Source organism: Chiloscyllium punctatum, chromosome 39 (genome assembly GCF_047496795.1).
Source record: "Chiloscyllium punctatum isolate Juve2018m chromosome 39, sChiPun1.3, whole genome shotgun sequence".
Classification (NCBI taxonomy): domain Eukaryota; kingdom Metazoa; phylum Chordata; class Chondrichthyes; order Orectolobiformes; family Hemiscylliidae; genus Chiloscyllium; species Chiloscyllium punctatum.
In genome coordinates this window covers 44,477,604-44,599,499 of record NC_092777.1, presented here as the reverse complement: position 1 = coordinate 44,599,499, position 121,896 = coordinate 44,477,604, and the positions used below count along the sequence as shown (strand labels likewise).

At 39.5% G+C, this 121,896-nt stretch overlaps 4 protein-coding genes across 15 annotated transcripts; 2 read left to right on the top strand and 2 right to left on the bottom strand.

The window, feature by feature from the left end:
• Positions 1–3,062: 3,062 nt before the first annotated feature.
• Positions 3,063–7,023, bottom strand: ndufaf8 (NADH:ubiquinone oxidoreductase complex assembly factor 8). Its single transcript, XM_072558579.1, has 3 exons — positions 6,822–7,023; positions 5,144–5,254; positions 3,063–3,585 (listed from the first exon to the last, which is right to left on the bottom strand). The coding sequence occupies exons 1-3, from the start codon at positions 6,918–6,920 to the stop codon at positions 3,568–3,570; spliced, it is 228 nt and encodes a 75-aa protein (XP_072414680.1). The 5' UTR covers positions 6,921–7,023; the 3' UTR covers positions 3,063–3,567.
• tepsin (TEPSIN adaptor related protein complex 4 accessory protein) lies at positions 6,980–46,338 on the top strand. 2 transcript variants are annotated; one of them, XM_072558576.1, is made up of 13 exons: positions 6,980–7,079; positions 7,760–7,832; positions 9,070–9,161; positions 19,627–19,720; positions 28,852–28,919; positions 29,106–29,190; positions 33,507–33,578; positions 39,451–39,651; positions 39,969–40,137; positions 40,846–40,959; positions 42,084–42,162; positions 42,934–43,068; positions 44,871–46,338. In XM_072558576.1, exons 1-13 carry the CDS (start codon positions 7,041–7,043, stop codon positions 45,633–45,635), a joined length of 1,986 nt encoding a protein of 661 aa, XP_072414677.1. In that variant the 5' UTR covers positions 6,980–7,040; the 3' UTR covers positions 45,636–46,338. The 2 variants fall into 2 exon arrangements, with proteins under 2 accessions (XP_072414677.1, XP_072414679.1); XM_072558578.1 differs by having other exon boundaries at positions 7,019–7,061.
• A 24,556-nt stretch (positions 46,339–70,894) lies between these two features.
• LOC140463993 (uncharacterized) lies at positions 70,895–82,312 on the top strand. 11 transcript variants are annotated; one of them, XM_072558566.1, is made up of 6 exons: positions 70,895–70,978; positions 71,668–71,831; positions 75,554–75,613; positions 77,464–78,946; positions 81,274–81,390; positions 81,664–82,312. In XM_072558566.1, the coding sequence occupies exons 1-6, from the start codon at positions 70,969–70,971 to the stop codon at positions 81,690–81,692; spliced, it is 1,863 nt and encodes a 620-aa protein (XP_072414667.1). In that variant the 5' UTR covers positions 70,895–70,968; the 3' UTR covers positions 81,693–82,312. The 11 variants fall into 11 exon arrangements, with proteins under 11 accessions (XP_072414667.1, XP_072414666.1, XP_072414665.1 ...); XM_072558565.1 differs by lacking the exon at positions 70,895–70,978 and adding an exon at positions 71,333–71,434 and having other exon boundaries at positions 71,668–71,816; XM_072558564.1 differs by lacking the exon at positions 70,895–70,978 and adding an exon at positions 71,333–71,434.
• Positions 82,313–93,787: 11,475 nt separating this feature from the next.
• Positions 93,788–110,323, bottom strand: LOC140464228 (putative cleavage and polyadenylation specificity factor subunit 4-like protein). Its single transcript, XM_072559071.1, has 8 exons — positions 110,221–110,323; positions 107,893–107,943; positions 105,462–105,614; positions 103,551–103,646; positions 100,063–100,156; positions 98,389–98,428; positions 95,105–95,194; positions 93,788–94,184 (listed from the first exon to the last, which is right to left on the bottom strand). The coding sequence occupies exons 1-7, from the start codon at positions 110,321–110,323 to the stop codon at positions 95,138–95,140; spliced, it is 594 nt and encodes a 197-aa protein (XP_072415172.1). The 3' UTR covers positions 93,788–94,184; positions 95,105–95,137.
• Between the last annotated feature and the right edge of the window lie 11,573 nt (positions 110,324–121,896).

Sequence of the window (121,896 nt, the reverse complement as noted above, 5' to 3'; positions counted from 1 at the left end):
AGAGCAATTTTCAAAATATATGCAATAAACTTCATGCTACAGCCATTTTATGTCCAGACATATGTCTATTTCTTTAAAGGAGACAGAGCCCTCTTAAATTCAATGAAGTCAGAACCTGGTAACAGCTCCCTTTATGATCCCAGCTGATGTTAGTATGAGTAAGTCCCATCCCAGATAGATCGTAGTTCTTTTAATGTGATCATCTCTCACTCAAAGAAGTACACAACACTGCAGATTTAAATTGAACAATAAAGCAGAAATGATTACATGTATGAAGTAAAAGAAAACTAACCAAACTCTGATTATAACAGTTTGAAAGACTTTGAAACACATGGCAAAAACAATAAGGCAAAAGATGTACAGCAGTAGGCAATTTCAGCCGATCAAGTCTGCTCTGCTATTCAATGAGATCATGACTGATCTGATTATCGTCAGCTCCATTTTCTTGCCTATTCCACATAATGCTTGATTCCTTCACTAATTCAAAATCTGACTATGTCGGTCTTGATATACTTAATGATCCAGCCTCAACAGCTCTTTGCAGTAAATAATTCTACAAATTCACAAACCTCAGAAGAAATTCTTTCTCATCTGTCATATGTGCAACCCCTTCTTCTAAGGTTATGCCCTCTTGTCCTAGAATCTCCCACATTTACCCTGTCAATTCCCCTAAGAATCTTGTATGTTTCAATAAAGTTGCCTTTCTTCTAAATTCCAATGAATAGAAGCTCAGCCTCTCCATAACTTTTATCAGTCCAGTGAACCTTCTCTGGACTGCTTCCAATGCCAGTGTACCTTTCCCTAAGTAAGAGGACCAAAATGGTTTACTGTATTCCAGCTGTGGTCTGGTGCCTTATTTGAGCAAAACCTCCCTACTTTTATATTCCACTTAATTTGAAATCAAATACATTGCATTTGCATTGCCTATTGAATGTAAAGAAAAATCCCATAAACTGATAAACACCATCAATTAAAGTTAATCAAAATTCAAAGATTTGGTCCTTCCCTGTCCAATCTGCAGGTGTGACTTTACTGCTTCTCAGTTCCTGTCCTGAGTTGTGAAGTATTTTCCCTGTTATTCTCACAATTGAAAGCATAGACAATTTAAAAAAAAAATCTGCATAGTTTTAGCCAAGTATGCCTGGTCTGGAGGGTTTCACAAATTATCTGAGGTAAGCTATTCCATTACTGCTCTGAACAAGCTCCTTTCTTTGGAGAGAATATGCTTGTGTCTTGACTTTAGTAAGTCCTCCTTTCAATTGCACCCAAAAACAATTGAACTTTTTTCAAAAAAAACTTGCTCATCCTAGATTATGCTACAACTAATGGCTTAAAACTTCCTGTTTCCTGTAATAAAACCAGATAGTTCCAACAAATCTTCATTAACACTCCAGCATGCTTTGCAGTCACCTACTTTTGGACAGGTACTGGTTTTAAATCATGGATCCTGAAAGACTGACCTAGTTAATTTTTTGAAACTCTTCACAAAAATAAGCCAACATCCATATGCCATAACATTGAAATTCAACCTGTAAGAAAAATGATATTGATGTATTTATCACACCTTTGTACTAGACTAGAGATGGAATTTGCATTTGTACAGGGCCTTTCACAATTTCTGGGAATTCCAAAACACGAGTCAATTAGCTTTGAAACAAAATTAATGTTGTACTACATGAAGCACCTCAGATATCCATAAAGAAGTCAAAGGCATTGAGGAAAGATAGTGTGTCATGAATGTGAACTTTTATGGTTCATGATTTTTAGCATATAATTAAGAGATACACAGCTGGAAATACAAGATAATTTAAATGCTGGACGTTGTAAGTAAATGCTGGAATACAAAACAAATTCAGAAGATTATCCATGTTTGTCTAATAGAATTAAAATAGAAGAGACAAGGCTGTAAAAACAGCAGGTATCTTACTTAGATGAAAACGTGGTCTCTGAAAAGCCTGCAATTCAGCAGGATTTGGAACAATATTAGCTGAAAAGCAGTCAATAAACCCTAAGGACACCATGGAACAGACCCCATCATCATTGAAGTTGGACGAAGTTTAAGGGGTTCTCTGCTTTCAATTTATCTGCATGTTTGCTGGGAGAAGGTAGTTACAGTTTGGAGCTGGCTGAATGCTGAAGCAGAAGTGATTCCAAGCAGTTGCTGTTAACAGATTTAAGGAAATTAGGGCGAAGAAGAAATCCCACAAATATTTTAGCTGGACTTGGGTTAAAAGTGGCATTCAAAAAGTATGCTTTAGTTGCCTTGGACACAACTGCTAATGAATTATATCAAGACAGACCTGAACCAACACCTCAGCTGAGACAAAATGTGTGCAGGGGTAATTAATAGCTGGCAGGCTCAAAAGAAGAAAACTATTTCTTACTAAAATGCAGAGTAACGACCAAATGTCAGAAAGGAGTTGATATGCAGGAGGTTGAAATGAGTATAATTTTCAAATTTGATTTTTCAGCGATCTAAATTTTAAAAAATTATTTGGGGACATGGACATTGGTGGTAATTTATTGTGCATCTCTATCATCCTTAACTAAGTATCACCCTTAAATAGGCTAGACAGTCTATTTCAGTGCACTGCAAACATACAATGAAGTATCTTGTCTAGGCAAGGACTGTAGATTTCCCTTCCTAATAAATATTAATAAACCAGCTTTTTTTTAAACAATGTGGCAGTTATATGGGTTCTATTACTAAAATTAATTCCACAAATTCTGCATTTAATTGTTAACTGGGATTGAAACTACCCGTATGCTATAGTGAGATTTGAACTCCTGTTTTTCCATTATTAGTCAAGGCCTCTATTACTAGTTCAGTAACATAACCACAATACTACTGCTCCTTGCTTGAGGAACGTACAGTGTTCAACATGAATGGATAAAACTTGAAAAAGAGTTGTGTTTACAGAAAATTAATGCAGAAGCATGTACTATAAAAAGTGATATTTGTCACAAGATTTTCCTATGAATTCTTTAAGCCAATCGTGGAATGCAGATAATCAATGTGACTTGCATGAAATATTTTCAAAATATACATGATTTCACAAGAATGTATTCAAGACATTTATTATTTAATTATACAAAATATGGAAACATTTAATTAAGCAAACAGCTAGTCATATAATAATGTGCCAAACAAAACCAAAATCTCAATCTATTTAATTCTCATTCATATAGCAGCATTATTTTAAACAATTGTGGTCAGTAAGGTTACACTTTTAAAATGAGAAATCTGAAGTCACAGTACCGAAGCAGTATTTGGGATTCAGGAACAGATATATCACATTTGTCCTAAGTCATGGCTGTTCTACAAATATTGGATGCAACATGAAAATATGCTTAATATTTGAAAATCTTTCACAAAATGCACCAAGCCAAGAAAATAAACAATATATTGTTCTGTTGAGTTCATGCTTCTCTTCAGTACATTTGTCTCTTAATCATGGTTCTCCAGCTACAGGAATTGATGTTCAGATTTACTTGACAACCAACTGGGTTGTTTTTTTTTGTGTAGTAGTGGTCTATGAACTTCTTTGCAGAAATCAATCTTGCTTTTTACCTTGCTTTTTTGGCCTGAGAGGGAAGTAGTAAAAATGTGCATTATTACAGAGAAAACCAGTAAAACATTAAAGGATAATGGTTCAGTGCAATGCTACACAATGTGAAAAGCATAATTTTAAAGAAAATTGTTTTTCATTCTCAATTCGGTTCCCCAATTGAAAGAGATGCCACATTGAACTTGAAATGTTTCTCTCTCCAAAGATACTGCTAGGCCTGTTCAGCTTTTCCAACACCTTGTGTTTTATTACGTACAATTGAGTTCCCAGTTGGCTCCAGGGAAGAACTGGCAAAATGAGTTGTGAATCCATGGGACAAAGTACAGGGTGAAGACGCTTTTAGAAATTTGTTACAACGGTTGTTAATTTTGAGGACTACCCTGGTACTCGAGTTATTAAAAGGACTGACAACATATTGAAAAAATTTACATTATCTATATTTTTATTGTTGACTCTCAATTGTTCCTTGGATAATGAAAGATGTTGTGGAACTTGAAAGTATTCAGAAAAGATTTACAAGAACGTTGCCAGGGTTGGAGGATTTGAGCTACAGGGAGAGGTTGAACAGGCTAGGGTTGTTTTCCCTGGAGTGTCAGAAGCTGAGGGGTGACCTTACAGAGGTTTATAAAATCATGAGGGGCATGGATAGGATAAATAGACAAAGTCTTTTCCCTGGGGTGGGGGTGTCCAGAACTAGCGGGCATAGGTTTAGGGAGAGAGGGGAAAGATATAAAAGAGACCCAAGAGGCAACTTTTTCACGCAAAGGGTGGTGCATGGTATGGGATGAGCTGCCAGAGGAAGTGGTGCAGGCTGGTACAATTACATTTAAAAGGCATCTGTATGGGTATACGAATATGAAGGGTTTGGAGAGATGTGCCAGGTGAAACTAGACTGGGTTGGGATATCTGGTCAGCGTGGATGGGTTGGACCGAAGGGTGTGTTTCCGTGCTATACACCTTTATGACTCTATGAGTTATTCCAGGTTAACAGATTTCATTCAGAATATAATCTGTATTAGCTACTGAATATTCTGTTTACCAGAGACTTATTAAATGTCGAATGGGAACAGGTATTTATACACAACATACTATAGTATCCCTTATTTGTCTCACTAAAGTCTATTTGGCTAGCACCGAGAAAATCCAGTATTTGAGGTTTAAGCCAAATAACTGCAGCTCCTACATGCCTGTGAACACAATGATAATACATCTGGAACAGACTCTGAAAGGTCACATATATTTGAGAACTAGAGTATTCACCAGAGCTAAATATTTAATAAACTTATGAGCAGCATTGCATTTACAGCTGCCAAGTTATTTTTTAAAATATTGGCACAAGGTTTCCACTGCAATAATTTAGTTGGAACTTTAATTTTACAACTGGAAATATTCAAAGATGATGTACCTACTAGAAAAGTATAAGTGACCTATAAATATTTCATTGTTTACTGCAGTCTGAAAATTAATGTTAAATTATGGAAAATATACATAATAATGCACAAATTTTCAGACTACTTTGCAGGTGAGATATTGCTGTACTTTTAATTTGTCTTTCTTTTCCAGCAAAAACTTACATTTACTGTAAAGCAGTTCTTAAGCGCCTGAAACTCATTTGCACACTTGTCCTTTCTGAGGTCCTTGCTCCCCTGAGTATTTGCAGCCACACACCTCCCATATGCTGATGCCTTAGAATCAAAAAGGGAGATGGAATAAACTATTACACTCCAGATAAGTATGATAGCAATGAGAAAGATTTTTAATAAAGACTATACAAGAGTAAATAACAAACATACATGGATCATTTAGTAACTGGTTAGCACTGCTGCCTCACAGTGCCAGAGACCTGGGTTCATTTCCACCTTCAGGTGACTGTGTGGGTTTCCTTCAGGTGCTCCAATTTCCTCCCACAGTTCAAAGATGTACCGTTTAGGTGAATTGACTCTGCTAAATTGCCCAGTGTCCAGGGATGTGCAGGCTAGGTAGATTAGCCCTGGCAATATGGGGTTATGGGGGTTGTGGGTCTGGGTGGGATGCTCTACTAGGAGTCAGTGTGGACTTGATTGACTGAACGACCTGCTTCCTCACGGTATGGATTCTATGTAACAAATAATTAAGCAGTTCAGTCAAAGAGTGAGAGAAATAGGCTCAACAGTCCCAGCAAGAGGGGGAAAAAGGTCTGACATGAGATAGCTGAAAAGTTTTCAGAGTAAAGCATCATTCCCTAGGCTTTGCTGACAATATTGTATGGCATGCAGATGTTTCTTTATTTATTGAAAAATAATTGTCTTTCTCTATGTAAAGATTGCACTTTAACCTTTAGAGTCATCAAACTATTTATCTTTAGCCCCCTTTCATTACATCATCTTTCTTGTTAGCTCTAATGGCCAGTCTCCAAACGTATGCTCATAACACCCAGCTCTCCTGACCAGGCCTTTATGCTATCAGGCTGCCTTATTCACGTTGTCTGCGTACATTTTCCTCCAGTTGAACACCGGAGACAGGTAGAATTTTCAGTCCCTCCATGAAATTCACAGTCCAAGGACATCGTTCTCCTTGCAGGACACTGATTGATATGAATAGGGAATCTAAAAAAAGTGCTGTTCAATAAAGCACTTTGCTTCAACCATAAACATCTTAGATGTCACATACATCACCGTCTTCAAGTTAGCAGAGCCCGAAATACCAAAAAAAACTGAAGAGCTGCAGATGCTGGAAAACTGAATCTAAAACAGAAATTGTGGAGAAACGTAGCAGGTCTGCCAGCAACTGGAGAGAAAGCAAGGAGGAGCAACGTTTCGGATCCAGTGACCCATCTTCAGAGCGGACACTTACACCACAGTAGAGAACCAAGGATTATCTTCAGTTCCATTGCACCATCTGTCACTACGCCCACCTTAATCGCCCCCTTTGCTGCAGCAACAAGCTCGTCTTGCTCAAACCCCACCAGACTTACAACCTCCTACCCCGACAGTGGTTTGACTTTATGATTTGGTCCGGATGTGCGTCTTCCACAGTCCAGTCCCAGTCACCTCAGCCCTACTTCGGTGAACTCCACTCCCTCTATCCCCATTTCTACCCATCTCCCTCTCTAGTTAACAGCTGGACGCTCTTCCCCTGTTGACCTCCGTCTGTCAAACGTCCTGCAACACCGAGGACACTTTATAAATCCATGTGTAACTCTGCAGCGAAGCAGATAGTTTCGCGCTCGGTCAGCCAATCGCTGGATGGGATTTAAATGATTTATGTACCGACCTCTGCGGCACACGCTGCCATCAGGTGTGGGAAGCTCCTGAGCTTTTCCCTGGTGCGGCTCCACACTTCCCGCCGGGGCATCGCCCTGGGCGCGGCCATCTTGCCTCGATGACGCAGTTCCGCTTCCGCAATTCTAACCCCACCCCAGGGAACCCAAACGGGTCGAGGGGGAGGCAGCTCATTGGACGGCGGCAGCTGTCAGTCAAAGGAGACGCGAGGATGGCAACGATCGGGGAGAAAGTGGGCTTTGTACAGCGGGTAGGGGGAGGGGGAGATAAACACGGGGGAAGGGGCGGGGGAGATGAGGGCAAGGGATTGGAGGGAAGTCGCGGAGGAGTGTTGCCGGTGGGAGGGGACCGAGGGGGAGGGAGCTGGGAACGGACTAGAGAGAGGGGAATGGTGGGGGCAAGGTGGAGGGGAGTGGGGGAGGGTCTGGGTCTGGGTCTGGGTCAAAGGGGGAGGGACCAGAGGGAGACGTGGGAGATGGAAGGGACTGGAAAGGAAAGTCAAGGGACGGGGATGGGGAAAAGGAGTGAGAGTGTGAGAGGAGGGAGAGGATGGGATTGTGGAGGGTGGTTCACATGGGATGTTGAGATGGGATGAAGAGAGATGAGAGGAGGAGGGATGAGATGGTTGAGGGGAGGAGAGATGGGTTTGGTAGTGGAGGCGGTGAGGTGCAGTGCAGGTGAGGGGCAGGGGTTTATTTCAGATCTTCAGTGTGCATTGTTTTGCTTTCACTCTTATTATCCAAGTTCCTTACTTCAGCCTGTCTGATCTTTGGGAGCAGGTTGCTGTGTGGGCATCCTCAGACTGCTAATCCCAAATTCCTGCAATTTCTTCACCTAAGTTCAGCTATGTGGGGAAGTTCAAATGAGTTCGGGCAAACTTTGCTATAACTAGATTCCTTTTTAAAAAGATTGCACTATCTTTCTTTGCAGCTTCCTATGTTGATGAAAGCAACATCAGATGATGAAGTACCATGTCCTGGATATCTGTTTGAGGAGATTGCCAGTATCCTTGCATAATGCATTTAGGATTCTTTCTGAGATTAACTATGCAGTGTGCCTTTAGGACGCAAAATTGAATCCTGGCAACAAATTGTTTTTGGTTCTAGTAAATTGCAAAATGCAGTCAAACTTGTAAACACTGGAAGAACAACAGGATTAGACTGTTTTTATGTGGATAAAACCACCTTTCAGTTCTCTACTATTCTCCCACAAACAAATGTAATAAAATCCTTCCACTTTGACTTCTTTCTATTCCCTAGCCGCTACTGTCCTGTCGCAGAGTTAAATATAATTACAAATACAGTTATGCTCATCAGCTCTCCATTGTACAGCTCTGTTGCATTGACCCTCCACAGTTCCACTCCTACCTAACCTGATACAGTCACTACATGCCCAGCAATGCTTTCACCGTCCCTTTCTACATAATCACTTCTGGAGTCATCAAAAATTGCACCTTGGTATTGAGAGTTACTTGTTTCCCTTCATGTTTTAGATCAATTGTGACTTCCCGTTGAGAAGATCAAACATGTTGCTTTTGGCTACGAAAACACACTGTCCCCCATTGACATTAATTCCATCACATTCCTTGGTCTCCTGTCCAGGCTAAACAAAACCCTTTTGTCCTGTTCAGTGGTTCATAATCCACTCTTCTGTGTTACCATTTCATTTATTTTCATTTTTGTTTATTTATTTTATTCCCCACCCTCAGACGTTCCACCCATTATATTCTATATGATGGATGAAATCTTTATCTGTGATTTTTGTCATCTTTAAATGAATTAATTCTAATGCTCTCCTAGCTGGCATTACTAAGCACAATTCTCTGTTCACCCATGAGTTGGGTCTACACTGGCTTCCTGTCGCCAAGATATTCAATTTTAAATCCTTTGTTTTGTTTTCTAATCCTGCCATTGGCCTTACGCTGTCCTTCTCTGAAACCTCCTCTGGATTTCCTTACTTTTTGTTACTCTTTCATTGTCTAACACTAACTTTACTACATTCTCCCTGCATTCCAACCACTGTATCTACCACTGCCATCTTTGCATTATCACTGAAGACAGAGATTTTGCCTTGGAAATCCGACTCAAAGCTCTTTTTACTGTCCTTTAAATTTTTTCAACTTGTGTCTTCTCACATAAAACCTTGAACACTTCCTCTTAAATTTTCCCTTGCATTTTACATTCCCTTGTATAAGTTTTCTTTGGACAGTGGTGTTATTTCCTAACAGGATGGAATTGCAGAAATTTCTCTTGAGTCTGTGGGATTGTGTCGGTGCCTTTTGGAGTACCTGTTGGAGCGACTGCAGAGCAACTCCTGTCATGTTAAACTTAAAGTGAGTGACTCTCCTTTTGGCATCATATGTCCTTTGTCCATTGTACTTACAAAGTTCTTAGTTCTGCAGGGAAAACAAATTTGTTCATCTTCATATCATTTAATTTACAAAAATAAACACTTTTGGCAATCAGCAATATAGACAGTAGTCAGTCAACAGCATCACATAACAGGATCAGGTGAGATGTTCATTGCGCTAAGTTTCTCATCTCTGAGCAAAACTTTTGCAGAATGAAGTACCTGTGTCCCCCACCAGTGTTATTTAAAGGGATCATGATCTATTTACAGGTCAATTGCTATGTTGTTTGTTCTAGCAAGTGGTGCAATTTTGAAACTTTCCTATATTTGACTGAAGTTCCAATCACGTACAGGAAGTAAGCTTGCAATTTTTTAAAATTGGTGACACAGTTGGCTGATGGCACCTTCTGTACTGTTATGACTCTGAAATGTAAAAGCACATGGTGAAACAAGTTGATTTTAAATGAAGTGTGGCCTGATACCCTTCCTCTTGTAATTCAGGATAATTGTGAAATTAAGACAAACAATGGGAAGAAAGAGGGGAAGATTTGGGGGGAGAAAGGCTCTCATTGGTAAACCATATCCATCAGCGTCTTTGGAGATAAATGTTAGCACAGCTTCAGTGTTGACTAGTGCCCGAGATATCTGAACCTTGTTCAGGAGGCCAGGACTGAAGTCTGCCAATTTCTTTCTTATTCATTCATGAGATGTGGGTGTTACTAGCTGAACCAGCATTTATTGCCCACCCATAAATGCACAGAGGACAGTTGAGAGCCAATCACATTGCTGTGTGACTGGAGTCACATGTAGGCAAGGCAAAGTCAAGTAAGAATGGCAGATTTCCTTGCGAAAAGACTTTAGTAATAATATGGGTTTTTCCTGACATCGGCATTAGTTTCATGGTCATCATTAAACTCTTATTTCCATATTATTATTGAATTCAAATTCAACCATCTGCCTGTAACCTCAGCTGCCACCATCAAGAGGCATTGCTGTGGCTTTCAAGGTGACTGTAGTTCTAAATTTTTATATGTGCAAAGCTAACTAGTAGAGACATAACCAACATGTCATCTCATAATTTGTATAAGGGTGGCACTTGAACTCCTTGTTTACAATACAAAACATGCATCATCTAATTCCCACTTGCTCAATGCAAACCTGCTTAGTGTACTGGAGAGTTTACTTAGAATAGAACCTTCCCTCTAGGGTAGGGTATTATTAACTCCACGAGCCTTGCTTTGTATACAGCTGTCCTTCTGAACTGAACCACATCTCTAGTGAGCAGTAGGTATATGATAACAGGCAACATATCATCCATGTTAGTTATCGTGGCAGCAGTCATAGTTTCCTTCTACATCAGCACTCTGCCAATAGTATTCCACCTGGCGTGGTAAATCAAAGACTAATGGGTAACAAGGTTACCAACCCATAACTTTGCTCATGATGCCAGTCTGGAACCTCCACTTAAATGTATAGTAGGTATACAACAAGAACATTATAGAAGGTAACATTGACATTCTCATGCAACACTTCTGTCTGGACCACTTTGGAGTAGTTCTGTAGTACTTAGCTGAGCTGGTATCAAGACTTATGGTGATTTGCTGTATGCTACATACGTTGGTCATTATGAGAGAAGAGCATTGTTAAGCACCTGTCGTTCAAGCAGCACCAGAATGAGGAGCAAATGATGGAAGTTGCAACACAGACTGCTCCTTTCTGTCCAGATCTGATGAAATAACTCATGAGCAATGTTAATAATCTCATGATTTGGAGATGTTGGACTGGGGTGTACAGAGTTAAAAATCACACAACACCAGGTTGTAGTCCACCAGGAGCGGCCCTTAACCCCAAAACCGTCCAACATAATTCCAATTAAACCTGTTGGACTACAACCTGGTGTTGTGTGATTTTTAACTTAATAATCTCAGTCTCACTTCCCATTTGTAAATAAGGCCAAGCTGCTGAACAAAGAGACCTTGGAGTGCAGGTTCATAGCTCCTTGAAAGTGGAGTCGCAGGTAGATAGGATAGTGAAAAAGGCATTTGGTGTGCTGTCCTTTATCGGTCACAGTATTGAGTACAGGAGTTGGGAGGTCATGTTGCGGCTCTACAGGTTAGGCCACTGTTGGAATATTGTGTGCAATTCTGGTCTTCCTATCGGAAGGATGTTGTGAAACTTGAAAGGGTTCAGAAAAGATTTACAAGGATGTTGCCAGGGTTGGAGGATCTGAGCTACAGGGAGAGGCTGAACAGGCTTGGGCTGTTTTCCCTGGAGCGTCGGAGGCTGCGAGGTGACCTTATAGAGGTTTACAAAATTATGAGGGGCATGGATAGGATAAATAGACAAAGTCTTTTCCCTGGTGTGGGGGAGTCCAGAACTAGAGGGCATAGGTTTAGGGTGAGAGGGAAAAGATATAAAAGAAACCTAAGGGGCAACTTTTTCATGCAGAGGGTGGTACGTGTATGGAATGAGCTGCCAGAGGAAGTGGTGGAGGCTGGTACAATTGTAACATTTAAGAGGCATTTGGATGGGTATATGAATAGGAAGGGTTTGGAAGGATATGGGCCGGGTGCTGGCAGGTGGGACTAGATTGGGTTAGGATAGCTGGTTGGCATGGACGGGTTGGACCGAAGGTTCTGTTTCCATGCTGTACATCTTTATGACTCTATGACTCTTGCACTATTAGGCCATTCCCACTAACGTCTGCATTGTATATTATAGGGAGTACTGACTATGTGTAGCAATCATTTAAAACAGCAGATAGTGGGGTGTTAGGTGCTATCTGAATTGCAGTGATTGAGCACTGACAGCTCTGCCCTCCATGCAGGAGTTATTTAATCTCCACAATGTTTTGAGAAACTATGTAGCTTAATCTTCCAGATCTGCCATCCATTTCTTTTTTCAAAGCCTGGGATTAATAACCCTGAGTGTTTTTTCCTAATAGGAATGAGTCTGAAATAACACCACGAAGTCCGGTATCCCGTCACCAAGTCACCTTTCATTAACACATGCACAGTACATGCCACTGAGCCGGCTCCTAGAGTGAGCATAACCTCTGACACTCTTAATTATATCTCTCAGCCAGGACTCTCTAATTGGATAAGATTAACAGCCCCAGTCAGCAAATTCCTATGAGATTTGCCTCACTGAGATGATTAGTACATCCCATCTCTTCTAGCTCCTGGGACATAGGCCCATTCCTTTTCCTGTAGCTTCTCCCTGGACAGTTTTTGACAAGGTCCGGTTGCTCTGACGCTGCCTCAGATACTGTGTCATGTACCAGATCGTAGACCGTGTCTTGTGTCTGGAGCATCTCAGCCGAAATTTATTTCCTTCAGACGGTAACAGCATCGAGGTGGTGTCATCTGCCATGTCCTCAGAGGTTTTCTCAATGCTAGGCAGAGAGGGAAAACCCACAGGTTCTGACGGCCTTGCTGGATGTTCTCTGGGGCTGGGTATGTTTTGCTCCTGGATACTGGATTAGTGGTGCTGGAAGAGCACAGCAGTTCAGGCAGCATCCAACGAGCAGCGAAATCCACGTTTCAGGCAAAAGCCCTCATTCCTGATGAAGGGCTTTTGCCCGAAACGTCGATCTCGCTGCTCGTTGGATGCTGCCTGAACTGCTGTGCTCTTCCAATCCAGTATTTGGTTTCCAGCATCTGCAGTCATTGTTTTTACCATGTTTTGCTCCTGTTCTGTTTGTTAGGTTGCAGCTTTCATATGGTCCACATGCTTGTTCAGGACAGTCTCTCCTACCCGAATTTTGTACGTCATGGGACCTGACCTTGTATCAACTATTCCCATGCGTTCAGCACCAAACCTCGTCTCCTGAAGTAAACTGCCTCCCTCGCTTAGAGGCTAGTGTCCAGCATTGGTATTCCTGATGCTTTTCACCCTCCACTCCAAGTCCAGTAAGAGCAGATATAACCCAGTGTGGAGTCTTCTCCCATTAGCAACTTTGCTGGAGTTATCCCTGTAGTTGTGTGAGGGGCGGTCCTATAATCAAATAGGAACTGGGACAGTTTGGTATTTAGTGAAGCTGTAGACTGTTTCTTTAAGCCTGCCTTCAAAGTTTGGACTCCTCTTTTTGCCAGACAATTGGATGATGAATGGAATGGTGTTGTCCTTATATGTCGAATGCCATTTGACTTTAGGAAATATTCAGATTCTCTGCCGGTAAATGATGGCCTGTGACCAACACATCCAGGACTCAGTGTATTGCAAAAGATGCTTGCAGTTTTTCCATCATCGTCCTCCTGTTTGACAAACTAAGTCCATGCACATTCAGCCTCTTTGAATAGGTGTCCACAATAACCAAAAACGTAGAGGCCCATGAAAGGATCTGCATCATCGATGCGTAACCAGGTTCAGGATTTACCCAGCCATTCCCATGAATGTGTGGGGAGCTGTGGGCAGTAATTCCTGTACTTGTTGGCACTCTGGGCACTGTCCCAGCAATGCAGCTCTGTCAGCATCCAATCCTGGCCACCAGACACATCTTCTTGCTAACATCTTCATTTTGGAAATCTCTGGATGCCCTGATAGGGTTCAGCCACTATCTGGCAGCAACCTTTGCACAGCACAATCACTGTTGCTTCCCAAAATAATATGCGAGGTACCACGTTGGTCTGGTCTTGCTGGGTCCAGAAGGGTTTCGATTCTGGTTGTGATGACCTTTTTGCCACTTGGCCTCCGAGACAGTGTTCCAGTTTGTAATTGTATACAGTCAGAATGAGATCCCACCGCTGAACTCGGCCTGAAGCTATGGGCGGCATGGCCCTGTCTTCTTTGCCTATTCTGCAAACTGTCTTGGTTTGATCATTCTTTCACTTTCCGCCACCTGATTACTGCTTCAACTTTTACACATAAGGCAAATGGCACCGTGCAGAATTGTGGAATTGCTTATTGGTTAACATATAAGTTGGCTTTGGCCCCTTTGATAGTTTCTAGACCTTCCTGAAAACCTTCCAGTATTTGATGAGGACTTCACTTCGGCAGCCATTTTCTATTGGAAAATGTTGAGTCAATCAAGCTGAATCTCTCTCAACCACTTTCCGCTCAACAAGCTTAGACCCGAGCCTTTTACTACAATCAGTGGTAACTGAATCAGCTGCTTCTCATAAGAGACCAGAATTGAAGTTATACCCTTAAACTTAATGGGCGGCACGGTGGCACAGTGGTTAGCACTGCTGCCACACAGCGCCAGAGACCCGGGTTCAATTCCTGCCTCAGGCGACTCTCTGTGTGGAGTTTGCATGTTCTCCCCGTGTCTGCGTGGGTTTCGTCTGGGTGCTCCAGTTTCCTCCCACAATACAAAAATGTGCAGGTTAGGTGAATTGGCCATGCTAAATTACACCGTAGTGTTAGGTGAAGGGGTAAATGTAGGGGAATGGGTCTGGGTGGGTACACTTCGGCGGGTTGGTGTGGACTTGTTGGGCCGAAGGGCCTGTTTCCATACTGTAAGTAATCTAAGTAATCTAAAAAATAAACTGTAGGTGTTCCCTGATATAGATTCTCAGCCTGGTCAAGGTCTTATGCAAACTTTAGGATTCGAGCCCAGAGTGAGTTTTATTAATGACTGGTGCTATGGTCACTGAAACAGTCAGACTGGTATCGACCTCCATTACAACTTGGTTGACCATTTAACCAGATGTTTATTTTGTTTATTTTTTTAATCCGAAAGTTGCTAATCAATTTAATTGTTCCAAACCAGCTTTAGGTGGATTTTCCACAGTGTGCACTCTCCGGGATACTGGTCAAAGAGTTCTCTTACTTAATTCAGTCCTAATGGGATTCACTTGCTATCACAAGTCCACATACTAGCAGCAACAACAATGATTGACTGGCCCAGATCCTTGAGAAAATTTTAATCGTTTGGCTGAGGCTTGGCCTTGCTTTGGGGCTTTACTGTGTGCTGACCTGAGGTACCTCTGTTCAGGATATGTCCTGAGTAAGGCTATGCAATTGCCTTCACTCAGTCGGTCTGGTGAGGGTGTCCACTTCTATTGGCACACCCTTGCCATATTTTCTAAGGACAAATCCAGTTGTAGTCCCTATTTGAAGTCCAGTTGGACTTCATCTGGTATGCATTATTGTACAGTCACATGATTAATTCCAGAAACCAAACATTCTCTTAGCACCTCATTAAAGGTTAAACCAAAATCACATTCTTCTGTCAGTAAACTTAACCTCATCAAAAATCTCAATGCAAATTCCCCTCGTTCTTGTGACTTAGAGTAAAACCAAAAGTGTCTCAGAATAGGGGAGGTTGGGGGCTGTAATATTCCTGAGCTAAATCTGCAACTCTTGAAACGTCTGAATATCTGGTGCCTCAGGGAAGGTTAGGCTCCTAATAACTGGAGTGTCCTCAAGCTGTCAAGAGAATTATTTGTTGCTTTTGATCTGCCCCAATGTCATTTGCCTGGAAAAAGTAACCCATTCTGTCCACATACTGGGCCCGTTCTTCAATGGCAGGATTGAGTCAAGCATTCCAAATAGTGGCATGATGACAGAAATGCTTACCCCAACTCAAAGGTGCCTGGTGGAAGTGAATCTCATCAGGGGTGTGTTTTTTTCATTGCTGTTGAAATAACTCCATAAAGGCTGATATCTGTCACCAAGTCACCGTTTATTTACTCGTGCATAGCACATGATACTGACCCAAGGAACGCAGAGCCGGCTTTAAAAGTGAGCAGAGCCCCTGACACTTATGTTCTTTTCTGTCAGCCAAGGCTCCCTGATTGGCACTGTTAACCCGGTCCCATCGCCCTTTCAGTAAACAAACCGATGTTTTGTATTTTTGGTTTGATATTCTTAATTTTATGCTGTGCTGTCTACTGCTGTAGTCCAATGTGTAACTTAGGAAGTTCCATGGATCCAATTCTCTATGCTTTTAAAAATTAAAGACTTAGATCAAGTTTAGTCCTCCTCATCTCTAGTCAATTTCTGTGGATTCTTTGTTTGTGAAACACTTTATTCCACTCCATTGAGATTTTATTTTTCTGTGCCGTAGGACAATAATCAAAGGTTTGCACAAAAGATCTGTTGCTCAGGTTGTGGATGAGGTTAGCTCACTGAGCTGCTGGGTTATCATGCAGACACTTGGTTCCCATACTGGCTAACATAGTCAGTGTGACTTCTGTGACCCGCTGTTGTAGAACAGATGACCAATGGATATACATCCAAAGTACACGGACCCCACCCACACAGACCAGATCCTCAATTACTATAGCAGCCACCCCAAAGTCCACAAACGGAGCTGTGTGAAGACACTATTCAAAACAGGTGTGACACACTGCAACACACCAGAACTGCACATAGAAGAACAACAACACTTACACAATATCTTTGCTAACAACAGATACCCCAATCAGCTTCGTCTGCCGATGCCTGTGCAATGAGGACACCAAGAATACTCTGTACTACCCACACACTGGCCACCCTATCGTACGTGAAAAACGTATCAGAATTAACTACCAGGCTGTTAAGACCAAGAGGTATTATGGTGGCACACCAACCAACAGCGGCACTACACCAACTATTTACCAGGACTAAGGACATCATAGCCACAGCATGCAGGACAAACGTGGTATATAAAATCTCTTACAAACATGCTCTGCATTGGACAAACAGGTAGAAAGCGAGCCATCTGACTTCACGAACACCAACTGGCTACTAAGCAATGTGATCCACTTTCCCTCACACAGACCAAGGGCCCATCAGTTCAACTATGACAGAGTTACTATTCTAGTACAGGCCAGCCAGAGTATTCTTGGAAGCCTGGTTATCAACCAAAAAGACCATCAACAAACACATAGACCCAGTGTACAAACCACTGCAGAGAAGGCCCGTACGTGACACTCCATTCAACAGACCCGACCCAAAAAGAAAGCAAGCAGGACAGAACAATATCACTTCACAGAAGTTGCACTGATGATGTTACCCGGTATGAAACGGCTGCACAGAGCCATAGTCGTAGAATCATAGTGAGGTACAGCACAGAAACAGACCCTTTGGTCCAACTCGTTCATTTTGATCAGATATCCCAACCCAATCTAGTCCCACCTGTCAGCATCCGGCCCAAATTCCTCCAAACCCTTCCTACTTATCAACCCATCCAGATGCCTTTTAAATGTTGCAATTGTACTAGTCTTCACCACATCCTCTGGCAGCTCATTCCATATACGTACCACCCTCTGCATGAAAAAGTTCCCCTTGGGTCTCTTTTATATCTTTCCCCTCTCACCCTAAACCTATGCCCTCTAGTTCTGGACACTCACACCCCAGGGAAAAGACTTTGTCTATTTACCCCATCCATGCCCCTCATGATTTTATAAACCTCTGTAAGGTCATTCCTCAGCCTGTTGCGCTGCAGGGAAAACAGCCCTAGCCTATTCAGCCTCTCCCTATAGCTCAAATCCTCCAACCCTGGCAACATCCTTGTAAATCTTTTCTGAACCCTTTCAAATTTCAGATTTTAGTGTGGTGCTGGAAAAGAACAGCAGGTCAGGCAGCATCTGAGGAGTATGAAAATCAATGTTTCTGACCGGAGCCCTTCATCAGGAATGGGACTCTGGAATCTAAGCTCTGGTTTCCAGCATCTGCAGTCCTCACGTTTGCCTTTCAAGTTTCATAACATCCTTTCAATAGGAAGGAGACCAGAATTGCATGCAATATTCCAATAGTGGCCTAACCAATGTCCTGTGCAGCCACAACATGATCTCCCAACTCCTGTACTTAATACTCTGATCAATAAAGGAAAGCATACCAAACGCTTTGTTCACTAACCTATCTACCTGTGACTCTACTTTGAAGGAGCTATAAACCTGCACTCCAAGGTCTCCTATGACTCCCTATGACCTCAGCAATACTCCCTATGACCTCACCATTAAGTGAATAAGTCCCGCTAAGATTTGCTTTCCCGAAATGCGGTACCTTGCGTTATCTAAATTAAATTCCATCTGCCACACCTCAGCCCACTGGCCCATCTGATCAAGATCCTGTTGTAATCTGAGGTAACCTTCTTTGCTGTCCACTACACCTCTGATTTTGGTGTCATCTGCAAACTTGCTGACATCCAAATCATTTATTTCAATATGAAAAACCCACAGCTCGGTGAGCTAACCAACTACCACAATAATCAAAATTGAGTACAGTATTCTCCGCGTGGCATTGCCAAGGTCTAATATAATTCATTGATTATTTCCTTACTTGCTTATTCTTTCAAAAATGCACCACCTCTCACTTTTCTAGCTTAAATTCTATTTACTGTGTTTCTGCCCATCTGACTGTCCTGTAGTTTGAGACTTTCCTCCTCACTATTTCTCATACTACCGATTCTTGAGTTATTTGCAAATTTACTATTCATACCTCCTACATTCGTGTCCTAATAGGTGTTGGCACTTGATAAATAATCAAAATTCTTGCCCCTTTTCCTTGATTTTAATCCTGTGTTATTTTTAAATGGTACAACATGTTCAACTTCGTTGTTCTGGAATGTCTGCATTCCTCCAATTCTGGCTTCTTGTGAGTCCTGATTTCTATCATGATATCATTGATGGCCACGTCTGGATTTGCCTAAGTAGGCCTTGAGTTCTGAAATTCCTTGCTAACCTCTCTGCCTCTTAACCTCTCACGTAAGAAGTTCTGAAAATCCTACCGCTTTGATCAGGCTTTGGTTATTATGGTTGATTTCTGTTTCTGTGGTCTTATGTAAAATAAAATCAGAAACGTAAAGCGCTTTGGAAGACTTTACTTTGTTAAAGGCACTTTATAAAAGTGAATTGTTGTTTTTGGATCAACGATGCGAGAATTGCTGTGCATATATTTTGTGTTCATTCTGTGAAATAGACAATGGATTGAGGAATATTTAATTTGTATGCTCTATCTTGCTTCTTTTGAATGTTTGGATATTTTAAATTGAAAATCTGGCAGATCACTCATAGTAGCACTTGGGTTTTAAATTTATGGAAGGTGTGAATTTTAGTGCTATTTTGTTTGAAGTGTTGCCAATAAAATAACACTTGAAAATTAGAAAGCAATATCATGAAACAAAGGAAGTATGTAGTTGTTGCTGAAAGCCGAACTAAATAGGTTTCTCGACTTTCAACAATCTCGCTGAAATTATTTTCCATGGTTATCTGGTAAATACAGTTAAGGGGAAGCTGATAAATAAGTTGATTTCAAAATTCTTGCAAGACAGTACTTTGGTGTGTAGAAAGTTTGTTATAAATTGGCTGTGTAATGACTGAGACGTGTCATAATTTGGCTGCTGCATAAAAGCCAGACAGGGTGTTAATCCCAAATAAAATAAAGGGTATATTCTTGCTGGTTTATGGCAGTTTCAGTTGCACACCGAAAATTCGACAAAAGGTTCTATTGTGCTGTGTTAGAGACTTCCTGGCTTACTTTCAGAAAGCAGTCTGCTCTATCTTTGTGCTTATTGATAGGTTCTCAAGATATTGCGGCATGTCTGTAATCATGGTTCACCTCAATTTACTCTGGAACTTCGGAGGAATACTACTCTTATTCAGGAGGTGACAGGTAGGAGTTAATAATAGCTGGTAAACTGATATTTGATGTTAATTTAATTTGATTTATTGTCACCTACTGAGACACAGCGAAAAGTATTGTTTGTATGGGTAAGTGCCATGCTCGATATGAGGTCAAGAGAGACAGTCTTGAACAAATATGTGGACCACATAAAAGCTGAAGCCTTGCAAAAACAGGGCAGGAACAAAACATACCCAGCCCCTCAGAACATCCGACAAGGCTGTCAGAACTCATGGTTCAGCACCTAGTGCCAAAGAAATGTCTGTGGACGAGATGGGCACAACTGATGTTGCAGCGTTGAAACTGTCACTGCCTGAAGAAGAATAATTTCTTCCTAGACGTTCTGGGCACAAGAGGTGGGCTGCGTTCTAACGCACGCTGCCAATATCTGAGGCAGAGTCGGAGGAACTGGACTTGGGGGAGAAAACACTCCAGAAAACGTTACAGGAAAAGGAACTGTCACAGGATTTACAGGAGAAGGGGTGGAGTGAATGGAACAAATTAAGCCAGATGGATCTCATAGAGTATCAGTTCCTGATTGGGGCTAATAACCTGGTCCAATAAGGCTCTCCTGGCTGGCAAATAAAATGGAATATGAAGGATTTTGTTCATTGTAGGATCTGGCTCTGTACTAGCTTGGTCAGTGACTTCTAATATGCATATTTAAATAAAGTGTGACTATGTGACAGGGTACCGGCTTTCGTGGAGTTACTTCACTGCCTTTAGTTGTCAGTGCCAAAACTCTGGAATTCCTTGCTTTAAGTATTGCATTTTAAATTTTTAAATTTATTTTTAAGTGTGGGCTAAAATAGAAAATGGACAATTTCAAAACCAAGGACTGTGGAAGGAGTTGCTGCACTTTTGAAAAGAGTTACTAAAACCCATCGTGATGCATGTGTAGGGTGAGATCTGACTGGCAAGAGATTATAATGTTTCCTCAGTGTTTTATTCCCTAACCTATAACATCAATATTTTTCTGTCTATTTGTGCATGTCAAGATTTTAAAAGGGATTTAACTAGTTGAGCTGTATGTTGATTGCTCCTTGTCTTTTTCTTGTAATTAGTATTTATTTGTTAGCAATAAATAGCAGTTCTTAAAAGCATTGTGTCTTCTGTTAACTTGATTCCATCAGACAGGTAAATAGAGGACTTTGCTTATTTTGACTAAGCCATTAACTCTTGTGGTGACCTTTGAGTAGTGGGTGCCGAGTATCAGCACACTCTCCCAAATGAGTCATAACTTTCACTGAACTCCCAACATCTAAATCTCCCCCTTTGGCCAAATATTTGATCACCTGTCCTAATATCTCTTTCATGTGCCGCTGTCAAGTATTTGTTTGATAATACTTCTGGAAAAAACTTTGGATGTTTTCAAGGTGTGATATAAATGCAAGTTATTTCTGTTTTATGTAAAATTCTGCTTGTATCTGAGAGAAGTAAGATTTGCGACACCGTTTCAGTAAATATAACACTTCCGTCATCACCATGTATGCTGTTTTCACTGGCAAGACTGATCACCAGAGGTGGCAGCACAGTTGAATATGGTTGTGAGTTGCCTGAGATGACCTCAACAGTGACTGGGTCCCATGAAGACTCTGTCATCCAATCCAACATGGACTAGGAAACCTCTTGCAGATTACCATTTACTGTCCCCTCCTTCCTCCTCAGCTAAGAGTCAGTGTTCCTCCAGGTTGAACACCAATTGGAGGAAGAATGGAAATTGGCAAGCGCACAGATTATACCCAGGATGGGGGAGTTCAATGGGTATCACAAAGAGTCCATTATGGACTAAGCTGGTTGAGTCCTAAAGGACATGGCTGTTAGAGTAGGTCTGCAAAAGTTCTTATGAGATCCAACAAGAGGGGAAATATCTACTTGACCATAGTGCTTGCGATCTGTAAATAACCATAATGATAGTAGTTACTCCTGTACCATTTTTGTGGAAGCTGAGTCCCATCTTAATATTGAGGATGCCTTCTGTCATCTCAGATGGCTATATCCCTGTGCTGATTGAGATTGATTGCAACCGATGTAACAATTCTGGCAATGGGGATAATCAGCAATATAATTGTATAAAACCATAATCCATAACCTCATGGTCTGGTATATCCCACTTTATCATTATCATCAAGCTGTTGTATCAAGCCTGATTCAATGAAAATTGCAGGAAGACATTCAAGGATCGGCACCAGGCGTACCTAAAAATGAGAGATCAATCTATTAGCTGCAACACCAGAATGCATGCAGCAAAAGTAGGATGTGACAGGCAGGGAAAAGTAATACCACAACCAATAGATCTGATCTAAGTTCTGCAATTCTGCCAAATCAAATTGTGAACGCTGAAGGCAAGTGATGAAGGAAATACGAATATGGTATTGTTAGTGAACAGTATAATTAAGGGATTAAATACTTTTCTGTGCAGGTTCTGTGACTGAATCCCAAAGCCTGTGTTGTTTGCCTTCTGCCAGAATTAAGGACATCTCCTCAGGGTTAGAGAGGAACTTGGAGAGGGAGAGCAGGGATCCAGTTGTATTTGTCCATGTCGGTACCAACAACATTGATATAACTAAAAAGGAAACTCTGCTGAATTTTGAACAGTTCGGAGCTAAGGTAAAATGTGAATCTCCAAAATAGTAATTTCAGGATTACTACCTGAGCCATGAACTAACCGGCAGAGGATAATTTATGTCAGGGAGTTGCATGTATGGTTTAAAGAGGGATGTGGTAGAAATAGGCTTCAGATCTAGGTCACAGGTACCAGCACTGGGTAGGTGGGAGCTGTTCTCATGGTCTGGGCTTCACCTGAACTGCTCTAAGACCACTGTATGGTGAATTGAATTTCTAGGTCTGTAGAGAGACTTTAAATTAATGTTGGGGGTTGGGGAAAGTTAAAAAAGGGGATAAGTGAATTTACAAGCTGAAAGAATATGGCGACTTTACAGGGCATCTGCTGGCGATGATTTCAGAGTGGGACAAGAAGGAAGAGTGTACAAGCATTAAAAAAACAGCAAATAGTGTCAGAAGGGGGAAAGAAGGCAAATGAATGATTCATTATTTAATTATGCACAGTGTTCTAAACAAAATTAATAAATTAACAGCACATTTAGAGGTTAATTGGTATAGATCTCATAGCCATTATGGTGACCTGGTTACAAGGAGACCAAAACTGGGAACAAAATATCAAGATATTTCAAAAGAACAGCCTGGAAGGGTAGAGGGGTAGCTTTGTTAGTAGGAAATGCGATAAGTATGATGACATGAAATTATCTCGAATCAAATGATGTGGAATCCAGAAGGATAGAGGTAAAATCACCTAGAATATACTGAGTAAGAATATGCTGCTGGGAGTAGTCTATAGGCCCTCTAAAAGTAGCTGTATTCTAGGACAGAGAACAACAGGAGATTGAGGTTATTTAAAAAGACAATACTTTAATCATGGTGACTTTAATCTTTATTTAACTAGATAAATAAAAGTGGCAAAGGTCAACAAGGAGAAATCTTCATAGAGTGTATTTGGACAGTTTCTGAGAACAATATACAGTATCTCCAACTAGAGATCAGGCTGTATTGGATCTGATAATGTGTGATAAGGCATGTTTAGTAAACAATCTCGGAGTAAATGATCCTCTGGGGAACAATCTTGATAACATGGTGCAGTTTAACATTTGGTTTAAGAGTGAGAAACTTGGTCTGGACACAATTGTGCTAAACAATAAGGATGAGGGCAGAGGTGGCTGAGTAGACTGAGAAGGGAATGGAGTAGAAAAGAGTTGATGAGCAAGGCAGACGTTTAAACAAATAGTTCCTGACTTGCACTGATTTATCCCTGTGAGGAAGAAGGGTTCTAGCAAGAGGATGAACTGACCATGGTTAACCAAGATATGTCAAGTTGAAAGAAAAAAAAAATGCAATGTGGCAAATATTACTGGTATACTAGAGGATTGGGAAAGTTGTAAGAATGAACAAAAGATGAGCAAATAAAAGAGAAAATAAACTGAGGACAAATTAATATGAAAACAGACAGTAAGAGCTTCAATAAATGTATATAAAGGAAGAGAGAGATCAAAGTGAATATTGGCCTTTTAGAGAACAGGGCTGGAGAAATAATAATTGGGAACCAGGAGATGGCAGAGGAATTGAATAAGTACTTTGTATTAGTTTTCATGGTAGACTATATTTAATAACTTTGCAAAAATGCTAGATAATCAAAGGCTAAAGGGTGGGTTGAGGGAAAGGAAATAATCACAATAACTATCACTAGAGAAAAAGTACTGGGGAAAGTAATGGAGCTAATGACCATCAGGTCCCCTGGATATGATGGGTTTCACCCTAACATTTTAAAGGAACCAGATACAGAGATAGTGAAGGTAATGTATTACTCTTCCAAGTATCTTTAAATCCAGGAATGCCTCAGAGCATTGGAAAACTATTAATATAATATCTTTATTTGAAAAGGAAGGGAGATTTAAAAAACTTAACTATTAACTATCTTAACATCTGTCATTGGGAAAATAATAGGATCTCTTATAAAGGGTGCAATAGTAAACCATTTAGAAATACATAATACAATCAAGAAATCTTCATGGCTCGATGAAGGGGAAAATCATGCCTAAGGCATTTATTAGTGTTTCTGAAGGAGGTGGCAAGCTGGATTGATCAAGACAGATGGGTAGATATAATACATTTGTGAATCCAAAAGGCATTCTATAAGATATTCTCCATAAGGCTCTTTAAATAAGATGAGAGCCCTTGGTATTGGAAGTAATATATTCATTTGGATGGAGGGCTAGTTAACTATTAGAAGACAGAGAGGTGGGATAAAGGGGACATTTTCAGGAACTTATGGAATGCCACAGGGATCAGTGCTGGGGCCATAGTTACTTACACTATATTAATGACTTGGTGACAGAAGTGACTGTACTATTACCAGGTCTGTAGCTGAGATAAAAATAGGAAAGCAAATAATCAGGATAATGCAGAGTCCCTCAGGACTCCAGTATCACAGTTGAACTTTTCAGTCAATTTGTTTGTATACTGCAATCTTGATCTTGACAACATTCCAGGAATTCCATTGAAGATTTGTGTTCTGAATCTAACTGATCCAAGCTGATCAATTTCAGTTACAACATTAGCATTTACTGAATCGTATGGAAAATTGCCCAGCTTTATGCCTGGACTCGATGGCTAGAAAAAACTGGAGAAATCCAACCTGGTTGATTAGCACCCTGTTAATCTGCTCGCATTCATCAACAAAGTGATGGAAAGTCTCATTGACAATGCTATCAAGTGGCACTTACTCAGCAATACCTTCGTTAGTGATGCTCACTTTGGGTTCCACCTATGCAGCTCTTGACCTCATCACAGCCTTGGTCCAAACGTAGGCAAGGACAGCTGAAATCAAAAGGTGAGATGAGACTCAGTTTTTGTCACATCGAGGCACAAGGTGACTGAATGTGACATCAAGGAACCCTAACAAAACTGGAGTCAGTGGAAATCAGGTAGAAAATTTTCTATTAGTTGGAGTCATACATTACACAAAGGAAGATGGTTATCATTATTGGTCAATCATCTCTGCCTCAGTACATTTGTTGTACTTCGAAAAATTAATACAGCAAAGATCAATACCAAAAGCAATTTTTTTCAGATATAATAAGTGTGCGTCTGTAAGAAGTAGTACCTGGATAGCATCCAGACTTGGGCAGTTAAGGGACAACTAACGTTTGCACCATGCAAATCATGGATAATAATTATTTTTGAAAAGTTTTCAAAAAACACTTCCCTAACCTTTAATATTACAGAATTATTGTAAAACCATCCATAAAGTCATAATAAACATTGTTTAGTGCTTCCACTGCAACAAATTCAACCAATTCTGAAGTATGAATGCAAATCCACAATCTATTTATTTCAGACATTTTTGCCATTTTTCTGTGTTCTAAAGAGTTTGCTAATACGGAGATTTATAATTAGGATTCCTGACTAACAAGAGAGAGATGCGTAAGTTATTCTAAATTAGAAACCAAACTTGTTCAGTCACATCAATACAGTCGCTGCAAAAACAGGTCAGAGGCTGGGAATTCTATGGTGAGCCACTCACCACCTATTACCCCAAAGCCTGTTAACTATCTACAAGACTTAAATAATCAATCTGATAGTATACTCTCTATTGGCCTGGATGAGTCCAATTCCAGCAAAACCTGAAGCTTGACACCATCCAGGAGAAGCAATCCTTTGATTGATTCTCTATCCATCACCTTAAACATTCACATCCTCTGCCTCTGACACACATTGGTAGTAGTGTATACCATCTACAAGACTCACTGCAGCAACTCACCAAAGCATTTTTGACAGCATCTTCCAAATCTGTCACCTCTATTATCCAGGAGGACAGAACAGCAAATGTACCATCTGCAAGTCCCCTGAAGCTACTCACAGGGCTGACTTGGAAATATTTCACAGTTCCTTCAGTGCCGCTGGATCAAAATTCTAGAACTCCCTTTGTAACACCACAGTAAAGTATCTACATTAAGTATACTGTAGTGATACAAGAAGATGGCTCACCCCACCTTGTCAAGGGCATTTAGGGCTTGGCAGTAAATGGTCTCCAAGCATACTGATGTCCATATTCCTCTGAATGAATAATTATGAAAACAAAATCCTGCCGATGAGCAGAACATCTCAATCTAACCTCCACCTGTATGTTGTTCATTTAAAATGATTCTGATGATTTGAAGAGGAAGAGAGGAGGTGTGTCAGGGAAGATATTTTTATCAGAAATTGTAAGTTCACAAAAAATGAAGTATTTTCCATGCCTTCGTCAGAATTCAGTAGGTGACTGAATTCAATGTATGAAGACATTCTGTAGGAATGAACCAAAGTTTTCTTAAAGCAATGCTAATAAGACAATGATACAATTTTACCTTCTGTCTTCTGCAAAACCTCCATGAAACTTCTGGTGCCCCTCCTTTAGAGTTATTCTGAAGATTGTGTGGTGGAACACAAATTACATTCTAAAATATGATTATCTCGACTTCACAGTTTAGCTAAATTAGATCTTTGAATCATAATGAGTTGTGGATGAGATCATAATTGCATCTGTTATGACTGTTGATTGCAATACAAAGGAGTTTAGCAATATTACCAGATTAAACAAATAGGCCAAAATGTCTTGTAAAAATATGCATGAAGACAGTTTTATTATGATGATAGTTCTATTATGAAGATAGTTGCTGTTGAGTAAAGGCTTAGAACAAACAATGATGTTGTATGAAGTAAGACTACGACTGTCAAAGGACAAAGAATGCATCATGTAGCATAAGATAAGAATGTGGAAGGATTTTAAAAAAGGTAAGTCATGATGCTCAATTAGAATGTACAGCCTAGACATTTAGTACTCATTGTCAAAAGAAGGTAAGTTGGAGAAAGGAATAGACCAGCAAACCTTTTTTAACAAAAGCTGGAGTCAGTGGATGCAACTTATGAAGATCACCTCTTTAGTATTAGAACAGAAAAAGGAAAGAATAGTGTAATTGCAACGCCATAGCAAATTTGAACTAAAGGTTAAATTAAGTATGAAATAAAATTACTTTATTAGGTGGACATTGGATATAACAGTTGGATGCCAGAAATAGTAATAATCAGAATTTTACTTTGACAATATTTTTGAAAGACATTAAGCAAAATAGGCTTTCAGCAAATATTGAAAATAATGAGTTGTTTGGTTGAGAAATGAAGGAATAACAGCTCATTGAAAAGGAATGCCAGCCTATTATTGATCCTATTGATTATTAGTAACTGAACAAAAATAGGAAAATGTGAAAAATGGTTTTGGCTGTTAGGAAGTTATTGATATATATCAGTTCGAATTTGAATCCACCCTTAGGTGCAAGTTTAGGAGTGATCATTGATCACATGGGCAGAGGGTGTGCTGTGGGCACCTGGTCGCCTTTCTGCTTCGCTGTGATTGAGCTGAGGGCAGGAAAGGTAGTGGGCAGCCTTCTCACCTGGAGACCAATTGAGACTGTTAGGTGGCCACTTAAAGACCTTATTAAACAGTGATGGATAGAAGAGTCACCATGTGGGGAGATAGCCGAGTAAATCTGATGGGTCTACCTTTGGCCTAATGATAGAGAGTGTGGGGAGAATGGTTGAGAATGAAGCACCCTATCTATATCTAATTGAGAAGGCCAGAATTATTACTTGCTTCTAAACTTCCATCATCCCTGCCACTGCTAACCCAACCACACTCAGCTTCATCTAGAAATCCATGGTCAATGAATTCTGCAAGCCTGAGTATTTTGCCAGCGTTAGCCACCACTCCCGTTGGCACTGCTGGTACTGGAGAGCTGCTGCTGCCTTCTAATAGGCATGCAGCACTCGGGGGTGAAATGTCTGCATTGCTCAGGACTTAATTGTGTGGGAGACCCAACATTAACTGGTTAGGTTTGTAATTACCTCGAAACAGAGTTTGCCCTTCTAAAGGTAATTTTCCAACTGGTAGGCAGAACACCCGTCGTTTCTATTATGTACAATATAACTGTTTATAATCATTTTTATATTCCATTCTGGCTGTTGAAAAATATTTGAGGATTGACTTTACAGCCCAATATTATCAAACGAGAGTCGAAAAGTATGGCGCTGGAAAAGTACAGCAGGTCAGGCAGCATCTGTGGTGCTTTTCCAGCACCACACTTTTCAACTGACCTCCAGTATCTGCAGTCCTCACTTTCTCTCATTATCTAAAGAGACAATGTCAAAGTACCTTATTTCATTGTTTTCAGTGAAGATTTCAGAATGTCGATGCTCAAGTTTGTTTCAGACACCACAAATCCCTTTTCCTTACCTGGCAATATATTTTTAATAGGTTTTTCATGGTTTAAGTTAGTCCTTGATAAATAGCTAAATATCTAGAATAATTTACATGCCTAATTTTAAAATTAATATATATCATTTGAAACCGAGAAGAAAATTGTTATAAAATGTTTACAGTTTTCTTCATGAGGAAAGCAATGACTCACTCAGCAATGTTTTAAAGGTTGGTCTTATTCATGAAATAAATTTCATGCCCTGACTGTTTTCTGTCCTGTAGCTTCTGATTATTTATTGCATTTCTTTCCTGCTAGTTTTTAGTGGGCCTCCAGATGTGCTTCATGGAAATGCCCTATATCAGAGGGTCCGAACAACTGCTGAGGTATTTACTTTCTTAAGTCTAGGTCCAATCATTTTAAATGTTTTCAAAAGTCTGTTGTTCGGAACTTGGAGAATATCAGTTCTATGCGGTGCTTCTTAATTTATGCTACATGTTTTGAGAGAGGTACAGAAAATGGGTTCTGGAGTCCCTGAGACCAGTGATTAATGTCTACTTTTCCCTTGGCAGGATTTAGCAAATTTGTTGTTCTCTGATGCTTTGCCATATCAAGCCTCATCCAATTTGTCCCCTTCCAGATCATATCTGCAGACAGGTAAATCTTGTTCATAAATTTGGCAAGATATACAAGCCCTCAAATCGTTTTATAATTCGTCTTACATATTCTTGCATTGAAATGATACTGTATTAGAGTCTTCAGTCAACTAATTGTAAATATTTGGTGTAGTCAAGTCCACAATCTATATGAAAGCGAAAAACTTTGCAAGAGTGGAGGTCTGAAATTAAGACAGAAAGTGCAGGAGAAGCTCAGCAGGTCTGGCAGCATCAGTGGAAGAGGAACGAGTTAATGTTTCAAGTACACCTTGATTTCTTTTTGCAGCGTAATCACGGGGAACTGGTTATTTTTAAAGTAAGGATTCTTATGGGCCATATGTGATATGTAATAGGAACATAGAAGCAAGAGTCGGCCACTCAACACATTGAGTCTGATCTGCCATTTAGAATGATCTTGACAGATGAATGTTTTTACCCACACTATCCTTACAACACTTGATATCAATTATACCCAAAACTTTTTCAACCTCTAAATATGATCTAAAACTTATCTTCCACACACTCTGGAGTAGAGAATTCAAAAGATTGACCACGTTTTGAGTAAAAGAAAGTTTTCCTTTCTTTGGTCCAAAATGGATTCCCTCCCAACAATTATTTTTAAGCCCCTGGTTCTAGGCTCCCCAGTCAGGGGAAACTTCTTGCCTACATCTACCCTGTTTATTCTTTTAATATTTTGTAGGTTTCAATGAGATCACCTCTCATTGTTCAAAACTCTGGAGAATACTGGCCCAGTTTGCCCAATCTCTCTTCACAGGGCAGTTCCATCACCCCAGGAAAAAATCTGATGAACCTCAATTGCACTCCCACTATGATAATATCTTTCTTCAGATAAGAAGGCAAAAACTGCGCACAGTACACCAAGTATGGTCTAATCAGTTTCGCATGCACTCCTGAACTCAGTAGTAAAGGCTAACATTCCATTCGCTTTCTTAATAGTTTGCTGCATCTGCATGTTAGCTGTCAATGACTTGTTGACAAGGACACCCAAGTCCCTTTGCAGATAATTCCTATTGGTGATAATTCCTATATATATATATATATATATATAGGTTGGTGATGTCATTTCCTGTGGTGGTCACTTCCTTTTTCCTTTTCTCAGGGAGTGGGAGATGGGGTCTAACTCGATGTGTTCATTGATAGAGAGGTCCGATTGGAATGCCATGCTTCCAGGAATTCTAGTGTGTGTCTTTGTTTGGCTTGAGCGAGGATGTTTGTGTTGTCCCAGTTAAAGTGATGTCCTTCCTCATCCATGTGTAAAGATACTAGTGAGAGAGGGTCATGTCTTTTTGTGGCTAGTTACCCAAGTACAGTCATGCCAGCTCAGCTAACATGTACAAAATGCTTTCATAATTCCCTTCATTTAAATTTAACACTCTTGCTTCAGATTGAACTACCTCATTTTCAAACGTTATGTAAAATTATCTCCTAATGTGGTCACTCATCCCTAAAGATTATTTTATAACCTGATTACTAATTACTTATTAATTAATTATAAATGGTCACATTTTCATTACATAATACTGGTTCCAAAATAGTCTGTTTGCTACTCAGCTCTTCAAAATGCTGCTCTAGAAAACCAGCCTGAGACACTCCAAAAACCTGGGCTCCCCAAGTGTAATTTGTTTGTTCATTCTATGCACAGATTAAAGTCACCGATAACTATGTTGTACATGCTGTAAACTACAATGTTGGAAATAAATCAGCTTTTCTCATTTTTTAATACCAAAAAGAACTTTACGCACGCAAAAATCAGTTTTTGTCTTCTCCAGTGATTTGCCTTTCATTCATGGAGATGTTAGCTTAGTTCATTAGATTAATTTACTAAATGTCAGATGCTGTGGCATTAGAGCTTTAGTGCATCAGGATTCACTAAAAATTCCAAGACAAGCTCATGAATTCAGTACTGGAGTTTGTTTATATGAATTTTAACATTTTGGCACCACACGGCGCTGCCTCAGTTGTGGTTCCATTTTGCATGTTAAAAACATTTTAACAAGTGCAATATCCAAAGGCTAGAAGATTGTATCCCAATATTACCAAATGTTTTTCAAAGTATGAAATTAAGCCAAAGAATTTAAATGGACACTATTATAGACCATCTGCAGTTCTATTTTGGCTTTTCAGACATAGCTCATTGAGCTTGTGGCTCATGTGTTTCGTAAGCAGTCTTCCTGAGGGAGAGAAGTTGAGAAAACATTCTGTGACCAGTGGGTGCAAGATTGCTGGACTATTCCTCCCAGTAGATTGTTCTAACTTGGTGAAATTCTGCTAAGAGCGTAATGAGCTGTATATTATGAAATTCGTTTGACTTTTCTGTAACATTTTAGATTGAAAGATTGGAAACAAAAAAAACTCAGAAGTAGAATGGAGATAAGCAAAAAAGGGATCAGAAGTAAAGGCAAAAGTTTCTTTTTTTTTTGTTTATGAGCAACACCATAAGAAATTTACTGTTTTTTTTATTTATCTTAAACAGTGGAAATTGTGGCAACTTATTTTTCATATGGGCAAAACTGACATGATTTTCTGATGAGTTTCTAAATTTTGGTCTATTCTAATGCATCCATTCACTCTAATTTAAACAATGTCAGAATCTATAAATTACTGTTTAAACTTAAATTGTTCACTGTTTTTAATAATCTAAAGGGGATCAAAGTTTATAGGAAGAAGGCAGGACAATGGGTTGAGAAATATGTCAACCCATTGAATGGCGGAGCAGACTCAGTGGGTTGAATGGTTTATTTCTGCTCCTGTATCTTGTGGCCTATATTTTCACAGCTTTTAGAGTTATTTTAATCAACTTGTTGGGACATTTTATGACACTGCTCTGGAGCACTTGGGACTTGAACCCAGGCCTTCTGGTAGGAATATTGTTACTGCACCACAAAAGCCCTTCTGCGGTTGTATAGAAAGTTTTAATCAACCTGTTCAGACATGTCCTCTCACAATGCTGGAGCAGGTTGGACTTGAACACTTCTGACCCAAAAGCAGAAACATCATCACTGTGTCACAGCCATGTTCTCTCTAAGTTGAATGGCCGTTTAGTGTGCCCCATTGACTTCCACTTCCAAAATTCATTGTCACACAGCCCCTGGAGTCTGTGCAGCAGCAGAAATTGGAGGGAACATAAGCTACAAGCTCCTGTGCAATTATTTCAATCAACCTGAATGGAGAATGTCTGGTACATATCTGGGATAGGTGGACTTGAAACTGGACTTACTGGCTCAGAACTAGGGATACTACCTGTACATGATGAGCCCTTGTCTACTTGTTTATTTTTAAATTAGATCATTAAAGTTAATATGATTTGTAAAGAAGAATTGTCTCACTTTGATATTAACTAAGACTCCAACTTTGAGGAATAACAATTCTAGTTGCAGATGAGGTTTGCTTAGGGTAAGCTACCTGGTAAACAAAAAAAGAGTTAACATAGATAAAAGCCAAAAATGCTCAAAATGTGTAGCAGACCCACCAGAGTTTGTGAATGCTTTTATATCTGACTTCCAGGATTTGTAATATTTTGCTTTTGAGTTGACATGAAACTTAATTTTCTTGTTGCAGATTAGTGCCTTATTTCAAAATATTACCAATGCATGCTTTCCTTCTTCCCTTCATTCTTAAGTTGTAGAAATCTACACACTATAATACTTCCTCCTTTATCACTTTTTTGGGACCTTATGACTTCCACCTTGCATACCTTTGCAAACTTAAGCCAATTCTGACATCTTCTAAGTTCCTTGATTTATATTGCCATCTTTCTTTGTTCTTTTGAACCTTACTGAAACTGTGAATTCTGCTAATTGATTATTCATCTTTCTCAGTAATGAGCAAGATGTTGGGTAATGGCACATTTTTATATGTAATGGCTGAATCCAAAATCAACTTGCAATTAATTTTATACGTTTCTTTGATATTTAATGTATATAATTAATAATGAATGCACATTTTCGCTCCTATTATCTTTCCTATTTCTTAATTGCTCAGAGTTCTTCCCCAAAAGTTGGTATTGTAGGGGTTTGGCATCTAATAATTCCACGGTCGGAAACTGAAATTGTTTAACCTTTGCTTTTTTTAAACAAAGCAATTTTCCATAGATTCTTTAATTTCCCGATTTCTCGTCATACTTAATTTATTACAATTCAACTAAAAGCCTCATTGAGTAAAAATTGATCCAAGTTTAAGATATTTTAAGATCAAATGCTAAACTCAGTATTCTGAATATACTCTTATAAGTACAGTGCAATGCAAAGTTTAGTGGAATTAATTGGCAAGATAAGTTTTGATTTTTCTTTTCTATAGGAATGGGTTCAAGTCCTTCATCTGGCACAACGATGCAAGGCTTTGGGAACACAGCAGGGAAAATTCTTTCAGGTAAGTGCAGAAACAGATTGCTGCAGATTACTTCAGCCTTATCTAAAAGAATGCAGTCAGCAATTTAATCATGAATTATACATTCTCCTGTCTAGGTTAGGATATCCTGGCGTAGGCTCCATTTCTTGATTTTTCAAGATGCCATTTGATGATAATTGGATTGACGCTAAACTTGAAAATATCATATCTTTCTGCAGTAATCTTAACAGTGCCATTGTAAGCACATTAATTAGCGTAATAATTAATGTGCTGACCCCAGGAATGGGTAACACTATAAAAATAAATGTTTCCCAAAGCACAGAGTGGTGACAGACCAAAGAGTTGTTTCATGTTTACATAAACAGAAATGGCAATACCAGTATGATATAGATTGGAGTGTGGTAAAAATGTGCTTTTCTAAGATATAAGTAACTGAATTTACGGTGTAGGTTTGCTCGCTGCGCTGTTTGTTTGATATCCAGACGTTTCACCACCTGGCTAGGTAACATCATCAGTGGTGACCTCCAAGTGAAGCGAAGCTGTTGTCTCCTGCTTTCTATTTATGTGTTTGTCCTGGATGGGGTTCCTGGGGTTTGTGGTTATGTCATTTTCTGTTCGTTTTCTGAGGTGTTGATAGATGGTATCCAGATCTATCTGTTTGTTTATGGCATTGTGGTTGGAGTGCCAGGCCTCTAGGAATTCTCTGGCATGTCTTTGCTTAGCCTGTCCCAGGATAGATGTGTTGTCCCAGTCGAAATGGTGTTTTTTTTCATCCGTGAGTAGGGCTACGAGGGAAAGAGGGTCGTGTCTTTTTGTGGCTAGCTGGTGTTCGTGTATCCTGGTGGCTAACTTTGTTCCTGTTTGTCCTATGTAGTGTTTGTGGCAGTCCTTGCATGGAAGTTTGTAGATGACGTTGGTTTTGTCCATGGGTTGTACTGGGTCTTTTAAGTTTGTTAGTTTGTGTTTGAGTGTTGGTGGGTTTGTGTGCTACTAGGATTCCGAGGGGTCTTAGTAGTCTGGCTGTCATTTCTGAAACTTCTTTGATGTGTGGTAAGGTGGTTAGGGTTTCTAGCTGTGTTTGGTCTGCTTGTCGTGGTTTGTTCTTGAGGAATCTGCGGACTGTATTTTTTGAGTATCCGTTCTTCTTGAATACGTTGTATAGGTGGTTCTCCTCTGTTTTCCGAAGTTCGTCTGTGCTGCAGTGTGTGGTGGCTCTTTGGAATAGTGTTCTGATACAGTTTTGTTTGTGTGTGTTGGGATGGTTGCTGGTGTAGTTAAGTATTTGGTCAGTGTTTGTTGGTTTTCTGTATACGCAGGTTTATAATTCTCTCTTGTCCTTTCTTTTGACTGTGACATCCAGGAATGTGAGTTTGTTGTCGGTTTCTTCCTCCTTGGTGAACTTTATGCCTGTGAGGGTGTTATTGATGATGTTAAATGTCTCTTCTATCTTGTTTTGTTTCGTGATGACAAAGGTGTCATATACATAGTAGACCCAGATTTTTGGTTTGATGGTTGGTAGGGCTGTTTGTTCTAGTCTTTGCATTACCGCTTCTGCTATGAATCCTGATAGCGGAGATCCCATGGGTGTGCCATTGGTTTGTTGTAGATTATGTTGTTGAAGGTGAAATGGGTGGTGGGGCACAGGTCCACTCGCTTCATGATGTTTTCGTTGATAATGTGATTGAAGGTGGTTGGGGTGTGTATGATGGTCTCTTCTAAAAGTGTGGTGAGTGTTTCCTTTGCCAGGTCGATGTTGATGGAGGTGAACAGTGCTGTTACGTCGAATGAGATCATTGTTTCGTCTTCCTCTATTTTGGTGTTTTTGATGATATTTAGGAATTCCTGGGTGGAGTGGATGGAGTGCTGTGACTCTTCTACTAGGTATTTCAGTCCTGCGTGTAGTTCTTTGGCCAGTCTGTAAGTTAGTGTTCTGGGTAGTGAGACTATGGGTCTAAGGGGGCTCCTGGTTTATGGATTTTTGGTAGTCCGTAGAATTGTGGGACAGGCTAAGCAAAGACATGCCAGAGAATTCCTAGAGGCCTGGCACTCCATACACAACGCCATAAACAAACACATAGATCTGATACAATCTATCAACCCCTCAGAAAACGAACAGGAAATGACATCACCACAAACACCAGGTAACCCATCCAGGACAAACACACAAATCGAAAGCAGGGGACAACAGCTTTGCTTCATTTGGAGGTCGCCACTGAAAATGTTACCTAGCCAGGTAATGAAATGTCTGGATATCAAACCTACAGGGCAGCAAGCAAACCTACACCCTAAACCTCAACCTGAGCTACAAACCTTGCAACTGAATTTATCAACACTGAAGTTGTCTCAGCTTGTATCTTGTGGTCATTACTGAGTCACATGGATACGTGGCTGGAGAGATGGTGCAAGGGAGGGGGAGGGTTTTGGATTCCTAGGACATTGGGATCAGTCCTGGGAGACCAGGACAAGCTGCATAAGTTGCACCTGGGCCAGGACCAGAACTTATGTATTTGCGAGTGTGTTCGAGAGGCTTTAAACTAAAATAGCAGGGGGATAGGAACCTATACAGGGAGAGAGGAGAGGGAAACCAGCACAAGAATAAAAGACAGAATGAGAAATAAGAAAAGTAATGACAGAAAATTAAAGTGCAATAATCAAACAAGAACACAGTGCAAAATAATATGAATGGGACTTAGAATGTTAAAAAGACCTCAAGGCCTTATGTCTTAATGCATAGAGAATTATCAGTAAACTGCATGGATTATCCTTGCAAATAGATATAAACAGTATGATGTATTTGGGATTATAGGGTTTGGCTGCAGGGTGAATAGGGATGGAAACTAAATTTCCAATCTTCCTCAGTTTTTAGGAAGGACAAACAAAAGCCAAAAAGGTAGTGGGATGGCATTGCTGGTTAAAGAGATCATTAATTTGAATAAGGCAAGTTATTAGCTCTGGTATAGTAGAATCTGTATTGGAAAAACTTAGAAACACCAAGGGTTTGTTAGGATTGTATATAGATCTGTAGTGGTAATGTTGGGGAATCATTAAACACGAAATTAGGGATGCAAGCTGTAATTATGGATGATTTAATCTGCATATAGACAGGACAACTTAAATTGGTTACAGTACAGTAGAGAAAGAATTCTGGGGTGTGTCCAGGATTGTCTTTTGGATCAATAAATCCAAGAAGCCACCTAGAGAAGGGTCTGAAGAATGGTCACTAGACCCAAAACATTAACTCGACTTTCTCTTCATATATGCTGAGAGACCTGCTGAGTTTTTCCAGGAATTTCTGTTGTTGTTTCGGATTTCCAGTATTTGCATGGTTTGGTTTTGTCTTTTATTCTGTAGAAAATATCCTAGACTGGGTATTATATAATGAGAAAGGAAAATTGGTAATCCAGCTGTGTGTGACACCTTGGGAAAGAGTTACCATAATATGATAGAATCCTTCATTAAGGTGGAAACTGATGTAGTTGTTTCTAAGACTAAGGTCCTGAAACTTAAATAAAAGAAGCTACAATGGTCTGATGTGGGAGGTGGCTATGATAAATTGGGAAATGTTACTTATTGAGACAATAGTGAATAGGCAATGACAAACATTTAAAGAACACACTTGGACACTGAACTAGCTCTAAGGTAGGAGACAGAGGGTGGTGGTGGGGGGTTGCTTTTCAGAGTGTTACCAGCAGTGGGCCACAAGGATCTGTGTTGGGTCACTGCATTTTTTCATCTATATAAATGATTTGAATGTGTATGATTAGTAAGTTTGCACCAAAATTGGTGGTATAATTGTCAGCCGAAAAGGTTACCTCAGTACAATGAGACCTTGATCAGATGAGCCAAGGAGTGGCAGATGGAGATTTATTAGATAAATGTGAGTTGTTGCACTTTGGAAAGGCAAATCAAGGCAGGACTTATACACTTATTGGTAAGGTCCTGAGGAGTGTTGCTGAATAAAGAGATCTTGGAGTGCAGGTTCATAGTTCATTGAAAGTAGAGTCAGGTAGATGGGATAGTGAAGAAAATGTTTGGTATGCTTGCCTTTTTTGGTGAGTGCATTGAGTATAGGAGTTGGATAGTCATCTTGTGGCAGTACAGGACATTGGTTAGGTCGTTAGTGGAATATTGCATTCAATTCGAGTCGACCTGCTATAGGAAAGATGTTGTCAAACTTGAAAAGGTTCAGAAAATATTTACAAGGATGTTGTCAGGGTGGAGAGTTTGACGTATAGGGAGAGGCTGAATATGATGGGGCTATTTTCCCTAGAGCGTCGGAGACTGAGGTGTGATCTTATTGAAGTTTATCAAATCATGAGGGCCATGGATAGGGTGAATAGCCAAGATCTTTTCCTCAGGATAGTGCAGCCCAAAATTAGAGGGCATAGATTTAAGGTGAGATTTAAATGGGACCTAAGGAGCAACGTTTTTATGCAGAGGATGGTGTGTGTATGAAATGAGCTGCCAGAGGAAGTGGTAGAAACTGGTGCAATTACAGCATTTAAAAGGCATCTGGATGGATATATGAATAGAAAGGGTTTAGAGGGAAATGGGCCAAAGCTGGCAAATGAGACTAGATGAATTTAGCAGATCTGATTGGCATGGACGAGTTGGACTGAAAGGTCTATTTCCATGCTGTACAACTCTATGACATGGGACTACAACAGTTGTTTACTCCTGTCTGGCACATAACTAAAATGGGAAAGGTAGCCCAACCATAGCTCACAAGGGGAATTTGAGATAGTATAAGATCCAGAGAAGGAGCCTGGAAATCAACCATAAAATGCTGCAGACCCGAGAATTGTGACCAGTTTAGATTTCAGCAAAGGAGGGCAAAGAAATTGTTTAATAGGGGGAAAAGAGTGTAATGTTAAGAGTGCAGAAAACATACAAACTGATGCAAAAGTTTTGATAGTCAAATGTAGATCCCTTACAGTCAGAAACAAGGAAGTTATAATGGGAACAAAGAGATGGCAAATCAAATAAATACATATATTGGTTTCACAAAGGACACAATTAAACTCCCAAAAATGTTGAGGAACACAGGATCTTGTGAGAGGGAGCAGGTAAATGGTGTTGGGGAAATTGATGGAATTAAAGCCAATAAACCCTTAGACCTGGTAACCTTTTTTTATTCACTTATTGGATGAGAATATCGCTGGCTAGGCCAGCATTTATTGCCCAGAGGGAAATTGCGGTGGATTTTTAGTCACATGTAGGCCAGACCAGATAAAGATGACAGTTTCCTTCCCTAAAAGTGAACCAGATGGTTTTTTCCAACAACCATTTCATGGTCATTTTGAGAGTCTTTTTTTTATTATGAGTTCAAATTCCACCATCTGCCATATTAGGATTCGAACTCCGATTTTCACAATATTCCCTAGTCTCTAGATCAACAGTCCAGCAATAATACATGTAGCCATCGCCTCCCCCCACGAGAGTCCAGAACAATGAGGTGGGGGAGTCTCAAAAACCTATAAAGTTTAACAGGACTGGACAGGGCAAATGCAGAACGAATATTCTAATGAGCAGGGAGTCCAGAACCATGGGTCAAGTTCAAGAATATGGGGTCGGCCATATAGGACTGAGCTGAGAAATTTCTTCACCCAGAGAGTGGTGAGCCCTGTGGAATTCCCTGCCACAAAAAGAGGTTGAGGCCAAACGTTGAATGTTTCAAAGAAGGAGTTAGATAGAGTTCTTAGGGCTAAAGGGTATAGGGAGAAAACAGAAACAGGGGACTGATTTGGATGATCAGCCTTGATCATGTTGAGTGGAGGAGCAGGTTCAAAGGCCCTAATTACCTACTTCTATTTTCTATATTTTTCTTTTTTTTAATGAGTCTGACTGTTAAATCGTAATCAGAAATTAAAAATAATGTTTCTTTCATTATCAGGTTCTACCAGTGATGCAATTCTTAATAAGATACAGAAAGCAGCAGAGGTTATGGCGAATGCTGTACTTCCTCAAGATTGCCCCAAAAATTGTGGAAGCCGTTATCATGTTGAGGGCTACGAGCCAGTATTGTCAGCAGCCTCTGAAGCAAAACAAGTGAAGCCAATTCCTAAAAGTCCTGTTGCTAGACACAGTACAAAAGGCAAGTCGGTCTTCAGAAGTTACAATGGATTAATTCATTCATGAACACTCACATCTAAACAATGCACTTCTGGTCAATATAAAAGACTGTGAAGTAATTCCCCATGTATCCTATTCTCCTGTTGGAGCCAAGCTAATCAGAATTTAACCTAAAAACAAAGCAGAAGATATTTTTTACACTAACTTTGATTTAAGGTTGCTTGGCATGTAATAACAGTGAAGAGCGAACACAAATTCCTTTGGAAGCATTTAGAACATGGTGCACAGAAGAGGTGTAATTTTGGCTTGGGTATCATTATGGTTCATTTTCCTTTGCAGTGATTCATCATAAACCTGGTCTGCCAGGGGGAGGCTGGGAAGAAAGTGACAGTGGGCACAGTTCCCAGGAGTCCTCACAGACCAATTATATCTCGGATGGCAGCAACTGTAAAACAAGTACAGACAGCCAGTCGGGGGGCAGCAGAGAGAGTGGAGACTTGATGGAAAGGTAAATGAAAATTTAACAGAATATTAATGAGCTATTTTAGTGCCAGACTATAGTGAAGTTAAGTACATTTACAAACTTGTGTGTTTTAAATGAAAATTGTTTTCTGATCACAATGCAGTGACAATTATATTCAAAAAGATTTTTAAAAACCATACCGGTTAGAGGTGTGGGAACAGAAAAGCATGCTGAAAGAGTTTCTTGTTTCTACTGAGGATTCTGTATAGCAAATGTTATGTTACGGTTTTTGTGTGAAAATGCTACACGTTTCAGTCATTACTTTTGTCTGATTGAATTTCTACGCAGTATTGAAAATTAGAGAAGATTGTAATTCTATACAATGTGAGCAGAAGTTTGTAAAATATTCAAAATCCCTGTAATTAAGATTTTCATGTTTAGTTGTAGTCATTTGTCTGAGTTTTGATAGTGGGCTGTCAGTATAGATATATGCATCCACAAGTTCAATTCATCTTTCTGATACCTTCAGTTCTTAATTCAACGTTTTAATAATAAAGTGGTTAAAATGCTATAATAAGCATCTACTTTTTAAAATTTCTTACTTCGCTAAAATCAACAGTGAATATTTTAGTCTCAGTATGATTCAGTAAACATTTCAAGATAAACAAGACTGTAATTGATTTTATTCTAGGAATGTTTTGCAAATTAAAGTTGTGTTATTCAACTGATAGCTGTGTGATTTCTATTCGACAGAGTTGAATCAATAAACCTCAATGACTGCATTCAGGAAATAACCTTGGTAAACAACCTGATCCAAGGCTCGAAAGTATTTTTGACGAGAGAAGAAACACAACATTTTATCAAAGAGTGAGTATGGTTATATTAATGAGCCCTTTGACTAAACCACTTTGACTTTCTGGGATAAGTAAAAACCAGCAAACTTTGAAATTTCTGACTTACACTGAAATGGATAATTGGTTGCAAACTGCAATGCCCATAAGAATATAATCCAGGATCGTAGTCCTAACTTTTTAATTCAACACTCCTCTGATTGAAGTTTTGAATTGTAAGTTTTAATAAGGCACCTTGATTATTCTCACTCATCTTATTAAGAAAATGCTCTGGTGTGATTTGTTCTGAAATAATTCTCTCAAAAAAAACCTAAATAAAGTACTTGTAATGTGGAGCTCAGAACAGCTATCAAAATTGCTATTCTGGAGAATATCCATTGTGCTAACTGATTTAAATTTAGGCTCACCATGTCAGTGCATTTCCCATTGGTTTTACAGTGATATCACTTAATTAGGCTATGCAAATAGATTTTATTTATTCTTTCACTGGCAAACCTTTGTTGCCCATCTCAAGTTGCCCTTGAGAAGGTGAACTGAGTAGTCCACAGGTAAGTCCACAGTTGTGCTGGAAAGGCAGCTCCAGGATTTGATCCTAATTTTTAAAAACCCAAAAGAACTACAGATGCTGTATATAAGAAGCAAAAACAAAAACTGCAGGAAAAGCTCAGCAGGTCTGGCAGCGTCTGTGGAGAGAAATCAGTTAACATTTTGGGTCGAGTGACCCTTTTTCAGAACTGATATAACTAGGAATTAATGCTGACCTGAAACATTAAGCCTGATTTCTGTCCACAGATGCTGCCAGACCTGCTGAGTTTTTCCAGCTTGCCCAATGCTTCTGAGGAATTAATTGAGTCAATTATAATGTGAGGAAAAGTCTTAATTTAATAAACGTGAATGGGAAAGTGACAAAAAAAGCTAATTCATCAAGCCTGTCATGTGTTTTGATGAAACATTCTTATGTCATGATCCTCCTCCATCTGACGTCAATAACATTGCTACTCATTGAAGAAAAATGTTTTCAAAGATGTTTTCAGCATTGACCAATTTACCTACTGAACAGTTTCAAACTTTGTTCTGGGCCTTTATTTCTTGTAAAATTCATTATGTTTTCATTCATTATCTTTCTCTTCCCAAATTTAGATGTGGATTACTGAACTGTGAAGTGGTTGTGGAGCTTCTCAATGAGAAACTGAAAGATCCCTCTCACTCTGTCAATATGGTATTTTCTTTAAAAATTTATTTTAAGTTCTTAGTTCCAGAGCAAATAATCATACGCAAAGCACTTTGACATGTGGACACAAGATAAATTCATGTCTATCATTTTTCTCAGACTTGCTATTCAAAAAAGTCAGGTTAATAACCACTTTCGAATGAACCCTTAGATTTGACACTTTACCTCTAGTCGTCTAGAAGTTGTAGTAGTGAGATACTACAATACCAGCAACTCATAAAATTGGAAACAAAAAAACCTTAAATATCTGACCATGTATTTCAGATAATCAGATTAATTTAGGAATAGAGGTTAACTTATGGAAGAGGAGTAAGAAGGTATCTCAATCTATTAGTTTTCCACTGTCCTGGAAAGGTAACTCATTCAAAACACTAAATTGTTCCCTGATAGTGTTGAGCTCAGGGTTTCTTTCACATGTGCAAAGGGACTACTGTAACTACTTTAGAGCAGCAATGCTTTTAACGGAGTTTTCATGAGCTTAAAAGAAGCACAGTCACCACCAACTCAGCAGAGGCTTCTGCTGAAGGTTAAAGTTCTTCCTGAACATGATTATTGTTTAGACTGCAGTTGGTAAACTTGGACCTTCGCAGGCATCTTGGATTCCTTCAGCTTGTGTTTGTTTAAATGCCTCAGTGGTTTGTTCACAAGAACGGCAAAGCAGATGTACAGCTTTTAATAGTTGTATCTGTGTGTTGTGTCTAAAGGTATTGCTTTTGCTGTTTTCTAATCTATTCTATTTGGTGCTTTTATTTCTTGTAGAGGTCAATGAGTATTCTCTCCACTCTCATGTGCTCAGACTTGTTATCACATGAACAGATATTTGCAATTACCCACAAGTCCTTGCAACAGTTGAGTGAGGGTGGACCAGGGCCTGTGACCAATCGAGCCACTAAGGTAAGTTATTGATCAAAATATTCACTTTTTCACTGTTGAGAAAATATTTTCTTTCAGAATTCAGCACATTCATAACTAAAACCCAAGAGCAGTATTTTAAAATAATTGTCATATGCTTGCAATCTTGAGAAATAGGTTGGAAAAACCAACATTAACCTATCCTGTAATTGCTACAGCATTAACTGATGTTGTCTATACTTTATTGCCCATGATTCTACTCTGTATTTGTTTACTTGACCTGATCGAAGTTTATAAAATAATGAGGGGTATAGACAGAGTTAATGGTAGTTGTCTTTTCCCAAGGATGGGGGATTTCAAGATTAGGGGGCACGTTTTTAGGTGAGAGGCGAGACATTTAAAAAAGACATGAGAGGCAAACTTTTTACACAGAGAGTGGTTTGTATGTGGAATGAACTTCCTGAGGAAGTGGTGGATGTGGGTACAATTACAGTGTATAAGAGACATTTAGATAGATACATGAATAGAAACGGGTTTGGAGGAATGTGGGCCGGGAGTAGTTTAGTTTGGGATTATGATTGGCATGGACTGGTTGGACCAAAGGGTCTGTTTCCATGTTGTATGACTGTGACTTATTATAAGCCAGTCTCCTCCTCCTTTCTTACTACTGTTGGTGCTTTAGTCTAACATTTCTTCAGTCCCCTCAGAATTTAGTGTCCAAAAACAATTTTATATATCATAGTTCTGACAATGGATATCTGATTTCAAGATTAAAAAAAAGAATCATGATGTTCAGCTGTGATTATCACCATATTACATTTAAGACATAATCTTTACTTCAGTGGGGTCAGAGGAAAATATGGCACTGTTATGAACTTTGATTGTTTAAATGCATATGGTATTATTTGAAAACGAACAGAAAATTATTCTTGTGGAAAGCTAACATTCTTCCCTCATCCAAAAACAGATTGCTTCTGTACATCACACTATTTGTTGCTGCGTGCAAGTGTTGCTCTTCGCTTATGCAACACTCTTTGCATTTCTCACCAACTCGTTGGTTGTGAAGAGCTTTGTTATATTGTTTGGACTTTATGCAGTGTAATATAAATGTGAGTTGTTTCTTAATGGTGGTGGGAATGTGGGAAGAGTATTTCTGTTTGGGACGGAGTACAGCCAGCGATGGAAAATCTTGGCGCTGCATACTTGAAGAAGCTGTGAAAGTAAAAGGACAAAGAACGCTATGCAGCTCCAGCTAAAAACTTCTACAAATAGTTGTCAGGCTTAGCTTGTAGGAGTTATAACTGCTATCAGCCTCTCTCTCACCTGTGGAAGAGCTCTGATCTTTTACCATTCATCTGAGAAGTGACATAGAATGGAGGATGAAAGGGCAAATCCTTTTGGGATGTCTTGCTACCTTAAAAGCGCTATTGAATTGCCTGTTTCTGGTGACGCTCTTAAGCAGAGAAGAAAAATAATTAAAATATTTTTAATATGCTGTGTTCGTGGCTACAGCTAGGTGGAACACTGTGCAACTGTATAAAACTGGAGTGTAGTTTTTTTAAAATTCACATCCAGCAGCAAAACACAGTGTATTATAATTAAATATAAGAGCCAAAAAGAAATGAAAGCACATTTTGGAGGAACCCTTGAGAATAGCCTTCAAGGTGCTGTCTCCTGTATTTGGAACAACCATTCCATTGTAAAAGAGAATCACTCAGTATTTGCTTAGAATAATGACTGACAGGCTGGGAGGTTAAAAACGCACGACAGTGTGCACCTGAAGAGGTGCCAAGGTACAATGATCAAAGATGCAGATAACATTAATGTTTTGTTCTTTCTTAAAGATTCTGAGGCAGTTTCAAGCTTTGGTTGGGAATAGGCCAGCAACTCAATGTTCAGCATCAGAAATACCTCTGTCTGTTTCCACTGACACTCTGTCATGTAATTCTGTGACACCACACAACTTCACTTCAGAGTTGAAAGAGAAAATGTTGATTCAACCATTGCAGTTTCATCCTGGGTTAGAGAAGACTTCACTATTGGAGAAAAAACAGGAATCTTCACTGAGTTTACCTGTGCAACCAGGAGCCTCAATCTCCCAGGAAAACCAGGGACCAGTATTTCCATCTCTTCCAGCATCAGACATTAAAACCCAGTACACAGAAAAAGTAACTGAAGTTACATCAAATTCAGCTGATACTAAAATTGGTCAAGTACATTCAGAAACACAAATTGTAAACCCAAGCACGTTTCCTTTTATGACTGAGCAACATTTGCATTGTGAACTGCAAAAGAGAGTAACTGCAGAACCTAAGTTGCAGTCTGTACTATGCCAGAGCACAGCTTATGAAGACATGGCAGACAGTAAACTTTCCCTGTTTGCTGACATGGTTCTTCTGGTACATGAAACACCTCCAATTCCGAAGTCCTATCTTAGCCAAGAATCATGCAAAGAAATGCACACGTTACCAGAACAGAAGAAAATACCAGCATGCACTAAAACTGAGGTGAAACTTCTGCATGGTAATCAAGAACAAACTGTTTCTGAATGTAACCAGCCATCTGTATTCTCATTTCTTAACACATCTTCCTCTTCACACAATGTCTGAATCCTTGTGTTCTCCCAATCACAAACCAAAATGAAATTTTTGCAGACAGGTTTTCTTGATTGTTTCTGCTAAGACGTGAACATGAACAGAACTCTGCCTTCCCTGCTGATTAAAATCCTGATTTCAGAATCTGATACTTGCAATGACATCAGACATTATCAAGCAGACTGCAAAACTGGTGGCTTAAGTACCCATTAAATGCAAATGATGAATTTTGTGCCTTCAAACCAACCAAAATGGTGGTATTTAATGTTACTGTGTTTAAGGTAGTTGTCTAACATTTGTTTTGTTCGCAAAACCATCATAACCTGGATGTCATACATTCTTCTGCAGTATACTTCAGGAACAATATGTTTGTGGTATGCAAATTAATATTTTATTTCAATGAATTGGAAAGAATTTAAGATCTATTTAATTTCACATATAATAATCAAGACATGCTTTGAAAGAATATATGATACTAATATGATAAAAGGTCAAGTGCAGATTTCACTTGTTCAGTTGGAGTGCCAACTTGTCATTTTGCTAAGTGCAGAGATCAGGTTGGTTAGCTGCTTACTGCAGGTATGTGAAAATGCAAATATTCTCATTTCTGAATAAGGTTCTGCTTACAACACGTGTCTGCATAATCAAGTTCACAAGGAATGGTTTCAATGTATTACAAATGCTGCTGATTAAAAGAAGTGCAATTTTTAATGTTTCATTGAGTAGTTTCTGTTACTTTTGTTGTTTTCCCTAAAACCAGACCAAGTGCAGTGCTAGTGAAATGTCACAGCCAAAGATAGAATTTTTGAGGGGTGAATTTTTGGAGACTGTGCAAGGGAAATAATGCTAATGTATTCCAAGAGTATGCCATTTCAGAGCTGCCAGCCACATACTGTCTTTAAGGAGTTATTTTTTGGATTGACATTTAATTAGAGTGTCTTAAGCCTGTTAATGTGTTGAAAGCTGACATTGTATTGTCTTTCCAATCAATGTATTTATGCATTCCAAACCATTTTGTGTGCTGTGATCAATAGCCGCTTTACAAATGACAGCTTGGACCTGTACAACAAGTGTGTAACTTCAAAATGATAGGTGCTTCAGAAAGATGGGACACAGGAAGAAATAGATACCAAACAGAAGTTTGGTAAGATGAGAAGTGATGGAGACTTTCGCTTGCAGTTAAAGGTAAGGGAAGGTGGGGAGTTTAGATGAAATTTTCGTTAATTTGGATAAGTACGAGGCACTGCATTTTGGTAAAACAAATAAGGGCAGGATTTATGCAGTTAAAAGTTGTGTTGTACATAACTCATTTAAATTTACGTCACATGTAGACAGGGTAGTTAAGGCATTTAACACATGCACCTTCATTGCTCAGACCTTGAGTACAGGAGTTGGGATGTCATGTTGAGGTTGTTCAGGACATTGTTGAGGCCTCTTCTGGAATAGTGTGTCCAGTTCTGCTTGTCCTGTTATAGGAAGGATATTATTAAGCCGGAGAGGAGTCAGAAAAGATTTACAAGGATGTTGCTGGGAATGAGAGTTTTGAGTCATATGGAAAGGCAGGGACTTTTATCACTGGAGCATAGGAGGTTGGGGGGTTATGTTTTTTCTTTATTCATTCACAGGGTGAGGATAACACTGCCTACGCAGCATTTGTTGCCTGTCCCTAATTGCCCAGATGGCAGTTCAGAGTCAACCACCTTACTGTAGGTCTGGAGTCACATTTAGGCCAGATGAGATCAGCAGTTTCCTTCCCTAAAGGACATTAATGAACCAGATTTTCTTTCCAACAATCAACAATGGATTCATGGTCATCATTAGACTTTTAATTCCAGATATTTATTGAATTCATATTCCCCCATCTGCCATGGCAGGATTTGAATCCAGGTCCCCAGAACATTATTTGAGTCTCTGGTTTAACAGTCCACTAGATTATTGCCTACTCTGGTTTAGAGTTTTACAAAAAAAATGAGGGATTTGGATAAGGTGAATGGCAGGTGTCTTTCCCTAGGGTGGGCGATTTCAAGACTAAGGGACCTTTTAAGGTGAGAGGAGAAAGATTTAAGAAAGACACAAGCTTGGAGTAATGGGGTGGTCTCTGCCCCAGTCCTTTCCATAGGTGTGTGGTGCTTGCTGCCTGTACGGCTAAGAAAGACTACAGGGTGGTGAACGATCTGATCCTGGGTGCAGGATGCTATTTAAGTCAGGAGGAATGAAAAGGACTATAATGTTGCAGTTCTCTGCAGCCAAGACTGGGAACTGTAAGTTGTTGTTTGCCATTCTCCAGAATTAAAGCTGGAGAGGAGCCTCCAGTGGTACATATGAGAACCTGTGTCATATCTGAACATCATTCCTAGTCTGCCTAGTGAGGATCTAAATTAAAGGTGATCATACCTAAGTTGTTTCCGGAGCTATGTGCCAATTGCCAAAGTGTCTAGCAGACTAGAGACTAAATTTATGGCTCAAAGAATGGTGTAAGAAGGAGGACTTTTGGTGGCAGTGGGAGTTACTACTTCTAAACCAGGGTTCAGGTACCACCTGGTCCTGAGATGTGTAGTAACATCTTTACCAGATTTTGATTATAAAATATCTTTAACTAGGTCTGTAGACAGGGCTAATATTGTGTAATGAGGCAGGGTTAATTTGTATTGTCATTGTAAAACATCCACTGGGAAATGGCAATCATTGTACAAATTCTATGTAAAGTTTGGAAGTTAAATACTCCGATGTCAAATAAGATTCTTTAAACAAAGCTAATTGCATAAGTATCAGGGGAAACTAAGATTGAATAGCTAAATAGTTATAAGTGTATGGTGGCAATTAAACAATGGGAAACAATTCAAAATTCTCGGCAAAAATACATCCCTGAAAAAGAAAAGCTCAGCAAGGAAGACGCATCCCTGGCTCAAGCCTCATCCAATTCACTCAAGAAGTTTAATTTAGATAAATGTGAGGTGCTGCATTTTTGGTAGGCAAATCAGGGCAGGACTTACACACTTAATGGTAAGGTCCTGGGGAGTGTTGCTGAACAAAGAGATCTTGGAATGCAGGTTCATAGTTCATTAAAAGTGGAGGCTCGGGTTTTTAGGATAGTGAAGAAGGCATTTAGTATGCTGTTTCTTTATTGTTCAGAGCACTGAGTACAGGAATTGGGATGTCACGTTGGGGCTGAACAGGACATTGGGTGGGCAACTTTTGGAATGTGTTGTATGCAATTCTGGTCTACCTCCTATAGGATGGATGTTGTGAACCTTGAATGGGTTCAGAAAAGATTTACAAGGATGTTACGGTTAGAGGGTTTGAACTATAGGGAGAGGCTGAATAGGCTGGGGCTGTTTTCCCTGGAGCATCGGAGGCTGAGGGGTGACCCTTATGGAGGTTTATAAATCATGAAGGGATAGGGTAAAAAGCCAAGGTCTTTTTCCTGATTGGGGGAGTACAGAACTAGAGGGCATAGGTTTAGGGTGAGAGGGGAAAGATTTTAAAAAGGAACTAAGGGGCAACGTTTTCACGCAAAGGGGTGGTGCGTGTATGGAATGAGCTGCCAGAAAAAGTGGAGGAGGCTGGTGCAATTGCAACATTTAAAAGGCATCTGGATGGGTACATGAATAGAGGGTTTAGAGGGATGCGGGCCAAGTGCTGGCAAATGGGGCCAGATTAACAGGATATCTGGTCAGCGTGGATGAATTGGACCGAAAGGACTGTTTCCATGTTGTATATCTCTGACTCCAGGTTATGCATAGTTTTATATTAAAAGAGGCTTATAATGTTTCAAAGAACAGTACAGTACAGAACAATTCTGAGGTTTGGAGTGTTTTAGAAACCAGAGAAGTGTCACCCAAAGTATGATAAAGGCTTTCATATCCTTGCTATTTTTCTCTTTAAAGTCTTTAAAAAGCAATTAAAATAAATATTGTTCCCTGAAACAAGTTGAATACCAGAATGAGGGCATCTTAAGAGAAAGAAATAATGAGAAAATTAATGATTATTATCAGCAGGAAAAATGCTGGAGGCACTATAATAAATCTCTGGGAACAGATACTCTACTCAGTAGAACTGTTTTTAATAAAAAGATTATACAGCAGAGCTGGTATATGCGTTATTATAACTTTCTAACATTCTTCAGATTTAGGATAGTCCAATCAGGTTGGAAGTTGGTTGTTGTAAAGCTGTATTTTCAAAAACAAGAAAAGTGAACTACAGGCCAATTAGCTAAATATTGGTATTTGGGAAAATGCTGGAATGTAATATGCCCGAAACGTCGACTCTCCTGCTGCTCGGATGCTACCTGACCTGCTGTGCTTTTCCAGCACCACACTCTTGATTCTGATCTCCAGCATCTGCAGTCCTCACTTTCTCCCACTTGGAAAAGTATAGCATGATTAGAATTTTTGTTTGACAAATTTATGAGAATTTTTTGAGTATGTAACTTGTGGATAAAGGAGAATAAAATGTATTTAGATTAGATTACTTACAGTGTGGAAACAGGCCCTTCGGCCCAACAAGTCCACGCTGACCCACATAAGCGCAACCAACCCATACCCCTACACTACGGGCAATTTAGCACGGCCAATTCACCTGACCTGCACATTTTTGGACTGTGGGAGGAAACCGGAGCACCCGGAGGAAACCCACGCCGACACAGGGAGAATGTGCAAACTCCATACAGTCAGTCGCCTGAGGTGGGAATTGAACCCGAGTCTCTGGCGCTGTGAGGCAGCAGTGTAGCCCACAATTTGGTAAGTTTCCACACAAGTTTAATAAAAGGTTTGTATTTGGGGGATGTTACATCAATACAGAAGATTAGTTAATTGTGAAAGTCAATTGGCATACACACAGCATTTTTAAGTCAGCAGGCTGAGACTAGTAGTGTGTCGTAGAGATCGGTGTTGGGGTGTCAGCTATTTATAATATAAAAGACAGAATAATGTATCTTCAGTTTGCTGATGATCCAAAGCTAAGTGAAAAGGTCACCTGTGGGACAGAGTCTGTCAAGGGAGGTAACCACATTAATTGAATGGGTAACAAGATGGCAGAAGGAATATAATATAGAAAAAGGCAAAAGTTATTCATTTTAGTTGTAAACTACAATTCAGTACTTTTTGAAAGGTGTGTAACTTTGAAGTGTTGCTGTTAAAGATATTTGGATGTTCTCATGCAAGGAACTTAACAAGTTAGCATGGAGGTACAAGAACCATTTAGGAAAATATATGACATGTCTTTATTGCAAACTTTGGAGTACAGGAATAAAAACAAATCTTGCTACACTTGTACATAGTACCCAGATATAGTTTCACCAACACTATGTCCAGTTTGACTCCATATTTAAGGAAGGTATATTACAAAATGTGGCAGTACAAAAAAAGCTTGCTAAGTTGGTTCCTAGGTTGAAGGGTTTGTCCTGATTAGAAGCTCACTAAATTAAGCCTGTATTTTCTGGAGTTCTCTGAAAGATTATGAAAACTACCAATGGGGTAAATGCTGAGATTATTTTCGCTGGTCATAGAATCTACATGATGGGGACAGTCTCAGGATAAGGAAGCAATCACATAGGACTGAACGGAGGAGAAATTACTTGACTTAACATGTTAAGTATGGTTGGAATTTCCAACAAGAGGTTTGTGAGTGCTTTGTCGTTCAAAACATTTGGTGTTTTGATGGCCAGACTTTTGGTGTCTTAGTACCAAGTGATATTTGGAGAGAGTGGGAAAGTGAAGTTGAAGCCCTAGGTCAGCCATGATCATATTGAATGGTAGAGTATGGACAGAGCATGTGGTATAATCTTACTCCTATTTGTTATGTGAATTAAATTGTTTATTTTGACAGAATTCTGATACCCATACTCTAAACACACCAAGACTCATTTACTCATGTGCTGGGGGTTTGCTAATGTTAAAATAGGAATGGAAACAGTGCTGCTTTGGTAGATAGTTGGTTTGGATGCTACGAAGTGGAGTTTGAGGTGAAGGGAGAGATGGATGTTGACCTCTCGGAAGGTTTGGTGGCAGAAGTGTCATGGTACAGGAGGCCATTGGCCCACTGTCTGCACTTGCTCTCTGAGCACTTTGATTTAGTGACTTACCAGAAGGATTCTCTCATTTGAGAGAGACTAGTGCTGGTTTAACCTGAAAGGCATCCTGCCTCAGGTGAGATTGAGAGCCCAGGGTGGGAAATGAACCCATACTATTGGTGTCACGCTGCGTTGCAAACCAGCTGTCTAGCCAAATGAACTAACCAATGTCCAACACATTGGTACAAAGAAAGTGGAGACAGTCTATCACCTCACGCTTCTTTGCATTGAACTCCATCAGCCACCTATCCATTCCACTCTAACTTTATCACTTTTTCAACATACAATTTACAGTTCCATGCTTCCAGTAGATTTGCAGGGAAATACTGTAACAATGATCAGAATCTTCTTTGAGATATTGAGGCAACCAGTAACTATGAAAGCCAGCCCCTATCTACTACTCACAGCAAAGGATAGGACATTGACTTTTTGGGGTCATTTAGAATCAAAGGTATCATACTGTTATAACATGGGATACAACCCCTCTGCTAACTTAAACCAGACACACAGAGAAATTTACCATGTGTCACAATCTGTTAAATTTCGAGAGGCAAAGGACTAACCCAGAGGTCACTATTTAAAGTAAAAAGCTATTTTATTCTTTAAGTCCAACAGAGAATATTGAAACAATTGCAATTTACAACTCTTAAATGTATCTTTTATTTCCTACTTTATAATACTGGCCCAATAAATTCCCTCTTAAATTTATGACAAGATCAATTTCAAACTGAAGTATAGTCTTCAGATGTTGAACTTTTTCTCTTCCTTTAGGTCGACTTATAGACAGGTACCTTTCAGAGAGTTATTTGGCTAGCAGTCTGTTTGTCAGTACTCGTTGCTGTTCTCCCCCTAACTGCTCAAAATGTCCGGTGTTATACCTCAATAATTGATGTCACCAATCCAAGGAAACCTAAATGTATAAATAAAAAGCAGGCCACACCACCAGTGCTTCATCCGGAGGCTCAGTGATGATGTTACCCAGTATGGTGACAAAATGTCTGAAACCAAAACCTTCCAGCTCAGCGAGCAAACCTGCATCCAGTTTACTAATCTATCCCACTCCTCAAAGACTTGTTCATTTTTTAACATATTTTGAGGCACGTCAAAATCCACATCCTCTGAATTTGATTCCTAACTCTGCAGGGCAGTAACTACCATCGGTTTCTCCAGTTCTTTCTCTCTAGTATAATATGGTTTCAACATGTTCACATGACATACCCGATACTTTTGTCCATAAGCCTGACCACCCTGGCCGACCCATTGCCTCAGCCTGCTCTTGCCACACCGAACTCATCTCCACCTACCTTGACACTGTCCTATCCCCCCCGGTCCAGGAACTCCCCACATACATTTGAGACACCACCCACACCCTCCACCTCCTCCAAGACTTCAGTTTCCCCGGCCCCCAATGCCTCATCTTCACCATGGATATCCAATCCCTCTACACCTCCATCCACCATGACCAGGGCCTCCATGCCCTCCATTTCTTCCTCTCCCAACGTCCCCAACAGTACCCTTCCACTGACACTCTCATTCACATGGCTGAACGTGTCCTCACCCTTAACAACTTTTCCTTCAAATCCTCCCACTTCCTCCAGACCAAGGGGGTAGCCATGAGTACCAGTATGAGGCCCAGCTATGCCTGTCTCTTTGTTAGCTACGTAGAGCTGTCCATCTTCCGCAGTTACACCGGCACCACTCCCCACCTTTTCCTCTGCTACATTGATGACTGCATTGGTGCCACCTCGTGCTCCTGTGAGGAGGTTGAGCAATTCATCAACTTCATCAACACATTCCACCCCGACCTTAACTTCACCTGGACCGACACTGACACTTTTTTACAAACCACCGACTCCCACAGCTACCTGGATTATACCTCTTCCCACCTTATCTCCTGCAAAAATGCCATCCCGTATTCCCAATTCCTCCGCCTCTGCCGTATCTGCTCCCAGGAGAACCAATCCCACCACAGAACACACCAGATGGCCTCCTTCAGAGACCGCAATTTCCCTTCCCACATGGTTAAAGATGCCCTCCAACTCTTCTCATTCACATCCTGCACCTCCGCCCTCAGACCCCACCCCTCCAACCATAACAAGGACAGAACCCCCCTGGTGCTCACCTTCCACCCTACCAACCTTTGCATAAACCACATTATCCGATGACATTTCTGCCACCTCCAAACGGACCCCACCACCAGGGATATATTTCCCTCCCCACCCATTTCCGCTTTCCACAAAGACCGTTCCCTCCATGACTACCTGGTCAGGTCCACGACCCCCAACAACCCACCCTCCATGCCACCGCAGGAATTGCAAAACCTGCGCCCACACCTCCTCCCTCACCTCCATCCAAGGCCCCAAAGGAGCCTGCCACATCCATCAAAGTTTCACCTGCACATCCACCAATATCATTTATTGTATCCATTGCTCCCGATGTGGTCTCCTCTACACTGGGGAGAGTGGACGCCTCCTTGCGGAGTGCTTTAGGGAACATCTCTGGGACACCCGCACCAATCAACCCCACCGCCCTGTGCCCCAACATTTCAACTCCCCCTCCTACTCTGCCGAGGACATGGCAGAGTGGATTTCAATGTGGATTTCACCAGTTTCCTCATTTCCCCCTTCCCCCACCTTACCCCAGCTCCAGCCTTCCAGCTCAGCACCGCCCTCATGACCTGTCCTACCTGCCTATCTTCCTTTCCACCCTCCTCTCTGACTATCACCTTCATCCCCACCCCCATTCACCCATTGTACTCTTTGCTACCTTCCCCCACCCTCGTCTGTGACCTATCACCTCCATCCCCACCCCCATTCACCTATTGTACTCTCTGCTACTTTCTTCCTACCTCCACACCTCTCTCATTTATTTCTCCACTCTGCAGACACCCTGCCTCTATTCCTGATGAAGGGCTTTTGCCCGAAACGTTGATTTTCCTGCTCCTCGGATGCAGCCTGACCCTGTTGTGCTTTTCCAGCACCACCCTACTCTATACCTGATACTATCACCTGACATCTTTACCAGATAGTTCACCTGACTCAACTTTTTCTCAATTTGATAGGGACCACTAAACCTGGCTTTGAAGGGATCGCCTATCGTTGGTAGCAATACTAACACATGATCCCCTCGGGAAAACGTCCGAATCTCAGAGCTTTTATCTGCCACCTGCTTCATTCTATACCGTGCCATCTTTTGGTGCTGTTTAGCTAACTCACATCCTCTATTTAATCTCTCCCTCACCACTGATACATAATCTAAGTGTGAGATCTCCAACTTTGGTCCTGTCAATTTGTCAAAGGGCCTCTCACTTCATGTCTGAATATTAACTTAAAAGGGAGTAAACTGTGTAGATTTGTTTGGCACATCTCTAATAGCAAACAATACAAACAGGATTCCTTTATCCCAATCATTCGAGTAATCCTAACAGTATGCTCTTAACATGGTCTTCAGGGTCTGATGCCACCTTTCTAAAGCTCCCTGGGATTCAGGATGATACACACTTCACTTAAAGTGCTGTATACCTAAGCTATCCATGACCTCCTTGAGAGGCCCAGCAGTAAAATTAGACCCTTGGTCCGACTGAATCTCTCTGGGTAGCTGATACCATGTGAAGAAAGCTACTAACTCCTCTGCCAACCTTTTTGCATTGATACTCTGTAATGGAATTGCCTCCAGAAATCTGATAGACACGCCCATTATGGTTAACAACTACTGGTTCCCAATTTTAATTCTCGGGAGGGAACCTCACAATCAATCATAACCAGTGTGAAAGGTTCTTTGAATGCGGGAATTGGCAACAAAGGTGCTGGTTTTATTACTGCTTGTGGCTTCCCTACCACTTGGCATGTATGACATGTATGGCAAAAGTTAATGACATCCTTGTGTATTCCAGGCCAATAAAAATGTTTCTGTACCTTAGCCTGAGTCTTTCTTACCCATAGGTGACCTCTGACAGGTAGTTCATGTGCTAACCATAACACTTTGTCTGTATCGTCCCAGCAACACAATCTGGTGCATTTCAGCCCACTTCTCCTTTGCACTAATCTGCCATGGTCTCCATTTCTATCTTAGGATTCTTTTAGATAATAACCCTCAGGAATATCCTCTGCCTGTTTCTCAGAGTATGCATCCACGTATTTATCATCTTGTCTTGCTTTTGCAAGTACATTAGCCATTCAGGATGAAACACTTCTGTCTGACTTTCTGCCTGTTCAGGCTTTTCCTGCACCATTACATCAAGTATGGTATCTACTAACAACCTCAACTCCTTCATCTTTCTCTTTAGTTTTTGCTTCGTGCTGTGACTTATGTTAGTGGGATCGTGTTACTACACAGTCTGGGAAAATACCAGGATATTTATGTTTTAACTCCTCAGTTTATTGATCCTGCTTGGCCTTCTCCACAACAAGAGGTGTCACTCCCACCTTGGACCCTGCTAAATCATTCCCAAAAACAAACTGAATTCCTGGAACTGACTCTGTCAATCACTCCCCAGTCTTGAGTTGGCACTCTAACTTGATCTTACATAGCGGAATGCTAAATTTCTGTCCAACTATCCTCCAAATTACCACACTCGCAGGTAACAGATCAGAAGGAGTACAAATTTGCTCATCCCTAACTATCAGTGACTGGTTAGGTCCTGTATCTCTCAAAATTATAACTTCTTGTCCTTCTCTCCCTGTTCTTTCAGAGTAAACTTTACCCACAGAGTCTAATTCTTTGTAGAGATCAGGTACTAATTCCATACCCAGCCCCTGCCTAGGCTGTGCACTCTCCTGCAGTTCCTCAGCTTTTCTTGGGGTTTCCTTTACTACTTTCATTAATGCCAGTGGCTTAGCTTCTGTTACCACATCTTTTCCCACAGTGCTTTTCTTGAATGACCAGCACTGTGACTTTACATGTCCCACTTTACCACAGTGGAAACGCCTGAGGCCTTTCACCTCCTTTCCACCCTCTTGGGCTTCTTTTTTATCCTGTGGTAAACACTTACCAGTGCTCTCTACTCTTTGCTAGTGTAGGATCTCCCCTTCTCCCAACTTCTATCCCTCACAGGACGAAATTCTGGCCAGATGCTTGTCTTATGCATCAACATGTATTCATCTGCTAATTCTGCTGCCCTTCTCACTTCCTGAACTTTCTGTTCATCTGTGTTTTTACCATCTCTGGAGTTTTAAAGCTCCTCCAGCAGAATAATTTCTCTTAGAGCCTCATAAGTCTTCTCTATCTTCTAAGGTCTGTATCCATCTATCAAAATGACTATGTTTAATTCTTTCAAACTCAGCATAAGCTTGACCTGTTCCTTCTTTATATTTCTGAACCACTGTCTATACACTTCTGGTACCAATTCACAAGCAATTAAAATAGCCTGTTTGACCTCCTCATAATCTCTTGACCTCTCACCTGACAGTGTAGCAAATACCTCACTAGCTCTGCCTACCAGTTTAGTCTGAACTGGCATTACCCATAAATCCTCAGACCACTCCATCTGCCTAGCCAATTTTTCAAATGAAATAAAGAAGACTTCAAAATCTTTCTGATCAAAATGGGGCCAAGTTTTGACAAATTTGTATATATCACTAACTTCTCTTTTAATCTCCATCCTGTTAACTTGACTTTGTTGACTAAGTCACAACTTCTCAAATTCAAATTCTCTTCCTCTCTTTCTCTTCCCTTTATCTTCTAACTCCATTTTTCACAATTGTAAGTTAAGTTTTTCTAACTCTACTGCACTTGAGTGTTTCTCTGATACACCCAAGTGTTTGAGTAATTCCTGTACAATTTCAGCTTTACTTCTATAAACCCAATTCTCACCTCTTCGTTAATTCTAACAGTACGGCCCTTTCTTTCTTTCTAAATTTTCTAGGCAAATTTGGGAATCATTTTCAAACCCCAGAACCTCTTTAGCAATTTTAAGAACTATTTCTTTCACTTTTAATTTAACCAACCACAAGTAACTGAAATTAAACAAATTGTCTCACCTACATTTTATTTAAAGATCTCAGACACTAAATGGCAAGTGTTTGTATCTACTGGGCTTTTTTTGTACCCCAAGTCTATTGAAATCTGTCCAAATCCCAGACTGGCTATGTCTAAACATGTTCAAATCACGGCTAGGAGCCCCCAAAACTGTTACAACATGGAGTACAACTCCTCTGCTAATTTAAACCGGACACCCAGAGAAGCTCACCTTTTGCCACAACCTGTTAAATTTTGAGAGGCAGAGGACTATTCCAGAGGTCACTACTTAAAGTAAAAATTAACAATTTTAATTTTGTTAAGTCCATCAGAGAACATCAAAACAACAGCCAAATAAAACTTCTTTCTCTTAAACATATCTTTTACTTCCCACTCTAGAATACTGGTCTGATGAAATCCCTTCTTAAATTTACGGCAAAATCAGTTTCAAACCGAGGTATAGTCTTTGGATGTCGAACATTCTCTGTAGATTCCTCTTGGTGTTCTGCTGCACAAATTTATTATACACCTTTCAGAGTGTGTTTCGGCTAGCACTCTGTTTGCCAGTGCTCATTGCTGTTCTGCCCCTAACTGTTCAAAATGTCCAGTTTTATATCCCAAAACATTGGATCATTTCATTGGTTTGATGTCATCCCAAACAATAAAATTCAAATTCAAATTCAATTGGATTTGGCATCTTGGGCATAATTTAAACTGATATGCCGAATTTGAATTTGATTTTGTACCATGGCAACACAGCACCAGATATTTGTGTCAACCAAATGTTACATTTTCAAATCTTTTGTGCGACTCTTAAGTCCATGCCAGCTGCCAGCCTCTCTCAAAGATATAGTACACACCTACACCTTCATAACAATACATATCTCTAGCCACATCTAAAATGTTATTTAATCTCAAGTCACTGCACCTGCAAAAATTTATTTTCCAATACGTCTACATTGTCTCTTTGCAACTTGGTGTTGGTTTTCCAGTTAACTATGAAAACCACATCCACATAAGTCACATCAGTATGGTTTGTTACCCCCGAAAAGAAAACACTCCTCAGCTTGACCATATTGAAATTTGCATCCAGAAATAATCAAGCATCAGCATATTATGTATGTTAGCCATGGGAAAAGCAGGATTTCACGAATAGGGTAAGGGGTTGGGCCTGGATGGGATGCTATTTGGAGGGTCAGTGAAGACAACGACATTTCTGTGCACACAGCACTAGGAATCCAGGTTCAGTTCTACCCTCGGGTGGAATTCGAGTTTGCACATTCTCCCTGTATCTTCATGGGTTTCCTCTGCTGTCCAAAGATGTGCAGATTAGGTGGATTGGCTATGATATTCTGTGGTGTCAAGCGACGTGCAGGTTATGGGTGGCAGCCATGGGAAATGCAGGGTTGTCGGGATAGGGTAGGCAGATGGACCTGGGTGGGATGCTCATCAGAGGTTTGGTGCAGACATGTGGGCTGAATGTTTCCACTATAGGGATTCTATATACAGGGTGATGCCCGAATCCAAGGAATTGTTTACTGTGGCCCAAATAGGGAATGTTCCAGAACCAGGGACTAGGGGGCTGCCAGGAAGGTAAACTTCCCATTTAAATGAATGGATTCGCTCCTATCCGTGGTTTTGGGCTTCCACGGTAGATTTAGGAATGTATCCCCCATGGGTACAAGGTTCTCCTGTATACAAACTTTTGTTCACTGTGGCAGTGATTCAAGTGTATAAATAACCTCCTTGCTATCATTTATAAATGATTTTCTTTCACCTTCCTGTTGCAAGCAAACCCCCTTCTCAATCACTCTTTTATGCCACATTAGGAACACAGGTGCTTTCTTCCACGAACAAATTGTCACAATCTGTATTTAGAGAGACCTAACTTCAATATTAAGGAAACAAGTTAATACTCTTTACATCAGCATTTGGTTAACAATTGTTTAAGTTATATTCAAGGATTGTAGAGTATCAGAATCACTAACTGGGAAGAATAACATTTTCATAGTGTGGTGAACCAAGGCAACTCAAAACAAAGCATGTTGAAAATATGCAGCATTACAAAATTAATAATGCTTTCAATAACTCTGAAATTAAAGACAGAGTCAGAAATTTAGGTAAAATAAATTTTATTTCAAAATTGTTGAAAGCAAGAAATGGATTTTCTTGGAAAAGAGACCTGAATCTCTAAGAAACAAATGCATTTTTGGCTATAACAATATGTTTGAGATCTTGAACAGCCATGATTTTTAAAATACTTTAAATGTCAAGCAAATTCATTTTTAACTCAGAACACTAAATTTAAACTCTAAACTGCAAACTCCACTATAAGTAAGTTGGTTGAAGGCAAACAAAAAAAAAACCAAACTATCCTCTCTGGTTCAAAGCTGATGGTTTCAAAAATCATAACTTGGCTGATGTAAACAAACCAGGTTAAAATGTAACCTGTGCCTTACTATCCACTAGGAACTGTTGTCAGCAGGTAAATTCCATTTTAAAGTTGAAATGCACACGACTCATCGTATTGCCTGCTTCTTCAGCTGTGACCCTCCATATATTATACTACTGAGCTGCATCGATGACCTACCCATGTAAAATTGAGTGAGTTAGAAAAAGTATAATTTTCCTGTTTGTTCTGCTTCACAGCAAAGAAAATGGAATGTAATTTGAAAAAGATTATAACATTTCAAATACAGAAAACAATATTCTTATTTTTAGCAGTTTGCTATGATGTTCATGGCTTCTATTTCGCAGCTACTCAGTTATATTATTAAAAGGAACTACAGGCATAGAATTGTACTGGACTCACTGTGTGATGTCATGAATTACAGTATTTCTAAAAATACTCCTTGAAAATAAATTGGCTGCAATTTTTAGATGTCCCAGTTGTTTGTTGCAATCCGATCCTAGATGTTCATAAAGACAACTGTGAAGTGCAGATCTACCTTCAGAAGAAGTTTTCAATTCCATAAATTAAAACAACAGGTACCAAAATAGAACTTTACCTGTAAGTCCAGAAGAGCAATTCCACGATTACTCATCAACACGAATTTAGTTTGGAGATAAAGTGCAGCTCAAACGTAAAGTTCATTGTTGACTTAAATTGATCAGTGATATTAAGAATAAAACTGAGTGCAATTGGACTGTAAAACCCACAAACCATAAAAAGGTTCAAATTGATGGGATTTATTTCTCAGCAAATCACTGGTCATAGGAACAAACATTTTAGCAGAGCCAAGCTGCTTCCACAACCAGCTAGAAATGGACAACTTAAGAGAAAATTGTCAGGAATCTTATCCTGTCAGTGCTCCAAACTGAACGTGATCTTCAGTCCAAGTGGTATATAAAAATTTAACAGTTGTTGCTTAGAAAAGCACAGTGTCTTCAGCCTCATACCTTGAAGATTTTATGAAAGATTCTGTTCATGTACTATGGGCTTCCACACTGTATTCTTGATTGCATTTCAAATGATCTCATTGATTTTACTGAACGCAAGTTACAATAATTTTATACTCACTTCTGAAGGTTAAACTTGGTATCTTTAGGCTTACAAATAAAATATAATTTCAGACTCTACAATAAGTTTTTAAAAAATCCCTGACAAAGAACAAATTCCCAACCCCATTCCAAATCAAGAGTCAGGCATGTGCACCCTGAGGTTTGAGTAATTAGGAATGTCATTGACTGTGTCATATCTGTTAATTTTTATCCAATCATAACAATATAAAGTAATTAAAAATAGAAAAGTTTATCCTTCCTTTTGTGACTACATTGTCCTAGAAGTGTTACTCCAAGGTAGGATACAGTTCCAAAGGCATCCTCTGACACGTCTAGTTGTCAGCAACTAATTTCAACACAAGGATCACTGTGACTGAACCTTGTGCTGTTTTTGCCTGAATCTGTCCCCACATGGACATTTCCAATCTAGATTCTCTATGCGGTTGCCCCATCTGAGAAAATTAACAATGCACATCAGGGATCACAACTGAAACCTTTATGGTCTGTGCGGCTTAGCTAGTCACTGAGGAAGCTCTTGATGGCTGAATGTCTTACACTAATCACATCTGCATGTGAAACTGGCAAAATATAAATATCTATAATCTGCTTATAACTGGAGGCATAATTTAAAGAAAACCTTTAAGCAATATTGTTCAGGTTTAGTACAAGTTAAGATTTGTATCAAATGCAGACCCAACACAACATAAAAGAGTACGGAAACCTAGATTAACACAACCCTGTTTGACATATTTTTAGTTAAATTAATTTTGGAATGAAGACAGATTTTAAAAATACTCCAAATATAGAGCCTAGGTCTGCAGAGGCATTCATTTTTTTACTCAAATAATTATAGAAATTCCACTACTGTATCTGCTTCGGTCTCTGAATGGCAATGCAATTTCACAATAAGTGGAATTTTTCAGCTTATAGTATTAGAGTCTCAAAGAAAAACTGGTTGTAAAATACCAAGGAAACTGTTGTAAGCCTAATACAGTTAAGATCATTTTAAAAGATACTCAAGCTGGTCGTAATCCAGGTAAACATCACTTAAAATTCAGTGGAATGCAAAAACGTTTTTGGACCAAGTTGACCTTACTGTGTTTGAAAAATAGCCACTTTCTTCTTGTTTCTTCAAGAACGTCTGTTGCAACATCACTGGAGGACTTTGCTTATTTGCAGATGAACTCCATAATGAACAGATTAGTAAATTAGAATGGTGCCAAACGGGGTAAATGAAGCAATCAAGGCTACAGTTGTGCCATTATAGCCCGCACAATTTTGATATTACATTTGTCCAAGGGCATTTAAAAAGTGAAGAGATGTTAAACTTTTAACCAAATGGAGCAAAAAAGGGAAAAGATTGTGCAATTTAAATCATCTAAGTACAAACATCCACTCCAAAAGATTACATTTACAGTCCCTGTCCTTCATTGAAGGCACACAGTCCCACATTCTGGTCACGTTTGGTGTCCACGCTGATGTAAGCTATAGAAGTGTGCCTCCCTCAGGATCTGATTGATCTGAAAGTACGGGCCTTGTGCAGACTGTTCGCTCGAATCAGAAAACGGAAGCGTAGTCGAGCTGTTGCCTGATTTAGTATTGGCTTCAGCTGGTAAGTGTCCATTCGGTCTGTCAGGACTACTGACTATACTGCTGCTGTCACTGCTTGAGGACTGCAGAAAGAAGAGTGAGTTTAGTTGGTGAGAGAAACTCTAGAATGCTACTAACAAATATCATGCATACAACAAACTTTACAGCACATTTCCACTTATTAGCATTTTGTACATCATATCATTGTGAAGCCAGAAACTTCCTTAACCCTCGTTGAATACCAATATCATCCCCATATATTTTAATAAAGAAACAGGCATTCTTTTGTGGAATTACACAATGGTTGCAGGACTCTTTCACAGGTTACCAGTTCAACCATGCAAGATGTCAGTTTGAAACTAGACAGCAGCCCAACTTTCAACACTAAGAAGCTTCAGTCAAACAACAGACAAGTAACGTCATATATAAAAAATATCAAGTTCACTAGTTTTCTAATTACACAAATCACATTGGAACAAGCAGTTTGTAAAGACAGCTTGTGCAGAAACAGTGACATAGGCAGTGGCAGAGTCATCAGGAATCCGGTTCCTAAATGGACATATGCTAAATTTGACAGGCTGGGGGAAACCTTTTTTGTTATTGCAGTCCATATCCAGGGAGATGGATGTACTGGGAAAGATGACAATGTCAGTCTGATTAGTTGCCTAGCCTGCTCCACTATCCATTCTTGCTTGCTGCCTCACTGGTGTTTCTTATGCTAGTTATTTCATTTTGAAGTTTCCACTTACATAGGATTGAAAAGATTGCTCCCTTGTTAGAAATACTAAAACTCAAATTAACTATATAGTGGAGTACAATTTTCTAATTCTCCAGATTAGATAAATTAAAAAATGTTGAAACCAACTAGCGGATGAAAAGAACCAAACCAAAATTGCTGGAAAAGCTCAGCAGGTCTGGCAGCATCTGTGAAGAGAAAGTAGAGTTACCGTTTTGGGTCAGTGACTCTTCCTCAGAGAAAAAGATTTTCTAAATCTTCAGTCAAGAATTTGACAGCCAGCTAATCAGAGATTGCAGGCTTAATTTGTCTCAACTATTCAATTTGACCAAGCTGACTTACTAATACTAAAATCAATGTAAAATTTACAACAATGGATTGCCAGCTATACCTGAATGTGGAGGGAAAGCCAGCATTTTAGATAGCCTTTCAGTTCACCAGACAGCAACACCTTCCCTGCAGAATGCCAAAGTTAGCTAAAGATCTGCTGAACCAGAGTTCAGAAAGTATCCAACTCAGCCACTGTTTGCTAAAGAGCCTTTATGTTGCTGCAACTGCCTTCACCTGAATACATCAGCCAATGTTTAAAAACGATCTCAAAGGGGATCCTTTTGTAGTGTAGAAGTAGTGTCCCTACTCTGGACAAGGAAGCCCAGGTTCAAGCCCCATCTACTCCAGAGGGGTGTAATAACAGCTCTGAACAAGTTGATTAGAAAAGTAGGTTAAATTAAAAGTTAAAATAAAAAACTTCAATGGAGACCCTCTTGTGGTAGTGTCCCTAGGGTAGGCAAAGGCCTAGTGACATTATCGCTGGACTCAACCCAGGGATCCAGGTGATATTCGAGGGAACTGGATTCGAATCCTAGCAGATGGTGGAAATCAAAGTCAACTTCAAAAAAATCTGGAATCAAGAGCCTGGATCAGGAAGCCTGAGCTCAGATCCCACCTGCTCCAGGAGTACATAATAACATCTCTGAACACATTGATTAGAAAAACAGGTTAAATAAAATTGATTTGTTTTTAACCCTCAAAGTATTCTTGTAGCCAATGGTAGTGTCCCTACCTCTGAGGTAGGAGACCCAAGTTCAATTTGCACCTGCTTCAGAGGTAAGTCGCAACATCTCTGAACAGGTTAATTAGAAATATTTCACAAACCTCGAAATCCAACTTTATTAATTTGGTTACAAAAGGCAGTAGTGTTCTGATATTCATCAGAAATTGGTTTGAATGAGACTTTTATCTGCTGGGAAAACGTTTTCTAATTTGCTCGCGAGATATGGACATTACTGGCTCGAGCAGTATGTACTGTCCACCCTTAACTGTAGATGGTAGTTAAGAGTCAACCACACTGCTGTGGGACTACAGTCACATGTAAGCCAGACCAGGTAAAGATGGTAGATTTCCATCCCTGAAGGACTTTAGTGACCAAATGGGTTCTTGCAACAATCAACAGTATTTGCTGGCTAGCTTTTTATTCTGGATCATAAGAAATCATTACTACAACCAAGTTTCAATTCATGCGGTTAACTTTCAGACAGCTTGATCAAACGTCACAGTCCTTGGGTGACAATAGTACAATATTATAATTTGTTTCTAACCTCACAGTCCCAGCTGTCTCTTGGTAGATCCTGCAACAATGTACTGTTGCTGAGACGTTTCGGTGGTGGGACAGAATGGTTTTCTTCATTGTTACAGTTCCGTCGCCGCTTCCTGAAATGGGTTAGGTTGGCAGTGGTGGTGGTGGTGACAGAAAGAGTGAGAGAACAAGCCTTAATTAATATCCATAGACACCAATTAAAGTGTACAATTACTTCAACTTAACTACTGGCTTTCACAAAAAAAGCCTTCAATAATGGTACATAATTTTAAAGCTGTATTCAATAATCATACAGGTCTAGACTAGCAAGTTATTCAAGCTCAGCATTAAGTAAAATAAAAAAGGAAATGCCCACTGTCTTGGTGTCATATAAAATTAATGATCATGAACAGTAATGTTGAGATATCCAACCCAATACTATATGGTGTATAGCACGTTTTAGCTGCAGAGGATAGTTGGGTTATGCCCCCTCAACTCCTGCTATCATTATGAGGTCAGTTAACATGCCTTTGAGGGATTGCCTGCATCTTGCTCACCAAACTGGGACAGTTGGCATTGCATAGTTTGCAATTTCCAACTGCATTCTATGCAAAAGTGATAGGAATTTGGAACTCTGTCAAATCTAAAGTTGAACCCTCTCTTCCTCTTTCAATCAGTAAACCAGATTTAGCTCCTGAGATTAGGGTTAGCTATAACTAAGGAAGGAAGATGCTGAATGGTTGAAAGTTGCAATAATCTGCTTTCATAAGAATGGGAGCAGGAATTTGCTCTGCCATTTAATACGATTTTTTAACTCACTTCCAATTTCCCAAATGACCCCACAGCCCTCAATTACTTTCTTGACCATTTTGGTGACAAAACATCATTGTGACATGAATCTACATCGCTGTTCCTTCACTGTCATCAGCATCAAAATCCTGGGGCTTCCTTCTTAGCAGGACTGACAGCAAATCCATTGCCATCTTCTTTCGCGCTATTTGGGATAGTGAACAAATGTTAACCTTGCCAGTAACACCCACACCCGATGGTTTAAAAAGCTACAGCTGATTCTTTTGCACAATCTCTAGTTTTTTTTGCATGTTACTTATGATAGTGTCATGCTTGAGCAAATAACTCAGATCAATATTTACTGACAATGTGCTGAACTTCGAGGTTTCCTGTCACCATTTGGATAAACAAGGTCAGTTCTGCTCTCTTGGGTAGACATAAAAGATCCCACAGAACCATATGAAAAAGACCAAGAATGTTTTCCCCTGGTTCCTGCTAATATTCATACTTCAACGAACATGTGAAAGAGATTATCTAATCATGATCTTTTAACTGTTTGAGAGTTTGTGTGTAAATTGGTTGCCACATTTCCTTCATTACAAGTGACATTTCAAAAGGTATTTTATTGTCTATTAAGCATTTTGAGACAGAGGTTATGAAAGGCATGAGACACATGTAAACTCTTTCTTTATATCGAAGTTTGTGGTATGCTTCAACTGTGATTGATCTTGTGGTTTTAGAAGCATTTCCTTAGATAAAATAAACAAATATTCTGCATCACTTACTTGTAAAGTACAAACTGTACCAAGTTTAAGTAATGAGCCTGGCTATCAAACATATTTGGAATGATTTCATTTTCTCCTGTTTTTCCAATTGTGTCTGGATTCAAGTTTTATTACTGAACATTTAATCTTTGTCTCTTCCTCAAAATTATGTTAAAACTTGAATGGAATCAAGTATATTTTCTATATTACTGATTCCAAATTATGTCCTTTCCAAAGCAATTAATTTTTATTGCTGCACATCCACATAAACCCCTATAGACATTTGCCAAACTTAGAATGCTGCCAAAATCTGGACCACGTGGGACTAGTTTATATTATGGAAATGAACCACCTACATGAACAAAATGCTGGACTGTGTAATCGCACTGATTTGGTACTTCTGCATTTTTTTCCCATTTCCCACTCCAAAGTCTTTGCCCTGCAAATTGCAACACTCCTGTGGGTAGGAGCTTGTCACCAAGAGTCATCTTTAGTGTTGGGCAGTATTCTGGAAAAAGCACTGGCTTTCTTTTAGGGAAGCTTTACTAGATAAAATAGCCTGTCCATTCCAAGTATTTATGAGGAAAAGTTGGACAGGTTAGGTTTGTATCTGCTAGGGTTCTGAACAGTAAGAGGTGACTTGAGTGAAACAGAAGATCCTGAGGAATCTTGACAGGGTGAACATAAAAAGAATCTGAACTCAGGGTGACTTAAAAGGCTATTTTTGGCTATTTAAGACAGAGGTAAGATTTTGTTTTCCTTAAAGGGTTGCGAATCTTTGGAAATGTCTTAAGTCTTTGAATATTTTTAAGGCAGAGATAGATTATTGATAACTAAGGGAAAAGGGGTATTGGGGGAGGTGGTAATGTGGAGTAATTTGATCAGCCATGACCTTGCTGAATAGCAGAGCAGACTTAAGGGGTTAAGTAACATATTCCTACTCCTGATTGGAATGTTTGTTCTTCTAAATAAAGTTGATGAATTGGCACACAAGTTCTATCACTGCTGAAAAACTATACAAAAAAGACTGTGGCACCCTTTTGTTAGTGACTAAACTATATGTTCATCCGGTTATAGGATGGAGTTGAGACCAAAACTGATCAATCATGATCTTATTAAATCCTGCTTCTAATTCATATGTTAGACAATAAATTCAAGGTCTAGATCATTGAGGTGAAAGCATTGCAGCAATGCTTTGTGGAAATGTAGAATTAAATAAACAATACATTGTGGAACAATCCATGCTTCATAATCATTAGATCAGTCCTAACTAGGACACAGTTTTTAACCTCAGAATTCATAAAATTATTCATAAAATATCATTCATAAAATAAAGTTGTCACACTGTGACAATTTCCTGCATCATTGACCCTTCCAGCCAAGTATTGTGATTTAGCAGCGACATCTTTAGTTGCACTCCTTCTGGTATGATATTATAAAAAATTTGCCTGAATTGAATTGTGCATCAGTCACAGACCAACTATTCCATCTCTGGTCATTCTCCTAAAAATGTTCTTCTTCAATCTATGCAGGTTTGATCATCCATGTGTTTTCACTCTGGATTATGCCTACACAAGATTCAGATTAGTTTCAACCATTCATTTACATCTTTCCAGTCTCAGATTGATTAGAAAATATCTATATGAGGGATCATCTGTACACATACAGCTGCAGCACTATTTTTTAAATCTCATGTTTTAAGATTATCTAACAGCCATTTTCCAAACATAAAACTTTGTTCAGGTTCTTCCATTTAAGCAGGTGAGTTCAGCATTTCTCCAAAAAGAAAGGCAAAAATATTCCACAGAGTAATAAATGCGGCAAAATACAGTCAAAAATATTTAATTTTCAGCATAACTCTTCTCACCATTACCCTAAAAGATTTAATGGAAGATTACTAGGAATAGAAGTCTTTATTTTAGTAATTTGATGAATAATTTTTTTGTAAAACACCATACTTTAATATGTGGAGCACATCTTTGAATACAGCATAACCTCTTAGAATAAGAATATAGTCAAAAATAGCACATTTAGAGTTTTTTCTCAATTTAAAACTTGTGACGCAATGTACAAAGACTTTTACCATGTGTTCAATTATGTTGCATTTCAGCCTGATGTTGGCAAAAGTGGAACAGTTTAAGTATAAAATAAAATTTGTTTTAACACTACAGTGATGAACAAATGTGCCCACACCTCCCTCCTCACTTCTGTCCAAGGCCCCAAAGGATCCTTCCACATCTGACACAAATATCATCTACTGTAACCATTGCACCTGACGTGGTCTCCTCTACATCAGGGATACTGGATGCCAACTTGCGGATCGTTTTAGAGAACATCTCTGGGATGCCCGCACCAATCAACTTCACCACCCTGTGGCTGAACACTAACTCTCCCTCTCACTTCACCAAGAACACGCAGGTCCTGGGCCTCCTCCACCACCAAACCCTAACCACGCAATGCCTGGAGGAAGAACACCTCTTCTTCTGCCTTGGGACCCTGTAACCACACGGGATCAATGCAGATTTCACCAGTTTCCTCATTTCCCTTCCCTCCCCCACCTTATCCCAGTCCCAAGCTTCCAAATAAGCACCGTCCTCTTGACCTGTCCATCGTCCTTCCCAGCTAAAAGCTCCACCCTCCTCTCTGACCTAGCACCTTCTTCCACCTATCACATTCTCAGCTACTCTCCCATTTATCTCTCAGCCTCCCCCGGCCCACAAGCCTCATTCCTGAAGGGCTCATGCCCGAAACATCGATTCTCCTCCTCCTCGGATGCTGCCTGACCTGCTGTGCTTTTTCAGCACCACACTCTCGCCTGATCTCCAGCATCTGCAGTCCTCACTTACTCCAAGGTGGGATAGCCAGGTTTGAAGTTAAGATATCTGGTTTTGAAGTTAAGACATCTTCCAAATTCAATTGGACAAGACATTTAAAGTGTTTTTATGAGTTATCAGATGCCAGACACACAATCTCTTACCTCAGAACACTCATAACTACACCAGAGACACTACATAACTACCAATTAAAAATTTTGCTTTGAACCTGAAGCCATGAACAGGCTGGTAAATTCTGTTAATTATTTGATTATGAAGCTTTTATTGGAGTGCTAAATATGCCCATGAGGAAGAACTTGTATAGAGCTCAATGTTATTTTTGACAAGAATTTGCCTTTGTATACTTATCAGCAAGTGAAAGAAAATAATCCACCAGGTCTCAGAAGGAAAACCAACAGGCCAACTAGAAAGGAGCACTAAAATTTCATTTCAGCATAATCATTGGAATGTTTATTATTTTTGGAGCAATTCATTAATCTAAACGATTTAGAAGAGTACCTACATTTTCATTTTTTTTGAGGGGGGCGGAGGAGAACGAAAACTGAGTAACATAGTCATACTCAATTTGCAGAATTGATAATTTAGTATGAAAGGATTTATTGTTTGGCTGAAATCTGAATAAACGCGGCAAGTCAATGACCCAAGAACATCACTGGTGAGACTAATGGTGCTGCAAAACATTAGAAAGTTACTGGCAACGAGGTAATCCTGATCAATTTATTAAAACGTCGGAGCTGCACCCACCGACGAGTACAAAGCCAAAACTGCATCGCTTTCTCCCATAGTGAACCCCAAACTCTCACTGAGCTGCCACCATATTGGAGAGGAGGAGGAGGAGGAGGGGTGAAGACTCAAAGACAATACATCCCCGGCCGGGAAAGGGGGGAGCGTCCCTTTAAAAACCTTCATCCGAGGTGACAGTAAGGGCAGGAAAAGGGGAGAATGATCCGAGCTGATGGATCACTCTGGGCCTTCCCTCAGTCACAAGGCCTGCAGACCCCGGATTTACAGGCAGCCTTCTGCCTGCGCCATCGGGGCCTCAAGCCCAACAGCTCCGTTCTTTTCCCCCTTTAGCCCGGAGCTCTACCGGCCAAGGCGGCTGCTCCTGCCCGCCCGTGTCCCACTGCAGGGCCCGGAGCTGTGGAGGTGCCCGCCCTCACTGAGCCGGCCAACGGGCCTCGGACCCACTTACAGGCCGCCCGCTGTGAGCCGCCTGCACGTCATCTGCCCGGCATCACAGCCGCCCCTCAGGGAGTTCTGCGACGGTGGAAGGGGGGTGGGAGAAGCGGGTTGTAGGTGCGGTACAAGGGGGTAATGGAATGAGCTGAGCTACCGCTCACCTGCCGTCAGATAACATCTACACCCGGCTGCTGCTGCTGCTCGCTATGTCTGAGAGTCCCTGGGCCGGGGAGGCGGGGCCAAGATGAGGGGGCGGGGCAAGCACGATGACGCGCTAATAGTGACGCCACGTAGTCCACCGACTGCGCGGGCGCAGCAAACACTCGCCATCGGTGCCAGGAAAGGGGCGGGACTATGGCCACAGGTGGGCGGGGTTGTGGGTAAACGGTCCGACCGGGTAATGGGGAGCTAATGACAGATGGAGGCGGGGCCACGCGCGCAGAGGCGTAATAATAAAGCGGAGCCGGTACAATGGGATTACACGGCTGGCCCAGAGGGGGCGGGGCTAAGGGGGGGAAATATGGCCGGAGGGGGCGTGGCGGTGGCCCAGTGTGGAGGGGTGACATGGTATGTGGGCGTTACCAGCGCTTGGAGGCGAGGTCAGAAGGGGGGTGTTTGGGCGGAGCGTGGTCAAGGTCAGGGAAGGGGGCGGGGCGTAGTCAGGGAAGGGGGCGGGGCGTGGTCAGTGGAGGGGCGGGACAAAGCGATTTGGGGCGTGACCGATGTAAACCAAGCTCAAAACAGCCCGTCATAACAAAAACAAAACCAAACAACTGCGGGATGCTGCAGGAAATCAAAAATTACTGGAGAAACTCAGCAGGTCAGGCAGCATCTGTGGAGAGAGAGAGAGAGGAACAGAGTTAATGTTTTGAGTCTTGTGACCCTTTCTCAGAACACAGAATCTGAAAAGTTAATATTGTTTTTCTCTCTGCACAGATGTTGAATTTCCGGTTTTGTTTTATTCACTAAAAGCCTGTAGTGTGGCTGCTTGTTTCTCCCCAACATCTCTCTCCCTCTCACAAACACACTCTGTCACTTTCTCTTTCCGGACAGTGTTCAACCTCTTCGCGCAGATGCCCCGTTCCCCCTCAGCGGGGACCTTAAAGCAGACGGACCGGATGTTCGCTCCCTGCACCGGAAGGTGTCCCACTGGATTGAGTCCGCTGTGTCTGAGAAACATCGTGCGGACGAATAAAACAGAGGTGCAGTTACTTTCCGTGAGTTTTAAAACGAAGGAAGGAATGATAAATGTGATATTTCAGGCCCTAAGCAGGCGGTTGCATAGAGTTTTAAGAAAATGCGAGAGTCAAATTTTTGAAGTATTTATTTCCTTAATGTAACAATGTTAATAATTTTGATTTTAACATGTGAGGTTGGGAGTCAGGCTGGAGATACAATAAAAGAAGCACTGTCAGTATCTGTTTAAGTAGAACCATCAATTAGGGAGAATGTGATGGTGTTGGATGCAGGTCAGTGGCAGGGCTTGGGATTTGTGAGTGGATTGGGGAAATTCCTCAACTTTTTTTTGGAAGAAAAGGTCGAGAAGAGACTTTCGGTGTTCAAACTCGTGGATCTGGATACACATAAAGAGAAACTCCTTTTGGCAGAAGGTTTGGGCGAATTATAGAACAAAAGCAAGGGAGGAAAATCCTTTTAACAGGATTAGTGGCTTGGATTTGGAACACATTGCTTGAGTGAGTGGTGAAGATAGATTTAATTATGGCTTTCAATAGGCATTGGATAATTGTGAATTATAGAATCCCTACAGTGTGGAAACAGGCCATTTGGCCCATCGAGTCTGCACCGACCCTCAGAAGAGCATCCCACCCAGACCCACTCCACTACCCTATCCCTGTAACCCTACATTTCTCATGGCCAAGCCACCTAAACTGCACATTTTAAAACTGTGGAAGGAAACAGGAGCATCCAGAGGAAACCTACACAGACACAGGGAGAATATGCAAACTCCACACAGACAGTCGCCTGAAGGTGGAATCACATGCAAGTCCCTGGTGCTATGAGGCAACAGCACTAACCACTGAGTCACCATACCAAAAAAATTGAAAATATTTGCAAAACTACAGAAAGAGATAGTAGAGGAGTCTGATTAAGTTGCTCTTCTAGAGATCTTGCATGGATTTGACTGGCTGAAAGGTCTCCTTTTGTGCTGTAACAATTCTATCATTCTAAGAATAATGTCTTTGCATTTGTGTAATTCCCCAGATTCCTCCAGTAGCCTAATTTTACTATCCTGAGTATTTCAGTTTGTCTTTAATCATTGCTCATATTTACAGTCATGTATCCTTTCTGGGGCATGTGTAAGATAATTGACCAAATGAAGTACCTGCATTGAAGCGTTGGGAAATGTGAAATCCCCATTTTTGACTATAGCAACATAAATCTCACCTCCTTTTAATGTAATAAAACATCCTAAGGTAATGCCATGGGGTATTACAATTTAGATTCTGGATTAGTGGTGCTGGAAGAGCACAGCAGTTCAGGCAGCATCCAAGGAGCCTGAATTGCTGTGCTCTTCCAGCATCACTAATCCAGAATCTGGTTTCCAGCATCTGCAGTCATTGTTTTCACCTCTATTACAATTTAAGGTTATGGTGGTGATATGTTAAGAACTTTGAAAATTATTGTGAGAATTTTGAAAATAAGACTTGGCACTCATTCAAGCAATGCAGATTTGAAAACACGTTGTGGATAGGTGAACAGGTTTGTCGCAAGCCAAGATAGCAGATTTTAGATGACCTCAAGTTTACAGTGTGTGGACTAATTGAGAGAAGCAAGGAATGTAAAGGAATGGTTGAGTATAGAGATTACAATGGTATGAGTGAGAAAATCATTAGCAGATGTACTGTACAAAGGTAAAGTCAAGTGACATTACAGAGGTGGACTAGGGAGTTTTAGTAATGGCACAAATGTGGTTGGATGCCTCTCTTGGGTGAACTATGGTAGGATTAGTCTCCAACTGTTGCCAGGGGAGAGGAATGGCATTGGTAGTTCAGGAATGGAGTTTGAAACAGGGACGAAAAGCAAGACTTCAGTCTTTCCAATATTTAACTGAAGGAACTTTCTGCTTATTCAGTTTTGGCTATCATATATAAAGTTTGATTATGTAGCAACAATAGAGAAGTTGTGAATGGTGTCCATAATGTGGAGGTGCCTGTGTTGGACTAGGGTAGACAAAGTTACAACTCACACAATACCAGATTATAGTCCAACAAGTTTATTTGAAAGTACAAGTTTTGGGCACTGCTGTTTTGTCAGGCAGCTAGTGGGGCAGGATCATAGGACACAATTTGTAGTAAAAGATCAAAGTGCCATACAGCTGATGCAATGTATTGACCAAACCTAGATTGCTGTTAAGTATTTAATCACTTAAATATTGAATGGAATGGAGATGCACATTTTGGTTGATTAATATGTAAATCCCAGAACTTCTTTCAAGTTGTAGTCCAGTAAAAAAAAGGCAACATCTCAGCTCAGACAAATCAATGAAGATGTGAGGTTAGAGTGTCTGTATTCCAATCTTGAATCAGACTGGATCTGTTTCCAAAGTAGGAATTTATAAGGACTGCCTATAGATTGTGTGTTTTTTGAACACAATAGAATGTATCTGCAAATACAAATTCACCACGTAGACCCATGTGTATCTCGTGCATTTACATGTGAAAACTAATGCTCTTGGATGATGTAATTGAAGGACAATATGTCAATTGGAAATATGTTAGATCCTTGAGGGGTCACCAAAGGTAATGGTGTAGGAGAAGGAAAATAAGCCAATATCAGTGATACTTTGGCTATGATTAAATCGATATAGAACGGAACCGAGGGAAAGCAGTCTCGCACAGCTAGACGACAGAGGAGATACATTGGAGGGGGTTTGTGTGCTCAGCTGTGTCAAATATTGCAGACCAGTTGAGAAGAAAAGAGGACGGATAGTTTGCCCTTGCCCAGTTGCATTAGATGTCAGTTGTAACCTTTGATACTATGGCAGCAATGAAGATCTGATTGGAGAATTTCCAACATGAAATTCTACAAAAGCTGGATATAGTTTTGGGAGGCAGAACATGTTTAAGGACTTTGAAAAGTGAGACAGGGAATGGGCAGCAGTTTAAGATCAGTGGGAAAAGGACTTTTTTGGTTTGAGGAGTGAATTGATGAGGATGATAAAAAGCGAAAGGGCTCATATGCCTCAAGTCAGAGCTAAGAACACGATCAGCACCTGGGGGCAAAGTGTGGAACTTGGTGGTAGCAGTTTAGTGGAAGTAGGGTTGAGGATAGAAAGGTAAGAGATAAGAAATGCCTAGCCAAAAGTGCTCCTTCCAACAAGCCAAGATACTTGGCTGAGCTATGGACTGTACATATTTTCTAATCAGCCTGCTCAGAGATATGCTGGAAAAGCTGAACAGGTCTGGCAGCATCTGTGGAGAGAAATGAGTTAATGTTTCGAGTCGAGTCACCCTTCCTCAGAACCTGACCCCAAAAGTTAATTCTGATTTCTTCACAGATGCTGCCAGATCTGCTGAGTTTTTCTAGCAGTCTCTATTTTGTTTCTGATTCACAGCATCCACAGTTCTTTTGATTTTTATTTTGCTTAGAGATGAATTATATATCTCACAAGCAAGTGAGACTTGAACCTCGGCTTCTGGTCCAGAGGTCCGGCTCTACCACTGTGCCACAAGAGGCCTCTGAGCTATAGATTGTTCCTCAATCAGCCAGGCCTTGATTCTAAAACTTTCTATTTCTTTGCCTGATGGATGATTTTCCAAATTCTCCCATCGTGGGTGTTGCAGTCATTAGTTAGGATTTGAGCTTACTACTGCCAATTGGCATGCATGAAGATAGAGAAGCAATCTTAAATCATTTGAGAAAGATAAAATTAGTTTAGAGAAAAGAACTAGCTGATTATAAAATCTCCACCTGCTAGGTTGCTTCAACTTTCACCCAGGATCATAAGAACAGAACCACACAAGATCTTTCCATTTTGGTAGGAATCATGTAAGTTGCCTGCTTCAATATCTTGCATGCACTTCAGAAATCTATTAACCTTTTGTGTAAATAAAATTGTCCCATTTCCTTTCTTATTGACTTAGTAATTTTTTGTGTTCTCCTTCCCCGTCGACTGCTGAGAGTTTGAGTTGTTTATTTTTCTCTAAATCATGCCCAAGTGGATTCCAGTTCCATGATCCTGTCATGATTCGCCAATAATCTGCATTTAACTGGTGCATGCAAAAAGGATACAAATTCTGTGCTGTTGGTTTTTTTTATTGTTTGTTTCCTGTTTCAGTAGGCACGAAGAAAAAGAAAATCTTGCATTTATATAGCACCTATATAAATACACTCACTATCCCAAAGCACTTAACAGAAAATTAAATCTTACTGAAATATTGTCACTGTTGTAGTGTTGGAATTGCAGTATCCAAATTATCTCTCAAATGTTCATAATGACTTGATAACCACTTTTTTTGATGTCAGTTGAGAAGTAAATATTGGCTGGGATTTGGGATAACTCCTGTAAACTTAGTTGAAATAGCACGGGGAATCTGTTGCATCCTGCTGAAGACAGACTAGGTCTCAGTTTATTGTCATTTGGCAGACAGCATCTTTGACAGTACAGCACCTTCAGCACAGCGCTGGAGTGTCAGCTTAGACTTTGTGTGAGTATTTGAAGTGGGACTTGAACCCCCAATTTTCAGAATCAGAATAAAGATGCCAACCAAAGTTACCTGTGCTGTCAAAGACCTGAAAGTTCCATGCTAGCTGTTCACAAATTGTCCTTTTTTGAGATGCTGCAGTTGTGCAACCATGCAATAATGTTGTATTTGGAACTGTACATTCGGTTGAACAGACCATGCATAACAAGAAAAATTAGATGGAATATTTCTTCCACCTGAGCCATGGCTGGTATTAATGAAAGTATTGTTTTCAGTTTTGTTTTAATCCTGTCTTGGGTCAAGCATTTCTTCACCCTTTGTGGCATTTGAGAACTAAAATTGAATTGCATTAGAAGAGAAATGGTCCTAAAGTACGAAGTCTTGTACAAAATGACAAAGCCAGGCTCTTGATAAATTTTAGTTCCTCATCTGGATTAGCTGATTTTTTACCTGCAATATTAAAAATCTCATCCTTGTTTAAATTCCCACCGTGGGCTTGTCTCTTCCCCATTATTTGTGATCTTCTTCAACTCTGCAACACTGCTGCAATGTTTGTGCCTATCTAATTCTGGCCTCTTGTTCACCCTCCTTGACCAAGTGTTTGACTATGTGCTCTAATCTCTCTTTTATGTAATTTGGTGCCATATTTTATTTTAAAAATGCCTTTTAAAACCTTGAACATGCTGCCCAAATATAAACTGTGAAATGGGTTTCATTGTAGCCGTGAAGAAAGTGATTCTTGCTTGAAATCTCACCAAGAAGCTTGGCATTTGTATTGCCTGTTTGTAAAAGAGTCAGGGTATGTAAAATGAAAGTGAAACGGTAACGACGAAGTATGATTACGTGGCTTTGAACTGTGACCCAGTTATCATGACATATTCATTGATGTATTTTTCTGTTTTAATGGAAAACATTTAATCTTCAGGGGAGGAACTAATTCTAAGATGGACATATTGTGATAAAGAAATAGTAGATGAACAAGTCATTCGTTAAATTTTGATTACATCACTGAAAGCTCCAAGGAAGAGGACAGAATCTGGAGTTGTAGCAATAATATTGAAACATTTATGATGTTGGGAAACTTGTTTTTAAACATTACAAACATGCCAACAGCTTTAACCAATCATGACGGGTTTACACACTTTGCGCTTTTGGTTTAAGACTATACTGTCTTTCTCTCCAGTCTAAAATGGAACATATTTCACCAGGAATGCAAGTGTGTCCGTTTTGTGGTAAAGCTTTTAAGCGACTGAAAACACATCTTCCTCACTGTAAGGTGGCCAGAATTGTGAACAGTAAATCTAATTCTAAAGAGACAGAGATACCTATTGCAATTCCACAGCAAAAATTAAATTGCAAATCTGTTAACTCTCCAGCATCATCTAACAAGAAGACGAAAGTTAAAGCAAATTCAGCAAAGACTTTAACACAGAAGGAAGAAGCAGCATCACCAAAAAATAGCAATCATTCAATAGGTTTAGGAAATGAATTGTGTACTCCTGTACAAAGTGTTTGGAACAAAGATATTAATGACCCACAGTCAGGTCAAGAAGATTTGATGAACAGGAGAGAGCAAATCAGAAAAAAATGTCAACAGTCTGTTCGTCAGACAACTAAAGGACAATCTAAATGGGCAAAAAAAGAAACGGTCTTAAAATCAAAGTCAAATGAACATTTTTTAACACTGGATGAGGATAAGGTCGATGCAAAGTTAAAAGGTGCTGCTAGAGCAAAAGTGAAGAGTTCTCAAAAGATTATAAATGACAATTCTTTAAAGAAAAAGCAAGAAAATAGTTCTTTAACGATTCCACTGAATGAAAAAGGATGCACTGACTTGGTATCAAAAAGTATATTTTGCCCAAAAGGGAAATCAGTTCTTAATTTAGAACAAATTTACACTCGACCAGAATTTGAAAAGGAGACAACTCTGTTGGATCTGAAAGCCTATGAAATTGTACCTCAGCTATCTTGTGCTATCAAATCAAATTCACTTCACTTTATAAGTCAAGAGAATGCAGATTCTCAAGATGGCATAAGATGTCAAGCCAGCCAGAATGAAATCACAGAACGGATGGGCTCAAATATATCAGTATCTGAACGAACTCCAGTAAGCAACATCAAAACTAGCGTGTGGCATCACATTGAAAATAATTTGTGTAAAGCAAGGACCAGCGTAAAACAGGATTTTATGTTGAAAGTGAACGCGAATGAGATAAAAGGTGGTTATAGAGCTGATGTTTTAGAGACTAGTAACTGTAATTCTTCTGCAAATAATCACATTTACAGTGGAATTATGACTTCTGAGCAAGTGAAGGATTTAAATAAAGGCAATCCAAGTATTGATCTTGTGGCTGTGACGGCAATAGAACCAAGTGACTGGAACACAACTGGGGCCATACAATCTGAATACGTGCATTTGTCCCAGAGAAAAAATGATTGGAAAGAAGACATGTTCTTATCAACAAGCTGCAGGAGAACAGGACGTTTGGATGAAAGGATTAAAGAACTTCACCCTAGTCTTTGCACAAAAACTGGAATAGGGATGGAGTGGTTTCCTGAACTGTATCCAGGATACCATAGCATTGGACTGAGAATGCTTCCTGAACAAACTAAACAGTTTGAAACCCCAATCAGACTGTCTGCCACTTGGCGTGAAAACATAAAAGGTACAATTAGTAGAATGTTTAAAATGTTTTTATCCCAGTTCTGCCATGTTTGATGATTTGTCTACTGTGACATGACTTAATTGGACGTTTGTGATATTTGCTTTGGGGAAAATAATTTTCAGTAATTCAAAATATAAAGTTAATTATTTAATTTCATATTTTGTCATAATCATGTAATTTCTCTCTCTACCCTCTTTTGCTGACTGATGTCAACGTTGCCTTATTGTGGATGTTCAGGTAGTTAAATATTTACATTAAAAGATGTCACTTCTCTAACTTCTCAATGGCTCAGCCAAACACAGCGTATATTATGGAGGTTGTTGTACCATGCCACATTGGTTTGTTTTGGTCAAGCACATGCTATTCCCTTTTCCATCAAGGAAATACTTACTGTTGCTTCCTACAAATCTGCAGAAGTGAAATGTCCAAATTACTTCACAGGATTAGACAGGTAGCCTGGAAATCCAAAAATGAATTGGGTTATTGTTTGCATTGGGTAATCACTTTTTATACATCTTTCTTGATTTGTGCAATGATGTAGAACTTAAGTTCTATTTCATGTAATGTTCTTTGAGATTGTGCCATATTTTTCTTGCATGCCTTGAATCTTTAAAGAAGTAATATATGCAATATTTGTACACTGACAAATGAAATTATATCAACAAAAGTCGACATCTATTGTAGCTAAGTTCCACAACAAAGGATAGTTGTTGCAAATCACTTTTTCATTTAATTTTGAAATTTGGTGCAGTATTCCCTTTGCTAATAGTCCTATACGTGTCTTTTGGCTTGAAGTATATCTATGTTGACCTATTTGTGTCATGTATCTTTTGTGATCAGTTCATGTTGCTGTTGTTGCTTCATTTCAGCCTGCTCCCAACTTTCCTTAATTAAATCTCCCATCATAATCTTCTATTTCCTTCTCATCTGCTTGTCTAGATTCCTCTCAAATGTACAATTTACTTTAACAATTCCCAATGATATCCAAAATTCTTTGCTTTTTCTTTTGAAGTCATTTTGATGATGCACCTTGGATAAACTATTCTATTGGTAAAGTGAAAGCAAAATTGCATCCATTTTACAAGTTATGTTTATGCAGTTAGTTGCTAAGTTTTTGTATGTAGACACTGTTTCAAAGAGGAGTCATTATCCAAATATGTTCTGTGTAATTTGCTTGCATTGTGACTGGAACAGAAATAGGATGTAGTGTGGGTGTCAGTGGTTTTGTTTTTGTTTTGTTTAATCAGTCGTGGGATGTTGGGTGTCACAGGCTGGAGCAGATGCTGTGGGTCTGGTATCACATGTAGGCCAGACCCCAGGTAAGGATGGCAGATTTCCTTTCTGAAAGGACATTAGTGAACCAGATGAGCTTTTCCCCAATGGTTTCATGATCATCATTAAACTGTTATTTCCAGATTTATTATTGAATTCAAATTTAAACTGCCATGGCAGGATTTGAACCCACGCCCTCTGAACATTACCTGGGTCTCTGGATTAATTAGTATAATGATAATACCACGAGATCATTGCCCGCCCCTTTTGTTTTCTTGTTTAAATAAAGCCATTGGTCTCTTGTTGAAATAATCTCACGATATAAATGGGTGGTGGTATAAAGTGGGAGAATTGGATACATTAAACTACATGTCCATAGACTGAACAGAACACAAGATCTCAGCTTTAATTTTTATTAGCACTAATTACAGACGATCCTTCAGGTGTACTTCGCCCTATGAAAACAGATTATGTAATCCTGTTACAAAATTCCAATGAATTAATAATCTCAATTTTAATATTGCTTTTTTGACCTCATGATGTTCCGAAATGCTTTACAGGCAACTGAAGTGTAGTCAGTTTTATAATGTAGGAAGTACAGAAGCATATTTGTATTTGAAACGCTCCTGCTAGATTAACCACTCTTTAATAATGTCACACAGGATAAATGTTGAGCAGGACATCACTGGGGAGAATTCCCCCATCTTTAAAGTAGTGCGATGGGGTTTTTTGCATTGATTTGAAAGGCCCTGGTTTAATGGCACAGGTCTTCTGGTGCCAAAATTGACTAGGACCTGCAACCTTACAGCATTCCCTCAGTCTGTGGGTTGGAATTTGAACTTGTAATTCTCCCCTTTCAGGCAGAAAATTACAAAAATAATTCTGAGCAAAAGCTGGCAATCGATTACTGATTGGCATTACGTAATGAGTAACAGCCTGCTTCATAGGCGGCAAGCTCCTTCGGGGAAAAGGTTAAAAATAGGAGAACAATTAGAGTAGAAATGAATTTGTCCGTAAAACAGAGAAATAATATTTTTTAAACTTACTTCCTGCAGGTTATAGTAAGTATTGCAATAAATATATGAACCCAAGGAGAAGAGGAGCTGGAGTTGTGATCACTTTGTTTTTGGGATGTGCACTCTTCAGCTACATTTGGAATTATGATTTGATCAGTGAGTACATCAGTGTCTTTTGACAGATGTTGGGATATCTGAGAGAAATACTGTTAATGTTAACTCCATCATAATGGGATATAATTATGTTTCTAGTGATCTCATTAGTGTCCAAATGACCACAAACTAACATCTATTTTTCATGTCATCGCATCCCCACCCCTTTTTGTTTTAAAGAAAGACCAAGTAGCCATTCCTGTTCAGCCTGTTAATAAGGGAAGTTGTTGCTAAAAGTCATTAATGCTTTAACAGCTGTTGAAACCTTTGTTTTAGAACATGATTACAGAAGAAAATACCATTGAGAATTTCGAGCTACAATGTTTTTCTGATTCATTCCACTCCAACATGAAAAAGTTGAAGACATTATGTGAAGAAAAAAGATTTAAAATTTTGCATTGGATTTTAATTATTGTTTGTTTTTAGTTACTCTGCCTAGCATTGTGTAGGAGAGGGCATGAATAAGAGAAAATATACCTGAGTTGCTTTACTCTGATGATATTTTAAGATTTTACAAGCTGTAAATAAAAATATTATTTGTAAGAGTGTCATTTGTCATTGTTTATGTAAAGTCACTTGAAAGTGCACTTTCCTAACTACTGCAGATAGAAACAGAACTTAAAATAAATGGAATTTCTAAGAAAGTATTTTGAAAAACTGACTTGTAAGTAGTTAAATAAATGGCAATAAGCAAAATAGTCTTGTTTCTAAGGTTTTTTGCATTCAACTATCAAAATCTTATTCCAGATATTTTTTTTTGCCTAAAACAAAAATCAGCATTGTGTAGGCAATATCATTTATTACTTGAGATAGAAGAAAATCTGCACATCTTAAAGCATTTGCTCAAACAAGCAATAAATGTTTACGTTTTGAAAGACACTAACCAAGGTAATCTTGTACCTTCTTCAAATTTGTATGAGGAGCTTGCTGTATTAATTGTAAATAAATTTACTATTTGCTTTTAGAAATATGTTTTCTTGTTTTTTACAATCACTTCTGGATCAGACACTATGATGCAGGGGCTTTTGCTACTGTATCTATGCAATAGCAGTGATGCTTTGCTGTTCACCTTTTATTATCAGCCAGCAAAACAAATCAGCTTTTTGACAATGCTATCCCATTGCTGCTGGAACCATGGCCTTGGAATTTGAAGTATTTAAAATTCCGCTAACCAATACTATATATGACTTTGGAATGAGAAATAGCAAAACACTGTTTTAAGATAGAAACAGACAGTGGACATTAAGCAGGATGAGAATCTATCAGTGATTACAAACAGTTAAAATCTAACCAGCTATAATCTGCAGTAGGATTGGATTAATGATGCTGTTCTTAACCTCACAGTTCATAGCAGAAGCATAAACACTAACATGGATTATTTTTCAGTTTAGGGTGAGAGGGGAAAGATATAAAAGAGACCTAAGGGGCAACTTTTTCACACAAATGACCATTCATTGAATCTGAGCTGCCAGAGGAAGTGGTGGAGGCTGGTATAATTGCAACATTTAAAAGGCATCTGGATGGGTATATGATTAGGAAGAGTTTAGAGGGATATGGGCCAAGTGCTGGCAAATGTGACTAGATTAATTTAGGATATCTGGTCAGCATAGACGAGGTGGACCGAAGGGCCTGTTTCTATGCTGTATATCTCTATGACTCTTTCTGCTACAGTTTAAATGGAGTATTGCTTAAATTGCTGTTGAAGGAGACCATTCATTGAAATATATTTCCAAACGATGCACTATACAGAGGAACCTCGATTATCCGAAGGACACGGGCGGGGGAGTATTTCGCTCGGTTAATCGAATGTCAGATAACATAGTTTACCCAAGCATCAGGACGTCACAAACTTGCCGGATAATCTGATATTCGGATAATTTAATGCCTGATAATCGAGCTTCCTCTGTATATGTAATCCTGGGTGGGAATCATATTCATTGTCATTAGAAGCTCAACTATGTTCATGGTCTGAATTTTCCTCATGGTATGTGGTTGACCTTTTCTAATTCGTATTTTCCTTACTCTTTTATGGAATATGGACATCATTTTTCACACATCCCTAATTGTCTTGAGAAAGTGCTGTTAAGTATTTTTTTATTCACTTGTGGGGCATGGGCATCACTGGCTAGGTATTTATTGCCTGTCCCTAGTTGCTCTCGAGAAGGTGGTGCTGAGCTTTCTCCTTGAACCACTGCAGTCCCATATGCTGTGGGTTGACCTACAATGCCCTTAGGGAGGGAATTCCAGGATTTTGACACAGCAATAGTAAAGAAGTTATGATATATTTCCAACTCAGGGTGGTGAGTGGCTTCCTGGGAACTTGCAGGTCATGGTGTTCCCATGTATTTGCTGCCCTGGTCATTCTAGATGGAAGTGGACTTGACTCATCACAAGGATAACTAGGGACAGGCAATAAATTCTGGCCAGCTATACACATGTCCCTCAAATGAATAAAAAAAATTGCTGGTGCTCAAGGAGAATGCAAGTCAGAAGTTATGCTCAGTTTGAAGACACTAAGTTCTTAAGGAATTAAATGAGGTGAGAAGGTTCACCTAGAGATAGGGATCTTCAGCATAAACCTTGCCTTGAAAGACAGTTTTAGATTATAAATTATTAGATTAGATTCCCTACAGTGTGGAAACAGGCCATTTGGCCCAACAAGTCCACACCAACTCTCTGAAGAGTAACCTACCCAGACCCATTCCCTCCACATTTCACCCCTGACTAACGCAACTAACACTATGGGCAATTTAGCATAGCCACTTCACCTGACCTGCACATCTTTGGATTGTGGGAGGAAACCGAAGCACCCAGAGGAAATTCACACAGACATGGGGAGAATTTGCAAACTCCACGCACAGAACCGCCCAAGGCTGGAATCAGACGTGCTGTGAGGCAGCAATGCTAACCACTGAGCCACCATGCCACCCTAAATTATCAGCTGGGAAAGGACGCAAGTCATCTGAGGCTGAGAATAACTTTAAAGTGATTCCAGGAGCATGAAGTGCCGATTGCAGTATAACTGGAGGGGGATTTTTAATTAGTTAAAAAAGTTGAATTGGAAAACCTCTGAGATTTAGATTAGAAATCAACTACAAAAATATTACAGTTGCTTAAGAAAACCCATGAGAGACTGGTTAGCAAGGTTAGATCACATGGAATAAAGGGAGAACTAGCCATTTGGATGCAGAACTGGCTCAAAGGAAGAAGACAGAGGGTGGTGGTGGAGGGTTGTTTTTCAGAATGGAGGCCTGTGACCAGTGGAGTGCCACAAGGATCGGTGCTGGTCCTCTACTTTTCATCATTTATAGAAATGATTTGGATGTGAACATAAGAGGTACAGTTAGTAAGTTTGCAGATGACACCAAAATTGGAGGTGTAGTGGACAGTGAAGAAGGTTACCTCAGATTACAACGGAATCTTGATCAGATGGGCCAATGGGCTGAAAAGTGGCAGATGGAGTTTAATTTAGATAAATGTGAGGTGCTGCATTTTGGGAAAGCAAATCTTAGCAGGACTTATACCCTTAATGGTAAGGTCCGAGGGAGTGTTGCTGAACAAAGAGACCTTGTAGTGCAGTTTCATAGCTCCTTGAAAGTGAAGTCACAGGTAGATAGGATAGTGAAGAAGGCATTTGGTATGCTTTCTTTTATTGGTCAGAGCACTGACTGTAGGATTGGGCATGCAATTCTGGTTTCCTTCCTATCGGAAGGATATTGTGAAACTTGAAAAGGTTCAGAAAAGATTACAAGGATGTTGCCAGGGTTGGAGGATTTGAGCTATAGGGAGAGGCTGAATAGGCTGGGGCTGTTTTCCCTGGAGTGTTGAAGGCTGAGGGGTGACCTCATAGAGGTTTTTAAAATCAGGAGGGGCATGGATAGGATAAATAGACATAAATGGGATAAATTTTCCCTGGGGTGGGTGAGTCCAGAACTAGAGATCATTGGTTTAGGGTGAGAGGGGAAAAATATAAAAGGGACCTACGGAGCAACTTTTTCACAGAGGCTGGCGTATGTATGGTGCTGCCAGAGGAAGTGGTGGAGGCTGGAACAATTGCAACATTTAAAAGGCATCTGGATGGGTATATGAATAAGAAGGATTTAGAGGGATATGGACCAAGTGCTGGCAAATAGGACTAGATTAGGATATCTGGACAGCATGGACAAGTTGGGCCAAAGGGTCTGTTTCCGTGCTGTACATCTCTATGTCTCTATGACCAATGGGTTGTTGTCCTTTATTAGGAGAGGAATTGAACATAAAATTGAAGATGATATGCTCAAATTTTACAGGCTATTATATCACACCTTGAATGCTGTGTTGTTTTAGTTTCCTTACTTAAAGGATGTACATTAATTTTAAGTAGTTCAAAGGTGGTTGCTAATTTGATAGCTGGAAACTAGCAGGCTGTCTGATGAGAAAAGATTGGACAGGCTTGGCTGGAATTTAGAGGATCAGGGGTGCTTTGAAGTTTAAAAGATCCTGAATGGTCTTAACAAGATGGATGTGGAAAGGATATTTACTTTTTGGGAGAGTTTAGGAATAAGGGACATTGTTTTAAAGTCAGGGATCATACTTTTAGGGTGCAGATGAGGGGAATTCTTTCCTCCCAGCTGGGTTGAGATTTTGGAATTGTCCCTAACTCAAGTAATGGAGGTGGGATCATTGAATATTTGTAAGGCACAGATAGATTAATTCCTTTACCAAATAACAATCTAAGGTTATTGGGGATAAATGGAAATGCAGAATTTAATCTTATTGGATGGCAGAGCAATCTTTTAGTGTCATGTAGCCTACTTCTCCTATTCAATATGTTTGTAAAAGTTTTAAAAAAGTACTTCATGATTTTCAGACTGCCGCTGGAAAAATCAATCTTTTAAAATTTATTGTCATCTACATATTTGTAGCAATGGTGACCACTTAAAAAAAATCACCACAACCATTACAGGTTAGATGCACTATTTGAGTCCAGTATTTTCCATTGGTAGTCTTTGGTGTGACTTTGTTGTCATAGTGTGAATATAACTAGTAGTGCCACATAGATGAATAGGTTAGAAATAGTGGGACTCAGCAAAAGAGACCATACATTGTGCACTTTGGCAGGAAAAATAGAGGAGCTAATTATTTAAATGGAGCAAAACAGCAGAATGCTGCAATACAGTGGTAGTTGAGGGTGCAAAGGCATGAATCAGAAAATGCCACTATACACATTCAGCAGGCAATTGAAAAGACAAATAGAATGTTGTCCTTAAATTCAAAGGGAATAAAGTATATAGGTGGCAAGGTCTAACTTAATCTGTACAAGACACTATTTAGACCATGAGGAGAAAGTGAGGACGACAGATGCTGGAGATCAGAGCCGAAAATGTGTTGCTGGAAAAGCCTGAAGAAGGGCTTATGCCCAAAACGTTGATTCTCCTGTTCCTTGGATGCTGCCTGACCTGCTGCACTTTTCCAGCAACACATTTTCAGCACTATTTAGACCACACCCGGTACACTGAACATTTTTGGATTCCTTATCTAAGGAAGCATATACTGACATCAGAGGTGGTCGAGAGAATATTCTCTGGGTTAATTCCAAGTGTGGAAAGATTGTTTTTAAGGTAATGTTATAAAGGTGTAGAGGTGTACTGTACCTTTAAGAGCATTGATAAGCTGAACAAAGTGAGAACGTAACACTTGGTTGAAACAAATAGCTGCAGCTGAGTTGTCATGAAACAAAAAACAAATTCAAATTCAGCCAGTTTAAAATTATACCCCAACACCAAACTCCAATCCAATTTGAATTTAGTATTTTGATAATATTAAAACCAATGAAATGATCTGATGTTTTGGAGTGTACAACCAGACATTTTGAACAGCAAAGACAGCCAAGCCAGCACCAACAAACAGACAGCTAGCTGAAGAACTCTCTGAAAGGTACCTATCTATAAGACATTTGTGCAGCAGTACATCGAAGCCGACCTAGAGAAAAATCTACAGAGGAAAAGCTAAAAAGGAGAATTGACAAAAGCTGACTGGTTTTTGAAAGGAGACTTTTTTTGTAAATCTTAAATCGGGATTTTTAAAAAAATCAGATCAGTATTATAGAGTGAGAGGTAAACAATAGGTTCAGGAGAAAGGAGTTGTAAATAATTGTTGGTTTTAATATTCTCTGTTGGATGTGAAGAATAAAATTGTTAATTTTTACTTTAAACAGTGACCTCTGGGATAGTTCGTTGCCTTTCAAATTTTAATAGATTACGGCACGAGGTGAGCTTTTTCTGTGTGGCTGGTTTAAGTTAGCAGAGGGGTTTACTCTGTATCATAAGTGTTTGGGGACTCGTTGCCAGGATTTGAATAGTTTGGGTCTTGGATTCATGGTTTGAACAGGTTTAGATAGATCCAATCTGAGATTTTGATAGATTTGGGTTATGAAGAAAGCCCAGTAGATTTAAACACTTGCAGGTTAGTCTCCTAGATCTTTAAATTAAACGTAGGTGAGACAATTTGTTTAATTTCGGTGACTTGTGGTTGGTTAGTTAAATTAGAAGTGAGAGAAATGGTTGTTAAAATTGCTAAAGAGGTTCTGGAGTTTGAAGATAATTCTCAAATTTGCCAAGGAAGTTTAGATGGAAAGAAAAAGGACATAGGTTTCGAATTAGCAAATAAGTTAGATTTGGGTTTAACTAAGGACAAAAGTAAAGCTGAAATTGTAAGGGAATTGCTCAAACACTTAGATGTGTCAAAGAAACAGACAAGTGCAGTAGAGTTAGAAAAACTTAAATTACAATTGAGGAAAATGGAGTTAGAAGATAAACAAAGGGAGAGAGAAGAGATGGAGGAAAAAGAAAGAGAGAGGCAGTCCTTAGCTGAGCAAAAAGAGAGAATTTGAACTTGAGAAGTTGTGACTTAGTCAGCAAAGTCAAGCTAACAGGATGAAGATTAAAGGATATACTAATATGTCAAAACTCTGCCACATTATGATGAGAAAGATGTCAACGCCTTCTTTATTTCATTTGAAAAATTAGCTAGGCAGATGGAGTGGTCCGAGGATTTATGGGTAATGCCAGTTCAGACTAAACTGGTAGGCAGAGCTAGTGAGGTATTTGCTGTGCTGTCAGATGAGGGGTCAAGAGATTATGAAGAGGTCAAACAGGCTTATGAATTGGTACCAGAAGCATATAGAAAGCGGTTCAGAAACTCAAAGGAAGAACCAGGTCAGACTTATGTTGAGTTTGAAAGAATTAAACAGTCATTTTGATAGATGGGTGTGGGCTTTAAAGATAAAGATAGATAGGACCTATGAGGCTGTAAGGGAGGTTATTCTGATGGAGGAGTTTTAAAACTCACTTCCAACGTTGGTAAGAATTGATGTGGCAGAATAGAAAGTTCAGGAAGTTGAGAAGGGCAGCAGAATTAGCAGGTGAATACATATTGGTGCATAAGGCAAGCTTCTGGCCAGAATTTCATCCTGTGAAGGATAGAAATTGGGAGATGGGGAGATCCTGCACTACGAAAGAAAGAGTAGAGAGCACTGGTAAGAGTTTACCACAGGTTAAAGGTGCCTAAGAGGGTGGAAAGGAGGTGAAAGGCCTCAGATGTTTTCACTGTGGTAAAGTGGGACACATAAAGACACAGTGCTGGTTGTTAAAGAAAGGCACTGTGGAAAAAGATGTGGTAAAAGAAGCTAAGCCAGTGGCAATAGTGAAAGTAGTAAAGGAAACCCCAAGAAAAGCCTAGGAACTGCAGGAGAGTGCACAGCCTAGGGAAGGGCTGGGTATGGAGTTAGTACCTGATCTCTACAAAGAATTTATCTCAGTAGGTAAAGTTTACTCAGCAAGAACAGGGGGAGAAGGGCACAAAGTTATAATTTTGAGAGATACAGGATCTAACCAGTCTTTGATAGTAAGAGAATAGCAAATTTGCACTCTTTCTGATTTGTTACCTGAAAGTATGGTAATTTTTGGGATAGATTGACAGAAATTTTGTGTTCCTCTTTGTAAGATCAGGTTGAAGTGCCAACTCAAGACTGGGGAAATAACAGTGGGAGTGATTAACAGTCTCAGTTCCAGGAATGATTTAGCAGGGTCCAAGGTGGGAGTGACACCCCTTATTATGGAGAAGCCCAAGGAAGATCAAGAAACTGAGTAGTTAAAACAGAAATATCCTGGTATTTTCCCCAGACTGTATAGTACTAGATCCCACTATCACAAGTTACAGCACTTTAAATCCAGTGTGAATCATCCTGAATCCCAGGGAGCATTAGGAAAGTGACATCAGACTTTGAAGACCATATTGAGAGCATGCAGTCAGGATTATCCAAATGATTGGGATAAAGCTATCCCATTCGTTTTGTTTGTCATTAGAGATGTCCCAAATAAATCTACTCAGTTCACTCCTTTGAGTTTAATATTAGAGAATGAAATAAGGGTCCCTTTGAAACTTAGAGAAATTGACAGGACCAAAGTTGAAGATCTCACACTTAGATTAAATTGTGTAGGTGAGTTAGCTAAACAGCCTTAAAGAGGGCACAGCATAAAATAAAGCAGATGACAGATAAAAGCCCAGAGACACTGATGTTATCCCTAGGGGATGACACGTTTGTACTGTTACCAGTGATAGGAGATCCCATCAAAGGCAGGATTAGTGGTCCCTATCAAATTGAGACAGATGAACTATCTCAAAGATGCCAGATAGAAAGAAACTGTATCGGGTGTTTCAACATGTTCACATTGACACTGCCTTATACTGGGAGAGAAAGAATTGGAGAAACAGGTGTTAGTGACTGCCCCAGAGTGAGGAACCAAATCCAAATGTTGTGGATTTTGATATTCCTCAAAATATATTTAAAAATGAACAAGTCCTTGGGAGTGGGATAGGTTAGTAAACTATCTGTCACAAGAACAAAGAACTGCAGTATGAGGACATATGTAAGGAATACTGCTCCAATAAAACACCCCTATTGGCTTAGTCCTTTCACAGCCAGGCAGGTCCAGAAGGAGGTGGACACCATGCTCAATGAGGATATTATCAAGCTGAGCAAGGCAGGAATGACACGGTGGTTCAGCAGTTAGCACTGCTATCTCACAGCACCAGGGTCCCGGGTTCAATTCCTGCCTTGTATGCCAGTCTGCGTGGAGTTTGCACAGTCTCCCCATGTCTGTATGGGTTTCCTCTGGTTTCCTCCCACAATCCAAAGATGTGCAGGTTAGGTGAATTGGCTATGCTGAATTGCCCATCGTGTATTAGACAGGGGTAGGGGAATGGGTTTTGGTGAATTACTCTTTGGAGGGTTACTGTGGATTTGTTGGGCTGAAAGGCTGGTTTTCACATTGTAGGGAGTTTAAATTTTTTTAAAAAAAAAGCAAGTGGCGTTTGCTGATCTTAGTTCCCAAACCAGACAGGACTCAATGGTTCTGCATGGATTATTGAAAGCTCAACAGTTACAAAATCAGACTCCTATCTGATAGAGATTGGAGGACTGTATTGAGAATGTTAGGAGAAGCCAGTTACATCACCAAGTTGGACTTACTGAGTGGTTGCTAGCAGGTACCTTTATCAGAGACAGCAAAAGAATTTGTGTTTGTAACCCCAAATGGGCTATATCAATTCAAAGTGATACCCTTGGGAAAGGAGGAGAACATACCCACCACATTCCAAAGACTCATGAACAGTCGTGGTTGGGTTAACAAACTGCAGTCTATTCGGACGATGTAGTGATCTTTAGTTAAAGTCCTGGAAAGATGACATGGTACAGTTGGCAGAGCTCTCTGGCTGACTAAGAAGCAAAACTGTGATAAAGTGAAACAAAACCAAAATTTGCAAAAGCAAAGGGGACGTTCTTGGGATATAACAATCGTTCATGGAAGGTTTACCCCATGGAACTCAACAACGAAGGCCATCAAGGAATTTCCATGACCAACCTCAAAGAAAGAGGTGCTTCGATTCTTGGGACTAAGCAAATCCGATCAGACATTTGTTCCAAACTTCAGCAGTGTAGTAACACCATTAACTGATTGCCAATTGCTAAGTTGCCATTGATGCTTGTAACATAGGAGTTAGAGCCATACTGGCACTGGATGATGACTATGGAATTTTACTGCCAGTTGGTTACTTCTAAAAGAAACTCAACATTCACGATTGAAAAAAGAACTATTGAGTTTGGTACTGGCCTTACAACACTAAGGTGTATGTCAATGTTGGAGACAGTTGTGTACAATGATCACACTCCTCTTACATTCTTGGAATGCTTTAAAGACAAAAATAGGAGATTATTTTGTTGGCATCTTATGTTACAGACTTTAGATTTATATATGGTACATATTTTAGTCACAGCTGCGTTATCACAGATTTAACTGATAAAGTATAGATAAGGTTGGCATCTATTCAATGTTTTATATAGATATGTGGGAAGAAGTTAATGAGCTTAAATTAAAGTCTATGTATATCATGGTAATGTAGTTAAGGAAGAGAAAACAAAAATATGAAGAGATAGCTTCATTATGTTGGTTTCACTTTTCTGGGGGTGGGGTGGTGGTAGTGTTATAAAGGTGTACAGGTGTACTGTACCTTTAAGAGATTTGAAAAGTTAGCAAGGATTGACAAAGCATAGAGAGTCCTGAACAAAGCAAGAATGTAACATTTGGTTGAAACAAATAGCTGCAGATGAGTTGTCATGAAACAAAAACAAATTCAAATTCAGCCAGTTTAAATTATGCCTCAACACACACAAAATCTGATCAAGTTTAAATTTAGTTTTTTGACAAAACCAATGAAATGATCCAATGTTGTGGGGTATAAAACCAGTTGTTTTTGAATAGCAAAACAGCTAAGCCAGCACCAAACAAACAGACTACTAGCTGAAGAGCTCTCTGAATGGTACCTGTCTGTAAGACATGTGTGCAGACCTAGATAATAAAAAAAATCTATGAAGGAAAAGCTACAAAAGGAGAAGAATCGACAAAGCTGACTGGCTTTTGAAACAAGTGTTTTTTTGTAAATTTCAAATTGGGACTTACTTTTAAAAATAAATTCAGACCAGTATTGTAGAGTGGGAGGGAAAAAATGGGTTAAAGAGAAATGAGTTGTAAATAGTTGTTGGTTTTAATATTCTCTGTTGTATTTAAAGTAAAAATTAACAATTTTTCTTTAAATAGCGATCTCTGGGATAGTTCTTTGCCTCTTGAATTTTAAAGAGATTACGGTGCGAGGTGAATTTTGTGTGGGGCTGGTTTAAATTAGCAGGGGGGTTTACCCCATGTAACAAGGAGAGGGTGTGTATGTTTGGTTGTGGTCATTGGAATTAAGAAGAATAAGGGCAAGCTTATTAAACAGACAGGATTCTTAGATTTATTGGAAGCTATTCCCAATGGAATATTAAAGTCACAATTCACAGAAACCCAGTACCAGCACTGCATAATGGTGTTTAAGTTCATATAAGAAAGAGATACGAGAATACTTTACAGTGGGCAGTCAAACAGTTAATTAATTTGAGATAGTGTTTCAGCCACATAACCTATTCTGTACCATTAAACTATTTCTTACATCTATTTCATTATAAATTATAGCCTATTTTTAAAAGGAGTTGACAGGTTAGATGCAGAAGGACTGTTTTCACTTGTGGAAGAGTCTAGGAGCAGAGAGTATAATCTTGGAATTAGGGATCACCAATTTAAGGCAGATGAGAAGGAATTCTCTCCGAATAGTGAATCTGTGGAATTGTACCACAGAATGCAGTCGAAGCAGTGTCATTAAATATATTTAAGATGGACGTAGAGAAGCAAGGATTATGGGAAAATGGATTGGAGGATTGTTAGAATCAGCCATGATTTTATTGAATGGTAAAACAAAAAAATTAGCCAGATGACCTACTTTTGCTCCATTATCTCAGTCTTGCTGGATGCTTAAGAAAATAAAATAAATCTGAAGGAAAGTGTCCTAAAGCATGGAATTGGGTTACTAAATGGCATTAATCCCACACATCTTAGTTTAAGAGGCACCATTGTACTGAAATAGTGAACTAACTTTCCTGATATTTTGCAGAACAGCATTTCAAGCATACATTTTAGAATTAGCAATAATGTCTCCTTTTCAAAAAGGACTTTCTCCCACATTTAGGCTTCCTACATTTTATGGATGTTATGTAGATTTTACAGGTCACCTGGGATTTAAAGAACAATTTGCAGCAACTTAAGTGGCTCCAAGAGTTTTAGCCTGTGTGAATCTGACAGAGTCCAGTGGTGGAGCAGACCAGGGTCAGCATAGTAGGGGACAGTCATAGCAATTCTAGAATGGGCTAATTGGTGTTATCAGGTCAAGGAAAAAAATTCAGATAGGGAGATTGATCCCTGACCCATGTCCATGGTTCATGCTTTAAGTGCAGATCTGCAAATAACAGCAGCTTCTATTTATATAGCTCTTTAATATAATAAACCACTCCAAGATACTTTACAGGAGCATTATCCACATGTGGATAATAACCTCTTGAGTGAGCACCCGCTGTTGGAACTAGCCAAACAATAAATTCAATTACTTTGAGGAAGGAGAACAAAACTTAAGACAGAAAAGATGAAAACGGTGATTTAGTACAATAATCTACTTTCCATTCAAACTGTTTTAAGCTCGATTTTATGTTGCTTAAGGCAAAAGAGAATAAAATTTTCATCATTTTTGAACTTTTGCAATACTGGATAAAAGTCATTCTGCACATTAGATTGTTTGACAGTCCTGGGTTTCAGATCCATTTACACAGTTGCTGTAGTTATCGGAGTTTGACATTTGTCGTTGCATTGCTTCATGTGGTGTCCCTTCTCCCTGCACTGAAGGCAAAGGAGAAATTTCAAATTTGAGTTGCACAATAATTTATTTAATTTCAAGCAGCAATATTTGTTTAGCTTTTAAATGGTTATTTTCATATTTGATCTAGGAATACATTTTTACTTCAGCTATTTTAAACAAATCATGCTCAATTAGTTCATTTGTTAGATACAAAGAGGAACTCCAATGTGCCACACCAATGTACAAGGACAGCTTGATCAACATAGCATGAAGCATTTTTGTATTTTTCTCCTTCAAATATGCAAATTTGTTAAAAAATAAATTACTTCATAATGGAAAGAACAGGATGAGACAAACACTTGCTCAACTAAAAATTGAATATCTTTTGAGTCTTTATCCTCAGTCCTCCTCTTCTCCCTTCCCACCAAAATGGGTAGAATTACAAAATAGTATTCATTTATAAAACCTGGAGACTTAAGAGTTTTTGATTCAAGTAACGCCATTATTAAATAACTAGCATTAATATGGAGGAGACAGCCCAGTGGTATTGACACTGGACCGTTAATTGAGAGACCCAGATAATGTACAGCAATGGTGGAACTTGAATTCAATAACAATCTGGAATTAAGAGTCTAATGATCACCAGGAATCTATTTGCTCATCTTTTGTGGGGCTGGATGGGGAGTGGTGGGGGGGGGGGGGGGGGGGTGTTGGTGAGAGCGGAAAAGAAGTGCCATCCTTACTTGGTCTGATCCATATGGGACTCTACATCCATAACATATGTGGTTGACTCTTAACTGCCCTGTGGCAATAACTGTTAGCCTAACCAGTGACAGCCTCATCAGAATCAATCAATTTTAGAAAAAAAAACATGGTAAAATTTGTAATCATTTGTGAATTATTTAGTAGGTAGAAAATTATTTTAAATATTTATAGTTGATGTGAAATAAATGTTCTATACCTTGAAGCATTTTTGTTGGCAGACTCAGCCTCCTTAAACCTTTGTCTCCGCAGTGCTGTCTTTTGTGAAAAGTGGAATCTCAGACATTTCCTATTGAAGAAAACAGTTTTTTACCTTGGCTGTTAGATAAAAATCAGTGCTATTTGAGTGAAGAGAAAATTTTGGAAGCCTCTTCATTCTAATATTCAATAATTACCATAGATCTTTATATTCTAACAACAGATTGAGAAACTTTGCACAGTCAAGGTCCTTTGCAGTGCTTTTAGAATATTCAACATACAATTCTGACCTTCTTAAGCTAAATTTGGGAGAATATCATAACCGGTTTTCCTTCATGGAAGAGGATGTATTAAACGGCTAAATTGGACCGGTGTACGGATTCTCCATGGGAAATTTATGTTAATGTTTGCTGGAAGCAAACAGCAAAACAGTGACAATTTGGAAGTGGCCCAGGCAAAAGGATATCAATAAATGCTTGCCTTCATTTCTGATTTTTACCATGTTAACATAACTCATGTTTTATGCTGTTTCTCAAACCAAACATTCAACCAGTGAGCTGTGTTGTGTGTTTTCCACAAATCGGTTCACAAAAGTTATGTGCTGTGTGTTCAAGCTATGGACAGTACAAGTATTTGTATATCGCTGATGCTGGTGGTCAAAATCAATTTCAAAGCCAATATGTTTTGCTGGGGAAATAAAATCCTCAAACAGAGTTGGTGGGAAGTAATGGTTTAATCATTCATTTTTCAGACATGCTGCCTTGCAATCTTACAACATCTGAAATTCATGCTAAGAGCAATCTTATCTGTTGATAGGGACTAATTTTCCATTTGTTCCCTGAAAGAAATCTTCACTTAGGTCATTCCACTGGAGGGAAATTTCTTCATATAGTTATCAATGAATTATGAAAATGCACATTTGGATTGATACTCCATGTTAAAACTTAACGGTTGAAAACTAGATCAGTGAATTGATGCAAACATTAAATGGTTTCCAAACATTCAATCCCATTGGACAGTAAACATTTTATGGCTGAATAATAACTATTAGAGCATAACAGTGCAGTACAGGTCCTTTGACCCTTGATGGTTCCACAGGTTGGTGCAACAATCTGAAGCCCATTTAACCGACGCTACTCCATTCTCATCCACATGCCTATCCAATGACCATTTAAATGCCCTGAAAATTGGCGAGTTTACTACAGTTGCAGGCAGAGCATTCCATGCCCCTACTACAGAGTAAAGAAACTACCTGACATCTGACCTATATCTATCACCCCTCGATTTAAAGCTATGTCCCCTCATGCTAGCCATCACCAGGATGGCTCTGTCCATCCTATCTAACCCTCTGATTATCTTATATCTCAATTAAGTAATCTCAACCTCCTTCTCTCTAACGAAAACAGCTTCAAGTCCCTCAGCCTTTCCTCGAAGACTTTCCCTCCATACCAGGAAACATCCTAGTAAATCTCCTCTGAACTCTTTCCAAAGCTTCCACATCCTTCTTATAACGCAGTGACCAGAACTGCATGCAATACTTCAAATGTGGCCACACCAGAGTTTTGTACAGCTGCAGCATGGTCCCAAAACCCAATCCCTGTACCAATAAAAGTTAACACCATATGGTTTCTTAACAATCTCATCAATTTTGGTGGCAACTTTCAAGGATCTATGTACTTGGACCCAGATCTCTCTGCTCATCTACACTACAAAGAATCTTACCATTAGCCCAATACTCTGCAATCCTGTTACTCATTCCAAAGTGAATCACCTCACTTTTCCACTCTCAGCCCAGCTGTGCAGCTTATTTAAGTGTCTAATCTACAACATGCTTCATCACCAGCCACAACTCTACCAACCTTAGTATTATTCTCAAAATTTACTAACCCATCCTTCCATGCCCTAATATATGTCATTTATATAAATGACCAACAGTGGACCCAGAACAGATCCTGATGGCACACCACTAGTAACTGAACTCCAAGATGAACATTTCAGTCTTTCAGCTAGTCAATTTCTGATTCGAACCATTAAATCACCCTCAATCCCATGCCTATGTATTTTGTGCAATAGCCTACTGTGGGGAACCTTATCAAACCCCTTACTAAAATCCACATACACCATATCAACTGCTTTACCCTCATCCACCTGTCTGGTCACCTTCTCGGAACCCGATAAGGTTTGTGAAGCATGACTTACCCTTCACAAAATAGTATTGGCTATCCCTAATCAACTTCTTCCCCTCTAGAGCATTATAAACTCTTATAACCTTTTCCACACTTTACCAGCAACCAAAGTAAGGCTCACTGGTCTATGATTTCCAGGGGTTGTCTCTACTCTTCTTAAGGGGATAAGATTTGCTATCCTTCAGTCTTCCTGCACTATTCCTGTGGACAAAGATCAAAGCTTGGCAATCTCCTCCCTAGCTTCCCAGAGAATCCTTGGATAAATCCCATCTGGTCCAGGGGACCTTAAAAAATAATTTTATAAACTTGTTCCATTACTTTTTTTAAAAAGGTGTGGACTTTCTTCTCTTCATGGTGTTAACTCCAGTTTGACCTTTGAATCTAATTTACTTTTAAACTATTTTAGGAGTGATTAGCTCATTTAATTTATTCTTTTTTAGCATTCACATTTCACTTCCATTTTTACTAAAAAAATAGAGAAGGGATACTGTTTCTAAATGATATTTAGGGAGTGGACAGTTTGCTACCTTCTCACTTTAAATGAAGTTAAATTAATATCATGAATGCCAATCAAAATGACTGGTGTATTTTAAAATACCAACTGAATTATGTTATCAGTCCTATTCATGTGGTAATTGAAATGAAACATTTCTGCCCATTCAGAATTAGAATGGAGACTTCAAATTAAAATACCAGACAAATTTTAAAAGTGGTTGGAAGTAAATATGTTGAAGTAACCTGGCAGTGAACGCTACTGACTCCACTCCTTGATTTTTGTGCTTAAAAGCTTTGCACTCTGCAAATTAAAAAAAATATTTATTCACAATATATATTTTGTTTTTCTGAAGTAAAGAATATCTAGACTTTCATTTAGCCATCAGCATAACCAACTCCCGATGCCAAATCCTGTAAATAAATCATAAAACCTTGGATTTTTAAGGTATCTTAATGTATACAATTTTTCTTTTGTCAATAGACCACAACTCTAAACATTGCTAGTCATTAAACAAACAATTTTTGTATCAGTAACAATGCACACATTCAACAACTACTGCTTCAGTGAAGCCTATTCAAGAGAAAATACATGCTTGAAATGTACCTTTAGGTCACTGTTCCAATCAGTAAATTCATTACCTGGACTGAAAAACATGCGATAAGTAATTAGTTATTAACTATTTGGCTCCAGAAAAAAAAAGTTCTTCCTGCATTGATACAAGTCTTTTTTTAAATTCCCCTTACTGCGTATTTCTTTCTTTTGATAGGGGGTAGGGAAGTGACTGCACTTGACATCAAGGCAACATTCAGAAGTGTGGGGTAACAAGGAACCCAGCAAAACTGAAGTCAAATGGGAATCAAGTAGAAAACCATCTGCCGGTTGGTGTCATTCCTAGAATAAGGAAAATATTAGTGGTTGTTGGAGACCAATCATCTCTGCTCTAGGACATCATTGTAGGAGATCCTCAGGCTAGTATGCTGGGCCCAATCATCTTTAGCGGTTTCATTAATGCTTCCCCACCACCATTAGGTGAGAAATGGGGCTGTTTGATAACTGCACACTATTCCTCAACATTCACAACTCTTCAGATACTGAAGCATTTGGTGTCCAAATACAACAAAACATGGGTCAAAATTGAGACTTAGGCTGATAACTCCCATCTCCAACAACACAGCACCTTGTAATTACCTTTTAGTGTTCAAAGACATTTTGAGCATGGATTTCCCCAATCTCTTCTTGTGGGGTTACCATTGGCTCAGTTTCTGGACAATCAAACATCATGGCTACAAGAGCAGGTCAGAGGCTGGGAATCCTGTCAAGTGACTCCTATCCACTATCTAAAAGGCATAAATTGAGAGAGTGTGATGGAATAGCCTCTACATAACTGGGTGAATGCAATTACAAAATCACTCAGGAAGCTTGATAACATGCAGGTCCAGAATTACAGGGAATAGTTTTAGGAGGGGGAAAAGATATAAAAGGGACCTAAGGGCAACTTTCTCATGCAGAGGGTGGAGTGTGTATGGAATGACCTGCCAGAGAAAAAGTGATGGAGCATATATAGTTGCAACAGTTAAAAGGCATCTGGATGGGTATATGAATAGGAAGGGTTTGGAGGGATGTGGGCTGGGTGCTGGCAGGTGGTACTAGAATGGGTTGGGATATCTGGTCAGCATGGATGAGTTGGACCAAAGGGTCTATTTCTGTGCTGTACATCTATGACCAAGACTGTATTCTACTGGTCTGATATAACCAGTAATTATATATCCCTTGGCATATCAGAGCACCTCAATTGTAGTTCACTCCTGGTTAACCATCTTGCTGGGTTGCCAACACAGCTACTAAGTTGTACCCAGCAAGATATCACAAACCACAAAGGATAGAAATGAGCAATTGATGTCAATTGAAGGAGAGTTCCTCAGCCTCAAAGTGCCATGGAGTCTTGTACACAAAACAAGATCTAGAGTTTGCCCAATAAACACCTCATGAATTAGAGCATACCTAATGATGCTGCACTCCCTCAGTAGCTCTGACATTACACTGACAAGTGCTGAAGGGAGGTTTGAACCCACAACTTCCTTGGTCAGATGCAAGTGCAGTACTGACTCAACTGATTAAAAGACTCAAAAAAGTTTGACAAATAAACATTTGATAATGTTATTTGATATTTCAACAGATTTAATTTTAATTTAACTAAATTAAAAAGTTTTGTCCGGCTATCAATTGTAACAACTAGCCAAGGACAGCACTACCTAATATAATTTGGAGAAAACTTACTGTGAAAATTTACATGCTGTTCCTTCAGGGCAGTAACCAGCCAGATAATTCTCACAGATTATCTTCCTGGTGTGTTTGTTTTTGCACAGTGGGCCTGCCACAGAAATAGATCAGTGGAGTGAATTTTGTAAACTATATTGTCAATTCACACTACTTTTGCAAATTTAAAAATTTATACATGCACATCTTTTAAAAATGTCAATGTATTGTCATTAGTTCCCAGTTGTTGCTTTTAAAGTGTAGATGGTCCATCCCTACATTCAAAGCTGTTCAATAATCTGAAGTACTAAAGCCAAGCAATTTACAAAAGTCACACAAGGTCAGTCCAGATGCCATGTCTATCGTGAGTTTAGCCCTCTGCTTGCAATTGGCACAGCTCTTAGTTCCCAATATACAGTTTACCAGTAATAAACATAGCAAAAGAACTATTCATTCAACAAATGAAACTTAAATGGTTTTGGTTTAAAGGGAAAATAAAAGTTACTTCAAAATGCAAAGCTGATAATGATTTTTTTGGGGGGCGTCAGCATTCCCAATGGATTGTAAACTGGAAAGACTACCTGTAATAATTGAGATCAAATAAGACACTGCAAACTCTGGAAGTTTACATCTGTGTCAAAAAAACATTAGTTTGCTGTTTCTACTGAACCCTTTATGGAGGATCTTAAGCATCAACTTACAATATTGCTCTTGAAATAATGGACCTGCTGCAGAAGTAATTTCTATTTTTATATTTGAAATGTATGAAGACAAAGAGATTCAAGATGGGTTTGAGAAACATATGCAAACTTATTATAATAATAATCATAATACAAATAGAGAAGACAACAGAATCAGATATACTAAAAGGATAAAAGGGTTGAATACACTTAATTTATTAAAGATAAGAGTAGTTTAGAACACAGCCCTACCTTCACCTTAAGCTTCAATCAAATCTGAGCAAACAGTTTAATGAAAACTGAAAAAACTTCATTGTTTGTAAACAAGCATAAAATGTCTTGCTAGCATGGTTACCACGTTTTTCCAAACAGAAACAGCGTGTGCATAACGCAAAGTAGAGTGGGCAACATTTCTGCTGTTTAAATTTTGTCTCAAGGTTTCTAATTCTCCCAATTTCATCATTAATCAAATCAGAACTATTTTCTCTTTGATGTGACTTGCATTGTGGGAAACTAATGCAAGAGTTTTCAGCATTCATCAGAAGTGTTGCCCACTCTACTTTGCGTTATGCACATGCTGTTTCTGATTGAGAAAACGTGGTAACCATGCTAGCAAGACATTTTATGCTTGTTTACAAACTATGAAATTTCCAATGATTCAGTCTGTAGAAATTGAAGCTATTTATTCCTTTGGTGGAAAGTTCATGAACTACAGGACACTGACTTGATCTGATTGGGGTGAACAAACAAAAAGGAGAACAAACCATTTTAATGCAGTGAGTGATTACAGTCTGGAAACGAGAGAGCATGGAAGAGACAGATTCAAGTGGGTCTTTCAAAAGAAAAAAAATCAGAATTAACTGAAAAAGAATGAAAATTGCAGGGCACCTCAGCTATAGATCATCTCTGCAGGGGTTCCTCAGGGTAGTGCCCAAGGCCCAACCATCTTTAGTTGCCCCAATGACCTTCCCTCCACCATAAGGTCAGGTCAGATGTGGGGATATTCAACAATGATTGCAAAATGTTCAGTACCATTTGCAACTTCAGATACTGAAGCAGTCCATGTTCAATATATTAGGATCTGGACAATGTTCAGGCTTGGGCTGACAAGTAGCAAGTAATACTCACACCACAAAAGTGCCAGGCAATGACCATCTCCAATAAAAAACAATTGAACCACTGCCCCTTGACATTCAAATGGTATTACCATCACTGAACCCTCCATTATCAGCATCCTTGGGGTTATCACTGACCAGAAACTCAGCACATGACAATGGCTGCAAAAGCAGGTCAGAGGAATAGGAATACTATGGTGAGTAATAGGAAAGATACAGAGGCTTTGGAGAGGGTGCAAAGAAGGTTTACCAGGATGCTGCCTGGACTGGAGGGCTTGCTGTATGAAGAAAGGCTGAATAAGCTCGGACTTTTCTCTCTGGAGAGGAGGAGGAAGAGAGGAGACCTGATCGACGTGTACAAAATAATGAGGAATAGATTGAGTCAATAGCCAGAGACTTTTCCCCAGGGCAGGATTGACTGGTACGAGAAGTCATAGTTTGAAGATTAGGAGGAAGGTATAAAGGAGACGTCAGAGGTAGGTTCTTTACACAGTCATGAATGCATTACCAGTTGAGGTGGTGGAAGTGAAGTCTTTGGGGACATTTAAGCGACTGCTGGACATGCACATGGATAGCAGTGAGTTTAGGGGTGCATAGGTTAAGTTACTATATTTTACATTAGGATTAAGTCTTGGCACAATATAGTGGGCCAAAGGGCCTGATCTACCTGTACTTTTCTATGTTCTATGTAACTCACTAAATCCTGTCTACCTTCTATAAGGCACAAATCAGGAATGTGATGGAAACCTCACCTGCCTGGATCAATGCAGCTCCAACAACATTCAAAAAGCTTTAAAACAAGTATTTTCATAGGCACCACATACACAAGCATCCACTCCCTCCACTACTAATGCTCAGTAGCAGCAGTATGTAGTATCTACAAGATGCACTGCAGAAATTCTTCAACCTCCAGACCACTTCCATCTAGAAGGACCAGGGCAGCTGATACATGGGAACACCACCATCTGCAGGTTACCCGCTGAGGCACTCACCACCTGGACTTGGAAATAGATAGTTCTTAATTCACTGCTGTTGCATCAAGATCCCAGAATCCCCTCCCCAAGGAGTAATGTGAGTCAACCTACAGCACATGGACTGCAGCAGTTCAGCCAGTAATGTACACAGTCCACCAGTGAATTAAAAACAAAACACTGAAAGTGAGTAGCAAACTATTTCTGTTGATAAACTGCAGCAGGATTGAACACAATATTATAGTGCTAATTGCTCTGCAGATGACCAGCAGGAGGTAACAGTTTATTTTTAGATACTTCTACATAAACAAACAGCGGCAGTTAAAAAAAAACTCATTAATATAACATGGAATAATCCTGCTTGAGTGTAAAAAAATATTTTCTAGAGAATTAAAAAAGGTGCTGGTCAGAATTTGGACCGTGAAGGATTTAGAGTACATTTAAAAATAAAGTTGTCATGACTCGTGGACATTGCTGACATTTATTGTCCACCTGTAATTGTCCTCCAGGGGGTAGTAGTGAGCTGACTTCTTGAATCACTGCAGTCCTTGTGATGTACCACCCCAGTGCTGTTAGAGAGAAAATTCTAGGATTTCAACAGCACAGCAGTGAGAGAACAGCAATATAGTTTGTTATAGTCAGAATGTTTGTGCTCGAAGATGAATTCACATCTGTAGCAGTAGAGAATTAGGAACAAGGCCAGTATTGAGCAAAGTGAAAAATTAAAGTCTGCAGTTACTTACCATATTTACAGAACCCTCGGTCATACCAGGGGCAGTCTGGAATTTGCATTCGTGAATTGAGGTGTAGGAAAGGACACTCTTGTTTATTGCATTCACCTGCATCCAAAATAGGCAAGTCATGTGACTCAGTCTGGTCTGTGCCCCAATCTTATTATTTGCATTTAAAAGGGATGGAGCAGATTTTGACTGAAAAGCACCGTATCAAAGATTTAAATCTTAGTTGGACGCTGGGAAGGTGTCAAGAAAAAGATACATTGATTCCCAGCTATGGACAGATTGAACAAGCCCTGCTGCTTTGAAAATGGAAGAGGCTGTAACAAAATTTATTTGAATCTCCTCCCCCAATGATTCTTTTGGACTATTCAGAATTGCTATGGATTCCTCCTTCTTAATCCTTTATCATTTTAAGGGAGCAACAGTACAAGTACTGTAAGACAGGTTTATAAATGCAATTTCTTCCATATTTATTTCCTTGCCCCATGCTGGGGAAAGGGGCCACCAGTTACAAAATTTTTTCTAGCACCTTGGTCAAGATCCTTGCAGCGTGTGCAAAATTTAAAAGCATAGCCTAGATTTTCACTATCATCCCACGTCAAATGTTTTTTTCCCCTACAAGCAGGTAAAAACAATAACTACAGATGCTGGAAACCAGATTCTGGAATAGTGGTGCTGGAAAAGCACAGCAGTTCAGGCAGCATCCGAGGAGCAGGAAAATCGACGTTTCGGGCAAAAGCCCTTCATCAGGAATACAGGACAAGCACCAATCAAAAAAATCTACCAACATCTGCCCATAATTTCTGACCATGCATTTATTTGAAAAATAAAAGAGCAACAAAGGTCATTTTCCAATAGGTGCTCCAAGCAACAGAAACAAAATGCTGGGAAAAAAAAAATCAGCAAGTCTGGAGACATGTGGAGAGAAAAACAGAGTTAGTGCTGAGAGTCCAGCATGCCTCTTCAGAACTCCCAGCAGTCGAATCAGTGCAGCCATCCCCAATCCTGGTTTAGCTCAATCTTCATGATTGTGGATAAAACCTTAACTGATGCCTCCCTTCCTCCATAGTGCCACCTTAGAGGGACAGACCATGATGGAACTTTAAACGTTTGTAGTCTTTGTCATTTAATTCCACACCAAATGGCATTTGCCCACTGAAGTATTTGAAAACCCAAACAGTATTATCCAAGCCCTCAAAAGATGTGAACAATGGTGAATTAGTTGGTAAAACATGACAGATTGGAAATATTTGCTTATCCATTTCGAGACAAAAAAAGTCTGACTTTGCACCAAGGGTTTGAATGGAGACATGAGAATCTTGCAAATGAATGCAAAGGCCTACTTGCACGTATTAACACCCTTTGGTAAAATTCAGGCCAGTTATTCAAAAATGTACTTTCATGTAAAATATCAAACCAGTGATTTGCCCTTGCAATGTTGTCAGTTAGAAATTGTACCCAAAACGTAAACCAGGATTTTCCAGAAACACTAGCCAACTAACTTTTCCATTTTATGTATTTCTCAGTCAGTATAAGAATCAATGGCGTACATTCAGACTTATTTTGTCAATGACAGTTTTCCAGTGTACTGATTTTAAAGTGATTTTAAAGTTAATGGGCAGAAACTCTAGCTAAAACAGGAAACATTCTGGTCTTCATTTGTAGGGCTCAACATTAGTTGCAATTATTTCTGTAAGCTTCTATACTTTCTACAGACCATCTCAATTCAGGAGTTCTTTCAGATCTTTCCATATTTGATGAATGACTCTACTGGAGACTTCAGCCCTTGGCATCACATGTCAGCATCATTTTTTTCCATGTCAAAGTTATGTATAGAAATAAATATACTGTGATCTCATTGAGTGGCAGAGTTGAAGGGCTGAATGGTCTACATCTGCTCATGTTTTATTGGCTTACCATATTTTGAATAGAAGTAGCATCGTGGCATCTTAGTCTCATCATACTCATGCAAAAACTCACACTGGTCTCCTTTTTTACACAGGCTTCGGAGCCAGTGTTTGCATACGACATTCTTGTCACCACACGTGTGTCGAAATGGGCACATTTGATCTACAATTAACAAAGACTGTTTAGTTACAAGTGGAGATTCACTGGAATACAAAAAAAAAGTGCTATTAAAAAAAGGAGCGAGAGATTCAGTTTGGTGATGCCTATTATGAGAAGATGTAGAAAGCGCCTCTAATGATCCTGCAATGCTAGTAAGAAAACCAAGTTGACATTTACCATTACAGCAACACAGCAAGTTTGAACATAGATATTGTAATGTGAAAACTAATTAGCAAATAATATCAAATATTCAGGCAATATTGGATGTAGTAATGAACTGTCAATTTACACGATAAAAACAAATCATTTTCAAGGTTTGTTTTAAACATTTCCATAATTTTCTAAAAGTCAATTTGTTTTAAATCAGAGGACACCATCCCAGTTATGAAGAAATGAAGGCAACCCTATTTTGTGATCACTGCCAGGGTGGAGATTCACTTCTATATGGAGATTCACTTCTATAGTAACTGCCCTCAGTTTTAGAGGGCAACTGGACATTGAATAAACAATTTTTATTCAGTGATGAAAGGTGGGCACAGGGGAGACTTTGATTTGAAACAAACAAAGTCTCTTTGCCAAGATATCAGATTATACACAGTCAAGTACTTACATCCAGCTCAGTTGGGGAAGTGGGAAAATTTTACAGGCCAAGTTTTTAAAGGAATAAATGGGGTAAAGCTGGTTAAACCCTTGAATACATTTGATTAACTATCCCCTAAGGGTTGTTACTGGGGATAAAGTAAAAGTCTACAATTTAGTTTTCAACAATATATTTCTGAAAAAAAAGGCTAAGCTGTAATAATAATTTTATTAAAGAGATACTTAATCATTGTGGAGAAAACCTTAACTAAGTGTTCTTTTTCCTCCATTGTGCCACCTTAGAGGGGCAGAATGTCATTTCATTATGGTCAAATTATTATCTAACTACTCCCTACATTGATGCTTTCACAACGCTACACACCAACAATTCTATATTATAATTCTTTTGACAATACCATAGCTTTAGGAAGTGCATTTTGTCCTTTCCCCGCCCCCTCGTGAACTTAGTTTGAGACAGAGGTTGAGCACTAAAGTCTGCTCAAAGCCAATAAAGCTTGAGGCCTTGGGTCTTATTAAGATGTTGGAAAATTTGAAGCAGCCTGAATGGGTGAGGTCAAGCTCCCCCAGAACAAGGATTTTTATTTTTAGAGATTCCAGCAACTGCTGACAACTAAACTGAAAGTGCAAGCTCTTATTCCTCTCTTACAGCTAAAAGCTGGGGTTCCTCTTCCTGCTGCTAGAATTGTATGTGAAACAATCTATTTGACTGAATTTGCCTTTGTTAAGGGTGTGGTTATGGGATGCTACTATATTAGAAGTGTTAATTAATAGTACTGAATATATATTCTTTTGATAAACATTTCAGTTACAGTTAAACTAATTTTTCTTTATTCTTAAACCACAGTTAAAATACAGACAAAATTAAAAAAATGAAGTATGTTTTTCTTAATTTGCATCTGGAATGCATTTTACCTTTGAGAGAAAAAAGGTTAGGTTTAGGCTATCCTAACATATTTTGAAGGGGTTTGGCTGAGTCCAATACATTTTTTTTCTGGAAACTTGTGAAGAAGAGTTATGTATTTTGTTTTACTAAATCAGAACACCTACAGTATGGAAGGTCCATTGGGCCCACACTAACCTTCCAAAGAGCATCTGACCCAGACCCATGCACCTACCCCATCCTTATAATCCCACATTTTCACTGGCTAATCCACCTAGCCTGCACATCCCAGACACTTGGCAATTTAACATGGCCAATCCACTTGCACATTTTTTAGGCTATGGGAGGAAACTGGAGCACCAGAGGAAACTCAGGCAAACGCAAGCAGAATGTGTAAATTCCACACAGACAGTTGCCAGAGGATGGAATCAAATCCAGGTCCCTGGTACTGTGAAGCAGCAGTGCTAACCACTGAGCCGCTGTGGTGATCACCAATGAAAAGAGCAATTCTGAAAATGCAGTGACCAAAATGGTTGGTGATCAATGGAACCGCTTTAAAATAAATAACAATTCCACTTTGCATCAGTCACATTATAAAACAGACTTAGTGTGCAGATCAACATTTCCCTTGCCACATATTAATGACATGGTCACAGATCATTCCAAACTACACTTGCTTAAGTTTTCATTCAAGATTCAAAATTGATTCAGCCCAATTCCATAACTGATAGCAGTTCTATTTATCAACAAGGGATCACATCTCAATACTTGAATGATGTCTTTGTTTCATTAGTATCTTACCTTTTAAGCATTTACCTTTAATGAAAAGCTCACAAACAGCTGAACTAGATCCTGCAAAGAAAGATCACAACATTTATAGGGAACTCAAGACTACTATTACTGGCATATATTTCACTATCCATGAGCTTTTATACAGCACTTTGCTTAAATGGATTTCTCACATTTTTGTTGTTAATGCACAATACTAACTTTTTTTTCCCCCGCTCACACCTATTAAGAGCTCACATTTTATACCATTCGTCTAGCTGTTCCATTTTTGTATTACAGGGACACTAACTACCTTACAGGCTTATAACAACGTCTTAGTGCACACTGAAGATGTTGAACTTTTACTGTGCTGATACAAACCTAAGCATCTAGTATTTTAGCCGTACCTCCATCGAGATGCACTTCATCAGCAAGTGCTTACGTAATTTTCCAAAATTCATACTAGTATCAATTGCATTCACATAACTTGAAATTTTCATTTTTTAAATATGGAGTGCACCATTTACCTTTTTCTGAAATGCACATCTGTAATCAAAGATCCAAAAGTAAGATGATAAAGTAATATCTTAAATACAGGTTGGAATGTTGCTGGTGTCAAAGGGAGGAGAACTATCCACAGTTTATTTTTAATATTTCCTGCTGCCCAACCTGCAAGATTTGGTCATTTTCTCTTTAGTGAATTAGCTAGCAGGAGTCAGAGTTGAAAAAAAAAAGATAAAATCCCTCCCCATCAGGAAACTAGACTGGCTCGTGAATCATCCAAAGTGCCACAGTGTACTCTAGATCAAAGATAATGTAATGTAAAGTTTTAGATTGTTTACAGTCAGCCAATTCTAGGCCAATCATCCTGGAGCCTACCCAGTCCCTAATAAGAGCCTAAAGCCCAATCTCCATTTCCAAGGAAGGCAGTAGAATTCTGTAGTTGAGATAAATACTAATATTGCTGAATAGTTTGGAACCAAAATCATGAACTGCCATTTTGTTGTATGATGCAGTCATTAAGTAGCATCAGATCCTATTTACTTATTAATTAGAACTTAAGTCCTAATTAATTTAAAAAACTCAAGTCACATCTGCTGAAATTGATTAGATTAGTTACAGCGTGGAAACAGGCCCTTCGGCCCAACAAGTCCACACTGACCCGCCGACTCACCTAACATTACAGGCAATTTAGCTTGGCCAATTCACCTAACCTGCACATTTTTGGATTGTGGGAGGAAACCGGAGCACCCGGAGGAAACCCATGCAGACACAGGGAGAATGACTGTGTGGAGTTTGCACAGTCAGTCGCCGGAGGCGGGAACTGAACCCAGGTCTCTGGTGCTGTGAGGCAGCAGTGCTAACCACTGTGCCACCATGCTGCCCATCTTTCAATCTAGTCCTCTTTCTCCAAAAGAATTCAAAACCCTCACTTTAAAAAAATTCATGAACACTTACAAGGGCAAAATAAACACTAATACAGGGATTCAGACTTACAGGAGTTTGGCCAAGGTGAAATATCTTGTTATTAACTTTCATGGCATCATTTTGAGATTGTTGTCAACTTTAAGTATTTGAAACTCAGTTTCAAAGTATTGGGTGAAATTTGAACAAGTGAACAACAGGATAATTTATTATAGGTCAAGGCATAATCTTCCTTCAACAATTTCAGATATTGGAAAATTTAACCTTTAAACCTTTCCTAAAGATTGATCTCTTTCAGGCACAAAGCAGCCTGTAAAGAAAAACACATAGTATCTCACTTGCCCAGATGAGTTCAACTCCAACAATATTCAGGAAGATCAATATCATCCAATACAAAGAAACCCATAAATCAGCTGCACATGTCCATTGCAGTGCACTGGGCTATAGTGTACACCATCCACATGCACCATCTTACCATGACTCCTTCCACAGCAACAACTACTGCGAAAAGGACAAAGGCAGTAGGTGACTTGGGAGCACCACCACCTGCAAGTTTCCATTAGCGTCTGACCCAATTCGATTTCCAAAATAGCTTTTCATTGTCCTGCATCAACAGTCCAGAACTCCCTCCTAATAGTGCTACAGGTTTGGCTACACCACATAAACTACAGTAGTTCAAGAAGGCAACTCACCATTACCGTCACAGATAATTAATGCTGGCCTTACCTTGCCATTCTCAAAGGGATTAAAAGAAAAGCAAACAACAAGAAAAAAACAAGAATATAAAAGTTGAACAATGAAATTTGTTTCAAATACAATTACATTTCTATTACAGTGAAAACAATGGAATAATTGCCTTAATTATTTAGAAAGTATGCACAAGAATGAGTTTTTCCCCCCCCAAGTTTTATCTTCAGATGACAAGGAACTCCTTACTATCCATGCCAGAAAATGGCAAATCCATAATTCCTCTCTGTTGCTCCAGAACAATTTCAAAATCAAATCTCATCATCTGTAAACCAGCCACCAACTCTTGCATCCTTCACTGTTACAGTTTAACTTTTTTTTCCCCTAGATCAATACTTATCCACATTAGGGAACAAACATATTCCTTAGCAAACTTAATTTATAAACATATCTGTGCCCAGGGCCTCCTGGGACTTTATAAAATATTAATTCTGTTTTAAATTACTTTTTGTAATAAACTGCAGATTATAGTGTAAATAGAGATTTGTCAATTAAAGAATTTAATTTAATGATTTTCAAGTTTAGGGTTTCAATGGTCACATGACAATTCAGTACTGGGATTAGTGACTTAATTAGCTGTTCACCGAAAGCTAAGGTAAATCTTATGTGCTGAAATTTGTTGCTTCAGTGAATTGTCTGTAAATATTTGCAGAAGTAATGGATTGGAAAGTAATTTTGAGTTTTGCAATTACATTGTTAGGGAAAGGCAAAAACGATTAATTTATAAGTTGAAGTGTAGTTAGAATTTGATCACAGTTACATTAGCTTCTGGCCATTCGTAGCTGGGTGTTCCGTTTCCTGCTGGGAAAGTGAAGAGGGAAAATCTTTCAACACTATCAACTACAAGGTAAGAGGGTCCTAGGTCCTACTAAGAGGAAGTGGTAGATGCAATATTTAAAATACAATTGGACAAGAATGTGAATAGGAAAGGTTTCAAGGGATGTGGGCCAAACACAGGCAAAAGTAGTTGTTTACTTTGGGAAGTTTGGTCAGCATGGATGAGTTGGACTGAAGGGTCGGCTTCTGTGCTGTATAACTGTACAATCTTGTCTATTGCACACTGCTGTGTACTTTGATTGCAAGCAGTTTATAAGTATTTCTTGCTGTAATGTCCAATCATATTCATGTTCTTATGTAGCCCTTGGCATCAATGTTGCTGTTGACATCAAATTGTTAATGTGTGTGAGTCTAAGTTGATGCTGTAATACTATTGCCTTAACTTACAAATATATGAACTATACATAATCAACAAAAGTAAATGCAGTTACCTTTAAAAGTATAAGTTATTTTATTTTTATGGATGACTTCATTTGAGGTTAAAAAAGATCACAACACCAGGTTATAATCCAACAAGTTTATTTGGAAGCATTAGCTTTTGGAGCACTCCTCCTTCATTAGGTGGTTGTAGAGTATAAGATTGTAAAAGACAGAATTTAGAGCAGAGGTTCACAGTTTATGTTAGAGGACACATGATGTGATAAGCCGATAGAGAGAGCTATCATAGTCTGGTGTTGGAAGAGGTAAAATCACCATATACCCAGAGGGTTGCTTTTTCATTAGGTAGAGAGGGAGATGGTGAGATAAACCTAAGGGTCACCACACCCCCAATGTAGGGTGAATTTGAGAACGTGGGACCTTCATGGTCACCTCAGTTGGAATTGGAATTGAGCCCACCATGTTGGGGTTATACGGAATCACAAACAATCCATCCCATCAACTGAACCAATTAACCTCCTGTTTATGGAATAGCATGCTTCTGGTCATATACTTCCATCCGCCATGACCAGGGCCTCTAAGCCCTCTGTTCCTTCCTTTCCAGGTGTCTCCACCAGTAGCCTTTCACTGACACTCTAAGTTGTTTGGCTGAACAAACATTAAGGCTGGTCCTCATCCTTAATAATTTCTCCTTTGAATCCTCCCACTTCCTCGAGATGAAAGGGTAGCCATGGGCACCCACATGGGCTCCAGCTATGCCTGTCTCTTTGTTGGCTACATAGAACAGTCCATCTTCCGCAGTTACACTGGCACCACTCCCTACCTCTTCCTCCGCTACATTGATGACTGCACCACCTCGTGTTTCCACAAGGAGGTTGAACAGTTCATCAACTTCACCAACACATTCCACCCCGACCGTAAATTCACCTGGACCACCTCAGACACCTCCCTCCCCTTCCTGAACCTCTCCATCTCGATCAACAGTGACCGACTCAACACTGACATTTTCTACAAACCCACCAACTCCCACAGCTACCTGGATTACAACTCCTTCCACCACAGGAACTGCAAAACCTGCACACACACCTCTACACACCCCCTCCCCCCCACCCCCACACCTCTGTCCGAAGCCCCAAAGGAGCCTTCCACATCCATCAGACTTTCATCTGCACTTCCACATGTCATTTAGTATATCTGTTGCTCCCAATGTGGTCTCCTCTATATTGGGGAGATAGGATGCCTATTCGTAGAACACTTCAGAGAACATCTCCAGGACACCCCACCACCCTGTGGCTGTCACCTCCCCATCCCACTCCGCCGAGGACATGCTGGTCCTAGGCCTCCTCCATCGCCACACTCTAACCATCTGATGCCTGGAGGAAGAATGCCTCATCTTCTGCCTCGGGATCCTCCCACCACTTGGCAATAATGTGGATTTCACCAGTTTCCCCATTTCCCCTCCCTCCTACCTTACTCCAGTTCCAACCTTCCAACTTGACACCATCCTCATGACATGTCCGACATGTCCTACATGTCCATCTTCCTTCCCACCTATCCGCTCCACCCTCCTCTCCAACTTATCACCATGACCTCCACCTCCATCCACCTATTGCACTCTTAGCTAACTACCCCTCCTCCCACAACCAGCCCCGCTCCCCTCCTATTTATCTCTCCACCCCAAGGCTCCCAGACTCATTTATGATAAAGGGCTTTTGCCTGAAATGTTGATTTTCCTGCTCCTTGGATGCTGCCTGACCTGCTGTGCTTTTTCAGCTCCACGCACTCGACTGCTTCCGGTCATAGTATCTTTCACCTTACTATATGGTGCTAATTAATTCAATACATGTAGTTTTGTGTATGTCCCATATAGACTGAATAGATTTTCACAAGTTCCTTATTTACAACATGAAGGAAATTTGAATATTTGCTGGTGATTTTAGATTTACCTATCTACAATGTAGCCCTTTTTCCTTGAGTCAATTTATTTTTCTTCTATTCGAAATTTACCTTCCTTTAAATTCTAGAATCCTGGCTCATATCTTCAAATTTAATAAGAAATTCAATTATATGATGTTCACTGTTTCCAAGGTAATTCCTTACTTTCAAATTGTGAACTAATTCTGGTTCGTTACTCATCACTAAGTCTAATATGTTCCCAGAAAACACATCATTCTATGATATTGACTTGAATACATACTTGAATTTATAGACCAGGAGAAGCAGAACATCCAGTATGAAAGTTTAAAATTTTCCTTTATTCCCATGTCAGCCATTGTTCAATGGCGTTATGGTTACCAGAATCAGAATGTCATGTGTTCACTCCAGAGAGCTGAGCACAAAGACTTAGACTGACACACCAGTATGGTACCAAGGGAGAACTGCACACTCTGAATCAACCAGTTTCCAATGAGACACTAAGCCAAGGCTCCTATATATGTGCTGGAGTACAGTGTTGAAATTAATGTTGTGAAAGGTGAAATTCAAATTGCAGAAATAGATATTCATCAACAACTTTCTTTGAGGGCAGTGATGAGTGCTGTCACTTTGACATTAACTGCAAGATATGGAACAATTTTCTATTGCTACTTTTGAGGCTGCTGTGTTCTGTCTCACAGACAGTATGCCTTTAAGAGATATCTTCGTGTTACCATCACTGCTTCATGGTATGTGACCTGAAGGTATAGATGTCTCGCACTCCATTTTATCCTGGGATCACCTGAAACACTACAGGAAACATGCTCCTCTGTTGTAATCTGATGGCTTAATTTTAGATGTGACACTTAAGTATGTGGATGTAATATTTGATATAATTGTTTGTTGAAACAAACGTCTGTTGGATTTTTCGATACCATGTTATCCATTCTGATTCCTAGTGTTTTGGAAGATAGAATAAACTTTGCTGAATCGGATAAATCAGCCCATTGGAGACAAACTCACGCCAGTACTACAATCAAACCTCTTGTCCAACATCCCATATTTACATACCATTATTCCCCTGAATAGAACAGAATATGTTTTATACCGGTGCTATTTTGGTTTGAATTTGCAGTGTGATTATTAAAAGTAATGTGAATTGTTAATTATCCTCTAGGCTCCATACAATAAAAACTTGAATTTATTGATAATTAGTTCTTGATATTTAATTGAGCTGAGATCATTTGAACTTTGTGGCTGTTTGTGAGGTTGGCAAAAATTATTTTGTATAGTTCTGGAATATATGGTGAATGGTAGGATCCTGAGAAGTGCTGAGGATTAGAGGGACCTTTGGTTTGCAGGTATACTGGTCCCTTAAGGTATCAGGACAGATGGATAAAGTTGTTAAGAAAGCAAATAGTATACTTGCCTCTATTAGCTAAGACATAGAACTTAAGAGCAGGGAGGTGATATTGGTACGATATAAAACATAGGTTAGGTGTACAGGTAGAGTATTTTGCATAGTTCTGGAATCCACATTATTGGAGGGATATGATAGCACTAGAGAGAATGCAGAGGAGGTTTACTAGGATGTTGTCTGGGATGAAGTGTTTCAGTTCTGTCGGGAGATTGGACAGACTGGAATTACTTTCTTTAGAACAGAGGAGATGTATAAAATGATAAGGGGCATACATGGAGCAGGTCAAGCAACCCCTTGATGAAGGGATCATTGACCGAAGGCACTGATTTAAGGGGCCGAAAATTTTAAAGGGGATATGAGGAAAAACCGTTTCACCCAGTGGGTGGTTACAATCTACAACTCTGCGCCTGTCAGGCTGGTAGAGGCAGAAACTCTCATTACAGTTAAGAAGTACACTTACAATGGCAAGGTATAAAAGAGTATGGGCTAAGTGCTGGAACATGGCATTAGAATAGTTAAGTGGTTATTTTTGACTGGTGTGGATGTGATGGGCTGAAGAGCCTCTTACTGTGCTTTAGATCTCTGTAATACCCAACCAGCCAGGCGACCACTCCACACAAGTGACACATTAAAACCATTGTCCAGCTATTGAGATTGATGAGATTATGACTGTTGCATATCCTTGACACATTTTCATTTGGGTCCTGCAGAGCTAACTGAGATAAATGATGTTTTCAGTACAAGCCTGCAGCATAGATGAATTGTTTTAAATTATTTCTGCCACTTTAGTTGCCACTAGGTGACAATAATGCTTGCTACATAAATTTTCAAATTATCAAAACCTGAAGCATAAGGTATTTTATGGTAAACCCAGGGGAAGGAAAAATATAGAGAAAATAATTAATCCTTGTGCCTGTCAATAACATCAACTGTGAAGTTATAATGAAGAGGTTAATATTTGGCTGATTAAAGGTCTCGGTGATCATTTATCCTGATGTTCTTAGATTACAAAATCTCCAGACATATCATGATGAAAAAAATAGATTGAGCTGGTGTCTGGAAATGTTTTCAGACATTTAGAACTGTACTCAGACATAGAATCACTGAACTTGTTCTGAAATTATAATATACTCCTATTTTGTAAATTCAGCATATCTACAAAAACCTGTAATGTACAGATGTGTTAGAGTTAATTCTTTGCATCCAGGGACGTGAAACATTGGAAGAAGGGTCAATGGGCCCAAAATGTTAACTCTGCTTTCTCTCCAACAATGCTGCCAGACCTGCTGAGTTTCATCAGCAATTTCTGTTTTTATTTCAATTTATTGTTTTATTTGAGTACAGCGTTGTAGGGGATGTCCTTCATATAGCATTCATCTTGGAAAATTATAAAACTCTCTTGGATTTGGATTAGTTGTTTGTTTTGTAACTGTGTTGTTCTTTGGTGCAGAAAAGCTGCTTGTAATTGTGATCCTTTTGACACTTTTTTCTTTCCCTTGCAAAAGGATGTCCATGAATATTAACATTTGTTATTCTGCTGATTTTAAGGAATGTGCAAAAATCAGATTCTGAATGTGGTCTAAGGGCTAACAGTTTTATGTGAGTGCTTTTTAAAATTTGCAAATGTACTCCAAAGTGAAGGAAAATAATGACACTTTGGAATTTACACTTGACTAGTTATCCAAAAACCCTCACTTGATTCCTAAAGCAGATGGTGGAATTTAAATTCAATAAAAATGTGGAATTAGCAGTCTAATGAAGCCCATGAAGTCATTGTCCATTGCAAAAAGGCAACTGGTTCACTAATGTCCTTTTACAGAAGGAGAACCTCTGTCCTTGCCTGATTTGACTTACATGTTACTCCAGACCCATTGCAATGTTATTGATTCTTGACTGCCCTTCGAAACAGCCTAGCAATGCACTCAGTTGTAGCAATTTCTAGAAAGGGAAAGAGGAATGAAAATGAACAGACTACCTGGCATTGACTGAGGAACTGGAAACTACATCTGGTTTGTTGACCTCGCAAAGTCCACCTTCTTAACATATGGAGTCTCGTGCCAAAATTGAGAGAGCTAAATAACAGCCTGATATCATCGTACTCACTCAATCATATTTTATAGACAATGTCAACACCATCACCATCCCTGGACACATCCTGTTCCACCAGTAGGACAGACTCCGCAGCTGTGGTGGCACAGTGGTACACAGTCAAAAGAGAGCTGCTTGAGGAGTGTTCAGCATTGACTTCAGACACCATGAAGTCTCATGACACTAAATCAAGCATGGGTAATTGAGCCTTGTACTAATTACCATGTACCACTCCCTTGTCCCCATGGCTGATCAATTTCTTGTTGAAAACCTCTTGGAGAAAGCATTGAGGGTGGCAAGGAAGCTGTGTGGGACTTCACTGAAGGACACCATCAAACATGAGAACAGCACCATCTGCAAGTTCCCTTCTGAGCCACAGACTATCCTGACTTAGAGCTATATCACCATTCCTTCCTTGGCACTAGATGAGAAACCTGGAACTTCCTCTTCCAAATAGATTGTTGTGGCTCAACAAGGTTGCTCACCACCTACTTGGGGCAACTAGGGATGGGCAGTAAGTACTGGCTTTGTCAGTAGAGTCCACATCTCATGAATGAATTAAAAAAAACAGGAAGCCACTGAGTTCAGGAGCAATCAGGGATTAGCAACAAACACTAGCATTGACAATGATGCCCACATCTGGTGGAAAAAATAAAGATGTCTTGATCGAAAGCAGGATTGCTTGCAGCCTAGACAGCAAATTTTTGTTTTGACAGGCATACAGGCATTACCATTTTGGCATTACAATAGTCCCACCTTTTAACAATGTTACATGCGCAGTTTGTAGCAGGGATCAATCCGTACAGAAATCTCTGGCTGATATATAGGATTCCCGGCCCACTAACTCCAGCTGTGCCCCTCTCCATATCTAACCATAGTTTGAAATCAGTGAGGTTGTTCAAGATCCGAATCAAATTCCGCTACTTTCCTTGTTAAAATGCAATGCAATTCCACAGTAGGGCAGTGCATTCACTCGCTAAGCTATGTTAAAGCAATTGGGACCAAAATTGGATTCACAAAATGTAAATTAAATCTTCTTTATCTGCAGAGAAGAAAGGCTCAGTATTTTGTATTGGGTTGAGGATGCTTATGAAGGAGAGAATAGTGTTAGAATTCTGATCATGTAGTTGCTTCCGGATATCTCTTCCACCAGATATATTTACATGACTATTCTAAATGCCCATGCAATATTCATTTACCTTCTTTCTTTTTTTGTCAGATAAAGAATTTCTGACAAAATATTGAACTTAATTGCCTAGTTTTAAACTTGCCTGGTAAATAAATAGAATTCAGGCACATGTTACTGACCTAAAATCAGGAAGGATTCCTTCAGCCCATTGTGATAGTGCTGGCTCATATAAGAAACTATTAAATTATCCAAGATCTGTATTTTTTTTTCTTCTTGTTTTAAGATGGCAAATCAATATTTTATGAAGTTGTTGTGCATTGATGTTCTTTACAGTTACACATCTCCTACATCCAGGTTTCCTGTTTTTGTTGTACTTCGTAGTGAGCACAATGAGTCAAAAGGTTGAACTATTGTTTTTTTTTTGTCTTATCAGGTTTGGGAATTGGCAGGAAAAGAAGCAGGATGCTTTGTTTATTGAATGTAATACATTTATGGAATATGTTACGCAACTTCAGAGAATTCCAACATACTATGGTGAATTAATGGTGCAGGCATCTGTCCGTCTTGAAGGCGCTGGATTGCACCCAGGGCTATTTGTTTCTTTCTGGATTGATCATGGCCTGTTGTGACTGTAAAGGTCAAAATGAATGGCAATCCTTTCCCCCGTTGGTTGATTTAAAAGTATTGGCCTGGGGGTTTGAATTTTTCTATTTTTTTAATTTCTACACTCATTTCAGCTACCTGGTCGTTTCTTTTGTCCTCTGCTTTTCCACACCGTTTCTGGCACTCAAGCCACAGCAAGGGCTTTCCATGAATAAGGGCTTTCCATGAATTGACCACAGTCCCAATCAACTTAAGATTTTGCTTGTAGACCTCCTTGTGTTGCAGCTATAGTAACATGTTAGTCTCATGTTGGTAGTAAGCTTGCTATGATCAGCTGCCTTTGGAAATGTGGCTGTCATTCATTTGTCACACATTACACAGCCAATGGAGTTCTTTTAAGATTGCAATGAATTAAGTAGTTTTATGAAAGTGTAATCACTGTTGCAGTGTAGGTGGTAATCAGTTGCACAACTAAGAGTACAGAAACAGAAATGTAATAATGACCTGGTGTTTTTCCCGAGGTGTTTGCTGAAAGAAATATATTGGATGACACACTGGGGACAATCTTCTTTGAAATGGTGCCAAAGAAACTTTACATACATCTACCAGAAAGAATGGAGAGTGTCTTGGTTTAATACCTTCCCTTTGAGACAGCACCTCTAGCAATACAGCACTGCTGTGCTGAAGTGTCTGCCTCGATTTATAGTTACTTTATATGTTACATATATGGAACAGCTGCGACTTGAACCTTTGTCTCCTACTCCAGAGGGAGGGACACTGTCACTATACCACAAGAACTGCTGGTTGAGATTATATGCTCAATTCGTTGTCGTAGGCTTAGAAAGGTGCACAGGTAAAAATGTTATAACAAGCTAGGTCTGAAAATCCAACTGAATGTCTTGTTGATTAGTTGGGACAATCTCACTAGATGTGCTACTGTCCTAGGATAATTAGAAAAATGTACAAACATTAGTGTTATCATTTTCAATTATTTTTGCATCACATTGATGTGGGAGTTTCCGATTTCAATGTTTGACAGCCTCAGTCTCGGAATTTTTAGATGAATAAATTAAAAGAATGTCTTTAACGATCCCTGGCATCACAGCATTGCCAGTGTATGAAGAATCACTGTGCGACAGCCATTTCACATATTTGAATAGTCAGCAAAACTTTAAATATATTGATTGTTCAGTTGACAGTAAATTCAATAGTTTGTGGAGGTGTAACACTTCTAATAACATAATTGGCATAATTAGATGGCATAATAATAATCTGCATCATAACACAACCACGATTAAAACAATAAAATGCCACAACCAAGAGCAGCCTGTTTGCAAATAATTGTCTAATTTACAATTGCAGGCTTTTTTGATGGAAACAAGGACAAAAATTCTGTTCATGTTGAATTATCTTTTGTCACTTAATACTTTAGAGATGTGAATGTGTTTAGGTGCTGTATACACACACTCCATTCTATGTTTTTTTGTGCTATGGAATGTGGCTTTTGCAATGGTAAATGTTGTCATAGGAACAGGAATTTCTCCATTTCCTACAATGTAAAATCCCTGGGCTCAAAATGTAATGTGTTCTTTCTTCACCGATAGATAAATACTCAGTCAGTAGGAAAACAGACCTTTTCCATTAAAACCAAGAGCAGGTTTAATAAACCTTTTTAAAATTAAGAGCTTTATTGAATTATTTTCACTGATGATTAGCCAGTGATGAAATGTTAAGAATTTAAAATTATGACGGGGACAGCAAAACAAGTTTGTCTTTTTTGAACAGAGGACGTTAGAGCACAGAAGATTTTGCACTAGAAGGGTTGAAGTCCTGGTTTTTGTCAGGATAATTTGGAAAGCATTTGAAATGAATGATAACACAAAGCTGTGAAGAAAAGAAAATGTAGAGCTCAAAGATTGGGAGAAGCTTTGTAGCTCGGGTGCTCGTTGTTGTGGTTCTGTTCGCCAAGCTGGGAATTTGTGTTGCAGACGTTTCATCCCCTGTCTAGGTGACATCCTCAGTGCTTGGGAGCCTCCTGTGAAGCGCTTCTGTGATGTTTCCTCCGGCATTTATAGTGATTTGTATCTGCCGCTTCCGTTTGTCAGTTCCAGCTGTCCGTTGCAGTGGCCGGTATATTGGGTCCAGGTCGATGTGCTTGATGATTGAATCAGTGGATGAGTGCCATGCCTCTAGGAATTCCCTGGCTGTTCTCTGTTTGGCTTGTCCTATAATAGTAGTGTTGTCCCAGTCAAACTCACGTTGCTTGTCATCTGCGTGTGTGGCTACAAGGATAGCTGGTCATGTCGTTTCGTGGCTAGTTGGTGTTCATGGATGCGGATCGTTAGCTGTCTTCCTGTTTGTCCTATGTAGTGTTTTGTGCAGTCCTTGCATGCAACATGAGTTTGACTGGGACAACACTACTATTATAGGACAAGCCAAACAGAACAGCCAGGGAACTCCTAGAGGCGTGGCATTCATTCACAGATTCAATCAATAAGCACGTCGACCTGGACCCAATATACCGACCACTGCAGTGGACAGCTGGAACTGACAACCGGAAGCGGCAGAGACAAACCACTACAAATGCCGGAGGAAAGATCACAGAAGCGCTTCACAGGAGGCTCCCAAGCACTGAGGATGTCACCTAGACAGGGGACGAAACGTCTGCAACACAAATTCCCAGCTCGGCGAACAGAACCACAACAAAATGTAGAGCAGTTCCATTGGCATTAATGACTCCAGCAAAGTGTTGGCACAAATGAGTCTCCTACTGTGCTGTAAACTAATGGTTCAATAACATTTGATGGAAGGAATTCCTTTGGCTGGGGATCAGGTTTAAAGACAATAGTCTCAGTAGAGGGTGGAATATTTAGGACTAAGATGAGGAGGAATTTCTCCCCTTTGGAATTGGATATCTTTGGAATTCTGTGCCAAATGTCTGTGGATACTCAATTGTTGAGTATATTTCAAGGTTGCGGGAGATATTTGTACAGGAGAGGAATCAGACTGACAGGGAAATTTTGGCTTTCTACTGCTCTTGGATAGCAATGCTGCCATTGGATGACACATGGTGCCCTTACCTTGTAAAAGTCCCACCTATTCCAGAGGTGTGTAAATAACATCTCTGAACAGGTTTAAGAAAGTTATTTTATAGGGCTTTTTGGGTGTGTAAATAACATCTCTGAACATGTTGCTTCATAAGTATCTGTAATGGTTTTAGCTGGCTCTTTTGTGTTAGAAACATATGAAACTAGACAGCTTGTTGTGACTTCGTACTTGAGTGTGAATCTATAATACTGCCCTGGGAGTTGGTAATTAAGTGAGTTAGCAACAAAAGGAAAGAGATGCTCTTCTGTTTTTCTATTTCTAACTTTTTCAACCTCCAGGAATTGGGTCATACTCTGCAAAATGAGAAGAAGCTAGTTTTAAGTGAGTATCCGGTAAGTGACCAGGTTGATTTTATTTCTAAAGTTCAAAATAATATATCAACTGGTAA

Excerpts from the sequence above, each read along its gene's own strand:
- LOC140463993 (XM_072558564.1), top strand. The coding sequence starts at position 71,395 with ATGCTGCAGGAAATCAAAAATTACTGGAGAAACTCAGCAG. Across the intron at positions 75,614-77,463 it reads CACAAGATCTTTCCATTTTG|TCTAAAATGGAACATATTTC; the intron begins GTAGGAATCATG and ends CTTTCTCTCCAG. Across the intron at positions 78,947-81,273 it reads TTGGCGTGAAAACATAAAAG|GTTATAGTAAGTATTGCAAT; the intron begins GTACAATTAGTA and ends TACTTCCTGCAG.
- ndufaf8 (XM_072558579.1), bottom strand. The coding sequence starts at position 6,920 with ATGGCCGCGCCCAGGGCGATGCCCCGGCGGGAAGTGTGGAGCCGCACC. Across the intron at positions 5,255-6,821 it reads TGGCAGCGTGTGCCGCAGAG|GCATCAGCATATGGGAGGTG; the intron begins GTCGGTACATAA and ends TTTGATTCTAAG.
- LOC140464228 (XM_072559071.1), bottom strand. The coding sequence starts at position 110,323 with ATGCAAGAGTTGGTGGCTGGTTTACAGATGATGAGATTTGATTTTGAA. Across the intron at positions 103,647-105,461 it reads CTACTTCTATTCAAAATATG|GTGAATGCAATAAACAAGAG; the intron begins GTAAGCCAATAA and ends TTTTGGATGCAG. Across the intron at positions 100,157-103,550 it reads CCGAGGGTTCTGTAAATATG|GCCCACTGTGCAAAAACAAA; the intron begins GTAAGTAACTGC and ends TTTCTGTGGCAG.
- tepsin (XM_072558576.1), top strand. The coding sequence starts at position 7,041 with ATGGCAACGATCGGGGAGAAAGTGGGCTTTGTACAGCGG. Across the intron at positions 33,579-39,450 it reads AGCAGGGAAAATTCTTTCAG|GTTCTACCAGTGATGCAATT; the intron begins GTAAGTGCAGAA and ends TTTCATTATCAG. Across the intron at positions 40,138-40,845 it reads AGTGGAGACTTGATGGAAAG|AGTTGAATCAATAAACCTCA; the intron begins GTAAATGAAAAT and ends TCTATTCGACAG.